The sequence below is a fragment of the Bufo bufo genome, chromosome 3 (genome assembly GCF_905171765.1).
Source record: "Bufo bufo chromosome 3, aBufBuf1.1, whole genome shotgun sequence".
Lineage (NCBI taxonomy): Eukaryota > Metazoa > Chordata > Amphibia > Anura > Bufonidae > Bufo > Bufo bufo.
In genome coordinates, this window is record NC_053391.1 from 192,331,669 (window position 1) to 192,444,969 (window position 113,301).

General features: G+C 44.7%; 1 protein-coding gene and 1 long non-coding RNA gene across 2 annotated transcripts; both read left to right on the plus strand.

The window, feature by feature from the left end:
• Positions 1-8,114: 8,114 nt before the first annotated feature.
• Positions 8,115-96,165, plus strand: CD53 (CD53 molecule). Its single transcript, XM_040423862.1, has 8 exons — positions 8,115-8,211; positions 45,512-45,591; positions 50,633-50,821; positions 52,372-52,446; positions 73,539-73,634; positions 75,090-75,197; positions 90,791-90,874; positions 95,332-96,165. The coding sequence occupies exons 2-8, from the start codon at positions 45,532-45,534 to the stop codon at positions 95,401-95,403; spliced, it is 684 nt and encodes a 227-aa protein (XP_040279796.1). The 5' UTR covers positions 8,115-8,211; positions 45,512-45,531; the 3' UTR covers positions 95,404-96,165.
• Positions 75,387-90,495, plus strand: LOC120994953. The gene is made up of 3 exons (XR_005777504.1): positions 75,387-75,397; positions 85,051-85,054; positions 90,292-90,495. It is a non-coding gene; the product is annotated as an uncharacterized LOC120994953 (long non-coding RNA).
• Positions 96,166-113,301: the final 17,136 nt, after the last annotated feature.

The window sequence follows — 113,301 nt, forward strand, 5'->3', positions numbered from 1 at the left end:
CTGCAGCTTTTTCATTTCCAGCAGGTCATTCTTATATTCTTTTTTAATTTCTTCCAAGTGCTTTATGCACTTGTTCACTACTGAAAAAAAAACCAAACATTTCAATTACGGTTACTTACAAGACAATTAGTGCATTGTGTGTAGTATGTGTTTAACCACTTCCCGCAACTGTAACGCCGAAAGGCGTCATTGCGGCGGCTCCCCCAGGCTACGCTAACGCCAATAGGCGTCATCTCGCGTGAGCCGAGATTTCCTGTGAACGCGCGCACACAGGCGCGCGCGCTCACAGGAACGGAAGGTAAGAGAGTTGATCTCCAGCCTGCCAGCGGCGATCGTTCGCTGGCAGGCTGGAGATGTTTTTTTTTTAACCCCTAACAGGTATATTAGACGCTGTTTTGATAACAGCGTCTAATATACCTGCTACCTGGTCCTCTGGTGGTCCCCTTTGTTTGGATCGACCACCAGAGGACACAGGTAGCTCAGTAAAGTAGCACCAAGCACCACTACACTACACTACACCCCCCCCCCCCCGGTCACTTATTAACCCCTTATTAGCCCCTGATCACCCCTGATCACCCCATATAGACTCCCTGATCACCCCCCTGTCATTCATTACCCCCCTGTCATTGATCACCCCCCTGTAAAGCTCCATTCAGACGTCCGCATGATTTTTACGGATCCACTGATAGATGGATCAGATCCGCAAAACGCATCCGGACGTCTGAATGAAGCCTTACAGGGGCATGATCAATGACTGTGGTGATCACCCCATATAGACTCCCTGATCACCCCCCTGTCATTGATTACCCCCCTGTCATTGATTACCCCCCTGTAAAGCTCCATTCAGACGTCCGCATGATTTTTACGGATCCACTGATAGATGGATCGGATCCGCAAAACGCATCCGGACGTCTGAATGAAGCCTTACAGGGGCATGATCAATGACTGTGGTGATCACCCCATATAGACTCCCTGATCACCCCCCTGTAAAGCTCCATTCAGATGTCCGCATGATTTTTACGGATGCACTGATAGATGGATCGGATCCGCAAAACGCATCCGGACGTCTGAATGAAGCCTTACAGGGGCGTGATCAATGACTGTGGTGATCACCCCATATAGACTCCCTGATCACCCCCCTGTCATTGATTACCCCCCTGTCATTGATTACCCCCCTGTAAAGCTCCATTCAGACGTCCGCATGATTTTTACGGATCCACTAATAGATGGATCGGATCCGCAAAACGCATCCGGACGTCTGAATGAAGCCTTACAGGGGCGTGATCAATGACTGTGGTGATCACCCCATATAGACTCCCTGATCACCCCCCTGTCATTGATTACCCCCCTGTCATTGATTACCCCCCTGTAAAGCTCCATTCAGACGTCCGCATGATTTTTACGGATCCACTGATAGATGGATCGGATCCGCAAAACGCATCCGGACGTCTGAATGAAGCCTTACAGGGGCATGATCAATGACTGTGGTGATCACCCCATATAGACTCCCTGATCACCCCCCTGTCATTGATCACCCCCCTGTCATTGATCACCCCCCTGTCATTGATCACCCCCCCTGTCATTGATCACCCCCCCTGTCATTGATCACCCCCCCTGTCATTGATCACCCCCCTGTAAGACTCCATTCAGACATTTTTTTGGCCCAAGTTAGCGGAATTATTATTTTTTTTCTTACAAAGTCTCATATTCCACTAACTTGTGTCAAAAAATAAAATCTCACATGAACTCACCCTACCCCTCACGGAATCCAAATGCGTAAAATTTTCTAGACATTTATATTCCAGACTTCTTCTCACGCTTTAGGGCCCCTAGAATGCCAGGGCAGTATAAATACCCCACATGTGACCCCATTTCGGAAAGAAGACACCCCCAGGTATTCCGTGAGGGGCATATTGAGTCCATGAAAGATTGAAATTTTTGTCCCAAGTTAGCGGAACGGGAGACTTTGTGAGAAAAAAATTAAAAATATCAATTTCCGCTAACTTGTGCCAAAAAAAAAAAATTTCTATGAACTCGCCATGCCCCTCATTGAATACCTTGGGGTGTCTTCTTTCCAAAATGGGGTCACATGTGGGGTATTTATACTGCCCTGGCATTCTAGGGGCCCCAAAGCGTGAGAAGAAGTCTGGTATCCAAATGTCTAAAAATGCCCTCCTAAAAGGAATTTGGGCACCTTTGCGCATCTAGGCTGCAAAAAAGTGTCACACATCTGGTATCGCCGTACTCAGGAGAAGTTGGGGAATGTGTTTTGGGGTGTCATTTTACATATACCCATGCTGGGTGAGAGAAATATCTTGGTCAAATGCCAACTTTGTATAAAAAAATGGGAAAAGTTGTCTTTTGCCAAGATATTTCTCTCACCCAGCAAGGGTATATGTAAAATGACACCCCAAAACACATTCCTCAACTTCTCCAGAATACGGCGATACCACATGTGTGACACTTTTTTGCAGCCTAGGTGGGCAAAGGGGCCCATATTCCAAAGAGCACCTTTAGGATTTCACAGGTCCTTTACCTACTTACCACACATTAGGGCCCCTGGAAAATGCCAGGGCAGTATAACTACCCCACAAGTGACCCCATTTTGGAAAGAAGACACCCCAAGGTATTCCGTGAGGGGCATGGCGAGTTCCTAGAATTTTTTATTTTTTGTCACAAGTTAGTGGAAAATGCTGATTTTTTTTTTTTTTTTTTCATACAAAGTCTCATATTCCACTAACTTGTGACAAAAAATAAAAACTTCCATGAACTCACTATGCCCATCAGCGAATACCTTGGGGTCTCTTCTTTCCAAAATGGGGTCACTTGTGGGGTAGTTATACTGCCCTGGCATTCTAGCGGCCCGAATGTGTGGTAAGGAGTTTGAAATCAAATTCTGTAAAAAATGACCTGTGAAATCTGAAAGGTGCTCTTTGGAATATGGGCCCCTTTGCCCACCTAGGCTGCAAAAAAGTGTCACACATCTGGTATCCCCGTACTCAGGAGAAGGTGGGGAATGTGTTTTGGGGTGTCATTTTACATATACCCCTGCTGGGTGAGAGAAATATCTTGGCAAAAGACAACTTTTCCCATTTTTTTATACAAAGTTGGCATTTGACCAAGATATTTATCTCACCCAGCATGGGTATATGTAAAATGACACCCCAAAACACATTCCTCAACTTCTCCTGAATACAGAGATACCAGATGTGTGACACTTTTTTGCAGCCTAGGTGGGCAAAGGGGCCCATATTCCAAAGAGCACCTTTCGGATTTCACAGGTCATTTTTTACAGAATTTGATTTCAAACTCCTTACCACACATTTGGGCCCCTAGAATGCCAGGGCAGTATAACTACCCCACAAGTGACCCCATTTTGGAAAGAAGAGACCCCAAGGTATTTCGTGATGGGCATAGTGAGTTCATAGAAGTTTTTATTTTTTGTCACAAGTTAGTGGAATATGAGACTTTGTAAGAAAAAAAAAAAAAAAAAAATCATCATTTTCCGCTAACTTGTGACAAAAAATAAAAAGTTCTATGAACTCACTATGCCCATCAGCGAATACCTTAGGGTGTGTACTTTCCGAAATGGGGTCATTTGTGGGGTGTTTGTACTGTCTGGCCATTGTAGAACCTCAGGAAACATGACAGATGCTCAGAAAGTCAGAGCTGCTTCAAAAAGCGGAAATTCACATTTTTGTACCATAGTTTGTAAACGCTATAACTTTTACCCAAACCATTTTTTTTTTACCCAAACATTTTTTTTTTATCAAAGAAGAACTATAAATTTAGAGCAAAATTTCTATATGGATCTCGTTTTTTTTGCAAAATTTTACAACTGAAAGTGAAAAATGTCATTTCTTTGCAAAAAAATCGTTAAATTTCGATTAATAACAAAAAAAGTAAAAATGTCAGCAGCAATGAAATACCACCAAATGAAAGCTCTATTAGTGAGAAGAAAAGGAGGTAAAATTCATTTGGGTGGTAAGTTGCATGACCGAGCAATAAACGGTGAAAGTAGTGTAGTGCCGATTTGTAAAAAAGGGCCTGGTCTTTAGGGGGGTATAAACCTGTGGTCCTTAAGTGGTTAAACACTGCCGATTTACATCTAAATACAATAACTATAGATCTTTACGTTAAATATATTTTGGTTTGCTTAGTGATAGTTCGGATAGAGTATAATGTTATTTATTTGGTTAGTTAATAGTTTTTCGGTAGTTTACAGAGTATGTTGCATTTTTTTATTTTCCTATTACACTAGTTTCTGTTGTCCCCTCATTGTTGCCACTTTTAACCACTTCACGGCTGGCCATTAAGAGTAGGCCTCAGCGGGACGTGACTTGACGCAGAGGGACAGTCTATTAAGGAACAATAGACACCCTGCCTCCAGACATAAACATTTGTGAACCGGGGTGCAAATGCTGCTCAGCTAAACAGGCAGCCATGTTAACTAAGGGCTGCTATTTTTCAGATTCATTACACATGTGCATTGCAGCTCCGGAGATGCAGGGTGGTGGGGGGATCGGGGGATGCTTGTGAATATGTTATGTATACCGAATTATAGCAATGTGTACACATATTTACCATCCTGGTGGGGGGTGTAGACCACCTCTTCCTCCTCCTCTTCTGGAGCTGAAGGGGGGGCAGAATCTGGTGGCTGGGAAGTTCCGGCCTCCTCCGTCTCAAATTAGAAATTAGATAAGGGGTTATTGGATGGTGTTATGTTGGGTATATAACATATATACCCGCCCTCCCTCCCTGTTGATTTAGTTGTCATGGTCACTTTATAATTAGAAGGAGGGGTAAAGTCCCCCCTTTAACTGTGACTTTGACGGTGACCGCCCCTTTAACAGGGACTTTGACGGAGACCGCCCCTTTAACTGTGACTTTGACGGTGACTGCTCCTTTAACAGTGACTTTGACGGCGACCGCCCCTTTAACAGTGACTTTCACGGTGACCGGCCCTTTAATAGTGACTTTCACGGTGACCAGCCCTTTAACTGTGAACTCCACAGCGCCCGTCAGTTGGCAGTTAGGATTTAAGTGAAAGGCTGGCAGGCTTGTATTGGCTAATGCAGTTCATTTTTTGGGAATATCTCGGGAATGGTACGTCCTAGAGAGCTGAGACCCCCGCAAGATTTCTTTCCAGGTAGCAAGGTATGTGTATACCAAGTTTCGTTGAAATTGATGGTTGGAGGAAAAAAAATTTTTTTTAAAATAGTATCAATGTAGTTCTTATTCGCATACACAAATATTTAGCAACACTCGATCTACATATAAATAATTTATACGTAGATTGAGTGTTGCAAAATATTGCTCTGCCGTGCATGCAATATGTAATAAAATACAGTGATGTAATACAATATTACTTACAGTGAGAAGACATTCTTCTTCTTTTTGAAAGTGAATTCGCACCATTTTCTATTGACGATTTTATTTCAGGCAGACTGCCAAACTCCACTAATAGCAAAAGCGAAACTGAAACCAGGGCACATGACACGTGACATGATTACTTCATAAGATCGCGTCCTCACGCGATCATTCATAATGTTCCCGATTTTCGGCAAAAAATCGGGAATTCGAAAATAAAGATTGATTTCACCCTGCTTCTTGCTATATAGTGAATATTCGAAAAAACTAATGTAGAATAGATCTATTTAGCTAATATATTGCTATAATCTTCTTTGTCTAACAGTTGTAACTTTTTTTCTCTTCTGAACTTCAGATTTTAAAAAAATTAAGACTCTTAAAAAAAAGATTATAGCACTATATTAGCTAAATTGCTCTATGTTTGTATTTAGCGAATATTTGCTATTACTATATATTCTTGTTTTAGAATATGACGAATATTCTGAAAAACGAATATATAGCAATATAGCAAATATATTTGTTATTTAGAATATCCGTCTTTTTTTTTTTTAAACCTGTACAGTTGTTAGCATACTCCTCCCCGACAAGCGTCCACGTCACCATAGGAACGCCTGTGGGTTAGAATATACCATCGGATCTGAGTTTTCACGATCTCAGGAAAAACTCATATCCGATAGTATATTCTAACCCACAGGCGTTCCCATGGTGACCGGGACGCTTGTCGGGGAGGAGTATGCGAACAACTGTACAGATTGAAAGAAAAAAAAAGCTGAATATTCTAAATAACGAATATATTCGCTATATTGCTATATATTCGTTTTTTTTTAATATTTGTCAATTTTTTCCCCATATGAAAACATGATTCCTTCCTTCCTGCTCAAGTTGCTTGTGGGCCAATGACTCATTGGCCCACAAGCAAGAAGCAGTAAAGGAATCATGTTTTCAGATGTAAAAAAATTACGAATATTCGATATAGCGAATATATAGCACTATATTCGAAATATTTGTGAATTCTCGAAGTTGCGAAATTCGTTATTCGAATATACGCGCTCAACACTACAAGGTACCCTAGTCCAACACTGTCTGCAATTGCCTACAAAGTGAAATTTCTATAGAAATACTACTGATATTCCTCGAGAACCTTATTTTTAGCAACCTTTAGCACTGTGTATCCCTGGTGTAAATAGTCTGACCAAAAAAAGTCACCACAGTGTTTTTTTTTATCCTCATGCCTATTTTTTGGAAGACTAGCAACACAATATTGAATTTTGGGGACCATATTTGTAATTGGTGTGTCTATAGCGGACACAACCTCACTGACAAACAATAATGATGGAGAGGCATCAGAACCTTTGAAATGGAGAGTGCCATCAATTTAGTACTTTCTGAAGGAACTTTTCATGATTTTTTTTCACAGCAAAACTGCAGTGTTCTGCAACAGTTTCCTAAAAATTGTGGGAAAAAACACTATGACCAAAACATGTGAATACATCCCAAGAAAGAAAGATTTCCGACACCAAAATAATTTTAATATCCTACCTTTCTAATTTGGAGAAGTGCACAATTTGTGGCATCTGGCAGCACATGATGACTGATCACAGTTGTGATGTCATTATGAACACAGAAATGGTGCTGAATTTAAAGGGGTTTTCTGAGATTTGGAACCCCTTTTCATATATGCAGGGAGGGTGCAGGGGTTAAAAAAAAGACCCAGTGCTTTGTTTCCAGTACCGAGCTCCTTTGCTTTTGTGTCCCTGCTGGACCTGAAGTGTGACATACCATCTACATGCACATCACCTCTGGCAGCCAATCAATGGCCTCAGCAGTGGCATTAATCACAAGCCTGTACACGTCACCGCTAAAGCCATTGATTGACTGGCTGCGGTGGCATGCATGTAGCCAGCATGTCACACTTCTGGTCCAACAGGGATTGGAAGCAGCGGAGAAGGGAGTTCAGCATTACTACTGTGAAGGGAGCCCAATAGGCATTACTATTGTGAAAGGGCACTACTACTGTGAAGGGGCATAACTGTTATGGGGACACAGAGAGGGCATAGCTACTGTGAAGGGGAACAGAGAGGGCATAACTACTGTGAAGGGGCACAAAGAGGGCATTACAACTGTGAAGGGGGCACAGATAGGGCATTACTACTGTGAATAGGGCACAGAGAGGGCTTAACTACTGTGAAGGGGGCACAATGAGGGCATAACTACTGTGAAGGGGCACAATGAAGGGATAAGTACTTTAAGGGGGCACAATGTGAGCATAACTACTGTGAAAGTTGTACAGTAAGGGCATAAATACTGTGAGGGGGAGCAATGTGAGCATAACTACCATGAGGGGGCACCATATGGGCATAATTCCCATGAGGGGGCACAAATCTGGACAAAATTACTGTGAAGGTTGTACAATGAGGGAAATACTACTGTGAGGGGACACAATTTTTTAAAGTATTGGGGTGGGGGTGCCAGAGAAAGGACCCGCCCCGGGTGCCAAACACCTTAGGCACACCACTGAGCAGTATATTATTTTTTGCATTTACAGCCACTTACAAGTATATTTTAAGGGTTGGAAAACTCTTTAGACAAGTTTGTACTTCTGAGTGGTTTCTGAGTTCCTAGATTGGACTGTACAGAGCGCTGCAGTGAACTCTGCATACATTTTTGCAGTTTGTATAGTAATGCATATCATAGTTGCAACCACACCATTAACATTTTTGTTTTACTTCCTCTTAACACAGGAAAACTTCAGTTTCTTTACAGTTTTCACACAGACAAGATCTTATAGCAGTAACGGAAGCAGCAACCTTCTGGATTTTACTATTTTCTGCAGATTAAACGGTAAGATGACTGCAGATTATAACTGTATACCCTATCTATCGGGGCTCAGGGGGTAGGGTTAATAGATCTGCTTCTAACTCAATATAATTGATATATATTCCAGCAAATGTATAGTTCTGGACAATAGGCATGAAATACTTATATAACATGAAAATATACAAATATCAGCTAGGTTTGTAAAGACTGATTTGAAATGATGTATGTGTAACCTGTGTATGTGCAACCTGGGGGTACATACCACATTTCTAGGGGAAAGTGTTCTAATCTGTGCTCTTGCTTTGCTTTTTTATCAGGCAGCAATGTACTGTATGTATGACCGTACTGTATGATCATACCCTTTGGCTTACTTTGAAGTTAGTTGTTTGTAAAGGTGGCACCTGGCTTACGAACAGGGTGGGCTCCACAGGATACAGTGAAGACACGAACGAGGAAAGCAACCCCAACACCAGCTTTTGCCAAAACAGAATTTTACTTAAATGTGGCAATAAACACAACCACAAATGCTGGGAACATACAATAAATTTACATACACCCGGCCCGAAGGCTGAGACCCTTGTGCTGCACAGCACGGCGCCCTCCGATGGATGCAGGAGGAAAGTGCAGTAATTTACCTACTGGCGGGCACAATTAAACTGCCACACCTTACCTGTTATTACCCTTAAAAAACAAGAACCACTGTATGGGTGTGTGGTACGGGCTAGCCTGCGGTGCAGCACAACAGCTTACAATCTTACAAAGCTCTACAGTAATCCCCCTCCCATAACTGGTCCTGTAGCACGTGGCTGAGTATTCCTTCTGAGCAAAACGCCAGCCTGGCTCGAGTTTGTGGGAATTTTATCAGCTCTCCAATGTGAAATGTCACTTTAAGTTATGGAGTCCTTGCAATGAACAGTAGTAACACTTGTGGCCTGACACAAACAGAGACCTTAACTAACTAACTACAGGCCTGGTCTCAGTCTTTAGGCGCCAACACTGTACTGAGGTGCGTGCACGATCTTACCGAACCGGGTCTGCTCTAGTCTGCACCCGTTGGTGACTCTGAACAGAACAAATGCCTCTCCAACAAGCATGTGGTACCGCAGTGTATGTAGCTTTGCTCCTCAGCTCTCATCAGCATTCCAGGAAGCAATCCTTATTCCTCTGGACAGGATAAGGGTCTTGAACACGATCAGCTTCACTTAGCTGCAGCTCTGGTCACTGAGGGATGCTCTCACACCTGGATGCCGTTGGATTCTCTGCTCACAAACTTCCTCAGTCTCAGCTTCCTCTAAGGTGGCTGCTTCCTTTTCTTCCCCAGGCTCTGAAACTCCACCTCTCATGAATAATAAAAGCTGTGTTTTGGAAACAGCAGCATCTTGTGGCCAAACAGCAGAATGTCAATCCAGATCATTTAATTGAATCTATACAAACAGTGTTCAGACAATGAGAGCTGTTTCCCCATCTCACAGTTCCAAAAAAAGTGGCTTCACTTGTGGGCTGTCAGTGGGCTGGTGAAGGTCTTCTCAAACCCAATGTCATCACTATGGCCTTAAAGTGCTCGCTGTAAAATCCTATTCCCAACAGTGAGCAACCAACATTTTTGAGATTTTCATCACATTTTTGCAGCATATTACACTGCAAAATGCCTATCATCGATATAAATATATATTTCCAGCCAAATATAAAAGCATGACTGCTCTTGCATATCTGTGTATGGTTAGTGGTAAAGCTAAAGGGATTTAGAAGTAATCTCAATTATGTAGCCTCGGAGGTTCTACTTTTACTGTTTTATTTAGGAGTAATTTGGACTGCCCCTTTTACCTTGTGTGGTTCAATCAAATTGAATAGATGGACCTTCTGCTGAGTCTTTGCATAGACTGTTTATACACAACATACCTATAAGTAATGGGGCAACAAAACATACAATCATCACCCGTGCACTGTGCCCACTTTCCTATGAACACATTTCATTTTCATTTTCATGTTTATACACAACAGCCAATCTAAAGAGGCAGAGCTTGCAGGGGGAGGAGAGCAGTCTGGACCAATGATAAAACAGGGGTGTGTCTTAGACTACCTCAGACTCCCTATAGATACTGTAGCAAGATCTGTTGAAAAACTGGTGAGAGTCTACATATTGTTTTTTCGTTTATGACAGAACAATCACTTTAAGCTTAATGATTTCTTTTAACCACCTCCGGACCGCCTAACGCAGATTCGCGTTCCGGAGGTGGCAGCGCTGCGCAGAGTCACGCATATACGCGTCATCTCGCGAGACGCGAGATTTCCTGTGAACGCGCGCACACAGGCGCGCGCATTCACAGGATCGGAAGGTAAGCGAGTGGATCTCCAGCCTGCCAGCGGCGATCGTTCGCTGGCAGGCTGGAGATGTGATTTTTTTAACCCCTAACAGGTATATTAGACACTGTTTTGATAACAGCGTCTAATATACTTGCTACCTGGTCCTCTGGTGGTCCCTTTTGTTTGGATCGACCACCAGAGGACACAGGTAGCTCAGTAAAGTAGCACCAAACACCACTACACTACACTACACCCCCCCTGTCACTTATTAACCCCTTATGAACCCCCTGATCACCCCCCTGTCATTGATCACCCCCCTGTAAGGCTCTATTCAGATGTCCGTATGATTTTTACGGATCCACTGATAGATGGATCGGATCCGCAAAACGCATACGGACGTCTGAATGGAGCCTTACAGGGGATGATCAATGATGGGGGTGATCACCCCATATAGACTCCCTGATCACCCCCCTGTCATTGATCACCCCCCTGACATTGATCACCCCCCTGTAAGGCTGCATTCAGATGTCCGTATGATTTTTACGGATCCACTGATACATGGATCGGATCCGCAAAACACATACGGACATCTGAATGGAGCCTTACAGGGGGGTGATCACCCCATATAGACTCCCTGATCACCCCCCTGTCATTGATCACCCCCCTGTCATTGATCACCCCCCTGTAAGGCTGCATTCAGATGTCCGTATGATTTTTACGGATCCACTGATACATGGATCGGATCCGCAAAACACATACAGACATCTAAATGGAGCCTTACAGGGGGGTGATCACCCCATATAGACTCCCTGATCACCCCCCTGTCATTGATCACCCCCCTGTCATTGATCACCCCCCTGTAAGGCTGCATTCAGATGTCCGTATGATTTTTACGGATCCACTGATACATGGATCGCATCCGCAAAACACATATGGACATCTGAATGGAGCCTTACAGGGGGGTGATCACCCCATATAGACTCCCTGATCACCCCCCTGTCATTGATCACCCCCCTGTCATTGATCACCCCCCTGTAAGGCTGCATTCAGATGTCCGTATGATTTTTACGGATCCACTGATACATGGATCGGATCCGCAAAACACATACGGACATCTGAATGGAGCCTTACAGGGGGGTGATCACCCCATATAGACTCCCTGATCACCCCCCTGTCATTGATCACCCCCCTGTCATTGATCACCCCCCTGTAAGGCTGCATTCAGATGTCCGTATGATTTTTACGGATCCACTGATACATGGATCGGATCTGCAAAACACATACGGACATCTGAATGGAGCCTTACAGGGGGGTGATCACCCCATATAGACTCCCTGATCACCCCCCTGTCATTGATCACCCCCCTGTCATTGATCACCCCCCTGTAAGGCTGCATTCAGATGTCCGTATGATTTTTACTGATCCACTGATACATGGATCGGATCCGCAAAACACATACGGACATCTGAATGGAGCCTTATAGGGGGGTGATCAATGACAGGGGGGTGATCACCCCATATAGACTCCCTGATCACGCCCCTGTCATTGATCACCCCCCTGTCATTGATCACCCCCCTGTAAGGCTCCATTCAGACATTTTTTTGGCCCAAGTTAGCGGAGATAATTTTTTTTTTTCTTACAAAGTCTCATATTCCACTAACTTGTGTCAAAAAATAAAATCTCACATGAACTCACCATACCCCTCACGGAATCCAAATGCGTAAAAAATTTTAGACATTTATATTCCAGACTTCTTCTCACGCTTTAGGGCCCCTAGAATGCCAGGGCAGTATAAATACCCCACATGTGACCCCATTTCGGAAAGAAGACACCCCAAGGTATTCCGTGAGGGGCATATTGAGTCCATGAAAGATTGAAATTTTTGTCCCAAGTTAGCGGAAAGGGAGACTTTGTGAGAAAAAAAAAAAAAATCAATTTCCGCTAACTTGTGCCAAAAAAAAAAAAATTCTATGAACTCGCCATGCCCCTCATTGAATACCTTGGGGTGTCTTCTTTCCAAAATGGGGTCACATGTGGGGTATTTATACTGCCCTGGCATTCTAGGGGCCCTAAAGCGTGAGAAGAAGTCTGGGATCCAAATGTCTAAAAATGCCCTCATAAAAGGAATGTGGGCCCCTTTGCGCATCTAGGCTGCAAAAAAGTGTCACACATGTGGTATCGTCGTACTCAGGAGAAGTTGGGCAATGTGTTTTGGGGTGTCATTTTACATATACCCATGCTGGGTGAGATAAATATCTTGGTCAAATGCCAACTTTGTATAAAAAATGGGAAAAGTTGTCTTTTGCCGAGATATTTCTCTCACCCAGCATGAGTATATGTAAAAAGACACCCCAAAACACATTGCCCAACTTCTCCTGAATACGGCGATACTGCATGTGTGACACTTTTTTGCAGCCTAGGTGGGCAAAGGGGCCCACATTCCAAAGAGCACCTTTAGGATTTCACAGGTCCTTTACCTACTTACCACACATTAGGGCCCCTGGAAAATGCCAGGGCAGTATAACTACCCCACAAGTGACCCCATTTTGGAAAGAAGACACCCAAAGGTATTCCGTGAGATGCATGGTGAGTTCCTAGAATTTTATATTTTTTGTCACAAGTTAGCGGAAAATGATGATTTTTTTTATTTTATTTTTTTCCTTACAAAGTCTCATATTCCACTAACTTGTGACAAAAAATAAAAACTTCCATGAACTCACTATGCCCATCACGAAATACCTTGGGGTGTCTTCTTTCCAAAATGGGGTCACTTGTGGGGTAGTTATACTGCCCTGGCATTTTAGGGGCCGAATGCCTGAGAAGTGGTTTGAAATCAAAATCTGTAAAAAATGGCCGGTGAAATCCGAAAGGTGCTCTTTGGAATGTGGGCCCCTTTGCCCACCTAGGCTGCAAAAAAGTGTCACACATGTGGTATCGCTGTACTCAGGAGAAGTTGGGCAATGTGTTTTGGGGTGTCATTTTACATATGCCCATGCTGGGTGAGAGAAATATCTTGGCAAAAGACAACTTTTCCCATTTTTTTATACAAAGTTGGCATTTGACCAAGATATTTATCTCACCCAGCATGGGTATATGTAAAATGACACCCCAAAACACATTGCCCAACTTCTCCTGAGTACGGAGATACCACATGTGTGACACTTTTTTGCAGCCTAGGTGGGCAAAGCGGCCCACATTCCAAAGAGCACCTTTCGGATTTCACCGGCCATTTTTTACAGATTTTGATTTCAAACTACTTACCACACATTTGGGCCCCTAGAATGGCAGGGCAGTATAACTACCCCACAAGTGACCCCATTTTGGAAAGAAGACACCCCAAGGTATTCGCTGATGGGCATAGTGAGTTCATAGAAGTTTTTATTTTTTGTCACAAGTTAGTGGAATATGAGACTCTGTAAGAAAAAAGAAAAGAAAAAATCATCATTTTCCGCTGACTTGTGACAAAAAATAAAAAGTTCTATGAACTCACTATGCCCATCAGCGAATACCTTAGGGTGTCTACTTTCCGAAATGGGGTCATTTGTGGGGTGTTTGTACTGTCTGGCCATTGTAGAACCTCAGGAAACATGACAGGTGCTCAGAAAGTCAGAGCTGCTTCAAAAAGCGGAAATTCACATTTTTGTACCATAGTTTGTAAACGCTATAACTTTTACCCAAACCATTTTTTTTTTACCCAAACATTTTTTTTTATCAAAGACATGTAGAACAATAAATTTAGAGAAAAATTTATATATGGATGTCGTTTTTTTTTGCAAAATTTTACAACTGAAAGTGAAAAATGTCATTTTTTTGCAAAAAAATCGTTAAATTTCGATTAATAACAAAAAAATTAAAAATGTCAGCAGCAATGAAATACCACCAAATGAAAGCTCTATTAGTGAGAAGAAAAGGAGGTAAAATTCATTTGGGTGGTAAGTTGCATGACCGAGCAATAAACGGTGAAAGTAGTGTAGGTCAGAAGTGTAAAAAGTGGCCTGGTCATTAAGGGTGTTTAAGCTATAGGGGCTGAGGTGGTTAATAATTACTTGTGCACTAGTCAGATATGGATGCTGGACATACAGGTATATATACACAGTCGAGTCATTACTATGACCACTTACTACTTTCAACATCTGCAGTGCATAACACATGAAGGAAGTCATGTGTTGGTGGGTCTATAAGTTGTGTGATGGACTGTCTGCATACATTTTCCTCGTTGTTGTCATGGATAAAAGGGTTGATTTATCAGAGTTGTAAAAAGGGATGATTATTGGCTTTCAGGCCAAGGGTGGCAGGACTTCTGAAAATGTGAAGGTTGTGAACTGTTCGCATGCTGCTGTGGCGAAAGTGTATAGTGAATGGACAAATGGCACCATTGAGAATACATGACATGGAAACTGTGGAGTACCATATGCCATTGATGTGGAGTGGCTCACCGACAAAATGAAGCAGGAGCTATGCGCCTCTAAAAGCTCAGCAAACCCTACTGCATATATCTCTTGTCTCTGTAGAGTTTGACAGACATCTTAGTTTCCTACTTTCCATCATCCTCACACCTTCTCAACATTCCATTCCCCACTTCCCCCAATACCGTGCCTGCTGTGCTCCCCAATACTATACTGCAGAAATAGTCCTCCTGAAAATACTAGTTCCACACAGATAGTACCCCTTCAATAATTATTGGCACACAGTGTCCTAAATAATAACTGCACCCAACAATAGTGTCCTGGACACTAATAGTGTAAACATAATGTCCCCCAAAAATAACTGTGCTAAGCTGATACTGTGCCATGTTGCCCCCCACAGTCCCACCAATAGAAAATAAATTATCTGCCAGAGTGCTCTTAGTGTGAACAGTACCCCCAATAGTAATAATGCCCCATTGTGCCCATACTAGTAATCTTCATGTTCTCCATAGTCCACCAGTAGTAATTCTTATTTATGCTGGTAAAATAATGCCCACTAATGTGTACCAGTACAAAAAAAAACTATAATGTACACCAGTACAAAAAATACTCCATTATAATGTTTGCCAGTAAAAAAATAACCCCTTATAATGTGAACCAGCACAAAAAATACCCCCTTATAAGGTGTGCCAGTAGAAAAACACACCTTATAATGTGTGCCAGTACAAATAATATCTCCTTATATTGTCCACCAGTACACAAAATGCCCCCTAACCGTTCAGATCGGACCCCCATATCAGACCTCAAATTAGACCCCCATATCAGATCTTCAGATCAGACCCCCTTATCAGATCTCAAATCAGACCCCCATATCACACCTCAGATCAGATTACCATATCAGATCCTTAAATCAGACCCCCATATCAGATCCTCAGACCCCCATATCATATCCTCAGATCAGACCTTCAGATAAAACTTCCAGACCTTCATGTTATACCCCCCCCATATTAGACCTCAGATCAGGCCCCCTTGAGACCTCCATGTCAGAACCCCATATCAGACCTCAGATCAGACCACCATTAGACCTTCATGTCAGACCCTCCCCAATATAAGACCTCAGATTAGACCCCCTTTAGACCTCCATGTAAGACCCCTCCAGCAGACCTTAAATCAGGACTCCATGTCAGACTCCCCCCCATATCAGACCTCAGATCAAATCCCCATTAGACCTCCATGTCTGACCACCAAGTATCAGACCTTAGATCAGACCTTAAAATAAAAAAGTTCACTTATGTACCTCTCCTGCTCCACCACCACTCTCCAGGTCCGGCGTTCTTCCACTCCTCGCTCCTTGATCTTCTCTGCGCCCACGCTGGACTGTCACCTGACTGCCTGCAGCGTCAGGTCATAGTGCGTGCACTATGTCCTGATGCTGTACGCAGTCAGGAAAGTGCAGCACGGCCTAGAGAAGACTAGAGAGGAGAGTGAGTGTTCGGAATGCTTCACTCCCCCCACCTCCTGCAGTGCATCTTATAAAGCAAAAAATACGGTAATTGGCAGCGCGCCACTGGCAAGGGGGGCCCTGAGAGCCCCCCTGGCTTAGGGGCCCGGTCACAGCTTCTATCTCTGTGACTCCTATAGCTACGTCACTATTCACTGCACCTTCGCTAACAAAGTTGCATCAGCAGCAAAGATCTAGCTGCAGTCCATGCTGCACACGGTGGTTACACTGGATATAAGCTGACAGTTATAACAATGTGACTCGAAATATAACTGAAAATAAATATATTTTTTACATCATTTTAAAAAAAAATTCTATAGAGGGTGTCTGCTGTGACTAGTGACATCTGAATTATACCTTCTGTGTGTCAAGGCCAGAAATTGGAGAAAAATAATTGAAAATAAATATATTTTTACATAATTTTCAATCATTTTTCTATAGAGGGTGTCAGCAGTGACTTGTGACATCTGTCCAATACCTTCTGTGTGTTAGGGCCAGAAATTGGAGAAATATAACTGAAAATTACTATATTTTTTCTATAATTTTCTATAATTTTTCTATAGAGGGTGTCAGCAGTGACTTGTGACATCTGTCCAATACCTTCTGTGTGTTAGGGCCAGAAATTGGAAAAAATATAACTGAAAATTACTATATTTTTTCCATCATTTTCAATAATTTTTCTATAGAGGGTGTCTGCAGTGACTAGTGACATCTGTATTATACCTTCTGTGTGTCAGGGCCAGAGATTGGAGAAATATAACTGAAAATAAATATATATTTTCCATCATTTTCAATAATTTTTCTATAGAGGGTGTCTGCAGTGACTAGGACATCTGTATTATTCCTTCTGTGTGTGTCAGGGCCAGAAATGGGAGAAATATAACTGAAAATTACTATATTTTTTCCATCATTTTCAATAATTTTTCTATAGAGGGTGTCAGCAGTGACTTGTGACATCTGTCCAATACCTTCTGTGTGTCAGGGCCAGAAATTGGAGAAATATAACTGAAAATTACTATATATTTTTTCCATCATTTTCAATCATTTTTCTATAGAGGGTGTCTGCAGTGACCAGTGACATCTGTATTATACCTTCTGTGTGTCAGGGCCAGAGATTGGAGAAATATAACTGAAAATTACTATATTTTTTACATAATTTTCAATAATTTTTCTATAGAGGGTGTCTGCAGTGACCAGTGACATCTGTATTATACCTTCTGTGTGTCAGGGCCAGAGATTGGAGAAATATAACTGAAAATAAATATATTTTTTACATAATTTTCAATAATTTTTCTATAGAGGGTGTCTGCAGTGACCAGTGACATCTGTATTATACCTTCTGTGTGTCAGGGCCAGAGATTGGAGAAATATAACTGAAAATTACTATATATTTTTTCCATCATTTTCAAAAGAAATTCTATAGAGGGTGTCTGCAGTGACTACTGACATCTGTATTATACCTTCTGTGTGTGTCAGGGCCAGAAATGGGAGAAATATAACTGAAAATTACTATATTTTTTACATAATTTTCAATAATTTTTCTATAGAGGGTGTCTGCAGTGACCAGTGACATCTGTATTATACCTTCTGTGTGTCAGGGCCAGAGATTGGAGAAATATAACTGAAAATTACTATATATTTTTTCCATCATTTTCAAAAGAAATTCTATAGAGGGTGTCTGCAGTGACTACTGACATCTGTATTATACCTTCTGTGTGTGTCAGGGCCAGAAATGGGAGAAATATAACTGAAAATTACTATATTTTTTACATAATTTTCAATAATTTTTCTATAGAGGGTGTCTGCAGTGACCAGTGACATCTGTATTATACCTTCTGTGTGTCAGGGCCAGAAATTGGAGTAATATAACTGAAAATTACTATATATTTTTTCCATCATTTTCAATCATTTTTCTATAGAGGGTGTCTGCAGTGACATCTGTATTATACCTTCTGTGTGTCAGGGCCAGAGATTAGAGAAATATAACTGAAAATAAATATATTTTTGCCATCATTTTCAATAATTTTTCTATAGAGGGTGTCTGCAGTGACTAGTGACATCTGTATTATACCTTCTGTGTGTCAGGGCCAGAAATTGGATAAAAATAACTGAAAATTACTATATTTTTTCCACCATTTTCAAAATAAATTCTATAGAGGGTGTCTGCAGTGACTACTGACATCTGTATTATACCTTCTGTGTGTCAGGGCCAGAGATTAGAGAAATATAACTGAAAATAAATATATTTTTCCATCATTTTCAATAATTTTTCTATAGAGGGTGTCTGCAGTGACCAGTGACATCTATATTATACCTTCTGTGTGTCAGGGCCAGAGATTGGAGAAACATAACTGAAAATTACTATATTTATTACATCATTTTCAATAATTTTTCTATAGAGGGTGTCAGCAGTGACTTGTGACATCTGTCCAATACCTTCTGTGTGTCAGGGCCAGAAATTGGAGAAATATAACTGAAAATTACAATATTTTTCCATTAGTTTAAATAATTTTTCTATAGAGGGTGTCTGCAGTGACTAGTGACATCTGTATTATATCTTCTGTGTGTCAGGGCTAGAGATTGGAGAAATATAACTGAAAAGAAATATATTTTTTACATCATTTTCAATAATTTTTCTATAGCGGGTGTCTGCAGTGACTAATGACATCTGTATTATACCTTCTGTGTGTCAGGGCCAGAGATTGGAGAAATATAACTGAAAATAAATATATTCTTTTACATAATTTTCAATAATTTTTCTATAGAGGGTGTCAGCAGTGACTTGTAACTTCTGTCCAATACCTTCTGTGTGTCAAGGCCAGAGATAGGAAAAATATAAGTGAAATCTATTTTCCTTTTGCCATACTTTTTTCATATACTGTGCTTGCTGTGAACTTCGACATCCGTGCCACATCTGTGAACTTCGACATCAAGCGTGCATATAACATTTAATATGCGCAAGGCGAGCAGTAAGGGACGGGGAAGTGGCCGTGATGCTGATAGTTCACGCAGAGGCCGTGGCCCTGGGCACGTTGAAACTGTGCCTGCTGCCAGAACAAAACTCTTGAAGTCAGACCAGTGCGACCAGGTGGTCGGTTGGATTGTAGCAGATAATGCTTCCAGTCAGTTAAGCACCACCCTGTCTTCCACCAAGTCCAGTCTCAGTAGCCAAGATTCTGGTCAACAGAATCCTCTTCCTGATCCTCCTTCCTCCCACCATGGAGAGTCTGGCCAAACAAGTGATCACACACTCGGAAATTCCGAGGATCTCTTTTCATCGCCATTACTTGATTTGGCCCTCTCGCCAAGCACGCTTGAAGAGGGACATGAGATCTTGTGCCCTGATTCCCAACCTTTTGAGCATCCACAGTCACAAGAACATGACGGTGGGGAACGGCAATTAGTGTTTAATGAGGTGGATGATGATGAGACACAGCTGCCAATGAGTCAACCTGAATTACTGTCTCAAGAGGTTGATGAAGAGGATGAGGCACAGTTGTCAATCACTGAGGTTGTGGTTAGGTCAACAAATCAAGAGGTTGATCAGAGTGAGGAAGTGGAAGAGGAGGTGGTGGATGATGAGGTCACTGACCCAACCTGGGAAGGTAGAAAGCCGAGTGAGGACAGCAGTACAGAGGGGCAAGGATCTGCAGCACCACAACAGGCTGGAAGAGGCAATGGGGTGGCAAAAGGAAGAAGGCGGGCCACACCAAACAGGCCCGCAACTGTTCCACGGAGCACCCCCTTCTGCAAATCTCCCTTGCCAAAGATTAGGTGTTCCGCAGTATGGCGCTTTTTTGAGGAAAGTGAGGACGACAAAAGAATAGTAGTTTGCAACCTGTGCCACACCAAAATCAGCCAGGGCATGAACACTAGCAACCTCACCACCACCAGCATGATCCCCAACATGGCATCCAAGCACCGTAATAAATGGTACGAACGCCTGGGTCCACAATCTGTGTCTGCGAGTCACACCACTGCCTCCTCTTCCCCTATGGAACGTGCTGGCCAATCGCCTGTCGAAGGCGCAGGCGAGGATGCCTCCTGTCCTGCATGTGGACTTTCGCAAGCACCATCAGCGACCACATCCACTTCCCTGTCCCAGCGCAGCGTCCAAATGTCATTACCCCAGGCATTTGAATGCAAGCGCAAATACCCAGGCACCCACCCACAGGCCATAGCACTAAATGGGCACCTTTCAAAATTACTGGCCCTGAAAATGTTGCCATTTAGGCTTGTGGACACTGAGGCCTTCCACAGCCTGATGTCGGCAGCCGTCACGCGGTACTCTGTCCCCAGCCGCCACTATTTTTCGGGGTTGTGCCCTGCCTGCTTTACACCAACATGTGTCCCGCAACGTCACACGTGCCCTGACCAACGCAGTTACTGGGAAGATCCACTTAACCACGGACACATGGGCAAGTGCATTTGGCCAGGGATGCTACATTTCCCTGACAGCACACTGGGTGAACATTGTGGAGGCTGGGAGCGAGTCGTACCCTGGGATGGCACAGGTGCGGTCCTAATTCCATCAGGGTTTCCGCCAGCACCTACGTTAGTGGCTCCAACCTCTACTTCTCCTCCCCCTCCTCCTCCACTTTCACCTCCAAATTATCCGCGTGCAGGACCAGTCAGCCATCAGCCGGTAGCTGGAAGCAGTGTAGCACTGCAGTGGGGAAGCGTCAACAGGCCGTGTTGAAGCTGATATGCTTAGGGGACAAACAGCACACCGCCGCAGAGCTGTTGCAAGGGATAAGAGACCAGACTGAGCTGTGGCTCTCGCCACTCAACCTTCAACCAGGCATGGTTGTGTGTGATAATGGCTGTAACTTGGTGGCGGCTTTGGAGCTCGGCAAGCTCAGACACATCCCATGCCTAGCCCACGTCTTAAACTTAGTGGTTCAGCGGTTTCTCAAAACCTACCCCAATTTGCCTGAGCTACTGGTGAAGTTGCGCCGCGTGTGTGCACATTTCCGCAAGTCATCGACAGCTTCAGCCGGTCTGTCAACGCTGCAGCAGCGCTTTAACTTGCCAGCTGTTGTGCAACGTGAGCACGCGCTGGAACTCCACGTTCCACATGTTGGCCAGGCTTTGTGAGCAGCAAAGGGCAGTAGTGGAATACCAGCTGCAACATGGTCGTCGCCTTTCCAGTCAGCTTCCGCTAATCAGAAGCGAGGAGTGGGCATGGATGTCTGACCCCTGTGAGATTTTAAGAAACTTTGAGGAATTAACACAGATGGTGAGCGCCGATAACACTATTATCAGCGTAACCATCCCACTTCTGTGTCTACTCAAATGCTCGCTGCTCACAATTAAGGACAACGCTTTGCATGTGGAAGAGGGGGAAATGGGGGAAGACATTACACAGGGTGATAGCCAGACCACCCTCAGTCCGTCTTCTCAGCGCGAATTGGACGATGAAGAGGAGGAGGAGGAGCAGGAGACAGTTGCCTCCGCTACAGAGGGTAGTACCCATGGAAGTTTAATTCCATCTGTTCAGCGTGGGTGGGCGGGCAGAAGAGAAGGAAGAGGATGAGGAGATTGAGAGTGATCCTTCTGATGATGACAGCGAAGTCTTGCGTGTTGGTACTCTGGCACACATGGCTGACTTAATGTTAGGCTGCCTTTCCTGTGACCCGCGCGTTATACGCACTTTAGACATCACGGATTACTGAGTGTTCACCCTTCTCGACCCCCGCTACAAAGAGAACATCTCATCTCTCATTCCTTAGGTGGAGAGGATGAGCAAAATGGTGCAATACCAGAAGATCCTTGTTGAAAAATTGCTCCAAAAATTTCCATCTGACAACGCTGGCGGCAGAGTCCGTACTTCCTTGGCCAACCGAGGAGGGGAGATAAGGGGAACACACAGCAGTTCCAACAGAGGCAGGGCAACACTCTCCATAGCCTGGGACAGTTTCATGACACCCCGCCAGCACCCTCACCCTGATGCGTGGCCTAGTGTCACAAGCAGGGAAAATTTTTGGAAGAACATGGCGAAGGAGTACATAGCAGACCGTGTCAGCATCCTTAATGATCCCTCAATGCCTTACAACTACTGGGTGTCCAAGCTGGACACGTGGCACGAACTACGCCTTGGAGGTGCTGGCCTGCCCTGCCGCCAGCGTTTTGTCTGAGCGGGTATTTAGTGCTGCTGGTGGCATTATAACAGATAAGCGTATCCGCCTGTCAACTTAAAATGCTGACAGGTTGACTCTTCTAAAATTGAACAAGGCCTGGATTGCCCCAGACTTCTCGACTCCACCAGAGGAAAGCGGATGACCAAAGGCACTTTAAATGTGTTGTTTAATGTACTGAATACACTGTATTCCCATGCACCCTTCCACCACAAAAAAGGGTATATGGTTAAATCTTCCTTTTTCATCCTCCTCCTCCTCTTCCATCATATCAACATGCTTATTCGTTGCATATAATGCCCTCACATATATGCCCTCGCATATAATTTTTTACAGGGTCAGCTCAACTGCAAGCCCTCACGTATAATGTTTTACAGGGTCAGCTCAACTGCAGGCCGTCGCATATAATGTTTTACAGGGTCAGCTCAACTGCAGGCCCTCACCTAAAATCTTTTACAGGGTCAGCTCAACTGCAGGCCCTCTCATATAATGTTTTACAGGGTCAGCTCAACTGCAGGCCGTCGCATATAATGTTTTACCGGGTCAGCTCAACTGCAGGCCCTCACCTAAAATATTTTACAGGGTCAGCTCAACTGCAGGCCCTCGCATATGATGTTTTACATGGTCAGCTCAACTGCAGGCCCTCACATATAATGTTTTACAGGGTCAGGTAACCTGCAGGCCCTCACCTAAAATCTTTTACAGGGTCAGCTCAACTGCAGGCCCTCACATATAATGTTTTACAGGGTCAGCTCACCTGCAGGCCCTCACCTACATTCTTAACAGGGTCAGCTCACTTTCAGATGACGACAGCGAAGTCTTGCCTGTTGGTACTCTGGCACACATGGCTGACTTCATGGCAGGCTGCTTTTCCCATGACCCGCGCGTTATGCGCATTTTAGACAACACGGATTACTGGGTGTCCACCCCCGCTACAAAGAGAACCTATCACCTCTCATTCCTCTGGTGGAGAGGACAAGCAAAACGGTGCTATACCAGAATGTCCTTGTTGAAAAATCGCTCCAAAGTTGATAGGGCAGACATCCAAATGGATCGTCGCCGTCACGGGGACGTGAGATCGTCTAGAAGTTATCTAGAGTCAACAAGGCCCTCACCTACAAGTCCAGTCTCAGTAGCCAAGAGTCTGGTCAACACATTCCTCACCATGATGACACACTGGGTGAACGTTGTGGAGGCCGGGAGCAAGTTGGTTGCTGGCACCAGACTTGCCTTCCAATAGATCCTCGTTAACGGAAAGTGTACTCATTCCAATAACAGGGCCGCTTAGGAGTGCTGTATTGTTATTTATCGTCACTACCTCCCCGAGTTGGAAGTGGGTAATTTCCGCGTGCCTGCTGCCTTCCTTGGATGCTTGTGCTTTAATAACTTGACCCACCCTCTCTGGGTGGTTCACAATTAGGAAAAAAAAGAGGCAAGGCAACAACAGCCAATCAGATCTAAGCCATTGATCTCTCTTGGATGTGGTATCCCTTTCTTAAGCTCCCTCTCCGGCATCGAACCCTGATTCCCCGTTACCCGTGATCACCATGGTAGGCGCAGAAAAGAACATCTAAAGTTGATGGGGCAGACATCCAAATGGATCGTCACCGTCACGGGGAAGTGCAATCGCCCACAGGTTATCTAGAGTCACCAATGCGGCAGCAGGCCCTCGCCCCTCATGTTTTAGATGGTCAGATCAGCAGGCCCTTGCTCCAAATGTTTTTGAGAGTCACCAGCAGGCCATCAATCATAATTTTTCAAGGGTGTGTATGATGCCCTTTTTTATGTGTAACAAAGGGTGTTTTAGAATTCCGGTTCCTTGTAATTTTTGGCAGCCCTTTCACTTAGTTCATAGGCTTTGAGTGTAGGAGTCCCACTACCTGAACAATTTTACCACAATATGAATGAGGCCCTCCATTATGTGATATACAGGTTGTGTCGGAGTACCTCTTCCTTGTAATTTGTGGCAGCACTTGCACTTTATATACAAGTAAATATACAGGAAAGAATGTTTCTTAACAATTTTTCCTCTAAAATTGATTTTTTTTTTCGGTTTTGTGCGTATTATTGTCAGTTTTTAAAAGTGGCGTACTACTCGGACAACATGGTTTCCAGCAGAGACCTGGGAGTCCAAGATTAGGGATGAGCGAAACCGAACTGTATAGTTCGGGTTCGTACCGAATTTTGGGGTGTCCGTGACACGGACCCGAACCCGAACATTTTCGTAAAAGTCCGTGTTCGGGTTCGCTGTTCGGCGCTTTCTTGGCGCTTTTTGAAAGGCTGCAAAGCAGCTAATCAACAAGCGTCATACTACTTTCCCCAAGAGGCCATCACAGCCTTGCCTACTATTGGCATGGCTGTGATTGGCCAGTGCAGCATGTGACCCAGCTTCTATATAAGCTTGGGTCACGTAGCGCTGCACGTCACTCTGCTGATTGAAGCATAGGGAGAGGTTGCAGCTGCGACGTTAGGGCGAGATTAGGCAGATTAACTCCTCCAAAAGACTTCATTCTGTGATCGATCTGCAGCTGTGGATCATTGAAGTGCTAATATTGACTTGCTCACTTTTTTGAGGCTGCCCAGAAAAAACAGGCCTCACATCTCTATTCAACCAAATCTGTACTGTTTTAGCTGGTCAAGTTATTTGTAGTGACCGTAAAAGCACTTTTTATTTTCTGGATTGAAAAACTATTCCCAAATTTGCCATTCTCAAAATAACTAGTTTCTGATATTTGAGGCCTACTTGAAATCTATCCCAAAAAGGATATCTTACATTGAAGGTACTGATAGTGTCATTCAGAAAAACCTAAGACACACGCTACCGTGCAGATAGAAGTCTGATTCTGTGATTAAACCTATACCTGTCACACAGCGCAAAAAAAAAACAGGCCTCACATCTCTATTCAACCAAATCTGTACTGTTTTAGCTGGTCAAGTTATTTGTAGTGACCGTAAAAGCACTTTTTATTTTCTGGATTGAAAAACTATTCCCAAATTTGCCATTCTCAAAATAACTAGTTTCTGGTATTTGAGGCCTACTTGAAATCTATCCCAAAAAGGATATCTTACATTGAATGTACTGATAGTGTCATTCAGAAAAACCTAAGACACACGCTAGCGTGCAGATAGAAGTCTGATTCTGTGATTAAACCTATACCTGTCACACAGCGCAAAAAAAAAACAGGCCTTACATCTCTATTCAACCAAATCTGTACTGTTTTAGCTGGTCAAGTTATTTGTAGTGACCGTAAAAGCACACTTTTTGTTCTGGGTTGAAAAACTATTCCCAAATTTGCCATTCTCAAAATTGTGGTGAACGGGAACAATGAGGAAAACATCTAATAAGGGACGCGGACGTGGACATGGTCGTGGTGGTGTTAGTGGACCCTCTGGTGCTGGGAGAGGACGTGGCCGTTCTGCCACAGCCACACGTCCTAGTGTACCAACTACCTCAGGTCCCAGTAGCCGCCAGAATTTACAGGGATATTTGGTGGGGCCCAATGCCGTTCTAAGGATGGTAAGGTCTGAGCAGGTACAGGCATTAGTCAATTGGGTGGCCGACAGTGCATCCAGCACGTTCACATTATCTCCCACCCAGTCTTCTGCAGAAAGCGCACAGATGGCGCATGAAAACCAAGCCCATCAGTCTGTCACATCACCCCCATGCATATCAGGGAAACTGTCTGAGCCTCAAGGTTTGCAGCAGTCTCTTATGCTGTTTGAAGACTCTGCTGCCAGGGTTTCCCAAGGGCATCCACCTAGCCCTTCACCAGGGGTGGAAGAGATAGAATGCACTAACGCACAACCACTTATGTTTCCTGATGATGAGGACATGGGAATACCACCTCAGCACGTCTCTGATGATGACGAAACACAGGTGCCAACTGCTGCGTCTTTCTGCAGTGTGCAGACTGAACAGGAGGTCAGGGGTCAAGACTGGGTGGAAGACGATGCAGGGGACGATGAGGTCCTAGACCCCACATTGAATGAAGGTCGTGCCACTGACTTTCAGAGTTCGGAGGAAGAGGCAGTGGTGAGACCGAGCCAACAGCGTAGCAAAAGAGGGAGCAGTGGGCAAAATCAGAACACCCGCCGCCAAGAGACTCCGCCTGCTACTGACCGCCGCCATCTGGGACCGAGCACCCCAAAGGCAGCTTCAAGGAGTTCCCTGGCATGGCACTTCTTCAAACAATGTGCTGACGACAAGACCCAAGTGGTTTGCACGCTGTGCCATCAGAGCCTGAAGCGAGGCATTAACGTTCTGAACCTTAGCACAACCTGCATGACCAGGCACCTGCATGCAAAGCATGAACTGCAGTGGAGTAAACACCTTAAAAACAAGGAAGTCACTCAGGCTCCCCCTGCTGCCTCTTCTGCTGCTGCCGCCGCCTCGGCCTCTTCTGCTGCTGCTGCCGCCGCCTCGGCCTCTTCCTCTGCCTCTGGAGGAACGTTGGCACCTGCCGCCCAGCAAACATGGGATGTACCACCAAGACCACCACCTGCGTCACCAAGCATCTCAACCATGTCACACGGCAGCGTTCAGCTCTCCATCTCACAAACATTTGAGAGAAAGTGTAAATTCCCACCTAGCCACCCTCGATCCCTGGCCCTGAATGCCAGCATTCCTAAACTACTGGCCTATGAAATGCTGTCATTTAGGCTGGTGGACACACACAGCTTCAAACAGCTCATGTCACTTGCTGTCCCACAGTATGTTGTTCCCAGCCGCCACTACTTCTCCAAGAGAGCCGTGCCTTCCCTGCACAAACAAGTGTCCGATAAAATCAAGTGTGCACTGCGCAACGCCATCTGTGGCAAGGTCCACCTAACCACAGATACGTGGACCAGTAAGCACGGCCAGGGACGCTATATCTCCCTAACTGGGTAAATGTAGTGGCGGCTGGGCCCCAGGCGGAGAGCTGTTTGGTGCACGTCCTTCCGCCGCCAAGGATCGCAGGGCAACATTCTTTGCCTCCTGTCTCCTCCTCCTCCTACTCAGCTTCCTCCTCCTCTTCTTCCACCTGCTCATCCAGTCAGCCACACACCTTCACCACCAACTTCAGCACAGCCCGGGGTAAACGTCAGCAGGCCATTCTGAAACTCATATGTTTGGGGGACAGGCCCCACACCGCACAGGAGTTGTGGCGGGGTATAGAACAACAGACCGACGAGTGGTTGCTGCCGGTGAGCCTCAAGCCCGGCCTGGTGGTGTGCGATAATGGGCGAAATCTCGTTGCAGCTCTGGGACTAGCTGGTTTGACGCACATCCCTTGCCTGGCGCATGTGCTGAATTTGGTGGTGCAGAAGTTCATTCGCAACTACCCCGACATGTCAGAGCTGCTGCATAAAGTGCGGGCCGTCTGTTCGCGCTTCCAGCGTTCACACCCTGCCGCTGCTCGCCTGTCTGCGCTACAGCGTAACTTCGGCCTTCCCGCTCACCGCCTCATATGCGACGTACCCACCAGGTGGAACTCCACCTTGCATATGCTGGACAGACTGTGCGAGCAGCAGCAGGCCATAGTGGAGTTTCAGCTGCAGCACGCACGGGACAGTCGCACTGTGGATCAGACACACTTCACCACCAATGACTGGGCCTCCATGCGAGACCTGTGTACCCTGTTGCGCTGTTTCGAGTACTCCACCAACATGGCCAGTGGCGATGACGCCGTTATCAGCGTTACAATACCACTTCTATGTCTCCTTGAGAAAACACTTAGGGCGATGATGGAAGAGGAGGTGGCCCAGGAGGAAGAGGAGGAAGAGGGGTCATTTTTAGCACTTTCAGGCCAGTCTCTTCGAAGTGACTCAGAGGGAGGTTTTTTGCAACACCAGAGGCCAGGTACAAATGTGGCCAGACAGGGCCCACTACTGGAGGACGAGGATGAGGAGGAGGTGGAGGAGGATGAGGATGAAGCATGTTCACAGCGGGGTGGCACCCAAAGCAGCTCGGGCCCATCACTGGTGCGTGGCTGGGGGGAAACACAGGACGATGACGATACGCCTCCCACAGAGGACAGCTTGTCCTTACCTCTGGGCAGCCTGGCACACATGAGCGACTACATGCTGCAGTGCCTGCGCAACGACAGCAGAGTTGCCCACATTTTAACGTGTGCGGACTACTGGGTTGCCACCCTGCTGGATCCCCGGTACAAAGACAATGTGCCCACCTTACTTCCTACACTGGAGCGTGATAGGAAGAGGCGCGAGTACAAGCGCACGTTGGTAGACGCGCTACTGAGAGCATTCCCAAATGTCACAGGGGAACCAGTGGAAGCCCAAGGCGAAGGCAGAGGAGGAGCAAGAGGTCGCCAACGCAGCTGTGTCACGCCCAGCTCCTCTGAGGGCAGGGTTAGCATGGCAGAGAAGTGGAAAAGTTTTGTCAACACGCCACAGCTAAGTGCACCACCACCTGATACGGAACGTGTTAGCAGGAGGCAACATTTCACTAACATGGTGGAACAGTACCTGTGCACACCCCTCCACGTACTGACTGATGGTTCGGCCCCATTCAACTTCTGGGTCTCCAAATTGTCCACGTGGCCAGAGCTAGCCTGTTATGCCTTGGAGGTGCTGGCCTGCCCGGTGGCCAGCGTTTTGTCTGAACGTGTATTCAGCACGGCAGGGGGCGTCATTACAGACAAACGCAGCCGCCTGTCTACAGCCAATGTGGACAAGCTGACGTTCATAAAAATGAACCAGGCATGGATCCCACAGGACCTGTCCATCCCTTGTGCAGATTAGATATTAACTACCTCCCCTTAACAATATATTATTCTACTCCAGGGCACTTCCTCATTCAATACTATTTTTAATTTCATTTTACCATTATATTGCGGGGCAACCCAAAGTTGAATGAACCTCTCCTCTGTCTGGGTGCCGGGGCCTAAATGTGTGACAGTGGCCTGTTCCAGTGGTGGGTGACGTGAAGCCTGATTCTCTGCTATCACATGAAGACTTATTCTGTGCTGACATGAAGCCAGATTCTCTGTTACGCGACCTCTCTCCTCTGCCTGGGTGCCTGGGCCTAAATATGTGACAGTGGCCTGTTCCAGTGGTGGGTGACGTGAAGCCTGATTCTCTGCTATGACATGAAGACTTATTCTGTGCTGACATGAAGCCAGATTCTCTGTTACGCGACCTCTCTCCTCTGTCTGGGTGCCGGGGCCTAAATGTGTGACAGTGGCCTGTTCCAGTGGTGGGTGACGTGAAGCCTGATTCTCTGCTATGACATGAAGACAGATTCTGCGCTGACATAAGGCCAGATTCTCTGTTACGGGACCGCTCTCCTCTGTCTGGGTGCCGGGCCTAAATGTGTGACAGTGGCCTGTTCCAGTGGTGGGTGACGTGAAGCCTGATTCTCTGCTATGACATGAAGACAGATTCTGCGCTGACATAAGGCCAGATTCTCTGTTACAGGACCTCTCTCCTCTGTCTGGGTGCCGGGGCCTAAATGTGTGACAGTGGCCTGTTCCAGTGGTGGGTGACGTGATGCCTGATTCTCTGCTATGACATGAAGACAGATTCTGTGCTGACATAAGGCCAGATTCTCTGTTACAGGACCTCTCTCCTCTGTCTGGGTGCCGGGGCCTAAATGTGTGACAGTGGCCTGTTCCAGTGGTGGGTGACGTGAAGCCTGATTCTCTGCTATGACATGAAGACTTATTCTGTGCTGACATGAAGCCAGATTCTCTGTTACGCGACCTCTCTCCTCTGCCTGGGCCTAAATATGTGACAGTGGCCTGTTCCAGTGGTGGGTGACGTGAAGCCTGATTCTCTGCTATGACATGAAGACTTATTCTGTGCTGACATGAAGCCAGATTCTCTGTTATGCGACCTCTCTCCTCTGTCTGGGTGCCTGGGCCTAAATGTGTGACAGTGGCCTGTTCCAGTGGTGGGTGACGTGAAGCCTGATTCTCTGCTATGACATGAAGACAGATTCTGCGCTGACATAAGGCCAGATTCTCTGTTACGGGACCGCTCTCCTCTGTCTGGGTGCCGGGGCCTAAATGTGTGACAGTGGCCCGTTCCAGTGGTGGGTGACGTGAAGCCTGATTCTCTGCTATGACATGAAGACAGATTCTGCGCTGACATAAGGCCAGATTCTCTGTTACAGGACCTCTCTCCTCTGTCTGGGTGCCGGGGCCTAAATGTGTGACAGTGGCCTGTTCCAGTGGTGGGTGACGTGATGCCTGATTCTCTGCTATGACATGAAGACAGATTCTGTGCTGACATAAGGCCAGATTCTCTGTTACAGGACCTCTCTCCTCTGTCTGGGTGCCGGGGCCTAAATGTGTGACAGTGGCCTGTTCCAGTGGTGGGTGACGTGAAGCCTGATTCTCTGCTATGACATGAAGACTTATTCTGTGCTGACATGAAGCCAGATTCTCTGTTATGCGACCTCTCTCCTCTGTCTGGGTGCCTGGGCCTAAATGTGTGACAGTGGCCTGTTCCAGTGGTGGGTGACGTGAAGCCTGATTCTCTGCTATGACATGAAGACAGATTCTGCGCTGACATAAGGCCAGATTCTCTGTTACGGGACCGCTCTCCTCGGTCTGGGTGCCGGGGCCTAAATGTGTGACAGTGGCCTGTTCCAGTGGTGGGTGACGTGAAGCCTGATTCTCTGCTATGACATGAAGACAGATTCTGCGCTGACATAAGGCCAGATTCTCTGTTACAGGACCTCTGTCTGGGTGCCGGGGCCTAAATGTGTGACAGTGGCCTGTTCCAGTGGTGGGTGACGTGATGCCTGATTCTCTGCTATGACATGAAGACAGATTCTGTGCTGACATAAGGCCAGATTCTCTGTTACAGGACCTCTCTCCTCTGTCTGGGTGCCGGGGCCTAAATGTGTGACAGTGGCCTGTTCCAGTGGTAGGTGACGTGAAGCCTGATTCTCTGCTATGACATGAAGACTTATTCTGTGCTGACATGAAGCCAGATTCTCTGTTACGCGACCTCTCTCCTCTGCCTGGGTGCCTGGGCCTAAATATGTGACAGTGGCCTGTTCCAGTGGTGGGTGACGTGAAGCCTGATTCTCTGCTATGACATGAAGACTTATTCTGTGCTGACATGAAGCCAGATTCTCTGTTATGCGACCTCTCTCCTCTGTCTGGGTGCCTGGGCCTAAATGTGTGACAGTGGCCTGTTCAAGTGGTGGGTGACGTGAAGCCTGATTCTCTGCTATGACATGAAGACAGATTCTGCGCTGACATAAGGCCAGATTCTCTGTTACGGGACCGCTCTCCTCTGTCTGGGTGCCGGGGCCTAAATGTGTGACAGTGGCCTGTTCCAGTGGTGGGTGACGTGAAGCCTGATTCTCTGCTATGATATGAAGACAGATTCTGCGCTGACATAAGGCCAGATTCTCTGTTACAGGACCTCTCTCCTCTGTCTGGGTGCCGGGGCCTAAATGTGTGACAGTGGCCTGTTCCAGTGGTGGGTGACGTGATGCCTGATTCTCTGCTATGACATGAAGACAGATTCTGTGCTGACATAAGGCCAGATTCTCTGTTACAGGACCTCTCTCCTCTGTCTGGGTGCCGGGGCCTAAATGTGTGACAGTGGCCTGTTCCAGTGGTGGGTGACGTGAAGCCTGATTCTCTGCTATGACATGAAGACAGATTCTGCGCTGACATAAGGCCAGATTCTCTGTTACGGGACCACTCTCCTCTGTCTGGGTGCCTGGGCCTAAATGTGTGACAGTGGCCTGTTCCAGTGGTGGGTGACGTGAAGCCTGATTCTCTGTTATGACATGAAGACTGATTCTGCGCTGACATAAGGCCAGATTCTCTGTTACGGGACCTCTCTCCTCTGCCTGGGTGCCTGGGCCTAAATGTGTGACAGTGGCCTGTTCCAGTGGTGGGTGACGTGAAGCCTGATTCTCTGCTATGACATGAAGACAGATTCTGCGCTAACATCAGGCCAGATTCTCTGTTACAGGACCTCTCTCCTCTGCCTGGGTGCTTGGGCCTAAATGTGTGACAGTGGCCTGTTCCAGTGGTGGGTGACGTGAAGCCTGATTCTCTGCTATGACATGAAGACTGATTCTGCGCTGACATAAGGCCAGATTCTCTGTTACAGGACCTCTCTCCTCTGCCTGGGTGCCTGGGCCTAAATGTGTGACAGTGGCCTGTTCGAGTGGTGGGTGACGTGAAGCTTGATTCTCTGCTATGACATGAAGACTGATTCTGCGCTGACATAAGGCCAGATTCTCTGTTACGGGACCTCTCTCCTCTGCCTGGGTGCCTGGGCCTAAATGTGTGACAGTGGCCTGTTCCAGTGGTGGGTGACGTGAAGCCTGATTCTCTGCTATGACATGAAGACTGATTCTCTGCTGACATGAAGCCAGATTCTCTGCTATGGCATGAAGAGACTGATTTTGTGCTGACATGAAGCCAGATTCTTTGCTATGGCATGAAGAGACTGATTCTCTGCTGACGTAAAGCCAGATTCTCTGCTATGGGACCATTTTTATTTTTTTTATTTTTATTTTAATTCATTTCCCTATCCACATTTGTTTGCAGGGGATTTACCTACATGTTGCTGCCTTTTGCAGCCCTCTAGCTCTTTCCTGGGCTGTTTTACAGCCTTTTTAGTGCCCAAAAGTTCGGGTCCCCATTGACTTCAATGGGGTTCGGGTTCGGGACGAAGTTCGGTTCGGGTTCGGATCCCGAACATTTCCGTGAAGTTCGGCCGAACTTCTCGAACCCGAACATCCAGGTGTTCGCTCAACTCTATCCAAGATGCATTGAGACATCCTCCACATGCTGTTCCCGAACCATTTCGGTGGTGTTTCCATCAATTTCTGTCCTTTTCCTATGAACCAGGCACCCTCCCCTCTTCAGAGCATGGAGTGCCTGGTTTAATGTTTGGGTTCTCCCATTGACTTCCATTATACTCGGGTGCTCAGTAGAGCACCCGAGCATCCCGATGTGTTCGGCCAGAGCACCCGAGCACCAGAGCACTTTGGTGCTCGATCATCACTAATTGCGACTTTTTATGTGACCTTTTTTAAAAAAAATCTATAAACACCGCTAACCCAAAAAAGGGAAGTAAGGGAGATAAAACTTAACTTAAAGTTAAGTTTTATCTCCCTTACTTCCCCTTTTTGGGTTAGCGGTGTTTATAGATAGATTTTTGTTGGGAGGTTCTTGTGAGCATTTACCGGCTCATTTTGGGTGTTTATATAATTTTTTTGAAGTCATAGCTAACCATGGCCACTTTCTGCGAATGGAGGTTTTGCTCTCCCTTCACTTCAGGGGCCCTGTTCTCAAGATAGGATCACCTCACTGATGTTTATAGCATATGCAGTGGCCAGGTACGGGTTATCTAATGTTCTGTATTTGTCGTGACGCCAATTGCAGCGTGCGCAGGGTACTACCCCAGGGCCCTTCTAAGGTGTTATAACGCACGTCACAGCTTAGGAATGCCAGAGTGGTGTGATTGCCTATAATGTCTCTGTATGGTGATGATAATGGTGTCAACAGTGTCTCCTACCTGGGTACGGCTGGACTCCTGACTCCTGGCTCACTTGCAATAAATTGAGTGTAGTGATAGTAGGAGTAATAGAGGAATTTTGCAGCAGAAATGATGTCTAGACCTTTAGATGAAGTTCAAACTTTTCTTTACTGGAGATAACTTGTATCCAAACAGTATGCAGCTTTGGTCCTTGGTCCCAGCAGGTTTTGGCAATCATTGGCAGGAATAGAGGCTTCTGCTTTGAACTGTACCTTCTGCTTTGTGGGGACAGACTAGCTGAGGAGGAATGGATTCTCCTAGGTCTCCGGACTTGACTCACAGATGGAATTCTTGGAATTCTGGAGGTTGTTTGCAACTTTCTGCTTTTTGTCATCCAGCTGAACTGGAGAGCTCAGACTGGGAATTTGATCAAGTCTCAGCACGAGACTTGGTCCTTGCTGTCTTCCCTATGCAGGGGAAACTAAAAACTGGTTCTAACAGTTTTTTTCCTCCCTTGCTGCAAGAAGATGGAAACCTCCACTTCTCTTCAGCAGGGGGGCAGACTAGAACAGGATTGTTCTACTCTGAACATAAAACTAACATTGAAACTAACTCTACCAATGATGCTGCCACCTGCTGGTGAACATGGAAAATTACAAGGAAATTTACATTTAACATAGTTTTAAATGCACAGTTGTGAAGACATGAGCAAAATCATATTAGATGACAATATAAAAGCTCTTAGAAGACAGCAGCAGAGTAGATGAGTGTAGTAACACAACTCTGGGGTGTTACACATATTCTAGTGATATGCCATAAATGTCCCACATCAGAATACCCCTATGAGAAAATTTATAATATCTAATTTCTTTCTAGGGAGTATACAAATGTGGGTTACAGAAAAGAATGACAGGCCTTTGTCCACTGGAAAGCCGCCAATCACACTACCAAGCACACCAGGATCTTAGTAGGGGTGTTACCACTGCACTTGCACCACTGAGTAGCATCCAATGTGCACTAGCTGCTCTGTTACTGCTTTCACCATCTACCAGGGTCAGAAAGTTCAAACAATTCTTCAGTATTACTGAGGAACTGTGGCTTTGTATTTTATTGGTAGTCTGTTGCTGTTATTATGGTATGTGAATGCTATTATTATTGAGGGTTCTGTGGCTGTCGCTGTTATGACTTGTGTCAGGGATTCATGCTATCATTTTGTGTAAATATTGAGGATGAGGTTATATGGGGATAGAAAATCAATGCAAATTGAGGAAAATTATTTTGCAATTTAAATAGGTGCAACTTTTTTTGGAGTTGCATAAGGGTGGGTTCGCATTACCGTTAGTAATTCCGTTATATTGTTCCGTTATAACAGAGTTATAACAGAATATAATGGAATTTTAGGACAGAATGCAAAACGGAAGCCTTTAAGAGACATTCCATTTTGCTCCATCCTAATACATGTCTATGGGCACAAATAATGGTTCCGTTTTGTTCTGTTATACTTGACGGAAAAAAAAGTCCTGTCGACAGGACTCTGTTATAACGGAACACTATAACAGAATTTCTAATGGTAATGTGAACCTGCCCTAATAAGTATGATTCTACTGATTCTACGGCAATGGGGCGTGTGCGCCTCATTGCCGTATTGCGGACCGCTTATCAGTGATTGTGAGCCAAAACCAGGCACTGGTCAAAAACACAGAATCAGTTCCATTTTACCTTATCTCTGTGTAGGCTCCTTTTCTAGTTTTGGATCACAATCATTGAAGTATAAACTAGGCCTTATTCAACAGATTTTCACAGAAAAATAATTGCGACTTTGGCACACTCAAAAGAGGTTTGGCAATCCAAGGTTCTGCCACCTTGGTTGCTTTTACTGGTGGCAAAGGGTGTATCACCAATAACCTTTCTAGTCTTGTGGTCTTATGAGGCATCTCTTGACTTCCTTTATCATAACTCGTATTACATCAGTTCGTAAACCACATGTTAAAACAGGAACAGAATAAAAATGCATTCTTTCAAAGAGAATACAGAACTTGATCTTAAAAAGGGACTGTTACAAATGGGGATTTTTCTAGACAAATAGTTGAAAGTATTTTTAATACATTTTATAATTGTGGAATTTCCGTGTACTTTAACCAGTTCCAAACCGCCTATAGACTATAAGGATGCCTTCACACATGGTAAATTCTGCGACTGAAAATCTGTTCCATTCACCTTAATGGGGCTTGCATAAATCCACGTGCTTGTTTCCCCATTCAAATGAATGGAACTGATTTTCAGTTGCGGAATTTTCTGCCACAAAATCTGCCGCGTGTGAAGGCATCCTAAATGTCTAGGCGGTGGTTCTTCATCTCTGCGTGGACAGCGGGCATCAATCTATACACAGCACTCAATGAGCAACATTTAGTCTATCTTCACATCTGCATTTTTCTTTTCTGGTATTGAGATCCGGCAGAGGATCTCAAAATCGGAGAAATACGCGTTGTCAATGGGGACAAAACTGAACTGAACGGAGTGCTCCAGAATGCATTCTGTTCTGTTTGGTTGTGTTCCCATACCAGAGAGCAAACCGCTGCAAGTAGCGTTTTTCTGTCCGGCATGGGATGCGGAGCAAAATGGATCCGGCATGACACACAATGTAAGTCAATGGTGCTGGATCACAAGGCAATAGAAAATGGATCTGGCACCTATTGACTTATAATGCTTTTATTGCTGGATCCATCATGACTATTTTAAAGATAATACAACCGGATCCGCTCATAACGGATGCAGCTGGTTGCATTATTAAAAACGGAAGTGTTTTTGCTGATCCCTGCTGGATCAGACAAAACCGCATATGTGAAAGCAGCCTTAGGACTCACGAACGTATTTTCTTTCCGTATCCATTCCATTTTCTTTGTGGACCATATGCGGAACCATTCATTTCAATGGGTCCGCAAAAAAAAAAGCAGATGTTACTCCATGTGCATTCCGTTTCCATATGTCCGTTCGTCAAAAAATTTGAATATGTCCTATTATTGTACACATTACGGACAAGGATAGGACTGTTCTATTAGGGGCCAGCTCTTCCGTTCCGCAAAATACAGAATGCACACGGACGTCACCTGTATTTTATGCTGATCCATATTTTGCGGACCGCAAAATACATACGGTCGTGTGGATGAGGCCTTATAGCGATCAAGAAGCAGCAATACCACTTTCTGCTCCAATCCCAGCAGTCATGTGATTGCTGGGGACCAGGAGTCTGTGGAGCAGGCTGGATTTTAGCAGACCAAGATCAGCTCTGCAATGAGTTTGTACAGCAATGTACCTATCTGGGGGTTGTATTCACCTTGTAACTGGGACTACAATTTTAGCCCCAGTTACATGAGAAATCAGCAATAAATGTAAAAAATTAAAAATTTTAAAGTTAAATATCCCACAAAGGTGGGATAAAGGTGGCATAAAGAGTAAAAAAAAGACAAAATAAAAAGTAAATAATAAGATAATTAAAAAAGCCACAACATGCTGAACGGCAGTTTCTAGCCCTGCCCCCAGCAACCATGACCAATACATCCGATATATCAAGGGGGACATAATAAAATAAATATTTTACTGTAAATATTGTGCTATTAACAAAAATAAAAAAAATCCTTTTTTTACATCTTTAAGTTTATAAAAATAAAAACAATACAATACTTAAAAAATTGACATAAAAATAAAGCCCCATGTATGACTGAAAAAGGCACAACATTTATTTACATAACCGAATGGAAAAATAAATTATGGCTTTCAAAGACTCATGTACTGAAACATTGGAAAAGATGGGGTAATTGGCCTGGTCTAGAAGTGGTTAAGTATGTTTGTATTTGAGATATAGAATGGTTTTGCAATCTTATATACTGGCAGTTACTTTGTTGATGGTTGACATTTGAGACTGCATGGGTGGACTAAAGATTTTGTGGCCCTTAAGTATTAACATTCATGGGGCTCTCCAATAGAATAATACTAAGAAGTTATTGTAAAAGTCCCACCTATCTGTGAAATATAGGAGAAAAAAATCTGGAGTTCCTCAATGATCACAAGTCTTCCACACTCTAGTGGGAAGGCTAGGGAACAATAAGCATGCATCCAATACATGTCACCACAGTGTACAGCCATTGTAAAATGCATTCATGTGACATGCCACATTGTCACTGCCTACTCGTCACACTAGACTAGAGCATGTTAATTGACAATACATATGGCAATAAATGACAATTTAAATTTTTCGAATTTTTGAAGATCATTGAGATTTTTTTTGGAGCCACATAAACTGCACTACATACAGTGCATTCATAAGGTCTTCAGACCGTTTCACTTTTTTCAAATTTTCCCCCCATTAATCTCTACTAAATATCCCATAATGAGTGTTAGGATAGCTTCCCATGGCCGACACTGCCCTTCTTCCCCTGTGGGCATGGATGCCAAGTAGTGTTGATCACGAATATTTGAATTGCGAATTTTTATTGCGAATATCGGCACTTCGAGAATTCGTGAATATTTAGAATATAGTGATATATATTCGTAATTTCGAATATTCAAGATTTTTTTTTATGATCCCTCCCTGCTTCTAGCTTGTGGGCCAATGAGAAGCCTGCAATATCTTTGACTTTAGGAGTAGTGTTGATTGCGAATTTTCGTACTGCAAATTTTTATCACAAATTTTTCAATTGCCAATTTACACAATCAAGAAAATATTGACTGAGATAACGAATTCTCGAATATATGGCGAATATTCGCCCAAATATTCGCTAAATATCACAAATTTGAATATTGCCCCTGCCGCTCATCACTAATGCTACGTACCCAGCTGGCCTGTGTCTTCATTACCACTCAACTTGCCAGTTTATCCAGTGTCTCCATTCATCTAATCTACTGGTGTGCAGTTCAGATCTAGTAACCTAAATTTAAGGGTCCATTCACACGTCTGCAAAATGGGTCCGCATCGATTCCGCAATTTTGCAGAATGGGTGCAGACCCATTAATTTTCAATGGGGCCGAAATGTGCTGTCCGCATCTGCATTTGCGGATCCGCACTTCCGCATCCGTGCTTCCGTTTCCGCCAAAAAATAGAACATGTCCCATTCTTGTCCGCAATTGCGGACAAGATTAGGGATTTTCTATTATAGTGCCGGCGATGTGCGGTCCGCAAATTGCGGAATGCACATTGCCGGTGTCCGTGTTTTGCGGATCCGCAATTTGAGGATCCGCAAAACACTTATGGACGTGTGAATGGACCCTAACCCTTAGTGACTCTTCAGACTGCTCCTTCAGTTTTCTTGTGGTCTTGATGCGTTTTTAGTATCCTGAGCTCGTGGTGCCTGCAACAGAGCCTCTGACCACAGTGGAGTAGCTGCCAACTACATCTGTACTATCCAAGGAGGTAGAAGCACGGTGGCTTCCTTGAAGCGAAGGCCAGATTCCTGTATAGGGGTTAAAAGGTAAATACCACTGGAGAGCCGAATAATGCCTTTAAGGTTAGGCTACATGCACACGACCGTGCTGTTTTTTGCAGTCCGCAAACCGCGGATCCGCAAAAAACGGAAGCCGCCCGTGTGCCTTCCGCAATTTGCGGAACGGAACGGCGGCCATTGATATAACTGCCTATTCTTGTCCGTTTTGCGGACAAGAATAGTACATGTTATATTTTTTTTGCGGGGACGCGGAACGGAGCAACGGATGCGGACAGCACACGGAGAGCTGTCCGCATCTTTTGCGGCCCCATTGAAGTGAATGGGTCCGCGCCCGAGCCGCACAATGTGCGGCTCGGACACGGACCAAAACAACGGCCGTGTGCATGAGACCTAAGTCTTATGCCAAACCAGTCAGTTGACACAGTGGGTCCACACTCACTGATCTGTAACAATGAGAAAATAAAAAGTGAATTTTGAAAATATTAGCAAATTTATTAAAAGAGAAAAACTAAAATTACACATGGACATGAGTATTCAGACCATTTGCTATGGCACTTAAAATTTAGCTCTAAGGGGCCCCCCATTCCTCTAGATCAACTTTGAGATATTTCTACACCTTGATTGGTGTCAAGCTGTGGTAAATTCCGTTGAACATGATTTGGCAACATACACCTCTGTCTATTGTGAGGATTCGCTCTGGTAGGCAGGGTAAGCGGATGCAGAACAGAGGCAAGAGAAACAGTTTGTAAAACAAAACTTCCGTTTTTATTCACACAGGAAAAAAAAAACAAAGCAACACTGACAGTCTTAGTGTTTGTTCACACAAAGGAAAGTCCAAAGCACAAAAAACAGTCACCTTATTAGCAGGTTCTTTCAGTGTCCACAACAGGCTTTAGGGGGCCTGTTTCCCTGCACGCGGCTCTCAGCCCTCTAGTACAGCATCATGCCTCAGATCCCAAGACAGAGACTCTGATTCTGAGCCCAGCTGCCTATTTAAAGGACAGCCAGGTGCTGCCAAAACCCGGATCGGCACTTAAACTCCGGTCCGGTTTTTGGTCTAACCTGGCTGGAAATCAGCCCAGCCACCCATGTTGGGAGGAAAATACCTGCCTTCCCAAACAAAACCTGTTGCTATGTCACATACCCTTCCCCCTTTGTTCAAACCTGAGGGGGTGAACACACGCCAGACAGTGTACCAGGGACAGGGCATCCGCGTTTCCCTGTAACTGGCCTGCCCTGTGTTCTACTGTAAACTTAAAGTTTTGTAGAGACAAGAACCACCTGGTGACCTGAACATTCCTCTCTTTGGCCTGGCTCATCCACTTTAGAGGGGAGTGGTCGGTCACCAGACGGAACTTCCTCCCCAACAGATAATAGCGGAGAGACTCGAGTGCCCACTTGGTGGCCAGGCACTCTCTCACCACTATACTGTACCGGGTCTCGGCTGGAGTGAGCTTACGGCTGAGGAAGACAACGGGATGCTCCTCCCCATTGACTTCCTGAGACAGTACAGCACCGAGGCCTACTTCGGAGGCATCGGACTGTACTATAAACTCTCTTTTGAAGTTGGGAGTCATCAAAACCGGGGACCCACACAGGGCCGACTTTAAAGCGGAGAAAGCCTCTTCCGCCTGGTCATTCCAGCGAACCATTACGGACTTCCGTCCCTTCAACAGCCCTGTCAATGGAGCTGCTAAAGTGGCAAAATGGGGAACGAACCTCATATAATAGCCCACCATTCCCAGGAATGACTTTACTTGCCGAGAGGTGACAGGTCGGGGCCAATTCCTTATCGCCTCTATTTTGTTTACTTGGGGTTTGATGACTCTGCACCCAATGACATACCCTAGGTATTTGGTCTCCTCTAACCCTATCGCACATTTTTTTTTGGTTAGCTGTTAGACCAGCCTTTCGAAGGGAGTCCACTACGGCCTGTACTTTGGGCAGGTGACTTTCCCGTCGGTGCTGTGAATGACAATATCATCCAGATAAGCCGAGGCGTATCGTCGATGTCGACGAAGCACAATGTCCATTAGACGTTGAAAAGTGGCAGGGGCGCCATGCAGACCGAAGGGTAACACCTTATATTGGTACAGCCCCTCTGGTGTAATGAAGGCAGTTTTCTCTTTGGCAGCCTCCGTCAAGGGTACTTGCCAGTACCCTTTGGTGCGGTCCAAAACAGAAAAATACCGGGCTTGGCCTAACCTTTCAATCTGCTCATCCAGTAGAAGCCTGGGGTACCTCTCGCACTGCGAACATGAGATAGGGCAGAAGAAGGTCCCAATCCTTCCCATCTTTAAACACCCCTCTTTTTAACATAGTTTTTAGAGTTTTGTTAAACCTTTCTACCAGACCGTCCGTTTATGGATGGTACATGGATGTCCGTAACTGTCTGATAGTTACGGACGTAGCCACTGATGAAGGAGTAAGGCTATACTCCGAAACGCGTCTAGTGTTTTGATACCTGCAACTTTGGATGACTCCCATTGAATATCCATGGATAAATATGAGCAAAATTGATACAAACCTGCATATAAGTGCTGCTCTGAAACCTACAACCTTCCTCCCAGTGTTCTACTGACGACAGGACCGCAAGTAAAAAGCCGGCAAACGTGATAGTTTGACCTCCGAACTACTGAGCCACGTGAGACGCCGGATGCAAACCTCCAGGAGCGCGCAGCCAGAGGATAAGGTATTGCCTGCACCCTACTCTTCAGGAGAGAGGTAAAAAACTTCATACCCAGCCTGACATGTGGGACGCCACGGAGCAGTGGTGGGTATTAACCCTATTGACTACCACTAACATTGGGATTATCAGTGTAAGTGACATCCCATTAATAACTAACACGCCAAAAAGACTTACCTACTTAATTTAACTATACCCAACATGGGATACAAATTATGCTACACCAATACGATAGAGTAACTTCTGGATGGATCTAAAGTTCATACAATTATGGTGGAAGTCTTTTTGGGGGTTGATTAACCCTTTGTGGACATTTTAACCATTTTAACATTCTAATATTGTTTTTTCTTTAACGTGTTCTCAGCTCTGAGGTTCTTTTTAGTTTTTATTGACGAATACGTAACCCTAGGTTTTACTTTTCTTGTGATTAATTTGATGTATATGGGGTTTTACTATATATCCTCATGATATAACATTAGGAGGTTTATGTGTATCAGACGACAGACGATACATTACAAATATCTAATAATTACGACATCACTGCCAGTTAACCGTGTCTGCTGGTACACACAACTTGAGTAGACCAGATCAACCCTATACGATTCTTTTAAAATTATTTAATTTATCATGAGTTTCTTTATATGGTTTTGCTTGTATATGTGTATATAGTGGATGTAATAAATATAAATTTTGACCCATAGTCTCCGTGTGGCTGTAGATAACGAGTGCCTGTCGCCATTAGTACAAATAGGGTTGTGCTGATTGAATCCCCCACATTAGTACAAATGTATGTTGGCCTACTTGTTGACTAGGCCTTAGCTGAATGTGAGGTGACAACATTTGCTAGAGTCTAGAGAAGCAACAATCTACGATGTATTGTTGACCACCACAACCTTAGACGTATATTAAAGGAATTGTCAATTTTAATTTGAACAGTACATGTAAAGAGATCTATACTTACCTGCTCCCTGCCTCTCCACTCCAGCTGTATGCCTTCTGGGTGTCCTCATTGGACATCCAGTTCCCACTTGTCAACATCTGCAAGGACAATTCACCGCTGAGGCCAGACATAGGCTGCAGCAGTGCATGTGACCCAGTCCACGTAGAAGTTGACAGGCAGCACTGCACAGCCTGGGAGCCACAGAGCTGGAACCAAGCAGTGGGGAACAGGCACAGATATCTTCACAGGTACCGCTAGGTGGGGAAAATCCTGAACAACACTTTTAAGAAAAAAAAAAGCAGCGGCATGAGCAGGGTTAGGTCAGGATCATTTTTGGAACCTGAATCCAATATTGCTGTAGTGTTCACCAGTTAAAAGGTAAATCCAGTGACACAATTTAATTGGCTGAAAAATGATCACTAGAGTAATTTATATATATATATATATATATATATAGCAGCAAACAAAAAATACACAGCAGCACTAGTCCAGTAGTACGGGTGCAAAATCCTCCCAGCCGCAGGCTCAAAGGCTAACAGATAGACATACGTTCAAAAGATGAGGCAGCACTCCAGACGTAAAGTGAAAAAATGATGGACCCTTTATTAACCCCTCTGCAACGTTTCAACTGCTCATGCTTGATAAAGACTGCATTGAGCGGTTGAAACGTTGCAGAGGGGTTAATAAAGGGTCCATCATTTTTTCACTTTACGTCTGGAGTGCTGCCTCATCTTTTGAAGGTATATATATATATATATATATATATATACACTGCTCAAAAAAATAAAGGGAACACAAAAATAACACATCCTAGATCTGAATTAATTAAATATTTTTCTGAAATACTTTGTTCTTTACATAGTTAAATGTGCTGACAACAAAATCACACAAAAATAAAAAAATGGAAATCAAATTTTTCAACCCATGGAGGTCTGGATTTGGAGTCACACTCAAACAAGTCAAAATGAGGCTCAGTAGTGTGTGTGGCCTCCACGTGCCTGTATGACCTCCCTACAATGCCTGTGCATGCTCCTGATGAGGTGGCGGACGGTCTCCTGAGGGATCTCCTCCCAGACCTGGACTAAAGCATCTGCCAACTCCTGGACAGTCTGTGGTGCAACGTGACGTTGGTGGATAGAGCGAGACATGATGTCCCAGATGTGCTCAATTGGATTCAGGTCTGGGGAACGGGCGGGCCAGTCCATAGCATCAATGCCTTCGTCTTGCAGGAACTGCTGACACACTCCAGCCACATGAGGTCTAGCATTGTCTTGCATTAGGAGGAACCCAGGGCCAACCGCACTAGCATATGGTCTCACAAGGGGTCTGAGGATCTCATCTCGGTACCTAAAGGCAGTCAGGCTACCTCTGGCGAGCACATGGAGGGCTGTGCGACCCTCCAAAGAAATGCCACCCCACACCATTACTGACCCAATGCCAAATCGGTCATGCTGAAGGATGTTGCAGGCAGCAGAACGTTCTCCACGGCGTCTCCAGACTCTGTCACGTCTGTCACATGTGCTCAGTGTGAACCTGCTTTCATCTGTGAGAAGCACAGGGCGCCAGTGGCGAATTTGCCAATCTTGGTGTTCTCTGGCAAATGCCAAACGTCCTGCACGGTGTTGGGCCACAGGTGTTGGGCTGCACCTGTGGACGTCGGGCCCTCATATCACCCTCATGGAGTCTGTTTCTGACCGTTTGAGCAGACACATGCACATTTGTGGCCTTCTGGAGGTCATTTTGCAGGGCTCTGGCAGTGCTCCTCCTGTTTCTCCTTGCACAAAGGCAGAGTTAGCGGTCCTGCTGCTGGGTTGTTGCCCTCCTACGGCCTCCTCCACATCTCCTGATGTACTGGCCTGTCTCCTGGTAGCGCCTCCATGCTCTGGACACTACGCTGACAGACACAGCAAACCTTCTTGCCACAGCTCGCATTGATGTGCCATCCTAGATAAGTTGCACTACCTGAGCCACTTGTGTGGGTTGTAGACTCCGTCTCATGCTACCACTAGAGTGAAAGCACCGCCAGCATTCAAAAGTGACCAAAACATCAGCCAGGAAGCATAGGAACTGAGAAGTGGTCTATGATCACCACCTGCAGAACCACTCCTTTATTGGGGGTGTCTTGCTAATTGCCTATAATTTCCACCTGTTGTCTATCCCATTTGAACAACAGCATGTGAAATTGATTGTCACTCTGTGTTGCTTCCTAAGTGGACAGTTTGATTTCACAGAAGTGTGATGGACTTGGAGCTACATTGTGTTGTTTAAGTGTTCCCTTTATTTTTTTGAGCAGTGTATATATATATATATATATATATATATTATACCAATGTATTTTCATATGCTGTCTGCATGCTAGCTTTATGGATCTGCACTTGTGACTTTGGATGTGCTAGTCTAAATTTTCTTGCTGTATAATGTATTTTATATTTCATATATATTTTTTTTTTTTCAGGAATAAACATCAAAGTCAAAATGGGTAAATGTATTAAAACACTGAAGTATATGCTTTTCGCCTTCAATCTATTGTTTTGGGTAAGTTCACTCTTGGGCCTCTTTTTTACATCAGTTTTTTATCAGTGATTTCCATCAGTGATCGTTAGCCAAAACTAGTGGTCAATCCTCCACCAAGATCACAATCACTGATGGAAATCACTGACCAAAACAGTGATGTGTGAAGAAGGCTTTACATAGAAATTGTACCTCAATAAATCTTTTTATAGGTGGGTCTTCATTTGGTTTACATATGGGTTATATTAAGGATAAATTAGATTCAAATAAAACTTGTACTTAAAGGGAATCTGTCTCCATGCTTAGGCTACCTTCTCAGTCAGTAGCATCAACTGGTAACAGACACCCTATGATGTACAGTATTATTATTTTTTTAAATCACAGTTTTCATCAGGGGCATCATGAGCTGAGCATTGTGTAAGGCCTCATGCACACGACCATTGTTGTGGTACGCATCAGAGCCGCATTTTTTGCGGCTCGGGTGCGGACCAATTCACTTCAATGGGGCCGCAAAAGATGCGGACAGCTGTCCGCATCCGTTGCTCCGTTCTGCTGCCCCCGCAAAAAAAAAATAACATGTTCTATTCTTGTACATTTTCGGACAAGAATAGGCATTTCTACAAGGGGCCGCCCGTTCTGTTCCGCAAATTGCGGAAGGCACATGGGTGGCTTCCATTTTTTGCAGATCCGCGGTTTGCGGACCGCAAAAAAATGAACAGTTATGTGCATGAGGCCTAAGCCAGGGGTTCCCAGCATTCGTGAGCTGTGGGCTCTCCTCGCCCTCCCACCACTGGTTGACAACTTTCAGCTGTCAATCAGAAGCAGGTAGGTGGGACAGTTTATGAATACGGAGGACTCCTGAGCTGATGCATATCATCAGAGAACTCCTGGCTCACATCATATTGACAAGTGACATACCTCTGCAATCAGCATACCCGTTACTACTTTATTCTGCCACACAAATCTAGTGACAAATTCCTTTGAATTATTACATACAAACCTATGTATACAAAGAAGCAGAGAAGTATTACACTATAATAATACATCAATCAGTATAAATTGCAGCATACATTCTTGTATTTGTATGTGCAGGTTTGTTTGTATAGTATTATTTATTCATTACTATTTCTATTTGTATGTATTTGTATACTGTATTTGTACATGCAGGTTTGTTTGTATAGTATTATTTATTTATTACTATTTATTACTATTATATTTTCAGCTCAGTTTCTTTGATCTTTTCTCTGTAGGGCTAGGTTTGTTAAAACTTTCGTTTTTGCAGCGCAAGGCTGCCACTAATAGGGCAAACTGAAAAATCAATCAAAAAGTTCAATCATCCTGTGAAACATGTCTGAAGTTTGTCCCTCTTTGTCACAGCCTTGTGCTGTAGAAATGGAAATCTAGCCATACAAAAAAAAGCGCAAGGAAACAGAGCTGGGAGCTTGTCATGTACATGCAGTCCAATCTGTGGGTAGTATCTTACAGAGCAAGGGGCACTTGGAAGACTGTCCGTGATCCGTGACCGTTTTGGTGTCCGCCTGGCCGTGCCGAACCAAACGGATCCGTCCTGACTTACAATGCAAGTCAATGTGGACGGATCCGTTTGACGTTGACACAATATGGTGCAATTGCAAACGGATCCGTCCCCCATTGACTTTCAATGCAAAGTCAGGAGTTAATACACCATAGGATCAGACTTTTCTCAAATCCGATGGTATATTTTAACTTGAAGCGTCCCCATCACTATGGGAACGCCTCTATGTTAGAATATACCATCGTATTTGAGTTAGATCGTGAAACTCATATCCGACAGTATATTCTAACACAGAGGCGTTCCCATAGTGATGGGGACGCTTCAAGTTAGAATATCCTACGAACTGTGTACATGACTGCCCCCTGCTGCCTGGCAGCACCCGATCTTTTACAGGGGGCTGTGATCCGCACAATTAACCCCTCAGGTGCCGCACCTAAAGGGTTAATTGTGCGTATCATAGCCCCCTGTAAGAGATCAGGTGCTGCCAGGCAGGAGGGGGCAGACCCCCTCCCTCCCCAATATTATATTCATTGGTGGCCAGTGCGGCCTCCCCTCTCCCCCCCCCCCAGTTAAAATCACGTTCCGAATCCCCCATCATTGGTGGCCAGTGCGGCCTCACCTCCCCCCCCCCTTGTTAAAATCATGTTCCGAATCCCCCATCATTGGTGGCCAGTGCGGCCTCACATCTCCCCCCCCTTGTTAAAATCACGTTCCCCCATCATTGGTGGCAGTGGAGAGTTCCGATCGGAGTCCGCACTGGCCACCAATGATAGGGGATTCGGAACGTGATTTTAACTGGGGGGGGGGGGAGAGGGGAGGCCGCACTGGCCACCAATGATGGGGGATTTGGAACGTGATTTTAACTGGGGGGGGGGAGAGGGGAGGCCGCGCACTGGCCACCAATGAATATAATATTGGGGAGGGAGGGGGTCTGCCCCCTCCTGCCTGGCAGCACCTGATCTCTTACAGGGGGCTATGATACGCACAATTAACCCTTTAGGTGCGGCACCTGAGGGGTTAATTGTGCGGATCACAGCCCCCTGTAAAAGATCGGGTGCTGCCAGGCAGCAGGGAGCAGTCATGTACACAGTTCTCAGTATATTCTAACTAGAAGCGTCCCCATCACTATGGGAACGCCTCTGTGTTAGCATATACTTCGTGAAAACTCATATCTGAAAAAGCTTTTATGCAGACGGATCTGTGATCCGTCTGTGTGAAAGTTGCCAACGGCCACGGATCACGGACGCGGATGCCAATCTTGTGTGCATCCGTGTTTTTTCACGGACCCATTGACTTGAATGGGTCCGTGAACCGTTGTCTGTCAAAAAAATAGGACAGGTCAGGTTTTATATATTTGATATTTGGCTTGGTGCCAGATGTACACATTTTAGGATATCTGTATCATTCCTCTAGCCTTGATATGCTCTGTTATCCAGTGGTGCTCCATTATCTTGAGTGCTCCCCACTTACCATTGTATTGTCTTTTATGTGCATTTTAATACATTTTTGTCTCTTGTTGAGACTATAATAAAGTTTATATCCATCATTATTTTGTGCTAGCCTTGTTTCTCTTTTTTGGTGTCACACAGTTTCCCATACTTGCAGCGATTTTATGTCCGGCATGGGAATGCAACAAGCTGGAACGGAATGAATTTTGCTGCACTCCGTTCCAGTTTGTTCAGTTTTGTCTCCATTGACAATGAATAGGGACAAAACTGAAGCGTTGTGCTGCGGTTTTGACACCCTGCGCCGGATCTCAAAACCGGACAGCACAACGCAGATGTGAAAGTAGCCTTAGAAAACTATGTGCCAATCTGCTCAGCTCCTGCTGCTCTATAACATACTGCCCACAAGCAGGACTGAATGCACAAGGTAAGCGTTATATGCTTCAATCAGGTTTATACGTTATTGTATTTCACAAGATACTATTTAAGGACGCTTTTTGGCCTGTCCAGCCTTTGTCAACCAACAGCGCTTGCCGGAACTTCTTTGCTTACTGACTTAGGGAGCGCCCCTCCCGCTGCAGCACTTTCTCCGGATCGAGTGCTGACCAGACTCCAGTATGCATGTGACACCTTTTAAGTGTAACCCGTGCAATGCATGACATGTGTCACCCCCATCAGATTTCTGAGCAGCACTGTCACTCAAGTCCTGTATCACTAGGAGGAGGTAGTTGCCCGGTTCAGCATCACATACATTGACTGTAGTGGCACGATCTGACTGCAACAGATATGGAGCCAGTGTTCTCTTATGTATGATGCAATTAAAGCTCCAATTTCATTACACATTCAAAGAATCAAAATCAAATCCATGTAATCAGGAATGTCAATGGCGATTTGCAGTGACTTTAGTCTGACGTTTTGGTCCTAGATTGGACCTTGGTTGCAAAGTCACTAGAGGAAACAAAAGATAATGAACATAATATAACGAACATAATACTGTAGGGGCTCTGATGAACAGCATGGCCGCTCTGGAGGGATTAGGGAACATATATATTTTAATAAAGGTGTCGTTGTGTTGTATTTGTGCAGTGGAGAAGGAGGCGCCAGCTTCCAGGGTAGTGGGATATGCCTGAACATAGTGGAGCTCATGTTGAGAACACAGAGCAGAGGAAAGTGTGGGTCCTTTTGGAAATGTTTTCAGTGACAAAGAGAGTGAACACGTCACCTGTTCTAAGAACAGAAGGGGAGACTATATAAGCACTGGACGGCACCCTTTTGGCTAATGTTTCTGTGGCATATGGCACATGGTGCGTTCTCCATGATGAAATTTTGGGACAAATTTTGTTATATACTACGCCAACTAACCGTCGATGTAAGGTTAGACAAGGATGCACCAAATTTATCATCCAGCATAAGCCACTGTGATAAATTTCGTATTGCTTGCGGTAACAACGTACCACATTTATTTTACTTACCTAGCACCAACATATTCTGCCGTACTTTAAAGACATTATCATCACACAATATAAATTCCCTATCAATAAAGTATGTCTTTGTCTTTGAAGTGTGGGAGGAAACCTACACAAACGCAAAGAGAAGATATCAACTCCATGCAAATGTCATGGACCTAGGACCCAGTGCTGCAAGGCATCGGTGTTAAAATCTGAGCCACTGTGCTGGTACTGTATGGGGTGTGCTTCACCAGAAAAGTGGAGTCTGTCTGTTGTGTGCAGTACACATTTGGGCCAAATTTATGATGTGATGTTTGGTGGACGGAGCTACATCATTGGGTCTTTTAGCAGAAAGTTGCAAAAAGTTTCAATTCACTCTAGTAACTAACAGAACCTTTGTAATAAATATGATTAGACAGAAAATTCCATAAGTATTTTGTGCAACAAATTTAAAAAAATGGTGTGTGTCGTAAACCTGATGCAAAAAAGGCTTCCAACCAAGCAGACACAAAAAAATACTAAAACGTTGCATAGTGATACATTATCCTATAGGTTATGTCTTAATATTAGACAGATTATAAATATCTCCCATTCATGTAGTCTGGATATATTCTGATACTGCTCCATTGTTTTTGCAGGCCGCTGGATGTGCCACAATAGCCATTGGAATCTACTTTGTTGTTAATAATGTTTATGGGGCCCTGTTTCCCGATAGTCCCTCTATAACAATTGGCAATGTCCTGATTTTATTTGGCTGCATTATAATGGTATTTGGATTTCTAGGATGTATGGGAGCAATTAAAGAGAACAAATGCTTACTTCTTACTGTGAGTACTGGTCTTACATATTGTAATACATATTGTAATAAAATGGAGGAAATAATCATCAGGATGCATATGTGAACTTTAGTGAAACCTATCAACTCAGTCTAACGGCAGATTTTATGGACCATTTAGGAATATGAGATTGTGTGTATCTTTTTGTATGTTTCTTGCAATGGTAGCTGCACAGAGGTCTATACACACTATTTACCCAGCCTCATAATCCATGTCAGTCTAGGAGATCGGGTGTTGGGGAAGTGTGATGCGCTGACTCCCCACACATCACACTTGTGGCCTGGTGGGGACCTGAAGCAGCAGGGATGAAAACACGCTGCAGGACTCGGGCCGACCAGAGCTGGTGAATGCCCGGCCGTCACCAATTTTTTAATGTTGAAAATCCAAAATAGTGACGTTTCGACTTCAACAAGTCTTTTTCAGGCCTGGCTTGAAGTCGAAACGTCGCTATGTTTTCATGTCTGTTGGTGAATAACTTACCTATGCTTTATTTGGAGGAGTGTTGTAGATATTTTAGATTTGTATACGTGCTGGGATTCTAAGCCGGAATCTGACCCTTCATGCACCAGGTACTCTCAAAGGAATTGTTCGGTACACTTCCATTTTTAATTGGCCCTACCCAGGTGTGCGTTCGGAGTGCTGCTCGTCCGTGAACTCCTTTAAAATTGATGCACCATAAGAGTGTTGTGCCAGTATCTCTTCCCTGTGCGGTTTGTAATAGATTTATTAACAGGATGAATGCATACAATGTTAATAAATCTGGTTTAGGCTAAAAATTCCAGGTACATAAACATTTTTTTTTCCGTATTTACACATGACACCTGGCTTATATATACTGGCTTATATACTTTGCTAAATCTTCCCCATACATCTCTAGATCCTCCGCTTCCCTTCACATAGAACATGATAAAATTGGCTGATGGCAGCCACCACTAGGAGGAGTCTAGTGCTTAGGAATTTATACACATTACTGAACTCCTGAACTCAGAGGAAGCTGTAAAATGCCTTTGCACTGAGCTCCCCCTAGTGGTGACTGAAGAAACATTCTGTTTGAAAAGAAGAACAGTTCAGACATAGGGCCCTTTTCTCAACAAGGGCACCCTTGCAGTGGTATGATCTGCCTCTGTGTTGAGTATGCCTTTGCCCCCCTGGATTGTTCAGATTGTAATTTGCCAAACTTTAATGATTCCAAGGGCAAATTATTTTGTTACTTATAAAAATCTTTTTTCATGAGTTAGCTAATTGGTTTTTTTGCAGGATAAATTATTTTGTTACACCAGACAATTTGCACTTTGGAAATCTAAGATTGTGTTTGATGCTTATGCTGTTCAGTGTCATCTGTGGCTGTTCTCCTTGCAAGATAAATGTAGAAATATATGTGATAAATATACATAAAGAATTATGGATGCCAATAGCAATGTGCGTTGAGATGTTCTGTATGATCAGCAGAATGATTTTTGTATTGCTCAATAGAAATATTGTAACCTATTCATTTTTCAGTTGAATGTTAAAGAATAACCTTTTGTTTCTGTGTATTTTAGTTCTTTATTTTGCTCTTGCTGATTCTGTTGATAGAAGTTGTACTGGCCATCGTTCTCTTCGTCTATGAAAAAGAGGTAACCTATATGATTTAAATTCTCATGTAACATACAACTATCAATGTCTATCTATCTATCTATCTATCTATCTATCTATCTATCTATCTATCTATCTATCTATAGATGTTGCAGCTAGGCCTGTAGATCCTGCACATTTGTAGGCTGCTGAAGCTGGCATTAATGCTCAATGGGATATAAATCGGGCAGGCAGAGACATTTGTGGACATTTGCACGTATGGCTGCTATGTAAAGGCATTATCTCACTACTTTATTGCACTTTGAAGGGTTAATTTGCACTATGATTTATGCTATTGTTTACACTTATACTGTTAAACTGCATTTTATACGTTTATTGTAGTATATCATGTTCATTTGTACTGTTATTGCACTGTATTTGTACTGCACTGTGGATAGGGTTAATGCACAGCCAGCTAAAACTGAGAGACCCTGGGATTATTCAGTTTGTACGCTGAGAAGCTAGTGATTTGCCATTCCTGTCATAAAGGACTATAAAGAGCTGAGTTTTGGAGGGGAAAACAAACAAACAGACACAGTGACCTTTTGACTGTCTGGTTTAGCTCTGTCTAGACTGCTGTTTACATCTTAGTTATTACCATTGACTTGTATTGAGGCTCAATACAAGTCTATGGCAGAATTGAAATGGAACATTGTTTCTGTTAGGCTGTGTTTCTCCAGCTTCACCCCTCCCACTAGAAGGTTCTAGTTCAGTTAGAAACTGTATAAAAGTAGAGCAGTCAGAGGCATAGTCAGACTGCATGAGTAACCATAAGAAGTAGCTTAGACGGCGATAGACTGCCCGACTACTTAGCCACAGACCCTTGGCCACCGGTCATTTGACCAGTGTAGTGCTCTGGAGTAAGGATACTTTGAACTGTTGACATTTGCCCCTTTTGCTACTATGCAAAGCAGAGATGAGCGAACCTGTTGTGGTTGGCTCAGGTTCGCAGAATTTTTTTAGAAAGTTCTGTTTGGACTAGATAACACCCTCTAGTCTCCTAGGACTCTGTGGGGGCAAAAGGACCTGGCCATGTTGCTGGGGTGCTGCCTCCCTGCTGCCACAAAAATCATTTACCCAGTGGGCTGTGAAAGACATGTACTGTCCAAGCCCATAACAGCTGCTCCAGATGCCCACTGTGAACTGCAGTTTTCTGCACAGCGAGAATCGCAAGAAGTGGCCTGCGTTCTCCACCACTTAAGAGTACACGGCACTTGACCAGGTGGGGGTTCAGCTTGTAGACAAGCTAATTGCTGGTGAAGAAAAGTTTTTTCCAGGCCAAACATTCTGTTATAGATGTCTCACCATGGAGAGGAGGGCATGGAGGATCCTTAGCAGGAGAAAAAGAAGCTGATGATGATAATTATGATAAAAACACTGTATTGCTTGGGGATGTAAGTTGGCTGCCACAAAGAGGACCAGGAGAAGGAAGACAGACTTGTTCTGATTGGGAACGCTGGCCCATGGGATTTTCCCAAAGGATCAGGTGATGCCGCCTCATGTGCTGAAATAGAGCTGAGGTACCTATGTTTGTGTTTAAACGGCCAGGGTTTATTTTAATCTTGCACACCTTGCAGACAATTGTGTTTCTGTGTACCGGCTTTGTCTGAGGGAGATACTCAGGCAGAGCTAGAGGCAGCCAAGCTTGGCTTAGCTCTGGCATGTTTTGGACCTCACGCGCCCACAGTGTCAGTAGCATCACCAGATCTTGAAGCAGACATGGCCCTTGCTGTTCTTTGGGAGGCACCTCGCCTCTGCTCTTTATTGCTGCAGCTGCCGGCACCATCCTCCTTGTTGCCTCATTGACGTTGCCTCCTCCTCAGCATCCTATCCAGCTTCCAGGTCCTGTCCAGTACATAATCGTCATCGGAGTCCTAACCCTCCCTGCCACTTGTATGAGACTGTGAGATACCATGGTGGGCTCCTTGGCCCGCCTCCCCTGCTCTGCATTTGCCCCGACTGCCACTGTCACTGACCCCAACACCAATGCCTTGGGAATGGGTGCCACTATTACCACCACAAACACAACTATGCATGGGGTCCCCAGCATACACCTTAACCTCCTCTTCAGGGCAGCCCAAATGGTGACTGTTCTCACGCAAGTCGTTATCAGGGAGACTATCCTGTCTGCCATATGGAGTGGTAGGGTTTTCTTACCACTTCTTAGTAAAAGGGAAGGCACCCCACTATGAAGGGGTAGTTAAGACAGAGAGGACTCCACTGAAAGCCTTCTCTGAGGCTGCAAAGAGGAGCACAGCAGGAATGCTTTGACCCCTGACTCCACTGCACAGTGTGTGACCTAGAGGTCACCTCCACACCATCCTGCTGTGACAGAGAGGAGGAGTGAGCTATCCAATACCACAATCTCATCCAGTTTGCAAATCTGGTTTCTGGAACTTAAAGACAGGGAGGCACAATATAATGTCCTTCCCTTTCCACAAACACACTAAAAACACTGCTACTGACAATTGACTTTGGAAATAGTGCAGTACCGGTTCAACCAGCAGATTTGGGCCTAATGTCGTTTGTGTGTTAAAATATGCAGATTCAGAAAAAAGCTCTCTAGTGTAAAACACAAGTTGTCAAAACTACTATGCGATTATTCTCCCCCCTCATCATCACTCCAACACTTAAACTGTCTGGAAATGCACTGATACGGGTTCACCCTAGTATTTCACATTATCACTCAGACATATAATCATCCGCTACCCTTTTTACAGTATTGTGAGACACTCTTATGTGCTATTTTCCCAAACCCAAACAAAAAGAAATAAATTGGAAGTTCCTGCACATGTGCTGACATGGATTTTAGCCTAGTATTTCACATTATCATCCAGACTGGTGTAAACTGCTATCCCTTGTATTGTAAGACACATGTATGCTATTTTCCCAAACTAAAACCGAGGAAAATTTTTTTTTGAAGTGCCTGCATATGCACCAACATGGATTTTGGACTAGTATTTCAAATTATCACTCAGAGCTATAATCGCCCATTACCCTGTGTATTGTAAGACACTAATATGCTATTTTCCCAAACGTTAACAACATTTATTGTCTGGAAATGCCCTGACACGGATTTCAGACTAGTAGTTCACGTTTTCACAGAGATTTCAAATGCTATCTAGTCTGGATGGTAAAACACGTGTTGCACAGTTTTGAGCTTATTCCCCCCTCCCCCACAAAAACAAACAAACAATCTGTTTCTATTTCTGTTAAAATGACATGCCAAAAAATATAAAATACATTTTCATGCAGGTAGCTACTTTTGATTTTCTATAGCAACTGCAGCTACAGGGAGTGCAGAATTATTAGGCAAGTTGTATTTTTGAGGATTAATTTTATTATTGAACAACAACCATGTTCTTAATGAACCCAAAAAACTCATTAATATCAAAGCTGAATATTTTTGGAAGTAGTTTTTAGTTTGTTTTTAGTTTTAGCTATTTTAGGGGGATATCTGTGTGTGCAGGTGACTATTACTGTGCATAATTATTAGGCAACTTAACAAAAAACAAATATATACCCATTTCAATTATTTATTTTTACCAGTGAAACCAATATAACATCTCAACATTCACAAATATACATTTCTGACATTCAAAAACAAAACAAAGACAAATCAGTGACCAATATAGCCACCTTTCTTTGCAAGGACACTCAAAAGCCTGCCATCCATGGATTCTGTCAGTGTTTTGATCTGTTCACCATCAACATTGCGTGCAGCAGCAACCACAGCCTCCCAGACACTGTTCAGAGAGGTGTACTGTTTTCCCTCCTTGTAAATCTCACGATTGATGATGGACCACAGGTTCTCAATGGGGTTCAGATCAGGTGAACAAGGAGGCCATGTCATTAGATTTTCTTCTTTTATACCCTTTCTTGCCAGCCACGCTGTGGAGTACTTGGACGCGTGTGATGGAGCATTGTCCTGCATGAAAATCATGTTTTTCTTGAAGGATGCAGACTTCTTCCTGTACCACTGCTTGAAGAAGCTGTCTTCCAGAAACTGGCAGTAGGACTGGGAGTTGAGCTTGACTCCATCCTCAACCCGAAAAGGCCCCACAAGCTTATCTTTGATGATACCAGCCCAAACCAGTACTCGACCTCCACCTTGCTGGCGTCTGAGTCGGACTGGAGCTCTCTGCCCTTTACCAATCCAGCCACGGGCCCATCCATCTGGCCCATCAAGACTCACTCTCATTTCATCAGTCCATAAAACCTTAGAAAAATCAGTCTTGAGATATTTCTTGGCCCAGTCTTGACGTTTCAGCTTGTGTGTCTTGTTCAGTGGTGGTCGTCTTTCAGCCTTTCTTACCTTGGCCATGTCTCTGAGTATTGCACACCTTGTGCTTTTGGGCACTCCAGTGATGTTGCAGCTCTGAAATATGGCCAAACTGGTGGCAAGTGGCATCTTGGCAGCTGCACGCTTGACTTTTCTCAGTTCATGGGCAGTTATTTTGCGCCTTGGTTTTTCCACACGCTTCTTGCGACCCTGTTGACTATTTTGATTGTTCGATGATCACGCTTCAGAAGCTTTGCAATTTTAAGAGTGCTGCATCCCTCTGCAAGATATCTCACTATTTTTGACTTTTCTGAGCCTGTCAAGTCCTTCTTTTGACCCATTTTGCCAAAGGAAAGGAAGTTGCCTAATAATTATGCACACCTGATATAGGGTGTTGATGTCATTAGACCACACCCCTTCTCATTACAGAGATGCACATCACCTAATATGCTTAATTGGTAGTAGGCTTTCGAGCCTATACAGCTTGGAGTAAGACAACATGCATAAAGAGGATGATGTGGTCAAAATACTCATTTGCCTAATAATTCTGCACGCAGTGTATATTCCCTGACTTTCCCTATTCTACTGAATTCTTCTTCTTTATAGCCTTTCCCCTCAATGTCCCTCACACTAGAATAGAAGCTTAATTGTGACTGTACATGTCCCGAAGATCTTTTTCTGTTAGACACTGCATAGATCCATCCACCCTCCTTCACAGCCCAACACAGAAGGACGTTCTGCTCGTTCTGCAAGGGCACCTCCCTGTCTGCTGCAGCACTGATTGGCTTATCCAGGCTGTCACCTGTGAGCCAATCAGGGCAAGCCCGCCCCCACTTCCTCTTAAGGTCATGTGAGCTGTCTTCTTCTTCCTCCCCAGAGCTTTTTCCCACAGACATGTGCAGTAAAATGGCGCTGTGCTCCGATTTACTGGATTAGTCTGAGATTAACCTGGAAAGCATCAGGTTTGGCTGCCGGACTAAATTCGGGAAATTTTGTAATGAACCCGGTTCGCTCATCTCTAATACAAAGCCATCAACTCCCTACTTTATTGCACTTTGAAGTGTTAATTTGCACTGTGATTTATGCTGTTGTGTGCACTTATACTGTTTTATCTTGTTGAGCTAATGCTGAGAGACTTTACAACTTTCTATCAAAGTCTATGCAAAGTTTTGGAGGGGAAAAAACAGACACACTGACCTAACTGTATGGTTTAGCTCTGTTGTTTATGTCTGAAGATTTACTGCTTAGCCATTCCCATATACTTGCATTGAAACTCTATGCAAGTCTATGACAGACTAAAATTGTAACATTGTTTCTGTTTAGGCTGTGCTTCTCCGGTCCACCATTCCCACTAGAAGGTTATAGTTCAGCTAGAAACTGCACATAAAGAGAGCAGCCAGAGCCCCTAGTAGTCAGCAGATAAGGACCAATGCTTAGTAGGAGATGACAGACTGCATGAGTGACCATAAGAAAATGTTGAGATGGAGATACTCTGCAACAGATCCTGTATCACCAGCCCTGTGACCAGGCAGTCAGCTGGACAACTGAGACATAGACCTTGGACCACCAGCCTTTGCACAGTGAGTCAGCCTTATGAGAAAGAGTGGGGACAGCTTGTTCAGGCCTTTCTTCAGAAAGAAACCCTTTTCTGCCAGGGAGAAGACTGGAGAAGCCAGCTCTGTGCCTTGTCTGTATTGTTGTTGACTTGAGTTCCTCCAGTAAAGAAGCACACTGATTTACTGCAAACTCTGACTCTCTGGAGTTATTTTCCATTGGTGTACACCATGTCTTACCATACCTTCCAAAGAACAGCAACACATGGTGACACCTCAACAGTGTCCAGAGGAAGCCCAGCCATTGCACCAGGGTACCAGCCTTCTGAAAGAAAAAGCGACAGAAAACTCAAGCCTTTCCACAGCATGGAACCCAATTCTGCCAGGGAGGAGCCTGGAGAAGCAAGCTGAGTGCATTGCCTGTATTGTGTTGCACTTAAGTTCCTCCAGTGAAGAAGCACACTGCTTTACTGCATACCCTGACTCTCTGGATGTTTTTCCCATTGGGGAGCACCATGCCTTTCCATCCTCTCCAGAGAGAAGCAACATGTGGTGACACCTTAACAGTGTCCAGGGGATCCAGCGTAGTGTTAGGGTCACCTCAACCCTGGTCACTGCAGTACCACCTGTACTTGGATAGTGAACAACGAAACTGTGGGAGCTATTGTGCTTACTGGCAGTTCAAATTATCCTCCCTAGTGGTGTTCTGTCTGGGTCATCCAGGGCCTGTTCACAGGCTGCACATGCCCTCACATAACCACTGCCCCCAACACCATCTAACAGCTAGGGTAAAATGTCTTTGAGGGCAATGAGTGTGTGAGTCTATCTATCAATCTATTATAGACTTGTATTTCATTTAGAAGACACTAAAGAGTAGCACAAGTAAATCCATCTTATCCATAATAATTTAGAAGAAAATCTGTCACTGTTTGGTGTTATTACACGTGCAGCCAAGCCAGTAATTTGCATGCTGTACCTGTGGCTCAGTTGTAGAGGTGTAATAGCACTTTTAGGGATTGACTGCTAATGAAGTTAAAACATAGTGAGAACACTAACTCCAGTTCATTGTGGACATGTGAGGGCATAGGGCTACCTCAGGTCATTCTGTAGAAAAGGAAATGACCAGACGCTGTCCCAGCTCACTGTATTGAGCTGAATTGTCATGTGTCACGGAAGGTACACTATTCCAGAAATAGTCAAGACTAAGGGTCCAGTATGAGACTTGGAACAAGCCATCAACTACTGTATGCCACTTTAAAGTGCTTTAAAAAACTCAGATTTTATGATAAATCAGGTCATTGTCACTTATTAGGCTCTCATCCTTTACATGCTGTGGATTGAGTAAGGGTGCCTGAACACAATTTTTTATGGTTTTGGTGCTATTTTGGTGTGGATGTGATGCAGTTTTTCCAAAGAATTGTCACTTCTATTGGAAAGGGTAAGGCCTCATGCACACGACAGCATTTTTTCACGGTCCGCAAAACGGGGTTCCGTTGGTCCGTGATCCGTAACCGTTTTTTCGTCCGTGGGTCTTCCTTGATTTTTGGAGGATCCACGGACATGGAAAAAAAGTCGTTTTGGTGTCCGCCTGACCGTGCGGAGCCAAACGGATCCGTCCTGACTTACAATGCAAGTCAATGGGGACGGATCCGTTTGACGTTGACACAATATGGTGCAATTGCAAACGGATCCGTCCCCCATTAACTTTCAATGTAAAGTCAGGAGTTAATATACCATAGGATCGGAGTTTTCTCCAATCCGATGGTATAGTTTAACTTGAAGCGTCCCCATCACCATGAGTTACATGTGAAAACTCATATCCGACAGTATATTCTAACACAGAGGCGTTCCCATGGTGATGGGGACGCTTCAAGTTAGAATATACTACGAACTGTGTACATGACTGCCCCCTGCTGCCTGGCAGCACCCGATCTCTTACAGGGGGCTGTGATCAGCACAATTAACCCCTCAGGTGCCGCACCTAAAGGGTTAATTGTGCGTATCATAGCCCCCTGTAAGAGAACAGGGGCTGCCAGGCAGCAGGGGGCAGACCCCCCTGCCTCCCCAGTTTGAATATCATTGGTGGCCAGTGTGCGGCCCCCCCTCCCTCCCTCTATTGTATTATCATTGGTGGCCAGTGTGCGCCCCCCCCGGCCCCCCCTCCCTCCCTCTATTGTATTATCATTGGTGGCCAGTGTGCGCCCCCCGACCCCCCTCCCTCCCTCTATTGTATTATCATTGGTGGCCAGTGTGCGGCCCCCCCCGGCCCACCCTCCCTCCCTCTATTGTATTATCATTGGTGGCCAGTGTGCGTCCCCCCCGCCCCCTCTATTGTATTAATATCATTGGTGGCCAGTGTGCGGCCCCCCCCTCTATTGTATTAATATCATTGGTGGCCAGTGTGCAGCCTCCCCTCTCCCCCCCCCTTCCCCGATCATTGGTGGCAGCGGAGAGTTCCGATCGGAGTCCCAGTTTAATCGCTGGGGCTCCGATCGGTAACCATGGCAACCAGGACGCTACTGCAGTCCTGGTTGCCATGGTTACTTAGCAATATTAGAAGCATCATACTTACCTGCTGCGCTGTCTGTGACTGGCCGGGAGCTCCTCCTACTGGTAAGTGACAGGTCTATGCGGCGCATTGCTTAATGATCTGTCACTTACCAGTAGGAGGAGCTCCCGGCCGGTCACAGACAGCACCGCACACTGGCCACCAATGATATTCAAATTGGGGAGGGAGGGGGGTCAGCCCCCTGCTGCCTGGCAGCCCCTGATCTCTTACAGGGGGCTATGATACGCACAATTAACCCCTTCAGGTGCAGCACCTGGGGGGTTAATTGTGCGGATCACAGCCCCCTGTAAGAGATCGGGTGCTGCCAGGCAGCAGGGGGCAGTCATGTACACAGTTCGTAGTATATTCTAACCAGAAGCGTCCCCATCACTATGGGAACGCCTCTATGTTAGAATATACTGTCGGATTTGAGTTTTCACGAAGTGAAAACTCAGCTCTGAAAAAGCTTTTATGCAGACGGATCTTCGGATCCGTCTGTATGAAAGTAGCCTACGGACACGGATCACGGACACGGATGCCAATCTTGTGTGCATCCGTGTTTTTTTACGGACCCATTGACTTGAATGGGTCCGTGAACTGTAGTCCCTCAAAAAAATAGGACAGGTCATATTTTTTTGACGGACAGGATACACGGATCACGGAGGCGGATGACAAACGGTGCATTTTCCGAGTTTTCAACTGACCCATTGAAAGTCAATGGGTCCGCCAAAAATCACGGAAAACGGAACAACGGCCACAGGTGCACACAACGGTCATGTGCATGAGGCCTAAATTGGTACAAAAAAACCCCAAAAACAACAAGAATTGACAAGCTGTGAATTTCAAAATCGCTCGGCCGCTCCTTCCTCAATGCGCCTGCGCTGGGTGTATATGTGACGTCATCGGCGCAGGCGCATTGAGGATGGAGCGGCCGAGCGAGCGTCCGCCTCTCAGTGCGCCTGCGCCGACTGAAGACAGGTACGGCGCAGCCACCAGATTTTGAATGCAAACAGGGCCAGCAGAGAAAGATCCCGTCCGCTGGCCCTGTCAATCAACATGCGGAGGGGGCATCATTATGATAGGGGGATGCGGCTGCTACCAGCAAGTAGCTGCCCTACTTGCTGGTAGCAAGGTAATTTGCATATTTTAAAAGTACGTTTTTAACATAATCTGCTGAACCAAAATGATTAATTACAGTATGTATGCATAAATCGCAGTATAGGGATTATAAGTAACCAAAAAAAAAAAAAGTTTAGTGGGGTGACAGAAGCCCTTTAACCACTTCCCGCAACTGTAACGCCGAAAGGCGTCATTGCGGCGGCTCCCCCAGGCTACGCTAACGCCAATAGGCGTCATCTCGCGTGAGCCGAGATTTCCTGTGAACGCGCGCACACAGGCGCGCGCGCTCACAGGAACGGAAGGTAAGAGAGTTGATCTCCAGCCTGCCAGCGGCGATCGTTCGCTGGCAGGCTGGAGATGTGTTTTTTTTAACCCCTAACAGGTATATTAGACGCTGTTTTGATAACAGCGTCTAATATACCTGCTACCTGGTCCTCTGGTGGTCCCCTTTGTTTGGATCGACCACCAGAGGACACAGGTAGCTCAGTAAAGTAGCACCAAGCACCACTACAGTACACTACACCCCCCCCCCGTCACTTATTAACCCCTTATTAGCCCCTGATCATCCCTGATCACCCCATATAGACTCCCTGATCACCCCCCTGTCATTGATCACCCCCCTGTCATTGATCACCCCCCTGTAAAGCTCCATTCAGACGTCCGCATGATTTTTACGGATCCACTGATAGATGGATCGGATCCGCAAAACGCATCCGGACGTCTGAATGAAGCCTTACAGGGGCATGATCAATGATTGTGGTGATCACCCCATATAGACTCCCTGATCACCCCCCTGTCATTGATTACACCCCTGTCATTGATCACACCCCTGTCATTGATCACCCCCCTGTAAAGCTCCATTCAGATGTCCGCATGATTTTTACGGATGCACTGATAGATGGATCGGATCCGCAAAACGCATACGGACGTCTGAATGAAGCCTTACAGGGGCATGATCAATGACTGTGGTGATCACCCCCCTGTCATTGATTACCCCCCTGTAAAGCTCCATTCAGATGTCCGCATGATTTTTACGGATGCACTGATAGATGGATCGGATCCGCAAAACGCATCCGGACGTCTGAATGAAGCCTTACAGGGGCATGATCAATGACTGTGGTGATCACCCCCCTGTCATTGATTACCCCCCTGTAAAGCTCCATTCAGATGTCCGCATGATTTTTACGGATGCACTGATAGATGGATCGGATCCGCAAAACGCATCCGGACGTCTGAATGAAGCCTTACAGGGGCATGATCAATGACTGTGGTGATCACCCCATATAGACTCCCTGATCACCCCCCTGTCATTGATTACCCTCCTGTCATTGATTACCCCCCTGTAAAGCTCCATTCAGACGTCCGCATGATTTTTACGGATCCACTGATAGATGGATCGGATCCGCAAAACGCATCCGGACGTCTGAATGAAGCCTTACAGGGGCATGATCAATGACTGTGGTGATCACCCCATATAGACTCCCTGATCACCCCCCTGTCAAGCTCCATTCAGATGTCCGCATGATTTTTACGGATGCACTGATAGATGGATCGGATCCGCAAAACGCATACGGACGTCTGAATGAAGCCTTACACGGGCGTGATCAATGACTGTGGTTATCACCCCATATAGACTCCCTGATCACCCCCCTGTCATTGATTACCCTCCTGTCATTGATTACCCCCCTGTAAAGCTCCATTCAGACGTCCGCATGATTTTTACGGATCCACTGATAGATGGATCGGATCCGCAAAACGCATCCGGACGTCTGAATGAAGCCTTACAGGGGCATGATCAATGACTGTGGTGATCACCCCATATAGACTCCCTGATCACCCCCCTGTCATTGATTACCCCCCTGTAAAGCTCCATTCAGATGTCCGCATGATTTTTACGGATGCACTGATAGATGGATCGGATCCGCAAAACGCATACGGACGTCTGAATGAAGCCTTACAGGGGCGTGATCAATGACTGTGGTTATCACCCCATATAGACTCCCTGATCACCCCCCTGTCATTGATCACCCCCCCTGTCATTGATCACCCCCCCTGTCATTGATCACCCCTCTGTAAGGCTCCATTCAGACATTTTTTTGGCCCAAGTTAGCGGAATTATTTTTTTTTTTTCTTACAAAGTCTCATATTCCACTAACTTGTGTCAAAAAATAAAATCTCACATGAACTCACCATACCCCTCACGGAAACCAAATGCGTAAAAATTTTTAGACATTTATATTCCAGACTTCTTCTCACGCTTTAGGGCCCCTAGAATGCCAGGGCAGTATAAATACCCCACATGTGACCCCATTTCGGAAAGAAGACACCCCCAGGTATTCCGTGAGGGGCATATTGAGTCCATGAAAGATTGAAATTTTTGTCCCAAGTTAGCGGAACGGGAGACTTTGTGAGAAAAAAATTAAAAATATCAATTTCCGCTAACTTGTGCCAAAAAAAAAAAATTTCTATGAACTCGCCATGCCCCTCATTGAATACCTTGGGGTGTCTTCTTTCCAAAATGGGGTCACATGTGGGGTATTTATACTGCCCTGGCATTCTAGGGGCCCCAAAGCGTGAGAAGAAGTCTGGTATCCAAATGTCTAAAAATGCCCTCCTAAAAGGAATTTGGGCACCTTTGCGCATCTAGGCTGCAATAAAGTGTCACACATCTGGTATCGCCGTACTCAGGAGAAGTTGGGGAATGTGTTTTGGGGTGTCGTTTTACATATACCCATGCTGGGTGAGAGAAATATCTTGGTCAAATGCCAACTTTGTATAAAAAAATGGGAAAAGTTGTCTTTTGCCAAGATATTTCTCTCACCCAGCAAGGGTATATGTAAAATGACACCCCAAAACACATTCCCCAACTTCTCCTGAATACGGCGATACCACATGTGTGACACTTTTTTGCAGCCTAGGTGGGCAAAGGGGCCCATATTCCAAAGAGCACCTTTAGGATTTCACAGGTCATTTACCTACTTACCACACATTAGGGCCCCTGGAAAATGCCAGGGCAGTATAACTACCCCACAAGTGACCCCATTTTGGAAAGAAGACACCCCAAGGTATTCCGTGAGGGGCATGGCAAGTTCCTAGAATCTTTTATTTTTTGTCACAAGTTAGTGGAAAATGCAGATTTTTTATTTTTTTTTTTTTCATACAAAGTCTCATATTCCACTAACTTGTGACAAAAAATAAAAACTTCCATGAACTCACTATGCCCATCAGCGAATACCTTGGGGTCTCTTCTTTCCAAAATGGGGTCACTTGTGGGGTAGTTATACTGCCCTGGCATTCTAGGGGCCCAAATGTGTGGTAAGGAGTTTGAAATCAAATTCTGTAAAAAATGACGAGTGAAATCCGAAAGGTGCTCTTTGGAATATGGGCCCCTTTGCCCACCTAGGCTGCAAAAAAGTGTCACACATCTGGTATCCCCGTACTCAGGAGAAGGTGGGGAATGTGTTTTGGGGTGTCATTTTACATATACCCATGCTGGGTGAGAGAAATATCTTGGCAAAAGACAACTTTTCCCATTTTTTTATACAAAGTTGGCATTTGACCAAGATATTTATCTCACCCAGCATGGGTATATGTAAAAAGACACACCAAAACACATTCCTCAACTTCTCCTGAATACAGAGATACCAGATGTGTGACACTTTTTTGCAGCCTAGGTGGGCAAAGGGGCCCATATTCCAAAGAGCACCTTTCGGATTTCACAGGTCATTTTTTACAGAATTTGATTTCAAACTCCTTACCACACATTTGGGCCCCTAGAATGCCAGGGCAGTATAACTACCCCACAAGTGACCCCATTTTGGAAAGAAGAGACCCCAAGGTATTTCGTGATGGGCATAGTGAGTTCATAGAAGTTTTTATTTTTTGTCACAAGTTAGTGGAATATGAGACTTTGTAGGAAAAAAAAAAAATCATCATTTTCCGCTAACTTGTGACAAAAAATAAAAAGTTCTATGAACTCACTATGCCCATCAGCGAATACCTTAGGGTGTGTACTTTCCGAAATGGGGTCATTTGTGGGGTGTTTGTACTGTCTGGGCATTGTAGAACCTCAGGAAACATGACAGGTGCTCAGAAAGTCAGAGCTGCTTCAAAAAGCGGAAATTCACATTTTTGTACCATAGTTTGTAAACGCTATAACTTTTACCCAAACCATTTTTTTTTTACCCAAACATTTTTTTTTTATCAAAGACATGTAGAACTATAAATTTAGAGCAAAATTTCTATATGGATCTCGTTTTTTTTGCAAAATTTTACAACTGAAAGTGAAAAATGTCATTTTTTTGCAAAAAAATCGTTAAATTTCGATTAATAACAAAAAAAGTAAAAATGTCAGCAGCAATGAAATACCACCAAATGAAAGCTCTATTAGTGAGAAGAAAAGGAGGTAAAATTCATTTGGGTGGTAAGTTGCATGACCGAGCAATAAACGGTGAAAGTAGTGTAGTGCCGATTTGTAAAAAAGGGCCTGGTCTTTAGGGGGGTATAAACCTGTGGTCCTTAAGTGGTTAATCTTCCCCAGCCTGTGGCTGGTCATTACTATGTATTTAAAGGTGCCTCCTTCAACAGAAAGGCTCCTGAACAATTAGGTTCTAGCTTTATCTAGTTCCTGTGTGTGCGAAAGTGTTTTCTGTTTCTTTCTTTCATTACCGTGTACCGGACCTTGGAAACCATTTAAGGGACTCTGCTTGACTGCCGCCTGCCCCTGACCTCGGACTTAGTACCTATACCTTGCCACCTCACCACCTGATCGATCAGCCTATGGCTTCCCAGCACCCTCTTGGTGTACCGTATCTATCTCGAGGTCAATCCAGTGGGTCCACGCTCAGGTCCTGGTTCCCTTGTGTCTCAACCCCCCTCAGAGGTAGCAACTGGTACACCCCTTTGGAAAGTCTATCCTCAACATCAGCAGTATTGTCAATAATGAGGGGTGTAGTCAGACATCGTCCTCTGAGGAAGTTGGTCATGTGGGAGAGCGGGTTCCCACTCGCTGAACATAACAGTTTGCTCAGGCCATGGCCTGAACCCACCACCCGGGTCTCGGTTCCCTCATGTCTCAACCCCCTCAGAGGTAGCACCTGGTACACCCCTTTGGAAAGTCTATCTTCACCATTAGAGGTAGCGTGAAGAACGAGTGGTGTATTTAGACATCACTCTCTGAGGAAATTGGCCATGTGGGACAGTGGGTTCACACCCGTAAACATAACACAGGTCTTTCACTACTTCACTACTAGTGGCTTGGTGGTATTGGGGGAGCGGCCTATAATGTCTGGCTTTTTGGGGGTGAAGAAAGTGGCCACCCTATGTGGTGCCCTTGCTGTTGCAAAAGACAATAAACTGTGCAAAAGACGGGAAAATAAAAAAAGGTTGCAACAGTGAACTTACAGGGGATCATTTATTAAGACCGGCGTTTTAGATGCTGGTCTTAATAAGCCTCTGCACTGGCCATGGATCCGCTGAAGTTATGTAGAAGTGCCTGCCTCTACATAACTTCGGCAGATCCACTGCCACTGCTAAATCTACGCCAGCTCCCCTGCTGGCATAGATTTAGACCATTTTCTACACCTAAAACAGGCATAGAAAATAATGAATGAGACTGGCCTACCGGCCCGTCCCTTTTCCCCGCCTACGCCATGTCAACTTTTTTAGAGCTGGTGTGAGTGGGGAAAAGTCACAGATTGCGGCACAAAGAACCTATTTGCTGCAATCTGCGCTAGAGATACACCTAAGGGCTCATGCACACAAACTTATTTTCTTTCCATGTCCGTTTCATTTTTTTGCATGTGTTATTCCGTGTGCATTGTGTTTTTGTATGTCCGTTCAACAAAAGAATAGAACATGTCCTATTATTGTCTGCATTACGGACAAGGATAGGACTGTTCCATATGGGGCCAGCTGTTCCGTTCTGCAAAATACGGAATGCACATGGATGTCATCCGTATTTTTGGTGGATCCGTATTTTGTGGACCGCAAAATACATACGGTTGTGTGCATGAGCCCTAATATTTCTGTTAGTAAATAACCCCATAGTCTTTACTGAGCTGAATGGTGCAATTCACTTCCACAGAATGGAGGTATAAAACCTTGAAAAAAAAAACTGTGGCAACACTTTCCTTGTAGAAGACTTCTCAGAGGAACCTGGTTAAGGCTCATTCACACGAACGTGTGCTGCCCGTTGCCGTATTGTGGACCGCATTTGCGGATCCGCAAAACACGGGCACCGTTCCGTGTGCATTCCGCATCACGGTTGCAGACCCATTCACTTTAATGGGTCCGCAAATCCGGAGATGCGGAACGAAACACTACGGAAGCACTACGGAGTGTTTCCTGGGGTTCCATTCCGTGCCTCCACACCGCAAAAAGATAGAACTTGCTCTATCTTTTTGCGAAACGGACGGATCGCGGACCCATTCAAGTTGATCCATTCAAGTCAATGGGTCCGCGATCCCCATGCGGCTGGGCCACAGTCGGTGCCCGTGCATTGCGGACTGCAATTTGCGGTCAACAGCACAGGCACTGGCTTCGTATGGTCGTGTGAACAAGCCCTTAGACTGTGGCTCAGCCAGCAACAGAGATTTTAAGCTACAGTACCACAGTTCTACGCAGGCTTGGACTGCCCCACAGGGGTACAGGGGAATCACCCGGTGGGCCCCTGAGCATGGTGGGCCCCTAGTCTCCCACCCCCTGCACAAGAGGCACATAACACAGTAGACTTACTGCACTACATACATATATACAATGTACCGCACCTCAGCCAGCCTATGTTCATATAAAAAACTAGATTATAGATAGATTTGTAAAGAAACTCCCTAGTTTATTATTATAGAGACGATCAGAGCTGAGAGGAGGCAGGACAGCCAGTATCATCTTTTCCCCAGGACCTACCTTCTCAAAGTTGGTGCAGGGACCCCCATATTCAATCATCTGCCAACATCTTTCTGTTGTGTGAGCAGGTACGTACGGTGGGCCCCCAAAATACATTTTACTGGTGGGCCCTAGGCTCCCCAGTCTGACACTGGTTCTACGTAAGCAATATAAAAAAACGCAAGACATTATAAAACATTAGAAAATCCCTAGCAGTGTCTAGAGCAGGGGTGCACAACCTGCGGTCCGGGGGTAACATGCGGCCCTCGATACCATTCTGTGTAGACCCCAACCATCTGGTAACAGACATGTATGTATATATCTTGTGGCTGCTCACATGTATCTATCATGCATTTTCCCATTAGATGGGAGTACTACAAATGTAACTAGACATTTGTTCAATATGCCATAAATATAGTATTTCAGTTGGTAATACCCCTTTAAGTTTTATTTTTGGCCCTTCGAATTGGTTCAGGCTGACAATGTGGCCTCCAAACAGAAAAGGTTGTGCACCCCCCATGGTCTAGAGCAGGGATCAGCAACCTTCGGCACTCCAGCTGTTGTGAAACTACAATTCCCAGCATGCTTCATTCATTTCTATGAGAGTTCTTAGAAGAGCAGAACAAGTATGCATGCTGGGAGTTGTAGTTTCACAACAGCTGGAGTGCCGGAGGTTGCCTACCCCTGGTCTAGAGGAACACTACATATGCCATGTATGGGCCATGCGGTTCATCACAAATATTCCCCAATGGCATATTACTGATGGTTTTTACTATCTATACAGTTGCAAGAAAAAGTATGTGAACCCTTTGGAATGATATGGATTTCTGCACAAATTGGTCATACTCATAAAATGTGATCTGATCTTCATCTAAGTCACAACAATAGGCAACCACAGTCTGCTTAAACTAATAACACACAAAGAATTAAATGTTACCATGTTTTTATTGAACACACCATGTAAACATTCACAGTGCAGGTGGAAAAAGTATGTGAACCCCTAGACTAATGACATCTCCAAGAGCTAATTGGAGTGAGGTGTCAGCCAACTGGAGTCCAATCAATGAGATGAGATTGGAGGTGTTGGTTACAGCTGCCCTGCCCTATAAAAAACACACACCAGTTCTGGGTTTGCTTTTCACAAGAAGCATTGCTTGATGTGAATGATGCCTCGCACAAAAGAGCTCTCAGAAGACCTACAATTAAGAATTGTTGACTTGCATAAAGCTGGAAAGGGTTATAAAAGTATCTCCAAAAGCCTTGCTGTTCATCAGTCCACGGTAAGTCAAATTGTCTAAAATGGAGAAATTTCAGCACTGCTGCTACTCTCCCTAGGAGTGGCCGTCCTGTAAAGATGACTGCAAGAGATCTTATTGAGCACTTTGGTTTTTTCCTCAGGTCTGCGTATTAATTGGACCAAGTCGGCCCTTATGCTCCTGTGGTCTGCAGGATGGCCTTCTGTATTCCATAACCTTATGGTAGTTGATCAGTTCAAATACCTGGGAGTTATCATCACAAGGGACCCATGCCTTTCTCTTGATCGAAACATAATTCCCTTAGAGGCTCATTTTGTAGATAAATTCAAGTCCTGGAAGACTCTACCTTTATCTATCATGGGGAGACTAAACCTGATCAAAATGATACTACTGCCTAAAGCTTGAACACACGTTGAAAATCTACTTGAACACGCGTGTACCCCAGTCCCCAAATTTTTTTTTACTCGACTGCACACTTTAATGGCCTCCTTCGTGTGGGGGAAAGAAAGAAGGAAGCTGGCACTGGGGACCCTGCAGAGGAGCTGGCAACAGGGGGAGGCAGCTCTCCCAGATTTACATCTTTACTTTCTAGCCGGGCAATTGAGGTACTTGGGATCGTGGATTTCACATGCAGAGTTCCCTAACTCAGAGTATTACCTACAATATTGTTTGCAGCTTTCTAGTCCATGGCCTGTATTGGAAGACTTAACAGCAATCTCTTGACATCCCCTGCCTATCCATAAATTAGCGCATCAGGTTTGGAAGGCTGCAAAGCTTCAACAATATGCTGACCTCCCAGATGAGATGCCACTATGGGATAATCCATCACTACCAATGTTGATGCAGTGCGAGGGGAAGGATATTTGGCAAGGGTATGGAGTACTTATGCTGAAAGATCTATATGAGAATGGGATCCTGTTCTCCTTTACTCAGCTTCAAACAAAGGTGGTAGTGGTGCGCCCTCATTTTTTTAGATACTTACAGTTGCGCAATGCACTTCAGGCGCAGCTGAGGTCCCTGATGAAATCCTTTTTTAAACTACCCGCTCATCGGCATTCTTAAAAGTCAAGGCCCCAGGGGCATGATATCAGCCTTATATACACATCTCTTGAATATCAAAATGAGCTCAAACTCTCTGCTGGCGGAGACTAGGTGGAGGGAGCGCATCCCAAACCTCACTAAAGAAGAGTGGAATGAGGCATTAGACGCCCCGTCAGGGGTATCACCCTCTCTTAACAATAGATTTATACAGTTATTTATACTTCATAGGAGCTACCTCACTCCAGTCAGACTATATAAGATGGGCAGATTGTCAAATAGCGGGTGTCACAGGTGTGCACAACCAGATGCGGGCTTTTGGCACCTGATGTGGGAATGTAACTATGTTCAGAATTTTTGGAGGGATGTGGTGACAGCACTATCCACTATGATCCCAGGTGCCCTAGAGTTGTGCCCTAAAAAGTGTCTCTTGGGGAATAGTTGATGATGAGGCGCTATCACACTATAACTGTATTTTTCTGATGGAGATTTTCTTCATGGCTAGGAAGGCAGTTGCTCTCAGGTGGATGGCAGACAGGCCGCCTACGGTCACTCAATGGAAAGCCTTGGTAAATCAAATTATGTTCTCCCATAAAAAATGTCCTGTTTGGGGATCATGGTGTTCCTCGCCATTGACGGTATCTTCAATACATATGCATTCTACAGAGTAAAACCATTTTTGAACATATGTACCCTGTAGACAACACAAAAGAGATGACGCATAATACTCTGCTGTTGTACCTCCTTTATTGTTAATTGACATTAATGAGATTTGAAGTTGTAATCTGAAGAGATCAATATGTTACTCACCAATGGATCCATATGTAATAATGTGACTGAGTATGTAGTGTATCAGTATAATGTATGCAACATGCCAATCTTTGCTTGTTATATTTCATTCAAATGAGTTTAAAAAAAAAGATGACTGCAAGAGCACAGCGCAGACTGCTCAATGACGTGAAGAAGAATCCTAGAGTGTCAGCTAAAGACTTACAAAAGTCTCTGGCATATGCTAACATCCCTGTTAGCGAATCTACGATACATAAAACACTAATCAAGAATGGATTTCATGCGAGGATACCAAAGAGGAAGCCACCGCTGTCCAAAAAAAACATTGCTGCACGTTTACAGTTTGCACAAGAGCACCTGGATGTTCCACAGCAGTACTGGCAAAATATTATGTGGACAGATGAAACCAAAGTTGAGTTGTTTGGAAGAAACACACAACACTATGTGTTGACACCAACATCAAAACCTTATCCCAACTGTGAAGTATGGTGGTGGGGGTATCATGGTTTGGGGCTGCTTTGCTGCGTCAGGGCCTGGACGGCTTGCTATCATTGAAGGAAAAATGAATTCCCAAGTTTATCAAGACATTTTGCAGGAGAACATAAGGCCATCTGTCCACCAGCTGAAGCTCAACAGAAGATGGTTGTTGCAACAGGACAACGACCCAAAGCATAGAAGTAAATCAACAACAGAATGGCTTGAACAGAAGAAAATACGCCTTCTGGAGTGGCCCAGTCAGAGTCCTGACCTCAAACCGATTAAGATGCTGTGGCATGACCTCAAGAAAGCGATTCACACCAGACATCCCAAGAATATTGCTGAACTGAAACAGTTCTGTAAAGAGGAATGGTCAAGAATTACTCCTGATGGTTGTGCACGTCTGATCTGCAACTACAGGAAACGTTTGGTTGACGTTATTGCTGCCAAAGGAGGTTCAATCAGTTATTAAATCCAAGGGTTCACATACTTTTTCCACCTGCACTGTGAACGTTTACATGGTGTGTTCAATAAAAACATGGTAACATTTAATTCTTTGTGTGTTATTAGTTTAAGCAGACTGTGATTGTCTATTGTTGTGACTTAGATGAAGATCAGATCACATTTTATGACCAATTTGTGCAGAAATCCATATCATTCCAAAGGGTTCACATACTTGTTTTGCAACTGTATTTTACAAATAATACATTATTGTTTCCTGGTGATATGACCAATTTTACATTGTAAGAAGACTATTGTCCATTTGCATGCACAGACAATACAGCGAAATACGTTCTATACTTCATTTGCATGCTAACAGCATGTTAGTGTACTGCTTTCGAATATCTTGTATGATGTCCCACTACATTCCTTTCAATGGTCTGTTTCTGGGTAATAAAAAGCCTTAACAATTAAACATTTTCAATGCTTGAATCTTGGCTATTTTATTGAGGCATAACTTTTAATAACTGTTCCTGGGCTACAATGCAAAATACGTAACATGTGCCATTTATAATATTGACACCATGGTCTGGGCTGTGGCTACCTTTGCACTTACATGCTATTTCCCCAGAATTGATTGTATTTTATTCACCAGCCATGCATCCAGGCACTCAAAAATATTTTCATTTTTTATTATCTTCTATTCTAGATAGATCCTTATGTAACAAGACAGCTAAGTAAAGGTTTTGAAAATCATAATCAAAGAAATAATAATTCAACGTTTTGGGATGATTTACAGTTTAGGGTGAGTATGTATTTCATGATTGTATTCTCGTGTATTAGGCTGAGTTAATTATACTGTCACTTGGTTGAGTTTTTTGATTGACTGTTCAATTGTTTAAGGCAGTGGTCTCCAACCTGTTGAAAAACTCCAACTTTCAGGATGCTAGAAGTTGTAGTTTAGGAAAAGCTGGTAAGTCCTGGGTTGAAGACCACCTTTTCAATACACGCTGTGGCTTTTTAGGACCACAGCATTCTCTATGATCATATCTTTGGGCTGTTTTACACAGGCCAAGGACTGAGTTAATTATCAGGAGAAAATGTTCGTACAAACACTTAAAGGGGTTATCCAAACTATAAAATATGCCCATTGCGAGTGCCGGGGAATGGGGTAAGTATAATCTATATGAGGGGCCCGGGCACTGGGGGGCATGTTTTATAGTTTGGATAACCCCTTTAATAACACCAGTTGACCCATATAAAGGTGCCGCTGATCATCTGACAAACAAGCAAGTGCAATTGCGGGCAATTAATAGAAATGAACGTTCCTCTTTTCCACTCTGTCAGCCCATGTAAAAGGTCCATTAAAATGTAGTTTACTCGTGCATCTTGCAGCTTAACAGCAGTAAATTTCAAAATCAATCATGTGCATTATAATAAATCTCAATTACAAAGGAAGGAAGCAATGTTAAATAGGTTGTCAAAGATCAGAAAAAAATACTGCCTTATAGCTCCCTATCAAAAATTACACTCATTTATATTGTGCTATATATTGTATTGCTATAATATGTTGCAATATGCTATAAATGTCTGCTTGAAATGAGATCCCCACATGACAAAGTGAGAAATCATGGAGGATGCATTCTTTATTAATGACCATGGGTACAGACATAAAGGTAATGGATTATTTTGCAGGAATATGATATTGACTGACAAGCAAGATGAACATTTTCATAATACTGCCATCTACAGATATTTTCCAGTAATAATATTGCATCACATATAGACTGCATACCATTTTAGTGAATTACATAATTTCAAACCTTAAAATGTCATAACTTTGCATCTTTAAAAACATCCAAATTGTTCACCTGAGACACTTGCACGTTTTGTATGATGTGGACACATCCTTACTCATAGAGTAAGGATGTATTTACGTGAGTAAGGATGTATTGACATTGTCCAAAATTCATAAGCGTCTCAAGTGATGTTTTTAAAGACGTGCAAACAAAGATTATGGAGTTTTAACATGTACTGGAGGCCTTCAAAGTTGTAGAAACTCACGGTTTACCTGTAGCTTACTCAAAACTATACTTGTCCCTGCACCACATTCAACTTTAAAAACTTTGGTCAATATATTGCTGTGAGCACATCACTTCATTATACCTCTCTCTTTTGATACCTTCAATTATGTTTATATTTGTGCTGAAATATTAATGTAGCTAAAACCTGTAGTAAATTTTATAAATGCTTTTCTTAGTTCCAATGCTGTGGAATCAATGGTTCATCAGACTGGAAAAATGAAATTCCCAAATCTTGTTGCAATGCAGGCGACAAGGAGTGCACAAAAGAAAATGCATTTAAAGAGGTAAGAAATACACACAAATATGTGGTATACAGATAATCAAATTTCTTGAAATAAATTTTGGGTGCAATTCTAACAAATCGGTCCAAAAATTCGATTTTGGCCCGAATTGATTTTACTCAAATGAAAAGTACTCCAATTGTAGAGAGCCCTTGAGGAACCGATGCAGAGGATGGGACTACTCGGGGCCCTGGTGAGATGTTGTTGTGTCACAGTGTCCTAACTCAGGCCGTCGCTCCCTGGGGTTCCATGCAGTGAAAAAGGTGATGGAACCAAACAAAGTTTGATCAACAAAGAACATCTTTCTTTACTGAGTGCAAAAAATGGATAGCAGCACATTAATCAGCAGTTCGTACAAAGTGCAATTTCTCTCCTCCCAGAGGATGGGGTATGATGGTTGGTAAATTGCAGAAAATGACACTCAGAAATTTGCTAGCAGATGGTGTCTCTCTCTTGATTCCCTTCCCTACGGCTTGACCCTGACACCTGTAGGTGTCCACTATATAATGCAGGCTTCTAGCTATGTCTGTCCTGAACTGCCGGGATGGTGTCTGAACATATTGACCACAAATTTGAAGCAGAGTCTTGATAGCTTGGTTGCTTGGTCACTCTGATGACTCAAATACACTGTAGTTTACAAATCTTCCATGGCCTAGGACCCTGGGCCAATCATGTCCTCCTAGATGAGCTGCCTCTGTGGTCCACCTGATGTTGGAGATGGATCACATGCCCCCTCACTCCTCACTTTCCTCTCTAAACTGACTGTAACTCACTCTGCCCCTCCCTTGGCAAAAGGTTGGACCAGCTTACTCCTACCAAGAAGGGAGGAATGGGATGTTAAGATCCATTACTGTAGCCAAAAGCTGCCAACCATACTCCATCTGCTGGTATACAAGGTGTATTACATCAAATGTGACATAACATGAAGATTACATTACATTACAACCCATTAAATCATTACAAGTGTAGTACCCCCAGGTCTGAGGTACTACACAAATGCCCTGAGGTCTCCTAGGACTATTTTTTCTCTTTTGTCTTTTTTTGAAACATTTTTTTCTCTCTCCCCATTTCCTTTTAAGCTCTTTAACACAATGCCAGCAATATTATTTAATGTCAGTAACACTGGAAAGAGGCTATTGTGTCCACTTGGATTTGAAGACCCAAATGGACAATGAAGTCTGGACAAGTCAAGCAATAGCAAACTGGGCCATTTTTGGCCACTTTTACAATCTGCCTCCCCAAAAGTCCATGGAGTCAGGGAACAGGGTATGTGCAAGAGAAAGGCCACAGTCCTCTTGAAAACGACATCATTTTATCAGACAGATGGCCAGAAGTATTACTGCAATAGAGCAGAATAAAATTTGGGTGAAGACGTGGAACTATGCAACATTTTGAAAACAAGACAATTTTAACAGACAATTAGCCAGAAGTATTATGACCATAGAGCAGAATACGCAACATTTGGAAAACAAATTTTATAGACAGCTGGCCAGAAGTAGTAATAGTATAATAGAACAAAATTACATTTGAGTGAAGGCGCACTTGCTCAACAATTGGAAAACAAGACTATTGAAATAGACAGCTTGTCAGAAGAACAGTATTAATTCTAAAGAACAGAATCAACTGCACAATTACCACAATTAAAGGGTTTCTATCACTTCGTTTCACCTATTTAGCTTTCAGACACTAGCGATCCGCTAGTGTCTGCTCTATCTAACCATCCTAATATAAGAGCTTATTGTCCTGCCGTTTTGCTAAAAAAATAACTTATATAAATATGCTAATGAGCCTCTAGGTGCTATGGGGGCGTGATTAGCACCTAGAGGCTCCGTCTACCTTAACAAACTGCCGCCGCCCAGCGCGTCCCTCCAGCCCGCCCATCTCCTCCGGAATGCGATGCTCCTCGTATTCGGCGCATGTGCAGTGAATGTCTGATCGCTTCCCTGCTCAGACATCTCCACTGCGCCTGTTCCTCGGAGCACTATGACGTCATCGGCGCAGGCGCAGTGGAGATGTCTGAGCAGGGAAGCGATCAGACATTCACTGCGCATGCGCCGAATACGAGGAGCATCGCATTCCGGAGGAGATGGGCGGGCTGGAGGGACGCGCTGGGCGGCGGCAGTTTGTTAAGGTAGACGGAGCCTCTAGGTGCTAATCACGCCCCCATAGCACCTAGAGGCTCATTTGCATATCTATATAAGTTATTTTTTTAGCTAAACGGCAGGACAATAAGCTCTTATATTAGGATGGTTAGATAGAGCAGACACTAGCGGATCGCTAGTGTCTGAAAGCTAAATAGGTGAAACGAAGTGATAGAAACCCTTTAAGTGAAATGGCAGCAACTGCCACATACTCTGCCACATAATATTTTTCTCACTGCCACATATTCTGTTATGTACAGTACAGACCAAAAGTTTGGATACACCTTCTCATTCAAAGAGTTTTCTTTATTTTCATGACTATGAAAATTGTAGATTCACACTGAAGGCATCAAAACTATGAATTAACACATGTGGAATTATATACATAACAAACAAGTGTGAAACAACTGAAAATATGTCATATTCTAGGTTCTTCAAAGTAGCCACCTTTTGCTTTGATTACTGCTTTGCACACTCTTGGCATTCTCTTGATGAGCTTCAAGAGGTAGTCCCCTGAAATGGTTTTCACTTCACAGGTGTGCCCTGTCAGGTTTAATAAGTGGGATTTCTTGCCTTATAAATGGGGTTGGGACCATCAGTTGCGTTAAGGAGAAGTCAGGTGGATACACAGCTGATAGTCCTACTGAATAGACTGTTAGAATTTGTATTATGGCAAGAAAAAAGCAGCTAAGTAAAGAAAAACGAGTGGCCATCATTACTTTAAGAAATGAAGGTCAGTCAGTCAGCCGAAAAATTGGGAAAACTTTGAAAGTAAGGGCTATTTGACCATGAAGGAGAGTGATGGGGTGCTGCACCAGATGACCTGGCCTCCACAGTCACCGGACCTGAACCCAATCGAGATGGTTTGGGGTGAGCTGGACCGCAGAGTGAAGGCAAAAGGGCCAACAAGTGCTAAGCATCTCTGGGAACTCCTTCAAGACTGTTGGAAGACCATTTCAGGGGACTACCTCTTGAAGCTCATCAAGAGAATGCCAAGAGTGTGTAAAGCAGTAATCAAAGCAAAAGGTGGCTACTTTGAAGAACCTAGAATATGACATATTTTCAGTTGTTTCACACTTGTTTGTTATGTATATAATTCCACATGTGTTAATTCATAGTTTTGATGCTTTCATAGTCATGAAAATAAAGAAAACTCTTTGAATGAGAAGGTGTGTCCAAACTTTTGGTCTGTACTGTATGTCTTACAATAAATCAGAGGACAAGGAGGAGGAGTCTGAGCAGGAAAAGAAGTAACTGATGATGATGACAAGAACACTGTACTGCTTGGGTATGTGGCCTGGCTGCCACAAAGAAGACTGGGAGAAGAAGGACAGTTTTGTTCCATATATGGCCAGTTCTAATTTCCCACTGGAACCGGTGATGCTGTCTCACATGCTGCAATAGATCCCTGGTACCTATGTTTATTTTTGAACACCCACGGCTTATTTTCACTCTGCAGATCTTGCACACGAAAGTAGTTCTGTGTGCCGATCCTGTTGAGAAAAACTGCCATATGGAAGATACTTGCACAAAGCTAGCTGATCTTGACTTAGGTGTGGCGTGTTTTGAGCCTGCACCCAAAGCATCAGCAGCATCAGCAGCATCATCAGTCCCTAAACTGACCACAACAGAAGCAGATCTGGTCCTGGCAGGGATTTTTTGGAGGTTTTGACCATACATTGCCTCTGCTCTTTATTATAACCACAACCACCACCCTCCTCCTCTCATCCTACCTTCTCAGTACCCTGATTTGGCTCCAAGATCCTGTCCAACACACAATCATCATTATAGTCTCCCCATCACTTTTATCAGACTGTGATATGCCATAGTGGGCTTCCCCTCTATGATTTCATTCTCTGTATTTGCCCCAAATGCCACTGCCACCAGGGCAACTGCTGCCCTTACCACCACCAGTGTGGCTTCTTAGGGAAAAAGAGGGTTCCCCACTTGGAGGAGGCAGTGAATACAGAGATGACACAAGTGAAAGGCTTCTCTGGGGCTGCAAGGAGGAGCAGAAGGAATGCGCTGAGCTCTGGCTCAAAGGCATGGTGTCAGACAAAAATTAAATTGATATCAACCTGCTGTGACTGAGAAGATGTGTGAGCCATCCAGTCCACAATGTCATCTTCTTTGTCCTTAATAATCAATCTGTGACCTACTGGAAGCAGACTGTGGTCTGCTGCTGGACATGTGATGCCAACTTTGCTGCTACTGCTGTTTACACTACTAGAGCAACGCACATTCTTACTCGTAGATGATGTGGCATGGGTCTTTTGTTTTCCACTTTACTGAAACAATGACAAGTCACAAGTTTTAAATTGCTTTAAATTAATTTTGGGTCCAATTCTAACAAAATGGTCAAACTATTTTGTCCAGGTCTGAATCAATTCTACCAGAATCAAACATGCCCCAATTGGCCTGAAATTGGCATATGATACTCTGAAGTCTCCCCCCCCCCCCCCCAAGCTCTTTAACGCAAAGACAGCAATAGTAAATAATGTCGGACTGACACTGGTATATCGATGCAGTAAAATGCATTGAACTGTGCAGTTATAAAATGTAGCAATATTGCAACTCGTTTTTAAGAAAAAGGAAAAAGAAAAAAGGTGCAATTAAGCCACATATCCAGTGAAATATATGCTGCTGCTGGTGCTGGAAATATGCCTATAAAACACTTATAAACTGTAAAAGGTTTTGTAAAAAAAAAAATTATGGCTGCTCATGCACAGAAAAGAAATGTGGTGCGGGCCCTGCAGGATTTTTGTCACTGTAGTGAATTACATGAACCACTCCAGCTGCCATCACTGTAAAACACATACAGAACAATGCCTCCCTCTCTAATGAAAAAACTCTGACTTTCTACATATTAATTCAATCTACCTAACTAAATATATCCCAAAACTATCCCTGCACCATTCTAAAATTGTTGTCTTGTGTCTGTAATTGGTGTTTGTCAAAGCAGCCGGGACACATAGCACACATCTCCTCTCACCTCACACGGCTGACTGAGCCCACTATGCCATCTGTGTTTGTGAGCTAGCATATACAATGAAGAACCAGCCAATATCCTGCCTCTTGATTGGCTGACAGGCTGCCTGCAATGCTTTGTGAGCAACCCCGCCAGCCAAGGTCATGTGATCCTCCTTCTTCATCCTCTCTGCCTTTTTTCCCTGTAAAAGTAAAATTGCAAATGCAGTTTTGCCCAATTCCTCTGAAACAAATTTCCAAAACTTTGTATTCGTATGTCAGACTTTTTTGTGATATACTGGTAGAGTAGCTCGCTACCTCAACTTCAAGGTCTATTGGATCCTGGTAATACAGCCGGAGAGACAATAAACATAGAGGGGGTATTTTCACTTGCCTCCGTGAGTTTCCCCAGTTGCTTCTTGTATTTATATCAAAAGAATTAATGCACGGTTACAATACAGTGTAATATAAGACGTTATACCAATTATTTTTGTAATAATATAAATAAATCAATATATTACAGATAAACACAATCAGAAATAAGCCACTTAGGAAGTTTTACATCACTGTCTTTAATGTGCAAGCGTAAATGCCTGGTTAAACCTGATATCTCCATCTCAGTGTTTGGCATTACCATTATGCTTAGGCATCATGCCCTCTGTCTAGGTGTTGTTTGACACTGTTCTTGCCTTCACCCCATATATTGCCCGCTCATGTTGCCTGCACCTCCAAAACATATCTAGAATTTACCGCTTTGTTACTAATAGAAACAACAAAAACACTCATTATGACCCTGATCCATTCTTGTCTCGATTACTGTAACTCATTACTAATTGGTCTCCCCATCACCAGACTTTCCTCTCTCCAATCTATCCTTAATACAGCAAACTGCTGATTCTCACCCTCAAAGCTCTTCAAAGTGCTGACCCCCCTTCCCCACCACCACCACCACCACCATACATCTCCTCCCTCATCTGTCTACCACCCTACCAGTGCTTTCCATTCAGTGAATGACTTACGGTATGACTAACATCCATCATAATCAGAACCTCTCAATCCAGACTTTTCCCAAGCTACACCAATTCTCTGGAATTCCCTCTCCCAAGCAATTAGGTTAATTTACAACATCCACAGTTATAGGGACTCCCTAAAAACACATCTTTTGAGGTTGGCGTATCACATCCCCTAATCTAACTCTTCGTCATTCACCCCACTCCCTTCATCATCATTCTTCGGAACCTGATCCATCATCAAATATCCAGACCCCATGCAATCAAGTGCACTACACATATCGGCTGGTGACTGGCTCAAGCAGCTTTATATATGCTGCCCTATTTTTTTTAAGATGGCCAGACCATTGTGCAAAACAAGCGGTTTTTATCTTTTGTGTCACCCCTATCTCCTCATAGAATAAGCTCTTGCGAGCAGGTCCATCATTCCTCTTATTTTGATCACCAAGCATCTCCACACTGCGTGCTGCAGCTGAAACTACACTATCACCTGCTGCTGCTTGCACAGTCTCTCTAGCAATGAGTTCCGCCTTGTGGGTATGTCACATATGAGGCGGTAAGCGGGAAAGCCGAAGTTACGCTGCAGCACAGACAGGCGAGCAGCAGCAGGGTGACAACGCCGAAAGCGCACAGAGACAGCCCGCATTTTCTGCAGCAGCTCTGACATATTGGGGTAATTTTTCAGGAACCTCTGCACCACCAAATTCAGCACACGCGCCAGGCAAGGGATTTGTGTCAAACCGGCTAGGCCCAGAGCTGCTACGAGATTTTGCTCGTTATCGCACACCACCAGGCGGGCTTGAGGCTCAGTGGCACCAACCGCTCATCGGTCTGTTGTTCCATGCCCATCAACAGCTCCTGCGCGGTGTGGGGTTTGTCCCCGAAATAGCCTGCTGTCGTTTCCCCCTGGCTGTGCTGAAGTTGGTGGTGAAGGTGTTACGCTGACAGGATGAGGAGGTGGTAGAGGAGGAAGTGGAGTAAGAGGAGGAGGCAACAGGAGGCAAAGAGAAACGTCCTGCAATCCTCGGTGGCGGAAGGACATGCACCAAACTGCTATCCGCCTCAGGCCCAGCCGCCACTACATTTACCCAGTGTACAGTTAGGGTGATATAACGTCCCTGCCCGTGCTTACTGGTCCATGTATCGGTGGTTATGTGGACCTTGCCACAGATGGCATTGCACAGTGCACACCTAATTTTGTCCGTCACTTGGTTGTGCAGGGCAGGGATGGCTCGCCTGGAAAAGTAGTGGCGGCTGGGAACCACATACTGTGGGACAGCCACCGCCATAAGGTTTTTAAAAGTCTCCGTCTCCACCAGATGGAATGACAGCATTTCAAAGGCCAGGAATTTTGAAAGGCTGACATTCAGGGCCAGGGATCGCGGGTGGGTAGGGGGTTACTTCCTCCTTCTCTCCTGTGTTTGGGAGATGAACAGCTGAACGCTTCCATGGGACAGTGTGGAGATGCTTGGTGATGATGACTGAGGTGGTGGCGTTGCTGACACATCCTCTGTTTGCTGGGTGGCAGGTGCCACTGTCACTCCAGAGGGGGAGGAAGAGGCCGAGACTGCAGCAGAAGAGGAAGCAGGAGAAGCCTGAGATCTTTTGTGGTTTTTTAGGTGTTTACTCCACCGCAGCTCGTGCTTTGCACTTAGATGCCTGGTCCTGCAGGTTGTGCTTAGGTTGAGAACGTTTATGCCTCGCTTCAGGCTCTGATTGCACAGCGGGCAAACCACTCGCGTCTTGTCGTCAGCACATTTTCTGAAGAACTGGCACGCCAGGGAACTCCTTGGAGCTGGCTTTGCTGTGCTCAGTCCCTGGGTGCGCTGGGCAGTAGAAGGCGTACTGGCTAGGGGACGGCCGCTCCGCTTTTGCACCCTGCTCCCTCTTTTGCTGTGCGGCTGGTGCTGTATGACCACCACCTCTTCCTCCAAACTGCACACGTCACTCGCATGACCTTGATTCCATGTAGGGTCTAGGACCTCATCATCCTCCCCATCATCTTCCACCCACTCTTCACCCCTACCCTCCTTGCCGGTCTGCACACTGCAGAAAGCCGCAGCAGTTGGCACCTGTGTTTCGTCATCATCAGAGACATGCTGCGGTGGTCCTCCCATGTACTCATCCTGAAACATAAGTGGTTGGCCATCGATGCACTCAATCTCTTCCACTTCTGGGGCAGGGCTATGTGAACGGCCCACGGAAACCCTGCCAGCAGAGTCATCAAAAAGCACAAGAGACTGCTGCATGACTTGGGGCTCAGACTGCTTGGCTGATTTGCAAGGGGGTGAGGTGAAAGACAGATGCCCATGGGCTGCAGGTGCCAACTCTGTGCTTTCAGCAGGGGACCTGGTGGGAGACAATATGAATGAACTGGATCCACTGTCAGCCACCCAATCTACTACCGCCTGTACTTGTTCTGGCCTCACCATTCGTACACCGGTATTCGGGCCTACAAAATAACACTGAAGTTTTTGTCGTCTATGTGCACCTGAGGAAGGTGTTTCATTTGGGCTTGTAGCTGGCACAGATTGACCACGTCCTCTCCCTGCAACAGGAGCTCAAACACAAGCAGCAACATGACCAGGGCCGTATCCCTTATTTGATGCTCTCCTCATTCTTTGAGGTCACCCACCAATCTAACAGACGAATTAACTATATCAATTTCACTGTCACATATGCAATGCTGGTGTACCTCACACAAAAATGGGAATATGTCACCCACTAATCTAACAGAAAAATTAACTATATCAATTTCACTGTCACGTATGCAATGCAGTGTACCTCAGAAAAAAAATTGGGTATATTTCACCCACCGAACTAACAGACGGATTAACTATATTAATTTCACTGTCATGTATGCAGTGCAGGTGTACCTCACACCAAAAATGGGAATATGTCACCCATAGAATTAACAGCCAGATTAATTATTATATTTCTGTGTCAGGGGTGCAAAGATGGTGCATTGCACCCACAAAGTTGTCACTTTGCAGTAAATTCCATGGTAAATTGGCTAGCCTGCGGTGCAGCACAACAGCTTACAAACTTACAAAGCTCTACAGTATTCCCCCTCCCATAACTGGTCTTGTAGCATGTGCCTGAGTATTTCTCCTGAGCAAAACGCCAGCCTGGCTTGAGTTTGTGGGAAGTTTATCAGCTCTCCAGTGTGAAATGTCACTTTAAATTATTGAGTCCTTGCAATGAACAATAGCAACACTTGTGGCCTGAAACAAACAGAGACCCTAAGTAACTAACTACAGGCCTGGTCTTAGTCTCTAGGCGCCAACACTGTGAGGTGCGTGCACGAACAGTCTTACCGACCCGGGTCTGCTCTGCATCCACTGGTGACTCTGAACAGAACAAATGCCTCTCCAGCAAGCATGCGGTACCGCAATATATGTAGCTTTGCTCCTCCGCTCTCATCAGCGTTCCTGGAAGCAATCCTCGTTCCTCTGGACAGGATCAGTTTCACTTAGCTGCCACTCTGGTCACTGAGGCATGCTCCCACACCTGAATGCCATCGGATCCTCTGCTGACACAGTTCCTCAGTCTCAGCGCCCTCTAAGATGGCTGCTCCCATTCTCTTCCTCTCCAGGCTCTGTGTAACTCCACCTCTCATGAATATGGAAATATATGCAGTCTGTAGCTGTGTTTAGGAAACAGCGGCATCTTGTGGCAAAACAGCAGAATGTCAGTCCAGATCATTTAATTTAATCTACACAGTGTTCAGACAAGGAGAGCTGTTTCCCCATCTCACACTTTGGCACTGAAAGCATTGGCTTCAAAAAATGCACCCCCTCCCACACCCCACAGTTCAGTGTTATGCTGTAAAATACCCAATACATTGTGTGTCACGCTCCAGACTCGCAGCATGAGTATGCAGCAGCTCCCGTCCTGAACTCCCAGAACAGCCAGGGTCACACAGCATTATATTGATTTATGATGCTATGTAACCCTTAGAAGTCTGGAATGTTTGGATAATACTGACACTAATGCTGTCAATGTTATTCAATATATTCCAGAACTGTAAGGGTTACACAGCATCATAAATCAATATAATGCTGTGCGACCCCGGCAGTGCAGGGAGGTCAGGACAGGAGCTGTGACGCTGCGAGTCCAGAGCGTGACACTCACTTGTGCGAAACCAGCCTCAGGGTGATATTATATATAGCATTTTTGTAATGCTGAACACAGCTACATCCCCAGGTATAAAAGGGTGTGCACACCTACATTATTTTAGTTTTTTTTGTTTTCTTCCCTCCACCTAAAAGATTTCAGTTTGTTTTTCAATTGAGTGGTACAGTTTATAGGTCACATTAAAGGTGGAAAAAGTTCTGAAATGATTTACATTTGTCAAATTTTATTACATAACAGAAACCTGACATTTTAACAGGGGTATGTAGACTTTTTATATCCACTGTATATACCATTTAATATGCGCAAGGCGAGCAGTAAGAGACAGGGAAGTGGCTGTGCTGCTGATGATGGTGCACCCAGAGGCCGTGGCCCTGGGAGCAATGAAACTGTGCCTGCTGCCAGAGCACAAGAAACACACTCATCCACAATACCTGGCTTCATGTACCAGTTTGCAGGGCGGCGCAGGACACCACTCTGGAAGTCAGACCAGTGCGACCAGGTGGTCGGTTGGATTGCAGCAGATAATGCTTCCAGTTGGTTAAGCACTACTCTGTCTTCCAAAAAGTCCAGTCTCAGTAGCCAAGAGTCTGGTCAACAGAATACTCAACCTGATATTCCTTCCACCCACCAAGGAGAGTCTTGGCAAACAAGTGATCCCACACTCGGATATTCCGAGGAGCTGTTTTCATCGCCATTCCTTAATTTGGGCCTCTCGCCAAGCCCGCTTGAAGAGGGACATGAGGAGATCTTGTGCCCTGATTCCCAGACTCTGGAGCATCCACAGTCAGAAGAACATGATGGTGGGGAACGGCAATTAGAGTTTCATGAGGTGGATGATGATGATGAGACACAGTTGCCAATAAGTCAACCGCAATTAGAGTCTCAAGAGGCTCATGATGAGGATGAGACACAGTTGTCAATAACTGAGGTTGGTGTTAGGTCAACAAGTCAGGAGGATGACCAGAGTAAGGAAGTGGAAGAGGAGGTGCTGGACGATGAAGTCACTGACGTAACCTGGGAAGGTTGCAAGCCGAGCGAGGACAGCAGTACAGAGGGGGAGGGATCCGCAGCACTGCAACAGGCTGGAAGAGGCAGTGGGGTGGCAAAAGGGAGAAGGCGGGTCACACCAAACAGGCCCGTAACTGTTCCCCGGAGCACCCCTTTGTGGCAATCTCCCTTGCCAAGGGGTAGGTGTTCTGCATGCAGTCTGCCGCTTTTTTGAGGAAAGTGCGGATGATAAAGGAATTGTCATTTGAAAACTGTGCTGTACCAAAATGAGCTGGGTCGTAAACACTAGCAACCTCACCACCACCAGCATGATCCGCCACATGGCATCAAAGCACCTTAAGTGACCCTGTGTTAAGTGCTAGCCAATCCCCTGTCCAAGACGCAGGCCCGGATGCCTCCCGCCATGCACCTGGACCTTCTCAAGCACCATCAGCTAGCACATCCACTTCTGTGTCCCAGCGCAGTGTACAGATGTCTGTACCCCAGGGCTTTGAACGAAAACGCAAATACCCAGCCACTCACCCCACAGACCATAGCACTGAATGAGCACCTTTCCAAGTTACTGGCCATGGAAATGTTGCCATTTAGGCTTGTGGACACTGAGGCTTTACGCAGCCTGATGGCGGCGGCTGTCCCGCAGTACTCTGTCCCCAGCCGCCAATATTCTTCACGGTGTGCAGTCCCAGCCTTACACCAGAATGTGTCCCGTAACATCTCCCGTGCCCTGACCAATGCAGTTATTGGGAAGGTTCACTTAACCACGGACACATGGACAAGTGCTTGTGGCCAGGGACGCTACATTTCCCTGACGGCACACTAGGTGAATGTTGTGTAGACCGGGAGCGAGTCGTACCCTGGGATGGCACAGGTGCTACCGACGCCAAGGATTGCGGGCCCTACTTCATTCAGGGTTTCCGCCGCCACCTACGTTAGTGGCTGCAACCCCCCTTCTCCTCCTATGCCTCCTCCTCCACTTCCACCTATGAATTATCATCTTGCAGCACCAGTCAGCCATCAGTCAGTAGCTAGAAGCAGTGTAGCACTGCAGTGGGGAAGCAGCAACAGGACTTGCTTAAACTGATCTGCTTAGGTGACAAACAGCACACCGCCGCAGAGCTGTGGCAGGGGATAGAGGACCAGACTCGCCACTCAACCTACAACCAGGCATGGTTGTGTCTGATAATGGCCGTAACTTGGTGGCGGCTTAGGAGCTCGGCAAGCTCACACACATACAATGCCTAGCCCACATATTTAACCTAGTGGTTCAGCGGTTTCTCAAAACCTACCCCAATTTGCCTGAGCTACTGGTGAAGGTGCGCCGCGTGTGTGCCCATTTCCGCAAGTCATTGACAGCTTCCTCCGGTCTAGCAACGCTGCAGCAGCGCTTGCAATTGCCAGCTCACCGACTGTTCCACATGTTGGCCAGGCTTTATGAGCAGCAGAGGGCAGTAGTGGAATACCAGCTGCAACATGGTCGTCGCCTTTCCAGTCAGCTTCCGCTCTTCATAAGCGACGAGTGGGCATGGATGTCTGACCTCTGTGAGGTTTTATGCAACTTTGAGGAATCAACACAGATGGTGAGCATCGATAACGCTATTATCAGCGTAACCATCCCACTTCTGTGTCTACTCAAACGCTCGCTGCTCACAATTAAGGTGGCCGCTTTGCATGTGAAAGAGGTGGAAATGGGGGAAGAAAGTACACAGGTTGATAGCCATATCACCCTCAGTTTATCTTCTCAGCGCAAAATGAATGAGGAGGAGGAGCAGGAGACGGTTGCCTCCGCTACAGAGGGAAGTACCCCTGGAAGGTTTATTCCATCTGTTCAGCGTGGATGGGTAGAAGAGGAGGAAGCGGATGAGGAGATTGAGAGTCATCCTCCTGATGAGGACAGCAAAGTCTTTTCTGTTGTGACTCTGGCACACAGGGCTGACTTTATGTTAGGCTGCCTTTCCCGTGACCCTCGCGTTGTACGTATTTTGGCCAACACCGATTACTGGTTGTTCACCCTTCTCGACCTCGCTACGAAGAGAACTTCTCATCTCTCATTTCTGTGGTGGAGAGGACAAGTAAAATGGTGCAATACCAGAAGGTCCTTGTGGAAAAATTGCTCCAAACATTTCCAGCTGACAACGCTGGCTGCAGAGTACACGTACATAGTTTCTTGGCCAACCGAGGAGGGGAGACGAGGGGAACACACAGCAGTTCCAACAGAGGCAGGGCAACACTCTCCAAGGCCTGGGACAGTTTTATGACACCCCGCCAGCACCCTCAACCTTATGCGCGGCCTAGTGTCACAAGGAGGGAAAAATTTTGGAAGATGGTGAAGGAGTACATAGCAGACCGTGTCAGTGTCCTCAGTGATCCCTGTGTGCCTTACAATTATTGGGTGTCCAAGCTGGACACGTAGCACGAACTGGCGCTCTATGCCTTGGAGGTGCTGGCCTGCCCCGCCGCCAGCGTTATGTCAGAGCGGGTATCTAGTGCTGCTGGGGGCATAATAACTGATAAGCGCATTCGCCTGTCAACTGAAAATGCTGACCGGTTGACTCAGGATTGCCCCTGACTTCTCTACTCCACCAGAGGAAAGCGGCTGAACATAAAGGCACTTTAAAGGGTTTCTGTCACCCCACTAAACAGTTTTTTTTTTTTTGGTTAGTTATAATCCCTATACTGCGATTTTTGCATACATACTGTAATTAATCATTTCGGTTCAGCAGATTATGTTAAAAACGTACTTTTAAAATATGCAAATTACCTTGCTACCAGCAAGTAGGGCGGCTACTTGCTGGTAGCAGCTGCATCCTCCTATCCTAAAAACGCCCCCTCCGCATGTTGATTGACAGGGCCAGCGGACGGGATCTTTCTCTGCTGGCCCTGTTTGCATTCAAAATGACAGAAGCCCTTTAACAGATACTCATTTGTCTGTTCACACTGGCATCATGTCTGCCATTCATAATAGAAGCAATGGCGCTGTGCCAGCTCAAATGCATGATATGCCCAAACAGTGCCTGGAGCTTGTATTCCATTACAATAAGGGTCATCAGGGTTCTGTCCAGGTTGCTATGATTTTTTAAAACAAGAATAAAGCTGTTGAGGCTAGCTTCAGGTGAGGGCGGCTACTTGCTGGTAGCAGCCGCATCCTCCTATCCTAAAGACGCCCCCTCCGCATGTTGATTGACAGGGCCAACGGACGGGATTGTCCTCTGGCTTGTACTGTCTGCTATCAAGATCTCGCGCCTGCGCCGTAATGGTATTCAGTCGGCGCAGGCGCACTGAGAGGCGGACGCTCGCTCGGCCGCTCCATCCTCAATGCGCCTGCGCCGATGACGTCATCAAGTACACCCGGAAGAGAAGACGCCGGCATCGCTGGAAGGAGGCGGAGAGTCTGGTGACGTCGCTGGATGCTCGAATCAGGTAAGTATGTACGTAATAAGCATGCTGCCACAAAAACCACCAACGAAATGGGAATAAATAATTTTATAAAAATGACAGTTATTAACACTATACCACCAACGATTATTAATAATAAATCTCTTCCGGGTGTACTTGATGACGTCATCGGGGCAGGCGCATTGAGGATGGAGCGGCCGAGCGAGCGTCCTCCTCTCAGTGCGCCTGCACCGATTGAATACCGTTACGGCGCAGGTGCGAGATCTTGATAGCAGACAGGACCAGCCAGAGGACGATCCCGTCCGTTGGCCCTGTCAATCAACATGCGGAGGGGGCGTCTTTAGGATAGGAGGGGGCGTCACCAGCAGGCCCTCACCCATAATGTTTTTGAGGGTCACCAGCAGGCCCTCAACCATAATGTTTTTGAGTAAATAACAGAAGCAGTCTCTGATACGTTGCCTGGACTTGCGGCGCTGCAGATCCAAAAAGTGTCGTGGATTGATTCACACTAAAGTTCAAATGCGTTAATATATAGGACCGCGCTGCAGGGTATCTTGGAATCCTTTCCTCCACCCAAGGCTCTCCTCACACCATCCGGACATGGAAAACACACAATTTCCTCAGGTAGCCTCCACTCCTCCAACAAAACCTGCAGGATATCAAGGGGTTGGGCCGATAGTGAAGCACTATAGCATGCTGCTTGTACATACTTTCAATTTCCATGGTGACAGGTTCCCTTTAAATCAAAACCTGTGCATAGTTCTGTTTTTTATAAACTTCATATCGAAAACTGCAATTTGTTTTCTCTATTGAAGTCAATAATAAAGATATAGAACACTTAAATATAAATAGATAGAATAACACAGAATGAACATTTTATTTTATGTAATGCAGTTTTTCTAGATTGTAGACTGATGAACATTCTTATTTTCTTCCATAGGGATGTGCTGTGTTTTTCAGATCATGGTTTGAAAATAATTTCCTTTATGTCGGAATAGCTACCATCTGTATTTCTATCATAGAGGTAAGTCATCATTAATATCAGTGGCATTAACAAGGGCTGATTCACATCATGTAGCTGGCTTTTCTTTATACAGTACTTCTCTTAAGCCAGTTTTGACTAAACTGGAAACCATATCCAACAAATGCACTTCAAAATATACTTCAGGAAAATCTCATTACTACAGTATACGAATAGTGAACCATATTCTTTCCCAGTTGGAGTGTACACATATTTTGCACGGACTCATGAATATGGCTTTTTGTTCAAACAACATATTTTTCAGTGTATTAATGGCAAAAACCCAGTGAATACAGTCTTAATATAATGATAGATTATGTATACCGTATATACAGTGGCATGCAAAAGTGTGGGCACCCCTGGTCAAAATTACTGTTACTGTGAACAGTTTAGCAAGTTGAAGATGAAATGATATCCAAAAAGTGTAAAGTTATAGATGAAACACACTTTTCAACATTTTAAGCAATATCAATTTACTATTTTGGTTTTATACAATTTTAAAATGAAAAAAGGAAAGCAGTACCTTGCAAAAGTATGTGAACCCAAGGAGATTTGCATGCTCAGATAACTTTGACCAAGGTCTCAGACTTTAAATAGCTTGTGAGGATTAAGGCTTGCTCACAATCATTGTTATGAAAAGTCAGGTGATGCAAATTCAAAAGCTTTTTAAGTACCCAGATTGCTTTAGTCTTGTCCCAGAAAAAACAGCATCCATGGGTTCTTCTAAGCAGCTGCCTAACACTCTGAAAATAAAAATGGTTGAGGCCCATAAAGCTGGAGAAGGCTATACGAAGATAGCGAAGCCTTTTCAGGTTGCCATTCCCTTAGTTTGAAATATAATAAAGAAATGGCAGTTAACAGAAACAGTGGAGGTCAAGAGAAGGTCTGGAAAACCAAGAAACATTTTAGAGGCAGCTGCTTGTAGGATTGGTAGAAAGGCAAATCATAACCCCCACTTGACTAAAAAAGACCTTCAGCAAGATTTTGCAGACCCAGGAGTTGTGGTACATTGCTCTACCTTTCAGTGACAGCTGCACAAATATGGGCTTCATGGAAGAGTCATCAGAGGAAAACCTCTCCTGCATGCTCACCACAATATTCAGCTTCAGAAGTTTGGAAAAGAACATCTAAACATGCCTGATGTATTTTGGAAACAAGTTCTGTGGACCAATGAGATTAAAATAGAACTCTTTGGCAACAATGAGCAAAGGTATGTTGGAGAAAAAAGGGCACAGAATGTCATGAAAAGAACACCTCTCCAAACATTAAGCATGGGGGTGGAGCAATCATGCTTTGGGGCGGTGTTGCAACATTTCATGGGTAGAGGGAAGAATGGATTCAATGAAATTCTAGCAAATTCTGGAAGCAAACATAACACTAACTGAAAAAAGCGGACGTTGAAAAGAGGATGGCTTCTATAAATGGATAATGATTCTAAACACACCTCAAAATCCACAATAGACTACCTAAAAGGGCACAAGCTTTTGAGTTCTATCTCCAGATTTTCAATGATGTTCAGATCAGGGGGCTGTGAGGGCTGCGGGTGGTGTTAATTTAATCCATTCTTTAAACTACCTCAAAAGGCGTAAGCTGAAGGTTTTACCATGGCCTCATGGTCCCCTGATCTGAACATCATTGAAAATCTGTGGATAAACCTCAAAAGAGCAGGCCCAGGAATCTCACAGAACTGGAAGTTTTTGTAAGAACTGATGAAAATCCCTCAAACAAGAATTTAAAGACTGTTGGCTGACTACAAAAAGTGTTTACAAGCTGTGATACTTGCCAAAGAGGGTGCTGCTAGGTACTAACCATGCAGGATGCCCAAAGTTTTGCTTCGGGCCCTTTTCCTTTTCTGTTATTTTGAAAATGTAGAAGATGAAAATAAATAAATGTTTTTGCTTAAAATACAAAGAGAATGTGTGATCTTTAACTTTATGCCTTGCTTAACTAATCACAGTAACAACAATTTTGACCAGGGGTGCCCTAATCATTTTCATGTCACTGTATGTATATACAGGTGAAACTCGAAAAATTTGAATATCGTGCAAAAGTCCATTTATTTCAGTAATGCAAATTAAAAGGAATTGCATTAATGCAGCTTAAAATTAGAATTTTGTGAAAAGGTTCAATAGTCTAGGCTCAAAGTGTCACACTCTAATCAGCTAATTAATCCATATCCCCTGAGCAAAGGGTACCTCAAAATTGTGACTTTGGGGTTTCATAAGCTGTAAGCCATAATTATCCAAATTATACCAAATAAAGGCTTGAAATATCTCGCTTGGCATGTAATGAGTCTATCTCGTATGTTAGTTTCACCTTTTAAGTTGCATTACTGAAATAAATGAACTTTGCACGATATTCTAGTTTTTCGAGTTACACCAGTGGAGGATTGGTTATGAAGGGGAAGTATATTTCTCAGTTTCCTTTCCTATGTTAAATAGCAGGTGAGAGACTCTCAACTGTGAGGTAAATAGCACAGAGGGTTAACATAACCAGGAGGGCAGTTAGATCTAGAGCAAGTTTCACAAGATGCAGTCCTGCTCTCCTAATTGCCAGTGGTGGCAGTGGCTTCCAGACCTTAGCAACATGTGTTCTACCAGATAGGTCAAGTACTGTCAAGGTTGCAACAGGCATGTCAGCAGTGCCAAAGCTTTGTCACTGTCAGAGTAGTGGTATCCTCATCAGGATCATGGTGGAAAAGTCAGTTGCTGGTTCAGGTACCCCTGTTATATACAATCATAAGCACACTGGCTCTGTTCAAATCGCCACTGTGAGCCTTTTATCTTAGATCTGACTTTTAAAGGGATTCTGTCACCAGGATTAACGATATGTAGATATTTATATGTGCCCATTAGTCTTCATGCAGTGTTTACAATGATCCCTCTGTTTATGCTCTGTGTGCCTTATATTCTTATAAAAAGCAATCTTATTCATATGTAAATCACCTCTGTCAGGAGCCCAAGGGGTTGTCCCACGATCTCCTGGAGCCCAGCCGCGCCCATCGATCCGGAGCCCAGCACCGCCTACTACTTAATTTATTCACCGCACTATCCTGACGTCATGTAATCTCTGCTCCGTAGTTTCGCGCTTGCTGCCAGAAGATTGCTCCGCCTAGGACTGCCTTGCGCAGAGAGAGTCTTTTCCGATCGGGGTGCGCAGGGAGCCGGCGCATGCGCAGTGGACAAGTGGAAGCCAGTGCCAGTAGTCCGCACGGGCGCAGACTACAGTGTCCACTGCGCCTGCGCGAGACTACGGAGCAGAGATTACATGACGTCAGGATAGTGCAGTGAATAAATTAAGTAGTAGGCTGTGCTGGGCTCCCGATCGATGGGCGCGGCTGGGCTCCAGGAGATCGTGGGACAACCCCTTGGGCTCCTGACAGAGGTAATTTACATATGAATAGGATCGCTTTTTATAAGAATATAAGGCACACAGAGCATAAACAGAGGGATCATTGTAAACACTGCATGAAGACTAATGGGCACATATAAATATCTACATATCGATAATCCTGGTGACAGAATCCCTTTAAGGCTAATCTCAGACGAGAATGTTCACTCTTGCTGTGTGTCCCTACTCGACATTGGCTGTAATGAATTGTACTCACATAATGCCATCAGTATAATTCATTACAGCCAGTGTTGGGCAGGGACACTGTCACGCCTTGCCCTGTGAATGTGCGGAGATCTGTCAGACTGGCTGCACATGTCTGACTTCTTGGTTTGTTTTGATTTGGATTTGAGCAGGATCCACCTTCCCTCAGGTGTACTGGGTTTCATCGTTAGTGAGGCTATTTATCCCTCCTTCCCCCAGTGGCCTGTGCGGGTTATAGTTCTTTTCTAGGAGCTCTCGATTTGTGGTGGATCGTCTGCACCAGCTCTGCTCAAGATAAGTCTTCTCCTTCCTTTTCCTTTGTGTGTGTTATCTAGGCCTCTAGGGAGACGCTTGCTTCTTCCTGGTTGGAAGAAGCAGGTTGCCTTTTCCCTGCTGCTTAGGGTCTGCCCAGGGTATGCACATGGGCACAGCAGTCTAGGGAAAGCTTTTAGGGATCGCTAGGAGGTGACCCTTTTCTCCCTAGCTTTTGGGCCTAGTCATTTTTTCTGTTGGTTTTCCCTGTGTTTGGTTGTTTCCCCGCTTACCCACCTGTTGTGACAGACACACAACATTAAAAGTCATTATAATGCTGTGAGGTCCCGTCATAGGAGCAGAGTTCAGATGGAGCAGGTTTCCCAGAGTGAACATTCTCATCTGAAGCTAGCCTCAACAGCTTTATTCTTGTTTTCAAAAATCATGGCAACCTGGACAGAACACAGGCACTGTTTGGGCATATCATGCATTTGAGCTGGCACAGCGCCATTGCTTCTATTATGAATGGCAGACATGATGCCAGTGTGAACAGACAAATGAGTATCTGTTAAAGTTAACTACTTATGCCTAATCATGTCTGTTTTACTTTGCAGGTTCTAGGAATGTCTTTCGCATTGACATTATACTGCCACATTTCCAAAAGCAGTGGTTCTTTTATTAAATAAAGAAAGTAAAGACCAAGATCTTTCTTCAAAGATGTACTCCACCCAATTTTGTTGCCCATAATGCTAACTCAGCAACAATATTCTAGCAGTGCCATTTCTTTCATTCAAGTTGTAGCCACAGTTTTTAACCGTTTTATTATGGGAAGCTCTATCTATAATGTTACCCCCGCCCCCCAGTCTGACCATTAGTCCAGACTCCAGAAGATACTCTTCTGTGTAAGCAGGATGTCAGTCTCTTTTGCATGGCTGACTGACTAAACTACAGTATTACATTGTCATCTATCAAATCCTTTCCCCCACACAGCTCCACCCCCTTATTCCTCTGTATGTCCCTCCATGCATAGATAGGGCAGAAATTGTATCTTCAGAAGTGCTCTAAAGGTGGGTTTACCGTTCCTTCACGAAGGTCAGCTACTCGCTTAGTGAAGGAGACCACTGTATTTACATGCAGCGATCTCCTTTACAGTATGAGGACGAGGGATCGCTATTGTGATCCCTCATCACCTTACAGAATCACTGTTTCTGGGCAGCAGATCATTGATTACACCGCACAATCTGCTGCCCAGAAACTATGATCGGTGGTGCCTGCACGAAAGACAGGATCACCCGATGAACGAGCGTTTTGCTCATGTATTGGGTGATCAGCGGCACATTTAGATGGCCAGATTATGGGGAATGAGCGTTCGCAGGCTACCAGCAGTGTGAACTGAGTCTAAGCGGCTATTGGTGTGTGTATATATAACTAATGCTTACTGAACTTTCCTATTTTGTCTGGTTATCTTACTTGCAAAATATTTATTGAACTGGGCTTTTTTGTGTTTTTATAAAAATTGTGTGAAATATTTGGATAGTTTCATTATAATGGACACAGGTATAAATATTGTATTATAAAAGTGTTAGAGGGGTTGTCCGGTATCAGAAAAAACACAGGTAACACTGAAGATTAGCCTGAAAAATAGAGCAGTACCTACCTTGCAGATCCAACACTGCAGCTCCAGTTCTCCCAGCTGGCCTCCTTTTACCCGGCTGGAGCGGTGATGTCGTGTCAGCAACACGTGACTGCCAATCACTGGCCCTTTCAGGGCAACACTGAGGCCAGTAATTGACTGCAGCGGGGTAAACAGAGCCCATCCAGGAGAACTAGAGCTGCAGCGTTGGATCTGCAAGGTACTGGTTTCTTACTGTAAATGGATAGCCCCTTTAATTCAATCATCTCACAGTAAGCACAGAGAAGGCTGCAGCGCTCACAGAAGCGCCAATGCTTTCTCAAACAGCTGATCGGCGGGGGGGGCCCGGATGTCGGACCCCCACCGACCAGGTACTGATGACTTATACTGTGGATAGGTCATCAGTATCAACATCTCGGAAAACCCCTTTCCTTGCAAACCTACCAAATGTGTTAGGAAAAGGGGACAGATGGAAAGGAGTATTCCTTGCAGGATCAGACTAAGGGCTCATGCACACGACCGTTGTTTTGCGGTCCGTTTTTCACGGATCCGTTGTTCCGTATCTGAGGTTTCCTTTTTTCTGATTTAAAGTCCTTTTCCGCTCCGTTATTCCACAAAACATATCCATATGGTTTACTTATGCGATCCATTTTTTGCGGATCGGAAATGGAAACCTTAACTTATTAATCACCAAACACATGAGCAATATGGGCTGGGCATAGCTTTTCTACAGTATGGATCCGCAAAATACGGATGACATACAGATGTGTTTCGTGTGCATTCCGTATTTTTTGCGGACCCATTGACTTGAATGGGGCCTCGGACCGTGATTTGCAGACAATAATAGGACATGCACTACTTTTTTGCAGAATGGAATTACGGAAACGGAATGCACACGGACTACCTTCCGCTGTTTTTGCGGACCGTATGCCTAACCATTCACTTCAATGGGTCCGCAAAAACAACGGAAGGTACTCCGTGTGAATCCGTGAAAAACGGACCGCAAAACAACAGTCGTGTGCATGAGCCCTAATACAGGGTTTATTTGTTTGTAGGTTGTATACATGGAGACACATGGGTCTGCATAAGAGCTCTAGAAACAATCAGTAGCAAAGTTGCTTTTTTTAAGTTTTAGATTCATTGGAACTATAAAAAAGCTGCCCTGAAATCCATCCATATAATTATTAATAATAAAAACAATGTTGGTGGATCCAAATAAGAAAACCAACAGCCATGACTGTCTAATAGCTTTGTTCTTCTATGTATAATCCAAGACACATAATTTTTATGAACTTTTAATAAAGCAAAGTCTTAAAAATTGGACAATAAAAATGCTAAAGCAATATGACATCTGGTTTCATACATTTCCTAAGTGCATAACATTCAAACAATAGAAAACGCTTTAAAAATCTATGAACATTGTTTGGAGGCATCTAGTACACTTTGAATAAGCATGTCCGCTGACACACATTGAATAAGTATTTTCATCTCATTTTTACATTTGTTTATATTTAGTGTATGGAGCATGAAAATTAGGTAGTGTTCCTCTACAGTAGCATTTTGGAGAACCTTTAAAGAGGAGCTGTCACCACAAAATGCAATGCAATCTGAAAGCAACATGTTATAGAGCAGGAGGAGCTAAGCAGATATATATATATTTTTTTGTGGGAATATATTCAGTAAAACATGTAATTTATACATTTATATTTTTGCCCTTTTCACCTCCTGTGAACAGCTATCGATACAGGAGGGACGTATTGGTGATTGACAGCTATCTCTGTATGCACACAATACTATCCATCACTAATAACACCTCAAATCTGTAGAAAAATGTATAAACTACAAGTTGTACTGAATATTTTACCACAAATTATTATTATTTTTTTATCTATCTATCTGCTCCACAACATGGTGCTTTCAGACTGCATTGCATTTTATGGTGACAGCTCCTATTTAACCACCTCAGGACCGCCTAACGCAGGATTGCGTCCATCCTGCGAGCGGTCATCTCGCGAGACTACCTGTCGGGAGGTAAACGAGACTACAGGATCGGGAGGTAAACGAGTACATCTACAGCCTGCCAGCGGCGATCATTCGCTGGCAGGCTGTAGATGCGATTTTTTTTAACCCCAAAAAGGTATATTAGACGCTGTTTTGTTAACAGCGTCTAATATACCTGCTACCTGGTCCTCTGGTGGTCCCTTTTGCTTGGATCGACCACCAGAGGACACAGGCAGCTCTGTAAGTAGCACCAAACACCACTACACTACACCCCCCCCTGTCACTTATTAACCCCTGATCACCCCATATAGACTCCCTGATCACCCCCCTGTCATTGATCACCCCCCTGTCATTGATCACCCCCCTGTAAGGCTCCATTCAGACGTCCGTATGTGTTTTGCGGATCCGCAAAACACGGACACCGGCAATGTGCTTTCCGCTTTTGTGGATCCGCACATTGCCAGAACTATATAGAAAATGCCTTTTGCGGACAAGAATAGGACATGTTCTATAGGCTCTACAAAAAACGCAGTGTTCGCCCGATCAGGCCTGATCTTGTGCGCACACTTGGGTTCAGTCCGCCCCACCGCAGTGACAATTTTTTTTTTTCTGATGACTGCAAAAACACAGTAAAATCGCTGCGGCGCTATAAAAAGATCACTTTTGAGGGGCATGGCGAGTTCATAGAAGATTTTATTTTTTTGGCACAAGTTAGCGGAAATTGTTTTTTTTTTTTGTTTTTTTCTTACAAAGTCTCATATTCCACTAACTTGTGACAAAAAATAAAATCTCACATGAACTCACCATACCCCTCACGGAATCCAAATGTGTAAAAATTTTTAGACATTTATATTCCAGACTCCTTCTCACGCTTTAGGGCCCCTAAAATGCCAGGGCAGTATAAATACCCCACATGTGACCCCATTTTGGAAAGAAGACACCCCAAGGTATTTTTTGAGGGGCATGGCGAGTTCAAGTAAAATTTTATTTTTTGTCGCAAGTTAGTGGAATATGAGACTTTGTAAGAAAAAAACAAAAAAAACAAAAAAAAAATCTATTTCCGCTAACTTGTGCCAAAAAAATATATATCTATATCATTTTCCGCTAACTTGTGCCAAAAAAAAAATATTCTAGGAACTCGCCATGCCCCTCACGGAATACTTTGGGGTGTCTTCTTTCCAAAATGGGGTCACTTGTGGGGCATTTATACTGCCCTGGCATTTTAGGGGACCTAAAGCGTGAGAAGTAGTTTGGAAGCCAAATGCGTAAAAAATGCCCTGTGAAATCGTAAAGGTTTTCATTGGAATTTGGGCCCCTTTGCACACCTAGGCTGCAAAAAAGTGTCACACATGTGATATCGCCGTACTCAGGAGAAGTAGGGCAATGTGTTTAGGGGTGTATTTTTACATATACCCATGATGGGTCAGAGAAATATCTCAGTAAAATGACAACTTTGTATAAAAAAATGGGAAAAGTTGTCTTTTACAGAGATATTTATCTCACCCAGCATGGGTATATGTAAAAAGACACCCCAAAACACATTGCCCTACTTCTCCTGAGTACGGCGATACCACATGTGTGACACTTTTTTGCAGCCTAAGTGCGCAAAGGGGCCCAAATTCCAAAGAGTATCTTTACGATTTCACAGGGCATTTTTTACGCATTTGGATTCCAAACTACTTCTCACGCTTTAGGTCCCCTAAAATGCCAGGGCAGTATAAATACCCCACAAGTGACCCCATTTTGGAAAGAAGACACCCCAAGGTATTCCGTGAGGGGTATGGTGAGTTCATGTAAAATTTTATTTTTTGTCACAAGTTAGTGGAATATCAGACTTTGAAAGAAAAAAAAAAAGAAAAAAAAAAAATTTCCGCTAACTTGTGCCAAAAAAAAAAACTTCCATGAACTCACTATGCCCATCAGCGAATACCTTAGGGTGTCTACTTTCCAAAATGGGGTCATTTGTGGGGTGTTTCTACTGTCTGGGCATTGTAGAACCTCAGGAAACATGACAGGTGCTCAGAAAGTCAGAGCTGCTTCAAAATGCGGAAATTCACATTTTTGTACCATAGTTTGTAAACGCTATAACTTTTGCGCAAACCAATAAATATACACTTATTGCATTTTTTTTTATCAAAGACATGTAGAACAATAAATTTAGAGAAAAATTTATATAGAAATGCAGTTTTGTTTGAAAAATGTCTTTTTTTTTTTTTTTAAAAATCGATTAATAACAAAAAAAGTAAAAATGTCAGCAGCAATGAAATACCACCAAATGAAAGCTCTATTAGTGAGAAGAAAAGGAGGTAAAATTCATTTGGGTGGTAAGTTGTATGACCGAGCAATAAACCGTGAAAGTAGTGTTGTGCAGAATTGTAAAAAGTGGTCTGGTCATTAAGGGGGTTTAAGCTAGGGGAGCTGAGGTGGTTAAAGGGCTTGTGTCAACAGATTTGTACCTATGACACTGGCCGACCTGTTACATGTGCGCTTGGCAGCTGAAGACATCTGTGTTGGTCCCATGTTCATATGTGTCCACTAAGAGACTCCTAGAGGCTCATTTGTATATATAAAAACTTCTTTTTTCTCAGCAATGCGGGCACATATGAACATGGGACCAACACAGATGTCTTCAGCTGCCAAGTGCACATGTAACAGGTCAGACAGTGTCATAGGTACAAATCTGCTGACAGATGTCCTTTAAGACAGCAATAAGACTGCTATTAAACTCAAATAGGCTATAGTCAGGTTACCATCTTGCCTAGACCATTTAGATGCAGAAACATTTAGGATTTTCCTTAGCTCTACTTCTTATGTATCTGCATTACAAAAGTAGCACCCGAAGCTAAAAATCCCAGAGAACATCTCAGTAAGCTCTAAGGGAAAGTTTTATAGGCATGCTCTGTGGGGTCTCAGGTCAAATTCACATTTAAGGTCTGTATTACCAAAGTAACATCCAGATAAAAAGAAACTGGATGTAAGTTCTAAGGGAAGTTTTGGTGGGTATGCTCAGTGACATGCTGAGATCATTGTACAGGAAGGGGCAGTGGTGACCTATTGCAAGTGATATGATCCGGAGTTATCTGCTTCCAGCTTTACAATTATATTTTTTGTTTTCTTTCATAGTATGTTAACATTTGTTTCCACATTTTTAGGTTACACAAATTTAAATATATTTTATTGGGTTTTTATGCGATAGACCAACACAAAGTAGCAAGTATGTGTGAAGTGAAAAGAAAATGAGTATGTGTATTCAGCTCCCCTGAGTCAATACTTTGTAGGACCAACTTTTGCTGCAATTACAGCTGCAAGTCTTTTGGGGTATGTCTCTACTAGCTTTGCACATCTACAGGCTGAAATTTTTGCTCATTCTTCTTTGCAAAACACGTAGCTCAAGCTCAGTCAAATTAGATGGAGAGCGTCTTTTTAAGTCTTGCCACAGATTCTCAATGGGATTTAGGTCTGGACTTTGACTGGGACATTCTAACATATGAATATGCTTTGATCTAAACCATTCCCTTGTAGCCCTAACTGTATGTTCAGGGTTGTTGTCCTGCTGGAAGGTGAACCTCTGCCCCAGTCTCAAGTCGTCTGAAGCCTCTACCCGGTTTCCTCCAGGATTGCCCTGTATGTAGCTCCATCCATCTTCCCATTACCTATGACCAGCTCCCCTGTCCCTGCTGAAGAAAAGCATCCCCACAGCAGGATGCGGCCACCACCATTTTTCACAGTGCGGATGGTGTGTTCAGGGTGATGTACAGTGTTAGTTTTCCGCCACACATAACATTTTGAATTTAGGCCAAAAAGTTGAACTTTGGTCTCACCAAAACCATAAACCAAAATCATTTAGCGGTCCAATTATACAATACACCAAAAATATAAAACCACACATATTTTTATTATGATGAATTCATACTATATCAAGATAAAAACATAACAAATATGCAGTATGGACTCACAATTCAGACAGAACACACCTCCTGGAGAACCCGGTCAATGTATCTTACACATAACAGTGTAATAAGAGCTGCGATGAAGATGAAAAGTTCACCACAGTGACCACCATTTGTTCCAATCCCAGATAGCAACAGACCATTCTAACAGTGACATATGTACACTGCTCAAAAAAATAAAGGAAACCCTTAAACAACACAATGTAACTCCAAGTCAATCACACTTCTGTGAAATCAAACTGTCCACTTAGGAAGCAACACTGAGTGACAATCAATTTCACATGCTGTTGTGCAAATGGGATAGACAACAGGTGGAAATTATAGGCAATTAGAAAGACACCCCCAATCAAGGAGTGGTTCTGCAGGTGGTGACCACAGACCACTTCTCAGTTCCTATGCTTCCTGGCTGATGTTTTGGTCACTTTTGAATGCTGGCGGTGCTTTCACTCTAGTGGTAGCATGAGCGGAGTCTACAACCCACACAAGTGGCTCAGGTAGTACAGCTTATCCAGGATGGCACATCAATGCGAGCTGTGGCAAGAAGGTTTGCTGTGTCTGTCAGTGTAGTGTCCAGAGCATGGAGGCGCTACCAGGAGACAGGCCAGTACATCAGGAGACGTGGAGGAGGCCATAGGAGGGCAACAACCCAGAAGCAGGACCGCTACCTCCGCCTTTGTGCAAGGAGGAACAGGAGGAGCACTGCCAGAGCCCTGCAAAATGACCTACAGCAGGCCACAAATGTGCATGTGTCTGCTCAAACGGTCAGAAACAGACTCCATGAGGGTGATATGAGGGCCTGACATCCACAGGTGGGGGTTGTGCTTACAGCCCAACACCGTGCAGGACGTTTGGCATTTGCCAGAGAACACCAAGATTGGCAAATTCGCCACTGGCGCCCTGTGCTCTTCACAGATGAAAACAGGTTCACACTGAGCACATGTGACAGAGTCTGGAGACGCCGTGGAGAACGTTCTGCTGCCTACAACATCCTCCAGCATGACCGGTTTGGCATTGGGTCAGTAATGGTGTGGGGTGGCATTTCTTTGGAAGGCTGCACAGCCCTCCATATGCTCGCCAGAGGTAGCCTGACTGCCATGAGGTACCGAGATGAGATCCTCAGACCCCTTGTGAGACCATATGCTGGTGCGGTTGGCCCTGGGTTTCTCCTAATGCAAGACAATGCAAGACCTCATGTGGCTGGAGTGTGTCAGCAGTTTCTGCAAAATGAAGGCATTGATGCTATGGACTGGCCCGCCCGTTCCCCAGACCTGAATCCAATTGAGCACATCTGGGCAGGGCCGGCGCCACCAGTAAGGCGACTTAGGCAGTCGCCTAGGGCGCCATTTAGCAGGGGGCGCCCGTTGCAGTGTAAAAAAAAAAAAAAAAAAAAAAAAAAAAAGTTGGTTATATAAGTTCGGCCGGCCGGCGGCGCCCCTCATGCTGCGCCTCCTGAGCGCTTGCCGCTCTAAAGAATCTCCGGCCGCCGGCTCAGTGCTGCGCAGCCAGCCTGCGCCTGCTGTCATTCTGTGTCTGCTCTGTGCTGTCCGTGGCCGAGCTCTGTTTGGTCCGCGGTACAGGAGCTTTTGTTTCCTGTACCCGGCCGGACTGACAGGAAGTGCTCACTTAGTGTGCACTTCCTTTCAGTCCGGCCGGGTACAGGAAACAAAAGCTCCTGTACCGCGGACCAAACAGAGCTCGGCCACGCTACATTAGAGGTGACGGGGGGGGGGGGGGGGGGGGGCTGCAATGAGAGTGACAAGGAAGGGGGGCTGCAATGAGAGTGACAAGGGGGGGCTGCAATGAGAGTGACGGGGGGGCTGCAATGAGAGTGACGGGGGGGCTGCAATGAGAGTGACGGGGGGGGGCTGCAATGAGAGTGACAGGGGGGGGCTGCAATGAGAGTGACAGGGGGGGGCTGCAATGAGAGTGACGGGGGGGGCTGCAATGAGAGTGACAGGGGGGGCTGCAAAGAGAGTGACGGGGGGCTGCAATGAGAGTGACAAGGGGGGGGCTGCAATGAGAGTGACAAGGGGGGGCTGCAATGAGAGTGACAAGGGGGGGCTGCAATGAGAGTGACAGGGGGGGCTGCAATGAGAGTGACAGGGAGGGGCTGCAATGAGAGTGACGGGGGGCTGCAATGAGAGTGACAAGGGGGGGGCTGCAATGAGAGTGACAAGGGGGGGCTGCAATGAGAGTGACAAGGGGGGGGGCTGCAATGAGAGTGACAAGGGGGGGGCTGCAATGAGAGTGACAAGGGGGGGCTGCAATGAGAGTGACAAGGGGGGGCGGCTGCAATGAGAGTGACAAGGGGGGGCTGCAATGAGAGTGACAGGGGGGGGCTGCAATGAGAGTGACAAGGGGGGGGGCTGCAATGAGAGTGACAAGGGGGGGGCTGCAATGAGAGTGACAAGGGGGGGGCTGCAATGAGAGTGACAAGGGGGGGCTGCAATGAGAGTGACAAGGGGGGGCTGCAATGAGAGTGACAAGGGGGGGGCTGCAATGAGAGTGACAAGGGGGGGCTGCAATGAGAGTGACAAGGGAGGGGGGGCTGGAATGAGAGTGACAAGGGAGAGGGGGGCTGGAATGAGAGTGACAAGGGAGGGAGGGAGGGAGAAGAGAGTGACAAGGGAGTCCCCAGAGCCAGACTGCAGCCAGAGACCAGATCATCTTATTGTCCTGGTGGTAAGTAGACAATGCAATATGTTTATTATGTAATTGTTTAGTTATTATCACTACATTGGAGACTAATTTACCTCACATTTAGGGTCCATTCACACATCCATGTGTGTTTTGCGGATCCACAAAACACGGACAGCAGCAATGTGCGTTCCGCATTTTGCGGGCACTAAGAGAATATGCCTATTCTTGTCCGCTATTGCGGACAAGAATAGGACATGTTCTATTTTTTTCAGGATCGGAATTGCGGATCCCATAGAAATGTATGGGTCCGCAATTCCGTTCCGCAAAAAGAGACAGCTACAAGAAGCTGGATTAACCCTAAGGGAAACATAGCAGTTCTTTTAATTTAAAAGCTGAGAAAGGGGTGGAACATATGTGATGTCATGATATGGGCAGATCATCTGATAAGGGGGGGGGCGGCAATTTTTATCTTGCCTAGGGCGGCAAAAATTATTGCACCGGCCCTGCATCTGGGACATCATGTCTCGCTCAATCCACCAACGTCACGTTGCACCACAGACTATCCAGGAGTTGGCAGATGCTTTAGTCCAGGTCTGGGAGGAGATCCCTCAGGAGACCGTCCGCCACCTCATCAGGAGCATGCACAGGCGTTGTAGGGAGGTCATACAGGCACGTGGAGGCCACACACACTACTGAGTCTCATTTTGACTTGTTTTAAGGACATTACATCAAAGTTGGATCAGCCTGTAGTGTGTTTTTCCACTTTAATTTTGAGTGTGACTACAAATCCAGACCTCCATGGGTTAAAAAATTTGATTTCCATTTTTTTATTTTTGTGTGATTTTGTTGTCAGCACATTCAACTATGTAAAGAACAAAGTATTTCAGAAGAATATTTAATTAACTCAGATCTAGGATGTGTTATTTTTGTGTTCCCTTTATTTTTTTGAGCAGTGTAAATGTTTTTAAAATTGCCAAAATAAGGTGAGAAATAAGTTACGTGGTACTGCTTATCCGCAGATTAGAACATATGTGCACCGCAGCTACCCATCAGAAATGCATATTCAAATCAGCATTATATAAAGGTGCTATGAAACTGCATACCTAAAAGTAAAAATACACAGACTGACATGATTACAACAAAAACATAATGGATACAAACCAAAAGCCCAGGTGGTGATCAACCACCCTTCTTGCCACTCTTCCATAATGGCCCGATTTGTTGTGACCACCGGCCTCTTGGCTCCTTCTCCAATTAGTGCTCTCCTTGCCTGGGCTATCAGTTCAGATGGACGGCTAGGTCTTGGAAGGTCTGCAGTTGTGCCATACTACTTCCATTTTTGGATAATGGATTGAACAGTGCTCCATGAAATGTTCAAAGCTTGGGATATTTTTTTTTTATAAGCTAACCCTGCTTTACACTTTTCCACAACTTTATCCCTGACCTGTCTGGTGTGTTCTTTGGTTTTCGTGATGCTTTCTGTTTGATCACTAATGTTCACTAACAAACTTCTGAGGCCTTCACAGAAGAGCTGTAGTTATACTGAGAATAAATTAAAGGGAATCTGTCACCTAATCTGAGCCTTTTAGAACGCCCAGATCAGGTTATAGACTCCTGTACCCTCATTATAATGGTACCTTTATTTGTGCTGTCCCTCGCCAAGATCTTCCAAAAAAGACTTTTAAAATGTATGCTAATGAGGTTCGGCAAGTGCCCAGGGGCGGCGTTACTGCAGCAAGTACCCAGGCCCCTCGGCAATGTGCCCAGAAAACCACACCTATTTCACCCCTCTGGCCCTCCCTCCTTTCCTATTATTACCTCCTCCTCTCCCTCACAAATCTCTCGCCTGCAAGAGGAAAGACGCTGCTGCGCCGACTCGCCCCTTCTTTGGCTTCACTGCAGTCCTCTGCAGCGGCTGGTTACTTCTGCCCGCTGGATTTCGAGCTACAGACCGGCGCATGCGCAGTCCAACTCCCTGTTCCTCTGCCCATAATGGGCACAGCAGTGCGCAGGTGCAGCACAAATGTGGAGCGGCGCAGGAGCGAGATTTGTGAGGGAGAGGAGGAGGTAATAATAGGAAAGAAGGGCGGGCCAGAGGGGTGAAATAGGTGTGGTTTTCTGGGCACATCGGCGAGGGGCCTGGGCACTTGCCGAACCTCATTAGCATAAGTTTTAAAAGTCTTTTTTGGACGATTCTGGCGAGGGACAGCACAAATAAAGGTACCATTGTAATGTGGGCAAAGGAGTCTATAACCTGATCTGAGCAGTCTAAAAGGCTCAGATTAGGTGACAGATTCCCTTTAAACACAGGTGGACTCTACACTGTGTACAGAATTATTAGGCAAATTAGTATTTTGACCACATCATCCTCTTTATGCATGTCGTCTTACTCCAAGCTGTATAGGCTCGAAAGCCTACTACCAATTAAGCATATTAGGTGATGTGCATCTCTGTAATGAGAAGGGGTGTGGTCTAATGACATCAACACCCTATATTAGGTGTGCATAATTATTAGGCAACTTCCTTTCCTTTGGCAAAATGGGTCAAAAGAAGGACTTGACAGGCGCAGAAAAGTCAAAAATAGTGAGATATCTTGCAGAGGGATGCAGCACTCTTAAAATTGCAAAGCTTCTGAAGCGTGATCATCGAACATTCAAGCGTTTCATTCAAAATAGTCAACAGGGTCGCAAGAAGCGTGTGGAAAAACCAAGGCGCAAAATAACTGCCCATGAACTGAGAAAAGTCAAGCGTGCAGCTGCCAAGATGCCACTTGCCACCAGTTTGGCCATATTTCAGAGCTGCAACATCACTGGAGTGCCCAAAAGCACAAGGTGTGCAATACTCAGAGACATGGCCAAGGTAAGAAAGGCTGAAAGACGACCACCACTGAACAAGACACACAAGCTGAAACGTCAAGACTGGGCCAAGAAATATCTCAAGACTGATTTTTCTAAGGTTTTATGGACTGATGAAATGAGAGTGAGTCTTGATGGGCCAGATGGATGGGCCCGTGGCTGGATTGGTAAAAGGCAGAGAGCTCCAGTCCGACTCAGACGCCAGCAAGGTGGAGGTGGAGTACTGGTTTGGGCTGGTATCATCAAAGATGAGCTTGTGGGGCCTTTTCGGGTTGAGGATGGAGTCAAACTCAACTCCCAGTCCTACTGCCAGTTTCTGGAAGACACCTTCTTCAAGCAGTGGTACAGGAAGAAGTCTGCATCCTTCAAGAAAAACATGATTTTCATGCAGGACAATGCTCCATCACACGCGTCCAAGTACTCCACATCGTGGCTGGCAAGAAAGGGTATAAAAGAAGAAAATCTAATGACATGGCCTCCTTGTTCACCTGATCTGAACCCCATTGAGAACCTGTGGTCCATCATCAAATGTGAGATTTACAAGGAGGGAAAACAGTACACCTCTCTGAACAGTGTCTGGGAGGCTGAGGTTGCTGCTGCACGCAATGTTGATGGTGAACAGATCAAAACACTGACAGAATCCATGGATGGCAGGCTTTTGAGTGTACTTGCAAAGAAAGGTGGCTATATTGGTCACTAAATTTGTTTTTGAATGTCAGAAATGTATATTTGTGAATGTTGAGATGTTATATTGGTTTCACTGGTAAAAATAAATAATTTAAATGGGTATATATTTGTTTTTTGTTAAGTTGCCTAATAATTATGCACATTAATAGTCACCTGCACACACAGATATCCCCCTAAAATAGCTAAAACTAAAAACAAACTAAAAACTACTTCCAAAAATATTCAGCTTTGATATTAATGAGTTTTTTGGGTTCATTGAGAACATGGTTGTTGTTCAATAATAAAATTAATCCTCAAAAATACAACTTGCCTAATAATTATGCACTCCCTGTATTTACTAATTAGGTGACTTGTGAAGGCAATTGGTCATACTGGATTTTATTTAGGGGTATCAGAGTACAGGAGCTGAATAGAAATGCACACCACCCTTTCCTGATTTTTAGTTATTAAATTTTTTTAAAACCATGTGCAAAGATCTGAGGCTGTGAGTCAAATTAATCACCTAGGCAGAATAATGATGCAACTGTCTTTAATCTTTCATCCCCAGTTATACAGCAAATGCAGATAGATGGCATAGACAAGCTGCACCTAGATACTTGGGCAGACACCCTCCGAGACCCAACCCACAATATCCCAAGTTGGGACCTGTAGTTCCATTGTCTCGTACCAGGATGTACCCACTGTCTCCCAACGTTTTAGGTTGGCCCACAGCTTTAGTATCATCAGCCAGTATATTTTGCAGTTACAGCCTACCGACAATGCTTGGGGATATCCCCTCCATCTTCATAGCACTGACTCCAAATGTGGAAACAGCCATATATGGAGCTACAGCAGGGACTCCCAGAAGCAATGACTCCAATAATGGAGCAGGGACTCCCAAACCATATATAGAGTCAGAGCACGGACTCCTAAGCAACTGGGATGCCGCTGTGCTCTGTTCCTTCCACTTCCACAGAGGAACCATTGAAGCTGATGAAATTACCAGCAATAACTGCAGGTGAAAAAGAAAATACAGGTACTGGCGATATCAGCACAATACTAGCCAGGCTCTCTAACCTGCGCAGCTTAGGTTAAAGTGACCCTAATGTTCTATGTGGGTCCAAACTGACAGAAGGTGGGGCAACACAAGTCGATGGGGCCAATACAAGTTGGCTGCGTCAGCAATACCATAGTGTAACACAGAATACCATCCCACAGAACCAAATACCACAATGCAGCACAAAATATCTCCCCAGAAACTTGCCCCTCTGTGGTGGCCATTAATAGCTGTCACCAATAGACCTGACAGAACAATAGATGTGCAGGTTGAGGGACACCTGACAAATAGTGACCAGATCTGGCCTCTAACATATAGAAGATAACGAGAAAAAAAGGTCGTTAGGCGATAGTGAGGATCACGAACCTTAGCTTCCAGGCGCTGGTAGATGACGTATTGAGGTCTTTTGTTGTAGAGTGAAGAGAATCCTTCTTTTTATTGTAGTGCACTAAATTCCATAGAAAATTCGGGGTATCTGTCCAGGATTCAAACCAAACGCGTTTCGGGGAGATGCTTTCCCCTTCCTCCATGCCACTGAGGAAGGGGAAAGCGTCTCCCCGAAACGCATTTGGCATGAATCCTGGACAGATACCCCAAATCTTCTATGGAATTTAGTGCACTACAATAAAAAGAAGGATTCTCTTCACTTTACAACAAAAGACCTCAATACGTCATCTACCAGCGCCTGGAAGCTAAGGTTCGTGATCCTCACTATCATCTCACGATCAGCTGTGAGAGACACGAGGGACGCTAACAACTCCGCAGCCGGGACGGAGGAAAGACTTACCAACAAGTCCCATTAAAACACCAGCACAGGCGGAGGTAAGCCCACACCTGTGGGTAAAATGCAATGAGGTACTTTACTAAGATATAAGGAGGTGAAGTGATACAAACCTATTAGTCACCTACCAAGGATTTTTGCTTTCCAGCGATTGAATCATAACCAATTGAAACAGTGTAAAGCCGGCATAATAGGAACTAGATACTGTATCAAAAGTATCAAGTGTGTGGAGAGCTATTAGAATATTTACTCCTGGATATAATTTTTACTAATACAGGATAGCATCAACGTTCAGTGACTTATCAGCACAATCGGTGCGATTTTTTTATATAATATAGGATTGGTACATAAGAATGTTTTATGAAGTTTAACCTATTAGGAGGATTACCACCTAAACAAGCGGAGACTGTTTGCACCATTCTCTCTCTATAAATAACAGCCTATAACCAACACCCAGGACCTTATTGAGTCCATATTAGGAAATACAAGAGGGAAAATTTGGTGCCACCAGTCCCTGCCCAAATTGTTTATTAAAGTGTTTTTTAAAGTATTTTTACAATTAGTGAGAATATGCATATTGTGTTTTGATATATTGTTTTTAAGTATTGCATTTTTATTGTATTACATGTGCTATTAACCCATTAAATAGTGTCCTATATTTCCATATATGAGTGCCTATCCCATATTTCTTTACAAATTACATTAAGTCTTGAGGGGTCTCTCAAACTTTGGTTTGGAGCACCTATCGTGAGAGAACAGAAGTGAGCGGATCTCTTTACTCATTTTTCTGCCATATTGTATATATAGTTTAGTATTATTACTTTTCTAGTGTGGTGAAAATGTTTGGTGTTAGTTAGTATTCTGGGGCATTTAATATAGGCTGTCTAGACGTGCACCAAAACATTGGTGCATGGCAAAACATTTTTTTTTGTCTACTTTCACACCACCTATTGAGTGGCTCAGTTTGCAACAAAATTATACACAATTTTGCACAAGGTTTCCTGTACTGGGATGGGTTCTGCTTCATTTGTGTCAGTGACCAGGACGCTGATCTTCTGACTGAGCTACTTTGAGCTCACAGACTACCACCCATTAAAATGTAGCCTTTAATATCAATTCATTAAAAAATAACCCAAAATCATAGATAAATAAATATAGTCAAAAAACAAAAAAGATCCACAATGGTACAAAGGGCAGTTATATATAGGCACGGGTGTGAGTAAATTGATGAATGAGGGAGCCATCTCTGATTCTAACCCTATACTGTAAGGCCCTGCCTATAAAACGGAATAGCCGCCCTGATAGGGGTGATCCCGTATCAGGAACCTCCTACACGCCGTCAGATGGCCCTCATAAGGGATGGATGGCCCACTTCTATAAGGTGGCCTCTAGTAACATAGTAGGTAAGCTACCATAAACACCAAAAATGAAAAAAAGGGGAGCAAACAAAAGATGATAATCCAAGCATAAACCAGTAGAACCATATCAATCCTTTAGATACGACACCATTAACACCGTTGTTAAATCACTCATTGATAGTAGACCAATATTCACTCAATCTTGGGGCTCATCAGGGAACAAAAAATAAAATATGTGTGTGTATATATATATATATATATATACACACATACATATATATATATATATATACACACACACTGCTCAAAAAAATAAAGGGAACACTTAAACAACACAATGTAACTCCAAGTCAATCACACTTCTGTGAAATCAAACTGTCCACTTAGGAAGCAACACTGAGTGACAATCAATTTCACATGCTGTTGTGCAAATGGGATAGACAACGGGTGGAAATTATAGGCAATTAGCAAGACACCCCCAATAAAGGAGTGGTTCTGCAGGTGGTAACCACAGACCACTTCTCAGTTCCTATGCTTCCTGGCTGATGTTTTGGTCACTTTTTAATTCTGGCGGTGCTTTCACTCTAGTGGTAGCATGAGACGGAGTCTACAACCCACACAAGTGGCTCAGGTAGTGCAGCTTATCCAGGATGGCACATCAATGCGAGCTGTGGCAAGAAGGTTTGCTGTGTCTGTCAGCGTAGTGTCCAGAGCATGGAGGCGCTACCAGGAGACAGGCCAGTACATCAGGAGTTGTGGAGGAGGCCGTAGGAGGGCAACAACCCAGCAGCAGGACCGCTACCTCCGCCTTTGTGCAAGGAGGAACAAGAGGAGCACTGCCAGAGCCCTGCAAAATGACCTCCAGCAGGCCACAAATGTGCATGTGTCTGCTCAAACGGTCAGAAACAGACTCCATGAGGGTGATATGAGGGCCCGACGTCCACAGGTGGGGGTTGTGCTTACAGCCCAACACCGTGCAGGACGTTTGGCATTTGCCAGAGAACACCAAGATTGGCAAATTCGCCACTGGCGCCCTGTGCTCTTCACAGATGAAAGCAGGTTCACGCTGCGCACATGTGACAGATTGACAGAGTCTGGAGACGCCGTGGAGAACGTTCTGCTGCCTGCAAAATCCTCCAGCATGACCGGTTTGGCATTGGGTCAGTAATGGTGTGGGGTGGCATTTCTTTGGAGGGCCGCACAGCCCTCCATGTGCTCGCCAGAGGTAGCCTGACTGCCATGAGGTACCGAGATGAGATCCTCAGACCCCTTGTGAGACCATATGCTGGTGCGGTTGGCCCTGGGTTCCTCCTAATGCAAGACAATGCTAGACCTCATGTAGCTGGAGTGGGTCAGCAGTTCCTGCAAGACGAAGGCATTGATGCTATGGACTGGCCCGCCCGTTCCCCAGACCTGAATCCAATTGAGCACATCTGGGACATCATGTCTCGCTCTATCCACCAACGTCACGTTGCACCACAGACTGTCCAGGAGTTGGCAGATGCTTTAGTCCAGGTCTGGGAAGAGATCCATCAGGAGACCGTCCGCCACCTCATCAGGAGCATGCACAGGCGTTGTAGGGAGGTCATACAGGCACGTGGAGGCCACACACACTACTGAGCCTCATTTTGACTTGTTTTAAG

Coding starts and splice junctions, on each gene's coding strand:
- CD53 (XM_040423862.1), top strand. CDS start 45,532: ATGGGTAAATGTATTAAAACACTGAAGTATATGCTTTTCGCCTTCAAT. Junction 50,822..52,371: donor ACAAATGCTTACTTCTTACT/GTGAGTACTGGT, acceptor TGTGTATTTTAG/TTCTTTATTTTGCTCTTGCT. Junction 73,635..75,089: donor GGGATGATTTACAGTTTAGG/GTGAGTATGTAT, acceptor TGCTTTTCTTAG/TTCCAATGCTGTGGAATCAA.